Consider the following 124325-nt stretch of genomic DNA (forward strand, 5'->3'; position numbering starts at 1 on the left):
AATGCGTGCTATTTCACGTTTCTTAGGCGACACGGGCCTGGACTCACGAGTGTGATAACATTTATGCAATGTGTCCTTTCACCTCGTTCCTCCCATTGTCGTCCCCCATTGTGACCCTCTTTCTTCCCCTCTTCCCCTTCCCTTACGTAGAGTAGCAGGCCAGATGCTCCATTTTCCGGCCGACCTCTCTACATTTTCAAATCATTAAACTACTTCTTCTTCGTGGTTGAATTAAGGCGCAGAATTTAGTGACTGTTCTGGAAGAACTGTACATCAAGTTCAAATTTGGTTGAAATGGGGGAGACACTTTGTGTGTGCATAAATTACAGCTTTTCTAAAAAAAAGGAAAACGTCGCAAGGGCGACTCATATGTGCGCAACGTTTCAAAGTGGGTGGTCTCACGATATACAACTGAAAGTATCAACGTGACTGCTCGAAAGAAGCAGGTTCGTTGGAAATTGGCCCGTAATTTTGCATGCTCACACAAATCTACTCGATTTCCTTTGGGCAAGTTTAGAGCTAGCTGGCAATGTCCATGTTTTAGCAGGTGTGCTCGTGAGTGACGCGGTGACGGCTATACAGGGTGTTTCATTTTAGCTGCACCAAAATTTTAAAAATTGCTTGTGGCAGATAGCACAATTATAATCATTGATCTAAACTACTCGATGAGGCGACCATTACTTCCACTAGAAATCAAAACGCCTAATTGAATAATTAACATAATTACGCTAGTTTACTTTTTAATTAATGATTTTACGGCACATCTTTCAATCTACGAATTATAGCCACTGAGTTCGGAAGGCGTATCCACTTGTAACGAATTCTCAGGACTGAACCAGTTTCGAGATATTAATTTTTAACTTGTCCGACGAAATGTATGGGCGTTCCAGTTAACTTTTTGAGGAAAACGCTGTTTTATGCATCGAAGCACAAAGTTAACTGGAACGCCCATGCATTTCGTTGGACACTTTGAAAATTAATATCTGGAAACTGGTTCAGTCCTGAGAATTCGTTCCAAGTGGATACGCCTTGCAAACTCAGCGGCTATAATTCGTAGATTGAAAGATGTCCCGTAAAATAATTAATCAAAAAGTTAATTAGCGCAATTATGTTAATTATTCAAATAGGCGTTTTGATTTCTCGTGGAAGTAATGGCCGCCTTATCGAGTAATTTAGAATAAGGATTATAATTGTGCTATCTGCCACAGGTAATTTTTAAAAATTTGGTGCAGCTAACACCCTGTATACCTTTCGTGCTATCACATAAGACCGTAAGGCGTGCGGCATTCCACAGGCCGAGAGAAAGCAAATATATCTGGTAAGTTGAAAATGCCGTCTGTGCAAGCGGGCACTGGTAGCGAAATTCTTCGTTAATCAAAAGCGCATTACAAGCAATGCGAGTCTGCACTGTGTTATCAGTGCGTAACATTGTCGCGTGCATTCCGCAGCATTACGATGCTATCTTTATATCCCGTATTTCCCAGATACTGCAGCGCTGTTGCACAGCGTACGTCGTTCTTTGCGTTAAAGGGCAACTGGTGTATTGCCAGGCGTAGAGCTGTGGAGTCTCTCATACATATTAGGTAGCTGCAGCTCTTCCATATCCTTCCAATCTGTGAACTACAGCGTTCCTACCCTCGTACAAACATTTTTTCGCATCTCCTATAAAATCCACGCTGAGATTCAAGTCTTAGCATGCGGTGAGTACAACACCCTAGCTGCTCAGTTATCATGACCAATCCAAAGTTTTTGAGTGACATTTTTGGGCACTCATTGTGGTAGAGTACCAGCGGTGGTTTTTTAGTGGCTTTTGCGTTGCGCTGCTAACCATTAGGTAGCGAGATGAAATCCCGGCCGCGGCGGCCGCGTTTTGATGGGGGCGAAACGCAAAAATGTCCGTGTACCTAGAATGGTTTTATTGCTTCAGTTCTTCTTTACTTTGCTCAAATACATACCAATTGAAATATTAAACGGTTTCTCTAATAACTAAGCGAGATACAGTTGGTCAAAATTATTCTTGACCAGGTGGTGAAAGCTAAAAATGTACGGTTCAAAACTGGTCTCTGGCACTTGCTTTAGCAAGGTCAATGTGTGTTCCTGAGATGTACCTATATGGAGTTAAGAAATAAGAGCTTGCTTAAGAACGGGAAGAAATATTCGCATTGGCGAGAATATGACTCCCACGTGCGCTAAGAAGATAACGCCGAAGACTTCAGGTTTTGTGACCAATACATCTGCTGCTGCTCACGCTCGACATTTTATTGAATACCACTGTTGAGCAGGTACATGAATAAAGGTAAATTGAAAGGCAGAGACTAATATTTGGATTTGTCTAGTTTTTGCAGATGCTTTTAATTGTTAGGTCAACAATATTGGTGAGCTACCAGTTAAAGGCTTAAAGAACCTCAGGTGCTCGAAATTATTCCAGAGCCCGTCACTACGGCCTGCCTCATAACCAGATTGCGGCTGTGGCACGTAAAATCACAGAATTTAAATAATTCAATTATGGTAGAAAAAATCTGTTAGAGCGATGACTCCTATGAGCATCCCTCAGCTGTGTTTGCGGCGCATCTTTGTCTTGAACGTACGTTACATGATCTCTTGAGGAACCTCAGCAATAATCATGGTTGTGTAGAAAGAAGAAGCTGAAACAGGAAAGCACAGAAATTAAGTGGAAAGTAACATGCAACTTGTTACTCTGTACCAGTGCACGGGTAAACGGAAATGCCAATTTGTTCTCCTCTGTTTTACGTTAGAAAATAAAGGAGGAAATTATTGGCTCATAACAGCTCACAAAAATCTGGCTGCTTTAAGATAGCTCTATGACTTTCGATTAGCACCTATTTCGAATACGTGGGCACCTCTATTCGTTCACGGGATAAGTCACTCTAACTCCTTCCTGTAGGGCGGCGAATCGCTAATTTTAGCCGGTGCAGATTTTTGTACAGCACTACAATTATTTACTGCACATGAATTTGCACAAAATTATGCGTGTCATACCTGTGCGTGCTGTTACATTTAAATATAGTTGTCAGTGTTTCGCAACTTTTCGGTTAAGCCGCGATTTATTTTTTATGAACGGTAAAAATGCTTGCACAAATGCCTTCGCGCGTGGCAAATGTTGACAACCACGACCGGCTCATGTCGACGCGGAGACTTGGAAAAACAGTGGTATAAAAGGACCAAAGCTCACCGTGGCTGAAATGGTGTCACGTCACGCTATGTTCAACCTCGAAACCGGATGCAGGGCCGTTATTTTGTAGCGATGCCTTTCCGGTGCTAATGCCTTTTCGAGCTTATCGCACTTTGTCAGTTGTCAGAGCGACGGCCCGCTCGCGTTATCAACGGGATCAGCCGGCCGTGAGCGGTAGATGATAAGACTAGTACAGAATAAGTCATGAGGCATCGCTACAAAATACCGGCCCAGAACTCACTACCTCCCGCACCCGAGGTGGACGATCCAACTCTAGCGCACGCGTGTGGCATCATCAGTGTCGATTGTGCTAATCTCGGCAATCTATCTAAAGAGGATGTTACACCAACAATGTAGACGATTCCGTGCAATGTTGCTTTCCTGCTACCCAGCAGGGGCACAACCTCCATGACAAACAGTGAGAGACTTCCATAGTGAGCTGCACTTAGCAACCTTCCCGTTACCCACTTTCTCAAAAAGGCCTAGAGTCATCATTTTACTATATCATTCTGTCATACAAATACTAATTCTCTCTCTCACTCTCATAACCTACTTCACTCAAGCCTGGTTTTGGTCACCATTCTTATACTTCTATGAAATAGCTCTCGGAGCGAGGTGATATCTGTTGAACGTTGAGCAGGCACTGTTTTCTGTCGCAGTGCGCCCCGCTGTACGTAAGTATTCTTTGAGCGCAGCACCGAACTACTGATTGATACTTCTCGACACATTTTACGAGACAACTGCGCTTTACCTTTGCTTTGTATATTTGCCTTCTGTCTCGTGTGTGCTTAAGCCATCTCGGTGTCCAGATAAAGCTAACGATGATGAAAAGAACCATGGTATGAGAAAAAAAAAAAACAGAGCGTTATTGCGGGCGTAAGCGTCCATTCTCCCGCCTTCATCGCAATTACTCTTGCAGAGCAGAGAAACGTGTCCCGAGAGTGTGCGTTGCCAGGTAGCGAGGGTAAAACGAGGTGGAGAGGAGGGTGCAGTCGGAGGTGTAGCGCCGCGTAAGGGTTTTAGCAAGCGGGAGCCAAGTGAAAACGGAATGCGCTGGCGAATTTTGATATGCACGTGCGTGCGGCGCGGTGTGCTTGCGTGCGGGCGATTTTACGTTTCTTCTGCGGCGTTAGCTGAGTGTGAACTAGAAAAGGCGAAGCGAGGAAAACTGAGCTTCACTGTGACGTGTGCGGGGCACACAACGCGAAAGTTTCTTTCTCGTATTATTATTGGCGTGCACTCTCTGCGCTTTTATGAAATATATATTGAGAATGAAAAAAGGAACATGAAACATTGTTATTGCTGCTTGGAAACAGGTTCTTCTAAATTTCCTTGCTGGGCATCGCCCTTTGAAATGGCTTTTTCCTCATGAGCTCCCACCATAGTGCATACGCAAGTGCATCACCTGATGATAACAGACCGCCCAGTGAAACTTTGTTTTCTGTGTGGCCGTGGGAGTAAGTTCATGCGTGTGCCTTCGCGCGTACTTATCTGTCTTTTCTTTTGACTACCTTTTCTCTCTCTCTCACTTCTTTTTCTTTGTTCTGCTCGTTTTTAATTATCTCACTTGCGTGTGCCTATGTCAGGATAACAGTGGTGACATTCACGTTGAACAGGAAGATTGATTAATTTAAGATATATTGCAAATATTGATCCATTTATTTATTACAAATACCTACAGCGCCCGAGTTGGGCATTATCGTAGGGGGGTTAATTACAAACATAAAGGTCATATATTGAACTTCAAGAAAAACAGCATCATATCATTTATGCTATTACAAATACAATAGTAATTACAGAGAATAACAACACATCGAAAAAAAATACATTCGATTATAAAATTTGCTACACAATGCATGAAACGGTACACTAGAAAATATTGTCTACAACAGATTCATGTAAAGTTCTCTATGGCAGATGAAAAATTGGGTGCAGACACTATCTCATCCGGGAGCAAATTCCATTCCGCAATTGTTTGCGGAAAGAATGAAAATTTAAATACATTAATACGACTTTGGTAGGCCCTTATTTTCTTGGAATTGTCGCGTCTCTTAGACTGATATTGAGGTGGTTTTAAATATATGTTCTTATCGATTCCTGTGTTACCGCTGTTAATGTTGTGTAAAAGCTTTAACCTGATCATTTTTCTGCGCGTGGACAGTAACTTTCACCCCAGATTTTCCCTGATTTGCGAAACTCTAATTTTGTAGTCGTAGATGCCCGTGACGAATCTTGCAACCCTTTTCTGAACACGCTCTAACTTATCTTCGAGAACTTTTGTGAAGGGGTCCCATGCTGCGCAAGCGTATTCTAACATCGGCCTAATATTTGTAAGATATAAAGTTTCCTTCAAAGGTTTGGGCGCATACTTGAAGTTCCTCTGGAAAAGGTGCAAAAGGCGGCACGCTTTAGCGCTTGTTATGTCAATGTGGGATGTCCAGTCCAATACCTCCGTTAAAGTGACGCCTAGGTATTTGACTTCATCAACGCATTGCACTAAAACATTTAGAGAGTATGAACTAGGCACTTTTTTCCTTTTGTTCGTAAATTGAACATGATAACACTTTGCTACGTTCAAATCCATCTTCCATTTAGCACACCAGGAACATATTTTTTCGAGATCAAACTGCAACACACTCGTATGTTCGGCACATGACACAGGATAGTATACAACGCAATCATCCGCATACAGTCTGATATTCGAAACAACGCCTTCACTTAAATCATTGATAAAAATAAGGAACAGCAACGGCCCAAGGACCGACCCTTGAGGCACACCTGATAAAACATCAACCGTTCTCGACGTTGCACCGTTCAGAACCACTTTTTGCTGCCGTTTATGCAAATAATCTTTAAGCCAACCGTAAAGTGAATCGGGGAGGCCAAGAAATGACAGTTTGTACAAAAGTAAGTCATGCGGGACTACGTCAAACGCCTTTCGGAAATCAATGAAAACAGCATCTATCTGCGTACTATTGTTAAACCCGAGTGCAACGTCATGTATGAATTCAGTAAGTTGAGTGGTACAGGATAATCCCATGCGAAATCCATGCTGGGTCGGGATGAAGAAATCATGGTTATGAAGATGCTTAATAAGACCAGAGTAAATAACATGTTCTAGTGTTTTACAACAAACAGATGTCAAAGAGACTGGTCTGTAATTGCTTGCCAAAGCCCGACAACCACTTTTAAATATAGGAGTTACATTGGCCATTTTCCAGTCACTAGGTAATTTTTGACAATTTATTGACTTGGTAAATAATTCAACCAAGATAGGAGCAATACTGTGTGAACAGCGCTTCAAGACGTGATTTGATATTCCATCTGGACCGTGAGCAGAATGAGGATTAATGTTGCACAACAGAGCCCTTATTCCAGGCTCATTTAAAACTATGTCATTCGTTTGAGGTAATTGTTCGTGTAATTCAGGTACCGGAATATGACGACATGCTGTGAAGACGGAGTGGAAATATTCGTTAAAGCAATCAGCTTTTTTTGTGTCATCAGTTAACATATCACTTTCATGCCGGAGAGCCGGAACGCCAACACTGTATTTTCGATTACTTTTGACATATCGCCATAACTCCTTAGGATTAGATATTATTTTATCAGCTAGCGACGATAAGTATGTTCTTTTTGCTGTCTTTAATTCTCGTTTCAAGTTTTTAGTTAGAGTTCTAAGCTTGTCATATAAGTTCTGACTTGGTGCTGTCTTGAATGCCTTGTACACTCCGGCCTTCTTTCTTATTGACAGACGCAGTTCTTTGTTAATCCAAGGTTTATCCATTCTACGTCTAGATGATACCACTCTTGAGGGAATGTATTTAGCGACCAAAAACAGGAGTTTGTCTCTGAACAGAGCCCATAAACTTTCTATGCTGCACTGACTGCAGTATTCCAGCAATACTGGCAGGAATAAGTTTAACTCTTCATCTATGGCATTATAATTCCCCTGTTCATACACAAAAACCTTTCTCGGGCAATTCTTGCTAACCTGTAACTTTTTGCACACTATTGTTGCATTTACTACCTCATGATCACTTATTCCTGGTGCTGCCATAACTGCTTCAACTAAATCATCGTTGTTGCTAAACAACAAGTCCAACGTACTGTCCCTAGCTGAACCGTAACGCGTTGGGAAATTCACAAACTGAGCAAGTTCATTGTTCCGTGCTAGTTCAATGAAGGCCGCGTGAAGTGCCGAGCCGCTCGTCGCTATAGGATAGCGGTCACGCCATACAACTTCAGGCATGTTAAAATCGCCCCCAAGTAGAATAATTTCCGATGACAACATCGACAGTGATCGTGCAAGGCCGCGAAATGGTTCTATGCTTGTTGAAGATGGTGACCTGTAGAAAGATCCCACCACAAGGCTGTTACCACCAGAGACCAATATTCTGCACCAAATACATTCTGAAGAAACATCACAGTATAACGGTGCACTTCTGATTCTGTCATGTACAAGAATGAACACACCTCCTCCCAGGTGATTACGGTCTTTTCGATAAGCTATGTATTCGGATGGAAACACTTCACAATCCGATATGCCAGGGTCGAGCCACGATTCTGTCCCGATGACAATATCAGGTTGTGAAATGCGCAATAGGCTAGAGAATTCGTCTGTTTTATTCTTCAGGCTCCTACAATTGATAACGATGACGGATAGGCGATCCGCCGTGTCTCTTCTGAGCCGCGGCGGCTCACGCTTTGTTTGCTACTGAATGTACTCTCGTACGGAATCTGTTGTACCATCGTAAATATAAGTCTTGCCTTCATAAGTCATCTTGTTGTACTTTAGCTTATATCTAGCTCCAGAGTTCTGTTCCCGCGCATAAGCAATCAGTTTGCTTCTACATCGCCGAACCTGCTGGGAGTAGTCTTCACTTAGCGATATTCTGCTGCCCTTCAGTTTCGAAGCCGCAGAAAGAAGACGCTGTTTGTCCTTGAATAGTCCAAACTTCACAATAATGGGCCTTGGTTTATCGTTATTATGCTTCCCCATCCTGTGAGCTCTCTCAATCGTTGATGGTTGAACAGTAATACCCAGTTTGTCCGAGCAGACAGATATAACCTTCCGTTCTGATTCATCCCATGTTTCCTTCTCGTTCTCATCGTCTATGCCGAAAAACAGTAAATTATTCCTACGTGAACGATTTTCGAGCTCGTCCTGATTAATCAATACGTTTCGCATAGCTTTTGAGAGCTGGTTATTTTGCGCCTGCACTTCTGTTCTGTCCTCAAGCGCAGACAAAACGGATAAATCCTCAGCTAATTTGGCAACTTTTGACGTTAGGTTCCCAATTTTGTCTTCGATTTGTTTGTGCTCAGTTCGCAGTGTTTCTAACTGTTTAATTATCTTGTCTTGACCTGCCAATATCTTTGGTAACGAACGTATTGCTTCCATTAGTTCACGCTCTTGCTTTTCCGACAGAGGACCAGGGTTCTCTTCGACGTCACCAGCTAATAGTAATCTTATTCTAAAGAAAATACCTATTGCACCAGCACAGAGACAGACACCGGCACGAACAAGCACAAACCGCTGTAACGACCAGGTGGGCTCCGGTACCGAGTATTCATGCGTGCGAGTTGGCTTATAACGGTAAAAGAGACCAACCTGAAGAAAGAGCGGATGTGAGCGTTTCGACCGCATCTCGGCACCGGAACCCAAAGGCCTTGTCTGGAGCAGTCGTTGAAATAGTCTTTCCTCTGACAGCGAGCGCCCTCGGTGACCGGTAGTGACAACTGCTATCACGCTGGGTACTGAAGATGCATCCAGATATGGCCATAACCACCAGTCAGTGATTACAGCCGGGCACTGTCCTCCGGGCAAGTCGCTGTTTTCGGTAGTTGTGCACGTGTGTGCAACCACCTGTTGCTGCTGTTGACGCTCCGTCAATTCATTAAGACGAGGCCACGCAGTCACTATGTTTCCATTTGGGCATGCGTTGTAGACCTCGCCACATCCTCCCAGCTGTCTTGAAACAAAACCAGTGCCGGACGCTGCTACAACGATCTGAAACAACTGAAGAAAGAGCAGATGTGAGCGTTTCGACCGCATCTCGGCACCGGAACCCAAAGGCCGGAACCCAAAGGATCCATGGTGCATTATTACGAAAGGAAATGTTTGGATATTGGTGCGTTGTATTTGTATAATGGAAGCCTGGGATTTGCTTCATAGCAGTCGGGTTCAATTAACGACACACTAAATGTCCTTCTAATGACGCTTTTACATTGCACCCTGACCAAAATGTGGCCGGACCGTCACTGAAGCATCGCGTTGTCAACAAGTTTTGGCTGCCGTTTTCTCAGTTTTCATTTATTAAGCGACAGCACAGAGTTCATGTCAAGTAGTACGTAATATTTAACGTACTTCAAGGAGAAGATTATTATGGCACCAAAGTGCCACACATTGGCATGTGCGCATGCGCAAACCTGAATGTTATAGCGAGGAAAATCATTAACTTTTCATTATTCGTATTAGGTGGGAAACAGGAAGCTGGAAATCCTGTTAAAGATTCTTCGGTAGTTCAGAGCATGAAATACTTGCTTAGATATTAAGAATTGGTCACATTTCAGTTCATTACTCTTCTCTGGTTGCGTCATTTGTGCGAATTAACGTATTTAATCTAAGGGTGCACACGATTCTTGCCAGAGTGCCCAGAATTAAATTAGATTCTATAGATATGAGCATCAAATTTTTAGTCTAAAAAATTAATTGTGGTGTTCTACGCACCAGAACCGTGATGTGATTACAAGGCATGCCGTAGTGGGCGACTCCGGATTAATTTTGACCACCCGGGGTTCTTTAACGTGTACACAATGCAAAATACACGGGTGTTTTTCGTTTGCATTTTGTCGCCGGCAAAATGCCGCCGCCGCAACCAAGATTTGATGGTAGTTAGCAGCCCAAGGTCAACGCCACTAAGCAACCACGGCGGGTTAGGTCTAAAAGCCCTCTTAGATGAAATAGAAGTGATGAAAGAGAAAAAATAAGAGAAAGAAAGAGAGAAAAAAAGTTTAATGCTCTATGTAGAGGTTAGCGCAGCTTGACCTGCTGCTCCAAATATAATATACAATGTGGAGTAAAGGAAGATACAAGATGAAAAACACATGCAACCACACACGCGAAATGAAGGCACCATTTGCAGCGATACGCGGCATAAACATGAATGACGGAGCCACGTGGGTGACAAAGTTGAATGTGAAAGTGTTAACGTGGGCTATGTGAGATGAAAATTTTATCAGAAGTTGTTTATAAGCTAGATAGTAAGCGCACCGATGGGGAACGCACGAATAAATACTCAATCTCCTCCACTCGTCGCGATATGTGGCATCCAGATATATAGTATATGTGTCTATTTGCCATGGCTCTATATGCACCGTTATCGACACTATCTGTCCTCTCTGGTTGCAATACGGAACGCACCTGATATCTATCTACCTGTGAGCCTTCTATCAAGAAGTGCTCCCTTTGCAACACGAGAGGTCATAATAACCTTGTGCCAAGCGTCTCTTGAGACGTCACGACAACATCGGTCATCTTTATATCGCCGCGGACGCTGAAAATACCGGCTGTCTGCAAAAGCCTCAACAGTTTTCCACCGAAGGTGAGCTTGTGGGAAAAGCTACCTTATTTTCATGCATGAAATTTTTGGACATTTCATTTTGTTTGCGGCATTCGCAGCCACGCACGGTGTGCTCGAAAATGGCGAAAATTATAGTTACCGTGGTGACCTAAACAGAGCTGTTCATAAGTGCATGCGAACAATTGGTCAAGCGAGCAGTCACTTGGCGAAACATCGCAATAATAATGCAAATCCTGGAAGACTGGTCACAGTAGCCACTGTGACATCGCTGGTAGAGGAGGATTTTGTTGCGAGTCACTCCATTGCAAGTCTTCCACTTGGATCATCAGTACATTCTTCCGTTTAATGTTGCGACATGGTAGAAAAGTGCTACTTTAAGACGCACTTTTCTTGTTGTCTCAGTAACAGGTTGTCCTTACGATTTGAAAGGCACGAGAGCTTCCTAAGTTATGCACAACCACAGGCGAACTCTTCTTAAGAAATCTCGTCCTTTTGGGCATATAGACTGCCCGAGAAACTTGAGATTTCCCTACTTTCGCACAGTTCCGACTTCCTGTGTGGCGGAAGGAAGTTCGACGAATGATTAGCATCGCTTATTGCACGATACGTAGCGCGGCTGTCTAAAACAAAATTAGCGTACCTGGCACTGGAGGCTCAATGCTAAAGAGACAGCGGAGCTGATGGGCACCTAGCTAGTCCTGGCTTTTGGGCTAGGGTAAGCACTACCAAGTCATCCCCAGCATTTTCCGGAATTTATGGATAATTGATCGATTATTGATTAGCTGTTCATTGGCTATCGATTGGCTATCGCAAGGCATTGGCTACGTATTTGGGCTAGACTAAGCACTACCAAGTCATCCCCAGCATTTTCCGTAATTTATTGATTATTGATCGATTATTGATTACCTATTGATTGACTATCAATTGGATATCGATGGCTGACTAAGCTTAAGTAGCCCCAACCATGCTTAGCTAGACTTATCCAGGCTCAGCTTCGCTAGTTCACAGGGGTATGTGCCATTGCGCTTGGACCCTTTCTGCACTACCGCCAGGTTCGGCCCACATTTTTTTGCGGACGACTAACGGACTAACGGCCGGCTTAAACAGCTCCGTTGTTTAAAATATTTCTTTAGAGAACTCCCGATCTGTTGCCGGCGTGAGTTTTAATTAACGAAAATAAATTAGCCGAAGGCAAGAATGTGAAGAATGGTGCGCAGATGTGTATGTATAAAGAAGCGCTACACCCATGTAAATACAATTAAGTCTTCTATACCACTTGTGTTACAGTAGCACACACTCATGCCAATTCGGGGCGATTGGCTAAAAATGGGCACATAGTATACAGTGACCCCAGAGGGGGCTACGCCAAATATAAGGAATAAAATCACCAGCCCTTCCCTTGTCGAGAAAATGGGGGTAAGCGAAGCTTGTCAGTGTGTGTATCTGACCTTCGTGGTGAATTTTCTTTTTTTCTCTCTTTATTTCTCTGTTTCTTTTGCTCTCTCTCTTCTTTCTTTCTGTCTTTCTTCCTTTCTTACTCTCTTTGTCTTTCTTTCTCTGACATTTGTGGTGATTTTCTTTCTTTCTCTCCTCTCTCTCTCCATTTCTCTCTCTCTCTCTTTCCTTCTCTCCCTCTCTCTTTCTCTATTTCTTCTTTTTTATCTTTTTCCTATCTCTCTCTCTAACTTTCTCTCTTTCTTACTCTCTTTCTTTCTCGCTCTTTTCCTCTCTTTTTTGTCCCTGGTATGTGCCAATGAGCTTGGACCCTTTCTGCACTATCGCCAGGATCGGCCCAATTTTCAGCGTGACACCACCAGCACCACCACCACTGCCGAAACTTGTGAGCCTATAAAGCTTCACTTAATAAGAAAACGAAATAAGCTGTTGAAAATATGCTGTATTCCACTAAAAGGTCTGGAAGCTTTAGAGATGCCTGTTAGCCGATATTACGCTTACAAGCTTATGCCGTCATTTATTGGTTGATAACACATAGGTTGTGATAACATAGGTTGTGTAGGCTCGTTCACTGGCAAAATACTTCGTCGCTCAAAATTCCACCCTAGTGAAACCGGAGCACCCGATGGCGCACGCACAGTTCTTAAAAATGGGCTCGCCCAAATTAAGCCATTCAGTATCATGCGCCATTCCATTAAGGGCTCTCTCTGCTTTAGAGATACCTGTGAGGCAACATTAGATGTACATAAATATGTATGCGCTGGCTGCATGATTACGCGGAACAGAGGTGCGCTCGCTAGCGGTACTTTGCTTGACATTTACATATATCATAGGTGTTCGGCTTTCTTCACCCTAAATCTGAGGTCTATGCCGGGGCCCCGGAAGTATAGCTGATGTGTGGGGGCGACGTCTGGGAGCTCATGTCGCATCCTGTAGTTCACATCTCTCTGTCTCTCTCTCTCTATACATACACACACACACACACACACACATACACACACACACACACACACATATATATATATATATATATATATATATATATATATCGGATGATCCCGGCCGTGAAGTCAGTAAAGTCCCGTTATATGTTGTTCTCCTGCGTGCCTCTATTTTTTCACTATATATATATATATATATATATATATACGACATAAGCGACCACCTTCCAATATTTCTCATGATACCTAAACATATTTCTCGAGACAAGAGGGATGCGAGATGTTTCACTTATCAGCCAATGACAGCAGCCAACCTTGAGGCTTTTAGACCTGGAGGTTATCTGTCAAATCACGAATGCTGAAGGGGCATATACAAAGTTCATAGATACAATTTCTAAGGTTAAAAGTACCACTTTGCCTAAAAGAAAATTACCTTAGGCAGAAAAATTTGTAAACCCTGGATAACGCCTGAATTGCATTCAAAAATACATCGCAAAAACGAGTTGTATCATAAATTTATTCCCAGACACATTGAAACAATTCAAAATATATCGTAATAAACTGAATAAGGAAATAAAACTAAGCAGAATGCGACACATTCAGTCGGAATTTGAGTGCCCTGTACCAAAACCTGATTTCTTATGAAAAAGGTTAAATACTGTCCTACATCGTAATAAATCATATTCTCGTATAGAAAAGCTGAACATAGATGGCAATGAGATATCTGGCATCCCTCTCGCCACTATGTTCAACGATCACTTCGTTAGAACGATCAAAACAGTTCACCTGGGACATTGTTTCAGTTGATGATGCCTGTTGCCAGCCCCTTTTTATTATTTCTTGAACCTGTCTCTGAAAATGAAGTTTTCTCGGCTTTCATGTCACTGCGAAATAGTTCCTCGTGTGATTTTGAAGGCATGCAAATTAGACCAGTAAAGCACGTGTTAGATATTATGACACCGCAACTTACGTATATCTTTAATTTATGTTCGTCCAGTGCAACGTTTCCGAAAAGAATGCAAATCGCTAAAGTGAGTGAGTGACAAAAATGATATCCAAAACTATAGGCCTATATCCATATTGCCTATTTTCTCTAAGGGCTTGGAAAAAATCTTACATCGGCAACTTAATAATTTTTTCGAGAAGATAATATAATATCGTCTGCCCAATTCGGCTTCAGAAAGCTTAAATCTACCGAACATGCACTGTTGGAACAAAAGGAATTCATTTTATCCCAGCTCGAAGAAAGAAGATTTGTGCTTGGCGTCTATGTGGATTTTAGGAAAGCATTCGATAATATTAACGATTTAACTTTGTTTGAAAAACTTGAAGGCTATGCTATTCGAGGTCATTGTTTGGTACTAATTAAATCTTACCTGGCAAGCAGACAGCAATTTGTTCAGATAGATAAGCATTGCTCAAGTATGAAGCCTATTTCAAAAGGAATTCCGCAGGGAAGTGTTTTGAGGCCCCTTCTTTTTAACGCTTATATCAATGATTTAACGAATATTTACCTAAGCACGAAATATGTCCTGTATGCTGATGACGCCAGTATATTTGTTTCAGGAACGAACTGTACAGATATAGAGTATGAAACGAACCTCATGCTCTCTAAGCTGAGGGACTGGTCAATAATGAACCAATTAGAAATAAATACACAAAAAACCAAAGCTGTGCTCTTTAGGCCTAAAAATAAGCCATTCAATTCAAATATTAACATTATGTATGGGGATTGAACAATAGAAATGGTTACTAGTATGAAAACTCTCGGCGTAACACTTTCGAGTAATATGCTTTGGGACGAGCATATTGACGCCCTTACAATCCAGTTATCTAGAGTTATTGGCATGATGTGGAAATGCAAATCACTGCTGCCGTTTAAAGTTAAACTTCTAATTTATAACTCTCTTCTTTATTCATACCTCCATTATTGCTTGTTGGTATGGCGTACAACTACTTTTGTTAGTTTGCATAAATTACATGTCTTGCAAAAGAAGTTTGTTCGGCTGCTATTTAATGTCCCCTACAACTCCCATACTATAAACTTACTTCAGGAAGCCAGCATAATTTCTGTGTTAAAATTATACCAGTACAAGTTAACTGCCTTTAGGAGAGAAGTAAAACTGAACCGCTCCTTTCTACGAGAACATTGTAGCCTTGAACTCAATGACAAAGTTTATGTTACCCGTCATGAAGAAATATGGCGGGTGGTCACACCCAGAACAAATTATTTAAGAGAAAAGCTATCGTACACAATGCCAATGCTTCTAAATAAATATAATAATCTAGGCGTTGATGTCACGCAAATAACGGCCCAACAACTGCGGAACTTGTATGTACAGGATTTTTATGTTATTGGTTAAGTGTACTTCCTCTCGGTTAGTATGTATTTAAAGTATGTATATATGTTTGTGTATATGTGTATATATATGGGTATGCATATGAGTGTATGTGTATATACGTGTACATGAATGCACGTGTATATGTGTATATATCTATATACATATATGTGCTCAGCGGCGTCGCCGTGAGGTTCCGTATAGATAAAATATTCACCGCGCGCCGTATGCCCGAGCGGAAGCGTGCGGGGACGCGCGCTATCACGGAGAGCGAACGCACTCAATCTCCCACGCGCAAGCAACGAAGCGGGAAGCCAGCGCTGGAGGGAGCGGGGGGGGGGGGGGGCACTTCTACTCTGCCAACAACCGCGCTCGTCGCTCGACCGCACCGTCTCTTATCTCCACACGGCGCTGACCTTTATGCACTGTGCATTCGCCGCTCAGTTTCTGTTGAAGCGATAGCCCGCACGTACCTTCGCATATATATATAGAATGGCACAACGCCTGCCTACGTTAGATTACGTACGGTACTCATGCCGAATACCCGACTTACTATATCTTAACACCTTGTCGCAGTAATACCAGAGCTTCCTTTTATAAGCCACATTTGCTTGTAGGTCACGCAAGCTAAACGCACCGGTTACTGACGCTGTTGTGACTGGGGGTCCGACGATTTGTGGTATCCATTCCGCAGAAGGAGTGAGAGGACGTGGGGCTGGGCCGGACACTCAAGACGGTTACACACATGCGCTTATATTACATATTTACTAGAGTATTTCAAGAAATGCTGAAGATAATGAGGTTTTCGTTCAAGTTCCAGCTGTCAAAGGATTTCTCAGAGCAGCCGTCGCCTCTTTTAACACCTTTGTTCCCCTTTGTCCCGCCGCTTTTCCCCAATTCGGCGTCAGGAGACGGATTTCACATTTCACCATGTCCCGCCAATACGGAGGTGAGTAGCGCTTTTTCTCCGAAGAGAGCTTTATGCCCAACTCAGGCACCTCACTGGGCATGAACGGGGGAGGAGGCAGGCACACTGACCCTGTCTCCGGCGCAGCAGTGCGGGCGGATGACGAGGGACCTGAAGGAAGGTCCCCTCCCGGCAGAGCCCAACTGCCGGCCATGATTCGTCATGGTCAGGATGGCTAGGACGGGGTCGCCGGCTCGTTCACGGCTCATTCATTATCTCCATGAGCGACCGTTTTGAAGGCCAAACGGCCGATCCCAACAACGCCCTATAGGATGGTGTCTAAGTCCCCATTCGCTACCTTAGTTTTTGTAGCAGCTCAACAGTGTGGGGTGTAAAATTCTGTTCCCTCTCACATTGGAAGCGGTATCTTTTATGCGTACAGGTGCATGCGCCCACAGAACAGTGAGCCATGAGGTATTGCGCCATGACATATCATTATGGTTCATGGTAATTTAAGTATTAACCATGTGCTTATTGGCCGCATCAAAAGGTACTGATTCCCAGGTGGTAGTATACATAAGAGAGGCGCATGATTGGCCGACATTTTGGCTATTGTATTCACCGATGATCGTGCGCCAGTCAAGAAATATGCTTCGTAAGCAGAACTCTTGCGAATGTGACATCTTGTTTTTGTGACATTGGCATTGTTTATGACTGTGTGGCGCTTACAGACAGTTGTATATTTTTCATTCTTTCCTTCATTTGCTTTCCTTTCTTTCTTTTTTTTTTCTTTCCCACCTTCTCCATCCTTCCCTGGTAGAGGGTAGGCAACCGGAGATATCCTCCACTTAACCTACATGTCTTTCCTTTGCTTTTATCTCTCTCTTGTTGGTGATGTTGTTCATTAAGCAATCTGCAGCTGGAAAAATAGGGCACCGAAGTGCGTGTCACCCCATAAACATCAAAAATAAACCCAAGGGCGACTAAGTAATTTAAAAAATAAGCAGATGCACGAAAGAAATAGAAGAAAAAGAACCAAAAGGAAAACAACCAAAGGAATAAAACAACTCGTCAATCAAGCATACCTTGTGATTTCAGGTTAAAAGCGCGCACAATACGTACGCTACACGTATGCAGTAAGAGGGCACGAATAACCTGCCGCACATGAACATAGAACAGAACACGTAGTGCATATTATAAGCTCATGCCGCTCGTATGGATCTTTTCCACCTATCTTTTGATCGAAAATAAGCTGTATTGCAGAAGCGCACAGCCATGTCGAAGCGATCAATGTGGCAAACAATGCGTGCCAAAGTGAGCATGACACCATTTTAGTAAGGATGAAATTAGTAATCCATTTCTCCCTTCTTTTGTGGAGTGCGTTATCAGACTGGCTGGTGTTTACTGTAAACGATTATAAGACCGATTGGTGCGCACTTGAATAGTGTAATAGCTTTTTTAACACACGAAATTCAATTTTTGGAACATAAAATCCGTACAAACAATCATTTACTTTGAAAATTCTGCAGGAAGACCTCATTGCTTTCCCTGCTCTTTGATGTTTGCTACGGCGTCAAAATTAAAGTGTTCCTGAAAATAAGAAATTAGGGCATTTCCGACAAGAAAAAAAAGGTCTGTTCTACTTGCCTGATCCGATTATCCGCTGATCTGCTTCAATAAATGACTTCCTCTGTTGCCTTGCGATTGCTGAGGATACTCGGCAGCACTTAGGGTTGAGCGGAATGTCGATGTGGCTTGTAGGTGGCATGTCACGACGGGAATGTTACCAGCTATGAAGAGCGTCTCCTTAAGATATGGTTTTGTACCAGCTAGATCAAGATTACGCCTAGCATGAACTGCCGATAAATCTCCGTCTAGCGCTCAGCTATTATCGAGGAAAGGCGTTTGCAGTGAAATTACTTTACGTAGAAGCAACTGTAAAACCGATAGCCGTAATTTCAATGTCGCAATTGTGCCTGGCTTAAAGGCGAACTGAAACTAAATTTCACTTTGAGCTAAATTGGTCATACATGAGTAGTCATCATCATCATCAGCCCATATTTATGTCCACAGCAGGACGAAGGCCTCTCCTTGCGATCTACAATTACCCCTGTCTTGCGCTAGCTGATTCCAACTTGCGCCTGCAAATTTCCTAACTCCACCACCAAACCTAGTTTTCTGTAACTCCTTTCTACTTTCTGTAATCCATTCTGTAACTCTAATGGTCCACCGGTTATCTATCCTAGAGCACTGCACGGGCCAATTTTTTCAGCCCGGGCCCGGGCCCGTTTTTACGTTGGGTTGCCCGCCCGAGCCCGACAAGAAGTTTTATGGCGAGACCCGGGCCCGGCCCGGGCCCAGAAATAATCTACGTTACCCGCCCTACCCTCCACCCCTTTACCTTAGGCCCGAGCCAGGCCCGAACCCGACTCGAAACCGGCCCGAATCCGGCCCGAGACCGAAAAAGACATGTTTTTCAGAGTCGATAAGCGCGAGGATAACTCGCTGCACGTTACACGCATACCACCAGAAAGTCCGCGCCCGGCCCGGGTCCGCGTCAAAAAACCCGAGCCCGGCCCGGGCCCGGGTAAAAAAATAAGTTGCAGTGGCTTAGCTCGGCTATGCCAGGATATACGTAGCGTTAGCAAAGGTTCAGCTGATTATTCTTAGCTTATTCTTAAGCTTATTCTTAAGATAAGATTATTCTTATGAGTCAAGCTTCTCCGTTCTTCTGCGCTGTTGAGCAGCATTTGCGCTCTCCTTCTCCATGCCACACTGGCAAACGCCAGTCAGAAGCGCAGCGGCTCCAGCGCAGTGTCAGACGGCGACTGCACAGCGAGAGCGCGCCGGCGCCAGTGCGTCTACCACGGCTACGACGTCACTCCTCTGGAATGCGCAGACCGGCGGCGGTGAGTCGCGCGCGGCGGCGGCGGAGTGCGCGAGAGGTGCCGGCTCCGGTGGCTCCGGTGCGCAAGCCGTGTGACATCACTGGTCCTTGCGCATGCGCAGCCCGGCTCTTGATGTGCCGCGCGAAACGGGCTTGGCTAGGCCAGTGTAGCTAACGCTACAAAATATCACCGCATATCCACGAAGTGAATGATGAGTGGGCGAAGCACCGGGGGATCATTCGGGTAAACCAGAGCTACGGACGAGAGAGAAAAAGAGCGCGCGTCGGGAACGAACGCCCTTGTGCACCGCAGCACCCCTAGCTAAAGACGAGAGAGAAAGAGAGGGTGCTTCGCCCCTAAAATCACATGCCGGCCCGAGCCCGGCCCGAGCGCTTTCGCTTAACTTGCTACCGGCGTACATGGACCGCGTATAAGTTAATTAAGTGCTACCATATCAACAGACTTCGCTTGTTTGACGGGCTCCATTGTTACACAATGCCTACAAACGACTCTCTCCTGAAGTGTCGCATGAGTGGAAAGAATGTTGAGGAGCCACGCTTTACGAAAACTTTCTTCGAAGAGCTAGCTGCGTAGATTAGAAACACCGCTTCAACGCTTCTTAATCTCTTATGTGTTTACCTCTGTTGGTTCCTTGCACGTGTGTTAACCGTAGCTTCATATTTGCGTGCAATGTTCCACTACTTGTCATTCCATTGATGTTATTCCCTTCTTACTGCCTCATCGACACCAGGTTTTTTGGCAATAAGAAGTACGAGATGAAGTTTATTCAGCACCTCCCACTAACATGGGTGCGAGACCTCCGTTGACCTTGTTGACTTCGCCAGCCTGTATTTTTGGCAGACCAGATGCCACACTTATCAGACCCGCCGTGATGGCGTAGTGGCTTTGGTGCAGTGTTGTACGGAACTGCGTTTCAAGGAACGGCGTTCCTTGGAAGTAGTTCCTTTTGGGAGGAATGGAGGAACGCGACCGTTCCGTTAAGGGGAGGTGGCACTGTAACGGTAACTCGTTACGTTTACGAAGGAACGGCAGAGGGAACGGCGTTCTTTCTGTAAACGTTCCACGGCATTGAACATACGCACGCACATACGCAGCACATCATGCAACGCGGATGGGCGACCGTGTGAGGCGCACAGAACTACCGCTTGCCTGTCACGTGCTATGGTGAATTTTTTTTTTTTTAGTTCTCCGCTATATTTTTTATGACTAGGCTTCAAGATTGTCACGTGACGTTCCCTCCTGTAGACCATAAACATAAAGTAAGAGTTGGCTGCGGTGACCAAACCAGCCAGCGCAGATGTTTTCACCTCGTCCCCGCCCAAAGATTTCTTCTCGTTTGGGCACCAAACCCTGCCAGCCAAGGAATAGGATGAGCTGTCGCGGTACCTGCTGGTACCAGTTGGCTATCCACTGTCAGAGATGAAGAACATCGAGGGACTGAACCAACTTTTCCTCAAGTACAGCATGGCCGTCCCTCATGCGCTTCGGTGGAACAGCTCTTCAACGTTGCCACCGATGTGCTGACGAAGAAAAGGGTTCGTCTGTTGGTGACCAACATCGAGATGCAACTCTTGCTGAGTTCAAACAAGGAAGTTTACTAGGTTGCGAATATGTATAGTGGACATTTTTCTTCCGCTCATACTGCAATATTGGATCAGCATTCAATAAATGCCTATGTATTGTTCGTTTCGATGTGGTTTCTTGTGCAAGAAATTTAATTATGTTGATGCAAGTGAGTACCTTTCTATTTGCACATCTGAAGCACAGTATCCTGCACAGCGCACTTGAAGACCGAAGTGGAAGGTGCCATACGTGTTGCACTCGTAATAGACGAGTACCAAAGTTACAGTTAGACATGCCTGGAGTATGTGTGGTGCTCCCTGGACAAATTCGTCTAGGAGCGTTTCTTTGGATTCTTTTTATCTCCAGATAATCTGCCGTCGGCGATGTTGAAATTCATTTAATATACGTAGTTCGATGTGAGTTTTAAATTGCTCACTTTATTTCGCCTCAGGATTATCCGACACTATATTTTAATTTAAAAAAATCAAATGTAACGATAATGTAACGACACGTTCCAATGCTCGAAGTGTAACTGGAACGCGTTCCTTTCGCATTAAAGGAAGTTGTAACGGGAACTCGTTTCAATATTGGGAAGGAACGAGGAACGAGCTTTCGTTCCTGTTTTTGAGGAGCGTGTACAACACTGCTTTGGTGTTGCGCAGCTAAACCCGAGGGCCCGGGATCAAACTTCGGCCGCGGCGGCCGCATTTGATGGGGACGAAATACAAAGACACCCGCGTACCGGCCATTGGGAACAAGTTAAAAAACCCCAGGTGGTCAAAATTAATCCCAAGTCCCGCACTACGGCATGCCTCATAATCATACCGTGGTTGTGGCACGTAAAACCCCAGAATTACATTTTTAACACTTATCTGATTACACATGCCCGTCGGTGTTGAAATCTGTTGTATTCCACCGGCGTCATATATTTCTTCAAGTCATTAATCATAATCGCTTTTCTTCTGTCCCCTAACATCATGTAGTAATGTTCAAACTGAATTTAATTGAATCCTGAGAGCACACACATCATGTCTTCCTACGCCTTCCATGTATTATACGCCCCAAACAAAACTATTGAGGATGCCCCACTGTTCTCACTGCCAGGGCAAGCCGAACACAAATCATCAGCTGTGAGTTTGCTATTACATTAATATTACACTAAAACGCACGTTCTCTGCTCTCAGTATCCGACCACGCTACTTAGATGAATGGATTATTCCTCCAGAATACTTACAACAAGCATGGTGAAGCCGCTTGGTGAGGCATGTTAGGAATACCTTGACTCCAGAAGAGGAACAAAATGTGCCTTAATGACATTCGTGCTGACCTTGAATGTTTTCCAGCGCACATCGGTGGTTCAACTGTTACTGCCGCGGAAACATCACACCTTGCCTTTTTTTTTTCTTCGGCTCCAACAAAGACGACAATAACTGAGTCTGGTGAAAACTGACGAGCGTTTGCCGAAACTATGAGATCAACTTATTTGTGGTGTCGATATAGAAAATGAGAGGTTGACGTAGAAACAAGGATATTGTTGCAGCATAGGTAGAAGAAAGACCAAGGGGCCTTGTATATGGGCGAGTGGAAGTCGCACATCAAAGGGAGAGGACAATGCCCAAGACGAGAGGTGACGGTTTCGTCAGGGATCATCTCTTCTATGGTACGCTCCATCCTCCGTTGTGTCGCGAAGGATAGTCCGCCTCCGCTTAGAGTTTCTGATGCACGAGGCGAAGTTCATAATAACCTAGAGAAAAAGAGACGTTCGTGTATATTTTAACAGACAATAATTAGAAAATACAGCGCACTTGTGATGTGGGGTTACCTACACATTACTATATATAGGGGGTAACTATACATCTACATTCTTATAATTATGTTAAAACCAAAAGCTGTTCTACATTTGGCCAGGACTCCTGGGTGTTTGAGGGAAGGATAAATGAAGTTAAACATTCAATACGCCGTTGTGTTACGTAAACTATATTTGCTGCCTCAGCAATGCTACTGATATGTGGCGGTACTTTTTAAGTTTTTATTTGCAGTCGTGATGACATAAAAGAAAAAGAGAGCAACATGCATCACACGTACAAGCTATATTAAATAAATTACCACCTATAAGTCAATACCATACAAAGACGAAAACAGAGATATATCAACTAAAATATGAACTCGCTTAAGCTGTGCCTGTGAGTTAATGATCTGGTTCTTGTGCATAAGTAACCTGCAATAAATTGTTTGGGGAGCAATACATTTTAGGACCACGCAACATGACAGGAAGATGCTACAGCAATACGAGAAAATCCTTATATTTAGCTTCGTCAGCCTCTTCCTAGCGTCTTGTATTTCTTTTCACTCGCCATGGGTGGGTTAAAGGTCGCGATCGAGCCCCGTCTTGGAGACATTGTGTGATAAAGATACAGTGACCACCTATTTCATGTCGCAGAATTGAAAACAAACTTGATGCGCTAACACAATAGCTTAACGTTATGCCCATCAAACTATAAAATAGGTTAAATAATTTGCCCTGAATGGTTGTCCGGACCCCGTTCTTTAACTGCGACTCTTAAAAGCTCGTTCTACTAATGATACCTATATTATTCAGGCTCAGTTGCTTCCCTTTGTAGATGCCTTAATTTAATTTGATTTTCCGCACTATATCCAGATTAAGACCAACTGGAGTCTTCCCATGCAATGTTAAGCCGGTGACATTGTCCAATGCCCGAAAATTGGGATAATATACTCACACAGATGACCAATACAGCAAGCATGACCAGAGATGCATTATCGTAGCCTATGTTTTCTGCGGCATATCTGCTCAGCAGTGGCGCTACTGATGACCTGTTGACGAACAGTCAAGACAGCAGTTGTGCCACTACTTTGCAGTCCACAATTAAATTCGAAAATGAACACAGCTTACCCAAGAGTAATCGCACCGAAGAGGAACCCACAAACAGTAGCGTAAGTCCACATACTGTCTGGAAATCCTCGTTCACTTTCATGTGCAGAGTTGCGAAGAGAATAAAATATGCGTATTAATATTGTCTACGCCAGTGCATTAAGAATTTTCCCTGCATACTTCCACATGTGCACTATCCTTGTATGTAGCTTATGTACATTCGTCTCTTTCTTCTTTATTTTTCCACACTAAATGCTCAGTTGTAGCGTGAACATGTGACTTGTCTCCCTTATTCGCCTCGTCTTTAGCGCCTTATTAAAGCTGAACCAATACCAACTCGCCCACTTACCATTCTACCTACTTGGCGAACTTCGTAACACCACAACAAATTCAGCCCCAAATTTTAGGTTAGACTTGAAATACGTGAGACAATCGAAGGAGTGGGGTCGGTTGCTGAAGTTAAATGTAACAGCCAGCGGCTAAAATATTTTAGATATATACATAGTAGGTGGTGTCCGAGCCCCAACGAGAGGCTTCCGACTCCCTCGCGCAATGTACGCCTATGGTATGTAGAATTAAAACTAAGTTGCCGGTGCGTTTCTGCGCGGCGAGTTGGTGCGTTCGTTGTAGTAAAGCGTATGAGAAAGTGATGCATAGATGTCGCCGAAATTGCCACATCCCGCTAAAAAAAAATTATGTGATACTTGTGTGGCCTATGAGACTTGCCCTGCTTGTATTGATTATAACACAATCTTTAACATAGTCTTAAAATGGCGCGAATTCACAGGTGCGCAGCGTTTTTCAAGTGACCCTACATAAGTTCAGAAAAAAATAAACGAAATAATGAATAAAATGGAAAATTAATTAAAAATGAATACAGGATAAAATGAAAATAGAAATGAATAAAATAGAACAAACGATTAAATGAATGGCTTTGATAGTTAAATAAGCCAGACGAAACATTCACGGAAATACACGACATCTTTGCGACTAATATAACCCTTTTTGATTACTTTCACAAGCATACAAGTATGTAATGTACGAGCATACAAGTCGTATTTTTATGGAATCCCCAGCTATCAGCGTACTTTAACATACTTTGTTATACTTTCTTTTCCTACTACGATAAAGAGCAATGACCTGACGTAATGACCACCCTATATAATTTCCCTGCGGCGTTTCAGAGGTATGTCAGGTCTCAGCAGGTCTGCAAATAACACCGGCACAGTGTAACTTCGTTTAATTTAGCTCGTAAATAGCACAATGTAAACTACGCTTGCGAAGAATTTCTTTTTTTTTTGTGCACTGGATATATACGTTATACCACTCGAGGAGCGTTGAGGTTTGGTTTTGTCGGTGCGACATAATTATGAATGTTTAAAAACAGTGACAGACGGAGTCAAGCAAGTGGACAATCCCGCAAGTGCTTGCGTGTGTTCACTTACTTGTCGCCGTCTGTCACTGCGCTAAGACACTCCTGAGTCATCCCACTCGTTTCTGTAGAATGTTGTTGCCTGGAAGCTGTTTTGATTGATTGAAATAATTAACGAATGTAAGAGAACTGAACCTGCAACGTGAGAACTAAGAATAATAGCCGCCAGCTAGGGAACTCGCTAATGAATTAATTGCTTCATTATACCGTTGTGGGAAAAAAATCAATAACACAAAATGTTCACTTGTATAAACGAATGTATGCCTACGTAAACGCAACGTTGAAATGTCTTACATGGCTTTCTTGAGTGCGAGGCTGTAGCTGGCCACGACCACAGCAGCACTACCAAAACCTATCGTGGCTTGGGTGAGGTAGACGATCCACAGATATCTGCAAAAATGCGTCGCAAATGGTATTTATGGGGCAAATGACAGTAAAAATGAAAAGAAATGATGCAGATCGAGACAGTCGATACACAATAAGAACTGTGAAGAGAAATCTATAACTTTGACCACTTTATTTTTCTTTCTTTCTTCACAATCGTTAATGTAAGCGTTCACGAAAGCTGCTAGTTAATATCTCGCACTTGACGAATCAATTCAAGCGTTTTTCTTACCTCCTTCCGCCAAGCAATCAAGCGAGGATTACCTGTTGTCTGCCCGTCGACGTTTGAGATCCGCGCCGCAGAGTGGTGCCGCGGATACGCGAACATCGAGTGCGCCCTATCGGCAATCGCGGAGGTCACGGTGGACCACTACTCGACTCTCTATACGTCTCAGAGATGGCGCCTATGACACCAAAAGAAATGACCCGAAGGGGCTCGCTTTATCTGTTGTGAAAGCTGAAAATTGTTATTGATAATAGCCTCTCAATGGCCATTTCAAGTAATACTCGTGTCTTTTTTCCCTTTTTCTGTAAAAATAATCGGTCATAGTTGAAAACGATACGTCGGCTTAAAAGGAAACGCCGAGAATACATGATAGAGCCCGATCAACTGACAGACAAATGTTGTGTCAAAGTGTCAGAATACATTACTATTTCATCAGAACAATAATAATGCCACACAGGAAATACACGCAGCTGAGTAAAAATCAAGTTAAATCATGCTGACGTATATTGTTGATGAATGCTATAGTGTAGTGTTGATTGCGTAATAAATGCGCACGATCAGCCGAGACATTGCGTATAGCACGCACTATGCGTCTGGGAATGGTAGAGGGGGATGGAGATTTCTCGAAGTGTAAATGTTTGCGAGAGTTACAGCTTTTAAATGGATGTTCATCCGTTAGCAAAAGTACACGAACCATGGGTTTCAGAATAAAGTCGAGTTACAGTATACGTTCGATTATAGACCGGTCATGAATGTATACGTCCACACGCGCGTTCGAGCCACATGCCGATGAATAAACATTTTACGCAATATATGTCGAGCCCTATATTCCAGCGAACGAAAGCTAGAATGAACAAATGGCTAAAGCAGAGGAGAGGAAGGCATTCAGGTGACGCAGTGCTTCACGGCCGAACACTGCGCAAATGAAGCATATATATGGGCTCATGCGCAACGCGTATCCCTATGCCGCAATTACACGTGGGCAGTTCAACGAACGGTGGAGCGTGGGCTTGAGTTCAGTAAAGAGACACTTCATCCATCCAATAATTCCATCCAATCAGAACAAATGATGCAATATCAAGAGGCTGAAAAGTTGGACCAGTCAGAAGTGGTTTGTTTTCAAAACATGGGGGCCCATAGGAAGTTTAAAAGCCTATGTAAGTGTCCCGACTCCCAGACGTAGGTATCTACAGACTAGTGCAATTTGCGAACTACAGCTGTTCAATATACTGCGAAACCTAGAGTTATTTCATATTAAGTAAACTAACCCATCTAACTGCATCAGGGTAATTTGGATACTTAAAATCAGAAATGGCATCTTTGATGTGATATTCAACAGACACGTCCATGTTATTCTCTCCTAAACAGTTGCTGGCTACTGACAAATACGGTGTACGTATTACCGTGATACCAGATATGTCTAATGCAACGGCATCGCCGGTTCCAGAATCTTGTAACGGTATACGTCCCACACAAATATAATATATCTATGTGTGTTCGTAGGTGTATTTTTGGCAGTTTATTTTTATTTTTGCTATACGTTGAGGAAGAAGACAGTGGCAAATGATGAAAGGACAAATGCTACCGTTCCCGCCTACGTTTCTAGTGACACGGCAGTTGCAATATGTATACGCTCGGCAAAACATCACTTTGCACAAGTTTTAAAATATTTACTGGGCTTTGTATTTAAAATGGCAGTCATGCGCTACTCTCCTAGTCGCAAACGCTGTTGCTCACGTTCCAGGATCCTATAATTTTAAATTGTTTCTCGAATATACAGGGTGTTTCAGCGAACACTTTCAAAAATTATTAAAGGTTGCGTGTGGCAGATAGCACAACTCTAGTTCATGAGCTGGTCTACTCGAAGAGGCGGACATTACTTGCAGAAGGAATTGAAATGCATAGTCCAATAATTACCAAAATTCACTAATTAAGTTTTTAACTAATTACCTGATGGCCCATATTGCAATTTAAAAATTGTAGCCGTGGAGTTCGCAAGGCGGATCCACTCGGAACGAATTCTCGGGATGACACCAGTTTCGAGATATTAATTCCAGAACTTTGCGGAGAAATGCATTGGCGTTCCAGTTAGGTTCTTTAAACGTCGCTTTAGGCATTGAAGCACAAAATTAACTGGAATGCCAATGCATTTCTCCGCAAAGTTCGGGAATTAATATCTCGAAACTGGTGCCATCCGGAGAATTAATTCCAAATTGATCCGCCTTGCGAACTCCACGGCTACAATTTGTAAATTGCAATATGGGCCATCAGGTAATTAGTTAAGAACTTAATTAGTAAATTTTTGTTAATTAGTCGAGTATGCATGTCAATTTTTGTGCAAGTAATGTCCGCCTCTTCAAGTAGACCAGCTCATTAACTAGAATTGGGCTATCTGCCACAGGCAACGTTAAATAAATTTTGAAAGTGTTCGCTGAAACACCCTGTATTCTGTGGTCTATCTCAGAAAAAAGTGAATGCATGGTTCTCAGAAGTCGAAGCGGAAACTCACGGCGGAATCGGCAGGAACGGAGCGGGACCCACGAAGAGGAACGCCACGGCCATTATCATAAATCCGAGCAGCACCGAAACGTCCTCTTGTTCCTGCAGGAAGCCACGATACACTTTTTTTTTTCTATGAAAGGAAGCCACGAAATAATTTTTTTCATGGCCACCTCTAAAATGGAAGCGATTAGAGAGCAAAGTGAACTAAAAAAAGCAATGACGGTCGTCCAACCGACAAATGTTAACCCCACAACTTGAAACTAAAGAGCTTTCGCTATTTCTCAGCAAACTGTCTGGAATTATGCATCACTGTTCGACTGCTCATGATGATCTAGCAGTCCTAAACGCTTCAGCTTTCGAGTTGTGCTTGGTAAGTCTTTATTATGCATCCCCATTCGACAGACACCGCTCAAAAATAAAATGGTTCGAGGTGGTGGCATATAGGCGCACGTATACAGTATAGCAGAAAAATTGTAGCATCGAAATCGCATACTATTTCCTAAGGCAGCCATGGTGATGGTGGTTTACACGTTGTAGAGTCGTGGTACGAGGATATCAATAGGATGTTCGCAAACGTTAGTTTAGATTCCTGGTTTGATGTAGCTGAAGCTAATCTGTCATAGCACGCATACCATACGTGACAGTCAACCATTCATTTTGAGCTCTAACTGATTTGTTGCATTGAGTATTCGTATCAAGCAAAAAAAAAAAAACATATATGGAAAGCAAGATTCCCGTGGTGACAGCAGAAGCTAGAGTAACAACGCAACTAAGCCAATATATACATATATATAGAAAGCATAAAAGGGAGTGCATGATGGGGAATACTATCCTCCAACCAAAATATTTGCACACTTTTCCTATTTTGCGCAAACCAAGTGGCCAAAAGCAGGCTTTTGTATTCAGTTACACGACTTATAGCCTTCTAGTGGAAAAACAAGGGTAAGACAGTAACTGATGATGTTAGATGGAGTATTTGGTTCCTAGATTACTAAAAACATGTTATCAGTGCAAAGTCGATCAGGACAGAAAGACTAGAAGCAGGCATCACAGACAATTTGCTACAATATTTGTAGTCGGGAATTTGTGGGTTTGTGTATAATGTATGTCCCGTTCGATGTTTCGTTGGGCAAATAGTTCGCAAGTCCAGGACAGGCTAAAAAATTTAGACACATATTGGCGGAAAGAGCGTTTAAAGACTTCAATACCCCTTATATTCACGAAATTATTCTTCGCTTTGCTTTGAGCAATTTAATTAAAATACAAGTCGACATGTGATACCAGTTCTTGCTTACCATTGCTGAAATTGCTGTAGCTCCAACACATGTGAGCCATTCGCTTTCAAGCATCTGTTCGCGCAGTAGTCTTAAATTGGCACCGCGCTATTCAACGCATTTTGCGGGCATGGTAGCAGATACAGGGGTCGGGAATAACTGAGTTATTGTGTTTAATGTCGCAAAACTGTTGCTATGTCAGACGCCGCCTAGTGAGGAAGGAGGCTTCGGTTTAATTAAACATACCCCCAGAGCTAAGTGTGCGAGCTTTTTTTACATCGTGCGCCTGCTGGGACGTGCGGTCACGATGGCCTCGAATACAAACTTGGAAATCCTGTTCAGCAGCAGAAAGTCATAGCCACTGAGACACCGCGACAGGTAAATTGTCATGAATGCAGGCCGCGATATTCACATGAGTGGCAAGTGTACGTGGCGCTGTGTGAAATTAATAATTTGGAAGAAACCATATTTTCCCCCCATATGTGCCACCAGGTGTCACAGCAGGTGTCATAAATCTTACCAACTTGTATGTGAATAGGTATCCCCAGAAGAGAGCTCCCAGTGAGTAAGAGATGTAGAGAACAGAGAACACAGCAGCCACTTCTATGTCGGGAAGGCGGAACTGTCAAAACACAAGATGCAGGAAATTATCCAGCGTACAAGAAAAAGACAAGTGCGCAATGCAAAAAGGTAGAAGGGTAGCAAATAATTTCGTTAGTAAGAGTACCCCCCCCCCCCCCCTCCCCGTAGACATGAGACACGAATATCGCTCAGAACAAAGTCGGGTACTGATGGTGTCATACAAAGTGAGTGTAAATTATAACGCGATGACTCAACCACTGCAAAATATGGACTTTCAATCAACTTTCTGCCTTTGTTGCTATGTTTTTTTTTTTTCGTTTGCATTAGGGTCGAGACCGCTGAAGAAACGGCGAACCACCTGTGCACTGCGCGTTTCTCTTTTCCGGCCGTACTTGGCAAAGGCCAGCTCGTCAGCTTCGTTAGTTAAAGCGTATGTTTAATCACGTGCTTTTCTCGCTACAGTTGTAAGCAACAACTGAAGAACCCAAATTATTTCATATGAAAAGCACGCAATATTCCCGAATTTTACTCAATCAACAAAATTAAGAGAGAGTTATTATTAGTAAGTGACGCTTATTAGTATCATAAGAGCGAAAGATGCTCATGAAAGTGAATTGTAAAGCGTCTGTTGTATGCGCTAGTAAAGCACTCAATAAACCTCAAGCGTCAGCTGCTCATCCGAGCAGGGTATTCACAATATGTTCTGACCCTTAAAATGTACTACAGTCAACATTTTGAACGAAGGACTTATCAGACGTAGGTAGTCTGACTTCAAAAATTGCGGTTAGCTTTATAATAAGGGCATACCTCCCCTTCCTTGAGATGGAATTCCAAAGTTCCGTCGTGAAAGCCGAGGGCCGATATGGCGATTCCGACATTTGCAACGCTGAGAACCATTGGAGCGTTGGACAAGAGGCGGATAGCATTTTGTTCAGGTTGGTCTCTTGGAATTTTAATTGCTTGAAAGAAAGAAGAACAATTTCATTACAGGACTTAGGCCTACGTACAATAGAAAGGATTTTGCAGATGCACCTCGAGAAATTTGAAGAACGCAACGTTAAAGAAGCCACAAGTAAGACTCTTAGTGAAGTATATCATTACTCTCTCGAGGAATAAAGGAACTAGGCTTACATTTGGCTGGAGATCGTAGTAGTATAAACGGTGCACCGAGAAACATACAACCACCGGAAATAAAGAACGGTATAGCATCTGGCCACCACTGAAACAGGACAGCTTTCGTCAAGTTGTAAATTTGAAGTAGTAAATAAGAGCACAAATACATACCTCAAGGAGAGCAGTTCCGACAAGGAAGCCCACTGTGTTAGATATACCGTACACACACTCCATAGAAGACTAAAACAAAGAAAAAATAATGAGACTAACGTCAACTACGTACTTCCTTCATTTATTCGAAAGGCTTTTGCAAAACGAAAATTCCTACAAATAATCTAGCATTTTAGCAGGTATAATCACTGGGCGTTGCCCGGGCATGCTACTGTACAAATGAGATTGAGCAAACACTTGCATAATAGAACAATGTTCTTCACTTAATATCATTTCGTTCACATTGGTGCATTCCCCAACTGCCCGAGCATGCTTATAATGCAGATCCACCGTGATGGTGCAGTGACTCAGGCTTTGCACTACTAAGCCCGACTGCGCGGGATCAAATCTGGGCCACGGCAGCCGCGTTTAGATGGGGGCGAAATAAAATTCAGTAGAGATACCAGCAGTCATAGAGGCATTGCTAATCAAGGAGTACAGGAGACATACGTGAATATCTTGGCTAACATCTACAAGGATTCCACAGCTACCTTGGTTCTCCTCAAGAAAAGTAGAACGTTACCTATCAAAAAAGGGGTCAGGCAAGGAGACACAATCTCTTCAATGCTATTCGCTGCATGCTTAGAAGAAGTATTCAAGCTCTTAGACTGGGAAGGCTTAGGAGTGAGGATCAGCGGTGAATATCCCAGCAACCTTCGCTTTGCAGATGACATTGACATTGTCCTATTTAGCAACAATGGAGACGAATTACAGCAAATGATTGAGGACCTTAATCGAGAAAGTGTAAGAGTGCGGTTGAAGATTATTATGCAGAAGACAAATATAATGTTCAATAGCCTGGCAAGAGAACAAGAATTCAGGATCGCCAGTCAGCCTCTAGAGTCTACAAAGGAGTACGTTTATCTAAGTCAATTACTCACAGGGGACCCTGATCATGAGAAGGAAATTTACAGAAGAATAACATTTGGTTGGAGTGCATACGGCAGGCATTACCAAATCCTTATTGGGAGCTTACCACTGTCGTTGAAAAGAAAAGTATACAATCACTGCATTCTACCGGTGCTAACATATGGGGCAGAAACTGGGAGGTTGACAAAGAATCTCGAGAACAAATTAAGAGCCGCACAAAGAGCGATGGAACGAAAAAATGCTAGGCCTAACGTTAAGAGACAGGAAGAGAGCGGTGTGGATCATAGAGCAAACGGGGATAGCCGATATTCTAGTTGACATTAAGAGGAAAAAATGGAGCTGGGCAGGTCATGTAATGCGTAGGATGGATAACCGGTGGACCATTAGAGTTACAGTATGGATACCAAGAGAAGGGAAGCGCAGTCGAGGACAGCAGAAAACTAGGTGGGGTGATGAAGTTAGGAAATTTGCAGGCGCAAGTTGGAATCAGCTAGCGCAAGACAAGGGTAATTGGAGATGACAAGGAGAGGCCTTCGTTCTGCAGTGGACATAAATATAGGATGATGATGATAATGATCATGATGATGATGAAATTCAAAAAGCCCGTGTACCGTGCAGTCGGTGCACGTTAAGGAACCCCAGGTGGTTAGGATGAACCCGGAGTCTCCCATTACGGCGTGTCTCATAACTATATCGTGGTTCTGACACGTAAAACCCCGAAATGTCTTTTAAAATAAATGCAGCAAGGCACCTATCCAGTGAATATACCGACGGGCGAAAGGAATAGACTCGTAACGGAGATGGAATAAAATTGTTCTAACGTTTAAACCAAGAAAACCTTCATGTAATATAAGGGTCTTAGTGAATAATATGTCACTAGTACAACACCAAATAATTATTTTAAGAAAATGTTCGCACGTGATCTGCCAAAAACACTTAGGTCATGCAGCATTAACGTCGGAAAGCAACTGTGCCCATGACTCCCCGTAAATGTGCCCAAATGGCATCTGGGTACTGACTTGCGCACGACGTTGTCAGATCTAACACCATTATCCGACAAAGCAAGATTCGAATGGCTTTGGTAGCTCAACACTCGGGGCGGCGAAAATTAGAATGAATCCCTGTACCTGAAGGAGTCCATAGAAGCGTATACGCGTACCAACGCAGGCGACTTGATATGTTTTATGTGTTACGTACAAGCCCTTGTCTGGATAGCAACATGTGTCAAGGGTCGTTTTGTGTTTTCTAAAGTCGAAGAACGAAATTTATGGTGACTTCTATGCAAGCCTTATTCAATTTACGTATACATTACTAACAAAACCAATAAACGAGTAGTGCTCTTTACACCAGAAGATATGAAAATATTGATTTCTTCTGTCTCCAGTAGCACTGAGGTCACATTGGGCAATATATTACTGATAGAGGTATAGAATATTACGCTTTCCTTTATTACGCCTAGAACCATAATCTTGAGTTGTCATTGCGAACCACATAAATGCTGACGTGTTAACATAATATGTAACAGTGATATTGAGTAAAGCGTTGTAAGGGCGTCAACGGCTTTTTCTCGCCTTCCCGGTATTTATGAAATCAGGGGCCGAATTGACAAATCTTTTTGTTCGTAAGTGCTATTTCTCATTGGCCGGCTGCCGTAGCTAATAATACGTCAAGTATCGCTGCTGGCTGGCATCGGTTCTTACGAACTGTTCTAGCCTAAGAACGTTTTGTGAATTCGGGTCCAGTTTATCTGCCACTATGTACAACATAAACTAATTGGAGGACTGCAGATAAAATCTGCAAGCTTGATGAGCCCACAGCCCCTAATTAAATACATTTTGGCGCACACAATTATCACAAAAGCAGCTTACTCAAGCAGAAAAATACAGCATAAACAATGAAACCAAGGCCAATGCGCCAACTATAACATTTCGTAAGAGAACAATATTGCTAATATGTAACAGTCAAGATAAGGTATACATTTCACGTAGCTCGTCATACTTGCAAGCCTAATATGAAAGTTCTTGGTATGATAGTTGTTAGGAAGCGACGGCAATTTAAAGCCCAGACACTGTTTGCTCGAATTCAGACGAGGTCTGGGTAAAAACCAAGGCTCACCATGGCTGAGGCATGAGTTCAATAAGCCAGCCATTTATTTAGTATATATTATGCGAGAATCTCTCAGCATTAGTGAAAATAAACTCTTAGTACGCAGCTCCGCCAAATATAATAGACGTATTGAGGGATTCCTGAAATTAAAATGTGATGGTAACACTGCCTCTAAAGAACAAGTGTTCGCTGCTAGACTCACTAACAATTATTATACCACAGCTCCGCTGGCTCCTAAAGGTGGCGGCTGCATAAAGTGTCACCACAAAAAATGCATAGAAGAAACCGAACACCACTCCGATCGTCACAGCAGCGCCCACAAATGAGCTGACGTCTTCAATCCAATACGTAGAGCTATAAAAAAAAGAAGAGAGAAGAACATTGTTGATATTAGAACCACCGAGTAAATTACAATTGCTGAGCAATTCACTGTTAGACTTCAGTGTTTATATGTAGCTAAAAATTGCTGCAGAAATGAGAGCGAGACATAAAAAAAGACGAACAAGCAGGAGGAGGGTACTCTGGCTTAATTAACCTGGTTTTCCAGATTTTACTGTGGGAGGAAGAGGCGGGAATAAAAAGAGGGAAAGGATGAGGTGAAGGGAGGGAAAGAAAGAATAAATTGCAAGTCGCTGCACGCTTGGGCATGATATTGAGATGCAAGGACAACAGCGGTTAGATTTCGAGTGATAGTGCAATACGAATGTTTTCGGAGTATCCCACGTTTTCAAGTCCCTCCCCTCCCCCCGCTTGTTCTTGTACTCGTGAATAACGTGAGAACTGTATTGCCATCAGTAAAACTTATGAAAACTCCTGGACAACGCTAACACACTCCCTGGCAATCTGAAGCGTTTAGCACGCATGCAGTGACGGACGCGTGGTGTCTGCAGCTGTATTCATTTGTAAGCAGGACATACGAGACACGACTGGTTTCCAAGCATTCCGCAAGGTCACCTTTACTCGGTACCATCCGACACTTGGCCAACCGCCCATAGTAGGTGCGCGCCACACACAAAGGGAAATCAAATCCAGCGAAACCTAATCACTGCGCTTTGATCAAGGAGGTTTGTCTTGACAAACGCACAGCGCCTGACTGTGTACAGCCAGGCTCCGTAGTTCGGTGCACGAAACAAGCACGATAGAAAACCGTTGCCGTTTGTCCAAGCCCTATGGCAATATTACCTTTTCACTTGCGCACAGCGGTCGCGGCGCAGTAGTAACAAAACTCGACTGGGAAACCCAAGACCCAGGTCGAATGTCTTTATGGTAGTTGACTAAGTTTCTCTAGTATTGGGCTCAAAATCACAAACACACTCTGAATCATCTGCCAAGTGGTCCTCGGACTTTCAAAGTTTTGCTCACAGCATAAAGCCATGAAAGGAACGAATTTAAAAACGAATGTTGTTTCTTTTTCACACACAATGTCGTATTTCATGCGTTTTCGCAGATATTCTGTTGGCTACCTACTGTGTGCTCTCAGAGCATGTCCACAGTGTCGCAGCTCGTGCATCGTGTCATTGTAATTGTAGGTCATAATCGCATTTCCACGGTCTGAAAATGAAGTAATGTTGATGACCCGAGTACGTGATTGTCTGTGAACAGCCAGGGTAGTGTGCGACAGAAATCAGACAGCAAGGGCACAAAGGTATTGTGGTTAGGCACCGTTCCAGAAAAATAATTTGGTTTGAATCTTCGCAAGGACTTAAGGCTGAGCCTATATGATGAATGTGTTTGACTCATTACCCATTCTCCTGACGCTATAGCAATGCTTAACTTTCTGTCAAAGTAAATTATGCTCGACGATATAGTGTAATAAAAGTGTACAATGTACCTGTATACTTGCAACATCTGCGCATAACGCTAGAGCGCATGGAAAAATGCTAAGCAGTAGCACGCCAACCTGCACCCCTGATAATGGTTTTTATTGCACCGCGATACCCTTGCTTATATTTTGTACTATCACTTCACTGCCGAAAGTCAGTTTTTATATAAAAAACTGTTTACACTACATATAAAAATTATTTTAAATATTCTGTTTTGGTAGCGTTGGAAAAAATCAAAATTGGTTAAACATCCCGAAATTAGGCTGCATTCAAAGCGCCAGTACAGTGCTCTTACACAAAATTAGACTCAAGTTTTTATACTTTAGATAGGCAATAAAGCTTGCAGAAGCGTATCTTACCCGTAAAATGATACGCATACAATCATGCCAACGAATGCAACAATCAGAGTGACTTGAGGTGTGAGGCGCTGAATCTGTAAAGTTTTCATGAAAGCATTTATGAGGCACAGGTAACATAAAGTTACATTTGAATCCAATTAGACGTATAACTTACGACTGCTATATTAAGAAGGCTTCCAAGAAGCATGGACGCTCTAGTGCTGGCATACATGACGTTGAACTGCCAATGCTCTGCTCGTTTTTCCGCCGCCTGAAAGTGACCCCAAGATGCAGCTATGGTACACCCACCACGTGAGAGCCACAAAACTTTAGTACTGATTGGCGACAACCGAAGTCAGCACGGCAAAATTTATTTCACTAAAAGCTTCCCCTTGCAGCCACGAGTTGCAGCGTCAATTTAACACTGAGACCAGTAAACGGGAGGGATACAGAGAAGAGTGTTTTACTCAACACTGTTTTTTTATAGGCGAATGACCATGAATTATCCATAGCGATATAGGAGGAGACAATATCGATTTGATGAAGGACACCGTGACCAATCAAGGGCCAGTCCCGTTGTAGGTATGAATTTGGCACCATTATCACAACACCCATACAGCTTTTGATTTCTAACATGAATCAAAACCGTGCAGTTCTTATACAACAGCTAGCAGGGATGCCTATAGGATTGCGGTTGTGCTTCATTTGATGTCGACATTAGTACGCAACTGCTAAGCTCAAAGTATATATTATACATCTACATAAGAGTTAATATGGCATCTTTATACGAAAGGTCATAGAGCAAAATTTTCATCAACATACCGTGTTGGTGAAGTAGCCCACTGTAAATTGTAAATTGTAGCACTGCGTTTCAAAAACGTTTGTTATGTACCATCGCCTGATTCTGTTTAGGCAATCTTGAATAAGCATCAAAAGACTAGTCTTTAACCAAACGCAAAGAAAAAAATACCGCTACAGTGTTCTGCCCATCAGAGCATGTCTGTAGTTTCAAATTACGTTATTTGATCGCAAAAAATATGGTCTTCCATGACGGACATGGCAAAATGGTTACCCGCCGCGATCCCCTAGTTGCCATGGCGTTGCACTGGTCGTGGTGCAACGAGGTCGCGCGTTCGACCCCGGCCGCGGCGACCGCAATCTGATAGGGGCGGAACGCAAGCCGTTCGTGTACCGTGCACTAGGTGCACGTTAAAGAACCCCAGAAACTCAAACTTGTTCCGGAGCCACCGCTATGGCATGCCTCATAATCGCATCGTGATTTTCGCACGTAAAACCCCTGAAATGTTTCAAATAGCAAGAGGATTAAGAAATCATTATTTATCTGTCAGTGAGCCATACTAGAATCCCGATTCCGCTGTCACGTATTAGTATCTGCATAACAAGGATTCGTCTCAGCGCTCAAATGTTTTGGTTGATTCAGCTCACGTGCTCTTTCGAGCTAGATAAGGTTCTTCGATCTAGACATTTCTCTGTCTTAGCGAAGTTGTTAGGCGAGTTGATACAAGTTCGCAAAAATAAAAGACGAGCTCGAAATAGTACAAATACAAGTAGCGCCCATTTTGTCGTTTTCCCCTGGCGTACTATTTCGGGCTCGTCTTTTCGTCTTGTCGACGCGTCTCTCTCCACCACGAACAACACGCGTGCCATACGCATTTCGCATACAGTGACGCAGCAACTTCCCGCGGGATAGACATTATAAAGGTACAGGTTGTACACCTACCAGATGCGGTATGTAGGGAGAAATGAAGGCGAGAGAAAAGCAAGCGGTGCCATACAATGCCAGAATAGGGAACCTTCTCAGGGCTCGACTCCGCGCCGGTGGTTTTGTGTCTTCCCGTTCCAGTGTTCTAAGCTCCGTCATTTTCTCCGGAAGCACCACCTCTTTGGGCACAGTGCCTGCGTCATTCTCGCTGAGGGGAGCCACAGCAGTCATCTCAACCCTTCTCGCTCGAGAGCGTTGAAGGCTGCGCATTTCGAGACACTGGTGGCAAAAGCAGGAACGTAACTTAGCGTAGAATACACTTTCATCGATGTGGAAGAACTGTCATAGAGAATATACATAAGGTGAATGCTAATTTGAGCAGGTTGTTGTATTGGCTAATTCAACAGCAACAACAACAACAACAACAAGAAAGCTTCGTTATAACAGCCCATAAACGAGACGACACAAGGATCGCTATCAATTAATGTTTATGTTTCTGGTGAAAACATATATATATATATATATATATATATATATATATATATATATATATATATATGGGGGATTTCATTTATCCGCTCACTGATTTGGCGAAATTATCATCTCCTTGTCATACATCGTCTGAATTCACCAACTTGTCTTTAGATTTCAATCTCTTTCAAGCTGTTACAAAACCTACACGTGGTTTCAATGTTCTCGACCTTCTTCTTAGTACTGCACGTGAAACTATGGGTCACATAGAATACTTGGATGGCTTCAGCGATCAGCATTTACTCCAAACAACAATAAACATAACGCCACAGGTTACCGGTGTAACGAGTAAGCAAATTCGTGATTACAATAAAGGCAATTATAGAACAATAATCTCAGAACTTGAAACTTTTTTCGTAAACTCGATGTGACAGTGACAAGAACTTTTATTGGTCCTGAGAAACTGGCCAGGGGGAGCCGAAGGCTCCCTCAGGTCCAGTCTATGTGGCCATCATTTTTACAGTAGATCCATTGAGGAAAACTGGATACTGTTTAAAAATACGCTGTGCGCGTTAGTGGACAAGTATGTTCCACTAGTAAATATAATGATTGATAAGTTAAACCCTTGGTTTACTAAAAAGCTTCACGCATGAGGAATAAGAAAAAACGCTTGTATAGTATTGCTGAGAGAGCTCCACATCAGCTGCGTGGTAAAACTACAAAGCTAATCTCAAATCGTACTGCTCAGCTTTAGGTGAAGCTAAGAATAAATATATTTCTAATGATCTTCCAGAGCTATATACTCAAGTACAACCCAGCTAAGTTTTGGAAAATAATCAAGCAGAACAACGAATCCGATCAGGTGTCCTTACAAAACAGCAGCAATATGCCTGTTCCAGGCAGCAAATGTTCGTCGGCTTTCAATTCATTTTTCAGCTCCGTGTTTACACAGGAGGACACTGCAAAAATACCATGTGTTTCAGAGTTCAGCTACCAATACATGGAACCTATTGAAGTCACTTTGGAGGGCCTTTCTTCTCCGAAATAACCTTAAGATGTCTTCTTCATGTGGCGTAGATGGTATAAACTCAAAGATTTTAAAGAATACCGTGTCAGTATCAAGCAAACTTCTCCTTCACATACAGACAGTCACTTGCGACTGGTCACCTTCCCACAGACTGGAAGATGGCAACAGTTATACCTGTATTTAAAAATGGCAACAGAAACTCCGGTGAAAATTATCGACCCATCTCCTTGACATGCATTTCCTGCAAATTGCTCGAACATATTATCGCTTCACAGATTTACAGACACCTTCATTTATTTACCAGAGTACCCACAGTGCCTTCAATAGGCATTACAGTGGGGGGATTACATAACAGAAAAAAGGAAAGAAACATAATACAGGCAACATCGGATAAAACACCACAACATGTTCATTACTATGCTATTGCGTCATGAAGCGTCTGTACAAACACGTCATTTGAAGTTATGTTGACAATATCACGTGGTGACCGATTTCAGTCATGGATTGTATTGGGGGAAAAGGACTTTCTAAACACGTTAGTTTTATATGAAGTTTCTTTCCCTTTGAGTTCATGATCAACTCTCATAGACACGTCGTCGGGCAAATTTAAATAGTTCAAGCGATTAATACCTGTTCTTGAATGAAAAATATTATGGACCAGTTTTAATCTATGAATTAAACGTCATTTTTGCAGCATGTCCCACCCAATTTTCTTTTTGGCATTTGTTACACCAAAATTCCTTGTGTAATTTTTAAATACAAAGCACACAACCCTACTCTGAACCCTTTCCAGTTTGTCTATGTTTGTTCGTGTCCAAGGATCCCAAACCGTGCTGGCATATTCAAGTATTGATCGGACACTAGAAAGATATAGTAGAGCCTTTGCTTTGATTGGAAATTGTTTTGTGTTTCTTTTCATAAATCCTAGCACATGAGATGCTTTGGCAGTAATATGATCAATGTGCCGTGTCCAAGATAAATCAGTGGTGAAACACACTCCCAAATAATTAAATTATGACACAGTCAACAGTTGCGTCCAATTAATATTATAATTAGATTCAAATTGTTTCTTTTTCTTTTTAGAGAAACACATGTGCACTGTTTTTTTTTTTACATTAAGGTTCATATGTCATGTTGAACACCACCGTGTAATCCTGTCGACGTCACCTTGAAAAATTGCTCAATCATTTAAATTATTAATAACCCTGTACAATACACAGTCATCTGCGAACATGCGCACAGTACAGTTAACATTCTCAGCAATGTCATTAGCATACATCAAAAAGAGCAGTGGGCCAAGCACCGACCCTTGTGGTACTCCCGACGTCACGTCAGCCTCACCCGATTTCTCTCCGTTAATAACAACCCTCATATGTCTAAGCTGCAGATAATTTTTATCCAATTAATTACAGTGATGTCAATGCCATACCATGACAACTTTTCTAATAACAAATCATGTTGCGCAACGTCATAAGCTTTCTTGAAATCAAGAAATATACAATCAATTGTTCCGCCTTTATCCAATACACTTGCTAGGTCATGAGTTAATTCTGTGAGCTGCGTGACACAGGAGAATCCACTGCGGAAACCATGCTGGCAATTGTTTAGCAGGGTGTTCTCATTTAAATGCCTAATTATGTTAGAGAAAAGAACATGTTCCAGAACCTTGCACACTGTACTAGCTAACGACAGGGGACGGTAGTTCAACACCAAATTTCGTGGTTCAGATTTGTGCCCCGGTACTACATTTGCCCTTTTCCAATCAGACGGCAGGCTGCCCTCTTTGATCGATTTTGTAAACAGAAGATATAAATATTTTGAAACTGAGAATGCACATGATGATAACAAAGCATTCGGTATTTCGTCTGGGCCACTGGTTTTACTAGGATTTAATTTCTTAAAAATAGTTTCTATTCCGCGCAGACTAAACTCAACCTTTTCTATAGTAACATCACAAAATCTTTTAGTAAAATTCGTGAGCGTGTGTACATGAGTAGAAAATACCGATGTAAAAAACGATATAAAGCATTCAGCCTTCTGGCGATTGTTATACAGAGACGTGCCGTAGTTATCAATAGTCGGTATTGTTACATCATCCTTTCCGTTTTTTTTTTTTTTTTTTTTTGAAGAACGTGAACAACGAGACTAACAAATTCTTTTTTTTCATAATCAGTTTTAGGAAGGGCCTCTCATGTGAGACCCAATTATTTGAATTTACAACAGATCTACACACTAACTTGAATTATAACTTACAAATTGATTGCTTTTTTCTTGATTTTTCGAAAGCTTTTGACCGTGTCGCACATTGTCGCCTAATATCAAAACTCTCTGCACTCAAATTCGACTGTCTTACCTTGTCATGGGTCCGTAACTTTCTGTCAAATCATCAGCAGTTTGTAATTGCAAATAACTACTCTTCCTCATAACAGATGCTTCTTCTGGTGTTCCACAGGGTAGCGTTCTCGGTCCCTTGCTTTTCCTCATCTTTATTAATGACCTACCCCACAATGTGTCGTCCACTATGAGAATATTCGCCGACGACTGCATAATTTACCGCCCAATTAAAAGTTCAGACGATCATCTCGTTCTTCAGCAAGACCTTGAACAAATTATTAGCTGGTGCAACAAATGAATAATGACTTTAAAAACCTCAAAGTGCAAAGTAATGCCATTTACCCGGAAACCGACAACTTCATCGTGTCCATACTATAATAATAATTACCCTGTTGCAAAGGCTAATCAATATAGGTATCTAGGAACGCTATTCCCATCGAATCATTCTTGGGCAGAACACATCACGTCCATTTCAGCTAACGCCTCCCGATAGTTGGGATACCTGCAACGCAACTTAAGAAATGTCCCTTCAGATGTTCGCAAGCTAGCTTATGTAAGTCTCGTTCGGTCCCAGCTGGAGTACGCGTCTCCCATTTGGTCTCGAGGGCTCACCAAAAATACTTAATTGAACTGCTAGATCGGATTCAAAATAGGGCAAGCTGTTCCATCTTAAACGATTACAGCTACCAGTCCAGTGTAACTCAAATAAAACTTAAAACTTTCATTACAATCCCTGAACACTCGCCGAGACATTGCCCTGTTAACACTGTTTCACAAATTCATTCATTCAACTCGAGCACCGGCATACTTGAAACGATCCTACTCCACGTCACACAGGCTTCATAATCATTTCAGCTATGCCCGCATTTACGGTTCTACACAAGCATTCCAATACTCTGCCCTTCCTCGTGCCGTGAGGTTTTGTAATTCTCTGCCGGGTAACCATCGCATGCCTGTCCAACCATGATTCATTCCGTGACGCCTTGACAGACTATATGTCTAATAAAATGTGAAATTTTATGATTGTCGCACCACGCATTCTTGTATTTACACTACGTTCTTGCACCTTATTGTAGCAATGGTACCGTTATGTCGCCGTGTTTACCGCTATCTTACTATGTCACGCTAGTACTACGGTTGAGGATCCGGTTGAGTTATGTCAATTGCTATTGTTTTACGTATGTCAAATATTCTATGTATTTTCTGTGTGTTTTCAATGTACTGCCCCCTTACTCAATGCCCCTCAATTGAGGCCTGTAAGGTATATATATATAGCTAACTATGGAGCATGTCGCCTTCTTTATATTCGGTTATAAACCACTTTTTCATTCATGGCCATGGAGAATATACTCTTTACAAAAAGTTGAAGCTGTTATTTTTCTTCGTACACTCCTGTTTCTACCAGAAATATCTGGGGTGATTGTAAGATTCGTATGAGTTACGGGAGCCAGCGCTGCAAAGATTGCGCAATTTTTGCAGTCGGAACAACACATTAATGTTCATTAAATATATTGCATGGAACTGACGCGTTTTGTCAAATACGTTTACAATTCTTTTGTTCGAAATACATACACAGGGTAGTTGGAATACATATGCATACAATACCTATGCAAGGCCATTAGGCATTCTTGCTATAGAGGTAAAACAAGATACCCTTCTACCTGAAATCCTGCGTCAGTGTAGTAGCCTATTTTTGTTTGTGATGCTCATCCCATTGCCTGAAATTTTCCAACGTCGTCGTCGGACGGGTTGACATATTGTAAAGCTTTCGTGATTCCATCGTATTCTTGAACCTTTCAAAACGTCATCACGTGTCAAGCTTGAACTTTTCCAAACTATAACTTTTATTCCTTTTCCCGTGTTTTACGACCTTACCGATATTTTTGCAGCGCTCTGCAAGTTATATAGCATTGACGACCTTCCTTTCTTCACATAAAACACAAGCCAGATGGAAGTTTGACAGGATAAAGCTGAAAACAAATATTCAGCAGAATTGTAAGGTTCTTATCCCCCGAAAACTTCTTTTTTTTTCCGCCTAAATGCACGTCGAACGCAAAGTCAGTACTACAGTGGAAACTATTATTGCGAGCTAGCCGCGTATGCAAGAGACGGCCTGTTTGGAGGTGCATGCTTGGAAGTCGTGTCATTTGAACTATTATTGTTTCTATATTTATTCGTTTCCACAGAAACCACCAAAACAGATCATAGTTCGTGTTTTATCTTGTAGCTGGTCCTGCTCTTTCCTGCTTGTTCCTGTAAAACGTCTCTTTCTCCAAAGGTCAGTAGGTTATCAGGATATTATTGCTGCATCTTATAGAAACGGTTTCGGGAGCTTTGGGGGCTTTTTGAGTTGTATTGTACCTTCCATGTTTGAAATGATAAAGAATAAAATAAATTGAGAATCGCAGTGTCTCTGTCACCTGTGCCGGAGCAATACCAATAAATACGTTATCATCATGTGATCTGAATGAAATAAATCGTAAAATGAAACGAAATCTTTTATTCATATGATTTAAACAATGACAACAGATCACCAATTTTCAGGATTACATATCGTTTCTGAAACATACGCACAGAATGATTTTACATAAATAGATATCCTTTTCATTTTTTCTTCATTGACGTGTCTAACAGTAGTTCAACCAATGCAAGTGCTGCTTATTCATGTCATAGAGACTTTGGTTGCGCAATAACACTTGTTGTTTGTGTGCCTACCAGCAAGAATTTTTATAGAGCAGTAAGCAGGGTATTGTATGCATAGAACACATCGTCAATGAAATTATTTTATACGGCACGCACACTGACATCTCCACGACGCATCGATACTACATTGTGCCAGACATGTAGGCCTAGGTGCATAACCACAGCCGTCAGTTATTTCCGCTTTGATTATTTACTCGAGAAAATAGTACTTCCTATACGATGTATCAGAAACCTTTTTAATGATGCCCTGCAAAACATGTCATAATAGAATATTGCACTTTCTAAGTTTGTGCATGGCAGAGCCGTTATCAGTGCAAGGTACGCGCGGAGTCTAATGTCTGTATGAGCCGTTCTTTGAACAGGGGGTCTGCTAGTGTGACATTTTAGGAAAATGATTCAGTAGAATTTATCATTGGCTTATCTTAAGTCATATGAAAATGTCAGCTCTTAGGTAACCACAGTGAACTTTCCAAATGGTACAGCCTTGCGGTCAATAATTTAGACTATAGTAGCAGCCACCCTAGGCTAAAGTAGGCAATTACCAATCGCAAGCACACAAATCTCGGTATCTGGACACAGGGCAGTAATCAAAAGGTAAGCAGTAAAATTCTAAATGGTACTTGCCGAGCCAAACACGGCGGAGCTTGGTACAGAGGCAACCGAACGAGCGAGGCACTTCTGCGCTGAGTGCAGATTGTCTGACGCATAGCTGTTTCTCGAATGAGTGTCCTTGACGTGTGGCATAATTTGGAACGTCCATTATTTAGGAACCGGACGTGACGTGACAGACTGCCAACACAATGCGCTTGCAGGCACGGAATGCGTGCACCGGGAGACTTGGGAGGGGTTTCGAACGAAAATGACTTCCGGCAATTTTTAGTTGAAAACAAATGCAGGCATGCTCAGAAAAAACGATACCATGGCGTTCATGGTCATTTTTTGGTCTGGAACACTTTCTTCCCATTGGCCTTTGCAAGAAAGAAACGCACGGCTTTGCGCTGGGACGGATAATGGTATACTAAAGTCATGCAATGTAAAACCACATTTTAAAACAAAGACGCAACTGAATAATTTAGACGCCTAACATTAGTTTCCTATATGGGTCTGAGTGCCATCATCACCATCATCAGCTTATATTATGTGCAATGTATGTATGTATGTATGTATGTATGTATGTATGTATGTATGTATGCATGTATGCATGTATGTATGTATGTATGTATGCTATGTATGTATGTATGTATGTATGTATGTATGTATGTATGTATGTATGTATGTATGTATGTATGTGTATTAGTGTGTGTGTGTGACGGGCCACTAGGTTTTGTTCTACTGGAAGCATTCCCCCGCCACTTGGATGGCGCCGGTGTCCCTAAAACACCATGTTTCTACCGCATGGAGTCCTATGGCACTTTCGCTGCTATACGCACAGTCCTTAGTGAAGAAAACTTGATATTTGGAGTGCATGAGTGCCGGCACTTTAAGCGCCACCGGTAGGCACTGGGGACATTGAGCAGATAATTTTTGTGTACAAATAACGCAATAGCCTTTGGGGTGCATTGGGAGTGCATTTGGCCCCTCAGCGATCACCCAGCGCTCACCGGTGGCACGAAAAGCGCAGGCCGCCATGCTGTCAGATTATCACTTTTTGGTCGCTGAGTGCTGCACATATACCATAAAATATATAAGTTTTAAATCATGCACAAATCATCGTCAGGACGCAGTTCAAAACAGCTTTGCAATCACGGTATTCTTCCCCTTAAATTCCTAATTTCTAGCGTGTTTCTTACCAATTATATATTTTGTGCTCGAACAATGGCGAGCCTCTTTGCAACACAGTTGATAGAAGTCCTGGAGGAGGTAACTTACACGCATAGTGAAATTTTCTTGTGCTTTAACTGGTGCGTATCGGCGGAATGGCTCTTTCTCTCTCTTCCCTGATGCGTACACACATACACACTTTATTATTAAGCTGGAGTGAAAGCGAAGAAGCTAGAGGCAACCGAACTGAATAGAGCTATCAGTGCAGCTGCGATAGTCGTGGTATTGCCCTATCATTTGAAGCTGCAATTGGCTACTACAAAATTCATGTTGCCGTGAACACAATACTGCTTCAGAAATCTTAGTGTACAGGTTCCTCTGTTTTCGCAGTTTTCCAGCGCAGCGTAATAAACAAATTTAAAGCACTACGCTTGAAAGCTATAAAGCCGGTCACATTTCTTGTGTTCTGTTCTCACTGTGATACGTTTATTCTGTGAAATTACGCGTTTTCCACTTTCGGCGAAATCTTTTTATTTATATTTCTGCGTGCGCACACTCGGACGAAGCTTAAAAATCAGGCTACCGGGGTTATAAGGAAGGGAGAAATAAAATAATGAAAACAGGTGGCACAAGAATCACATTAGCGTCAAATATACATGACTCGATTCGCCTGTTGTTCTACCATCCTTGAATTATTTAAGAAGAAATATTCGTGCTTGAAGGAACACGGTTTTTCCACCCGCACAAGAGACACAATGAAATGACAAATACGACTTTAGCATCACCTCTAAAAGTGTGATAGTATGAAATGGCATATTTGCAAACTGTATAGGGGATTACAGCGGCATTTTATTTAAACCGATTATTGTAATTTTGCAGCATGCTACAAGTGGTTGAAGCTTGCGCGGATACTTATTAACCGAACAGACATTTGGACTGTCCACATCATTCTCAGTGCTTCCTCACGAAAGAGGCTTGCCAGTAGCAGTCACCGCAGCACGCCCGTGGCAGCAGAAAAAAGATATCTGTAATATTATTTAGTTGATCAAGACAGACGCAAACTATAACTAATAACAGAAAATACAGCACATAAAAGTGTTAATTTCGACAGCAATGCATTTGAAGATGCATTTCTTTAAATGAATTTACAGGACAATTTGGCGCCTTTAGTGCCATCGGTTACTCCTCGTCACAGGGCTGACAAAAAAAAAAAAAATGTGCAGATCCCACGTACTGGGATAATCAATGTTATGCGAATCATTTTGCAGGTACCTCGCTATCTAACATTGTTTGGAATTCCACAATACGATATACCAGGCGGGCCGGCGGGTTTATGTAAATTGAGTATAGTTGCGTGCGTGGGACGCGAGCAAGCAGCACGTTGAAGACGACTGAATGGCGGCAATTGCACGATTTCTACGCCGGCTGTCCGACGCCAGCCTTCGACATGACAATTGTTGGTTTCCACAAAGGCAATGAGCGAGCATAAGCGAGAGAAACACGGATTGTGACGTCATCGATGACTATGTGTTATGCAATCGTACCGATACTTATGGCTATGTTATGTGGTGTATGTTGAAACGACGATGGCATTTGTACTGCGGCGAAGAAATGTTAAGACGTGGTTAACTTGGGCAATCATGAAGTCGGTACAACCTCGTACAATTCCTACGTAGCGTGCTACGGGGAAAGTACTGAGGAAAGTGGGCTGGTCCCGAAGATGGTGCAGACTAATTCGGTGCCTCAGAGCGCAAGCTGTCACCAATAAAGAAGAGGAGGAAATGGAATAGAGTGCACACGCCTGTTGGCTGGCTCGCTCCGGGCTGGCTCGCTTCGGCTCGCTTCGGAATGACACAAATATGCGTGGGATCGTGGCCCAGTAGTTAGAGCCGTGAGCTGCTGTGCTCGAAGGCCGAAGTTCCGATCAATTCCGCTGTCGGGCGCAGACTGTTTTCTGTCTTTTTCTTCTTCTTTTTTAAAGCGAGCCAATACAAGAACCTACCTACCTACCTGCCGCCATAGGATTTCATAAATTACTAGAGGGAACTGTGGCGCTAGTATCTATACGGGAGCAGCGAGCAGTTTCAGCGAGCAGCAAGCAGATTCAGCCAGAATTGGAATGATAGTACATGAATTTGCCTAAACTTCGTTCTTCTGGCTTTAAAAGGATTCATGACTTTACAAACTGATGATCTTAAAGTAAGTACTGCGTTAGAAACAATTAGATAAACATTATTAAAGTATCCCAAGGCAGGATTCGAACACAGGACCTCTAGCACAGAAGCTCGATAGAAACCATTACGCCACGGACGCTTGGAAAAACGCAATTGCTGCAATTAGCAGTAGTTATGCGTGTTTGCAGTGCCTTGTTTCATTCTGCACAAAAAAAAAAAACGTTTAGATTGCTTCGAAGTTTAGGCCAATGAAGGCAGTTAACGCAATAAACGAAGCTACAAGAACGTCTGAAGACGCAAGCAGTCCGACAAATCCACGTACTGCCCATCATTCCCATGGTGACTGAACGATCGCAAAGCCAGAGTTAAATCTCGTAATTATTGTAGGAAACACTATGCCTGCCGAAAAGTGCCAAGAATCAGGCAAACAATGCTTCGCATTAAAGGTATGAGAAGCACTGAAACACACTGAAGACAAAGAGCGTGAAAATCTGCGACGCTCCGCGTACACTAGGAAACGGGAGGTACAGAAGAGAGTACAAGGACATTGAGCAATACACACAGCTCCGCAAACAATCGAAAATGCACAAAAGGGTCTGAGAACACGCGCAGAAGTTATGGGACTGGATTTATTGGAAAAAAAAGTATGCGTTTTGACGTCGCAACTGCAGCGAGATAAGGTTTACACCAAACTTTCACAATGTATAGATAAATTTTCACAATGAACAACCTTTCACAATGTATAGATAAATTTTATTTCAGGCTATATCTTTGAGTAGCCGTTTAATTTCTTAAAATAAAATATAGATTACTCAACAGCCCACAAATACCCTATTACTACCGCTTCTGTCTTCTTTATTACGATTCAGCAGATAGCTAGGCATTGCTCGAATGGCAGCGCCCCAGCTGCCTCTGTTCCTGTCAGAACAGGGAAGTTGAAACGTCTAGGCGCTTACGTCATGGCTACGCATTTGACCCTCAGTAGTTCTTCCAGCATGACAGCAGACGTCAACAACGCATGTCACCAAGCACAGCCAAGCTGTAAACTTTTCAACGTAAGAAATGCGGAGAAAAAACAATGAAAGCATATAACTAAAACGTGAATTTAAAAAGAGATGGTTAACTTGAAGGAAATAAAAATACTTTCAACACTCCGCTGACACTCCGTTCAGCCGACTTGAACGCTCGACAGAATACAGGAAGCTGCTAATTGCGAAATAAATGCAGCCATAAAAACTAAAGGAAGCCAACTTAAGCAGATGTAACGAAAAAAGAAAACTGAAAGATAAAGATTACTGAAGTTAGGAAGAAATAATAACATTTGAAATGCTTAGCTTACAGTAATCAGATTCTGAAAGTCACTAAAAACGATGTCAAAATCTTCTTTTTGGTGTCGAAACCACTTAAAGCCATCTCTCCGCTGTTCGCTGAAAGTGTCCACTGCCGTGGAAGTTGGAAGCGACGTTGTCAAAACTTAGTCAAAAATTCAGGAAAAATTTTTCAAGGTTTGTCGACCTGTTTGTGCAATTGATGAAAACTACCATTAATCAAAGAGTGATGACACTGTGACGGTAACGTAACCATGACGGTAACGTAACCATGTTTGACAACTATTGAAAAGGTATAATTAACAAGTTTATACGCGCGAAGCATTGGCGAGAAAGTGCACGGACAAGGGAATGTCGACGTAACGGCTCGTTTTCGCGTCAGTCGAAATGAAAAAGAATACGTCTAAATACGCTGAACAGACTGTCGGGAGTTTTGAGACTTGAAGGCGACCTGCGCAGCTTGTTTTCGAACGAAGTTTGTCGGAGTAGAACTACACACAATATGCCGGGCGATACAAGAAACTCGTTGCTCACAACTTGCCAAGTGTAGCCCTCCTAGATGATAGTTGCACCTCACAACTATAAACAACGAACACGAAGCAGATGACAGGTCAGACACCTCACTCAGTCAGACTTGCTGGCGCCATCTTAGCCCTAGTGGCGTAGATGGCAATGTGTTGCAAGAAATAAAAGCAGGTTTAGAGCTCTGATCGCATAGTGTACGAGTTTAGTGCATTCTGATCGTCTAGTGTAAAAACAACTGGCCGCAGATGAGATAAGAGCACGCGTCTTGGCATTACACGTGCGATGCTCTTACAAAATGAGCTACCGCAGCGCTGTTTTCCCATTCGCTATCTAGAATATTATACGAGTATGTGTGCAAGATCTGGCCTGGAAGTAGTAGCGAGCGCCACAACTCACGGCCAACATGCCGGATGTAGGACATAATTTGTGCCGCAGGCGTCACGTGATACGTGAACTTGGGAAAAGGCAAACTGGCCAGTAAACACTCGTATGCTACCTAAAGGCATACAAGCTGCCGGAGTCGAGTACGTACCTGGCTAATCAACGAGAACAAGGGGTCACAATCATATGAAGCCAACAGCCAATGACACCATGGAAGCATAGGGTAAACGGCGCCGCAGTAGATCAGTTGGTAAGAGCACCGCATGCGTAATGTGAAGACGTGGGTTCGTATCCCACTTGCGGCCAGTTGTTTTATTGCTGTAGCAATTATATAGACAGTCCAGGCACATTTCTGCCGCCCCGTCGTCGTCGCCGTGAGGTTCCGTATAAATTCCACGGGCGAGAAAATCGTCGCCGCGCGCGATAGGCTGTATGTGCAAGTGAAGGCGTTCGACGGTGAGCCGGCAATCGCGGCTCGCGCATGCAAGGGCGGGAAGTGGGAAGGAAGCGCGCAATATTCCAGTCGCGCACAACGCTCCTGAGGGAGCGTAGGGAGGTGGAGGGGCCACGCTTTTCTACGGCCGCGTGGTGCCGCCGGGCTGGAAGGCTCCGGGGGAGGGCCGTGTACTACGCCGCGCGCTGCCGCCCGCGTGGCTGTATCTTGAAAGCCATCTGCGGCTGGGGTAGAGTCCGCCGTCCCTGTGTTTTCGCGGCTAAGATCGCGTTGATGCGAGCACGCCGGCATGAAGCTCAATTCGCTTGCTGCTGGTGCTGCGCTGACTCCAGCGTTCTGACAGTTTCTGCGGTCATCGAGTGAGATTGGCTCATGTTTGCTTGTGCGTGCGTGACTCCATGTTGTTAATTTAGTTAGTGTACCTATGTTTACAAGTTTATACGGCTGATAGAACCACTATCCTTACTTTGTATAGCTATCCTCTAATTTGCTATCGCAATAGATGCTTTGTCTTTCGGGCGAAACTTCGACTTTTTCTTATTTTTTTCATGCACATTCATGTTTCCTTTATTTCTCATTTCTACATTTTCATTTAAACAAGTAATTTACCCTCTGCTTTACTGGAGTCATTGGCTGTTGGCTTCATATGATTGCAGTTATCAGGAAGTCATGAAGAGCTGCGACAGCATGTCTTTGCTTTGTCTATACACTCTTACTTACGTACTTAAATTTACCTAACTTTACTTACTGACTTTACTTTACTTACTTACATGACTTAATTTACTCACTCACTCTGCTTGCTTGCTTGCTTGCTTGCTTGCGTGTTTTGCTTTGCTTTGCTTTGTTTGCGTTGCTTTGCGTAGCTTTGCTTTTCTTTGCTTTTCTTTTCATTGCATTGCTTCGGTTTGATTTGTTTGCTTTGCTATGTTTGCTTTGTTTGATTTGCTTTACTTTGCTTGCTTGCTTTGCTTTGCTTGCTTGTTTTGCTTTGCTTTGTTTGTGTTGCTTTGCTTTGCTTGCTTGCTTGCTTTGCTTTGCTTTGCTTTGCTTGCTTGCTTTGCTTTGCTTGCTTGCTTTGCTTTGCTTTGCTTTGCGTTGCTTGCTTGCTTGCTTGCTCGCTTTGCTTTGCTTTGCTTTGTTTGCGTTGCTTTGCTTTGCCTTGCTTGCTTGCTTGCTTGCTTTGTGTTGCTTTGCTTTGCTTTGCTTGGTTGCTTGCTTGAGCAACTATAACTATACTTAAGGTATACTACGGTCTTAAATAAGACCAAGCAGGTGGAATTCTTTACAGACAATATAAGTCTTTCACTGTCCGAATATATTAAAAAAATGACACCAGTATAAAAGAATAATGCATGAACACATTATAATGACAAGGTCGAACGTTATAATAACAAGGTAGAACAGACGCGACACCGGACGCATCCTGAATATCCTGGCCATTGTTCGTGATTCACCTGGCCAAAAGCGAAACGCTTCCACTGACAATGCGAAAGACAAAACGAGATATATAGAGGGGACCTTAGGCAATATGGGTTACTGGGTCGTGTCTGTTTCCCACTCATGATGCCGCCTTCGGTCCTTCTTGGTGCATTTCGCGATCCCGTTTCATGCCCTCGTTTTCTTCGCTCGTCCTACGTCTCCTGCTGCAGTTTCGCAACATAAACGACCGCCTGGGCGAGCAACGCCCACATCTGGTGCCAGGATGTCCGCCGCAAAATTATCTGGCGCTTCCGACACACTCCTTTTTCATCGGCATCAAGGTCGTCATGTACTCTCGCGGGTCTTCCGCCGTAGATGATAAACTGAAACGCGATATCACCGAGCGTTTGAGCCAAGCTCATGAAGAGCGCAGCCCTTCACTGTCGGCGTTGCTGCTCTCAGGTTTCGCAGGGGGCTTGTTTTCCATCGCCAAAAGAGGACGTCGCCAAGGCAACGATTAATCTTTCTCAAGTTGTAAACAAAAATTCTAAGACTACGTAAGCGCTTGTACTCACTGACCTTCCTAGTTTAATAGATGAGATCTGATTACCACCAATTCTTGCTAACATCTCTTTTTTCCGTTGAAAATGTTTACCATAGGCCAGTTTCACAGACGTCTCTTTGTAATTTTCATTACCGACGGAATTGTTGGAGAAGCTTGGATTGTTCACAACGTTCTGTATATAGACGTTCAAGTGTAGTGTAAGTGAATAGCTGAAGCCAATTGTGCAATGGTTCTCTAATGAAAGAACGAAATATAGAGATACTTGACAAACAACAACGCAGACGGATAACCTAACAAAGGCGGACTGAGTTCAAATAAGAGAACGCAAATCATGAACCGTATTCTGTAACGATTCGGTTTCCGAAGAATTTCCTTTGGTGGTGGCGTCACATATGGGCGGTCCGCTAACGTAATGAGAACGAGAGAAAGGACAGAGGCCAATCGGCGCGCACGTTTTTTACTGGATGTGAATGTCGGCAAACCAAGGGAGAATATAGCAAATTAGGAACGCTTCTTGCTCTGCACGCCGATCTCGCCCATGCACACGGGACGCATAGGCTCTGCACAGGGAACACGGCAAACAGGGCACATGGCGTCACCCAAGGTGACCAACCGCTGCTCACAGAACGAATTCTTCAAAAATTGAAGCGTTACAGAATACGGCTCCAGCAGTGATTGGTATGTCCGAATATCGACTTCCTTAATCTGTCCTCAGCAAATTCTTATTACTTTTTATTGTTGCTGAACATGTTTATACATTAACTACCATACGACACTGATTTGCTTCATTTGAACAATTTATTTCCGCAAGATATTTCACTAATAAAAAACTTAAGCCATTTCCACGCTTGTGAAATCTGATGAAACAGCGGAGCTCTGCAGGCGTGGGTGTATAGCGTACGTAGCGGGTATGACGCTCGCCTTCGGACCGTGAATACCCGGGTTGAAATCCCGCAACGCCAAGAAAGCTTATCTTGTTTTTTTTTTTTTTTCTCTGTCTCTTTATTTGTATAGCTTTTTTGTTTCGTCAATTAAATGCCGCCTTTGTGATATGCCTGAATCCATTGAGCACTGTTTTATAGTTTGTAAATATGCCATTTTATTTTGGGTTGTCATCCATAGACATTTGCAAAAATAGTTTGATCTAAATTCTCACAGTACCCGATATCTGGTTGCTCCGTGTGATGATGTACCATTCGATATGTTTTTACTGATAGGCCTGCATGGCCTATGGAAAACTCGTATGCAAGACCGAAATGCAGAAAGACCAATTTCCTCAAGATCGCATTACGCTCAGATGATTACACACATTAAGGACATTTACGACCAGGAAGAATGTCAGCCGGATTGGTATCCACTTTTGATTAGGTGTTTAACTTCACCTTTCAAGTTTTTGTTGTGATGGACGGTGTTTCGGTGTGTGACGTTTTCTTTACATAGACTGCTCGTTGACGTGTGATTACTTATGTCCACCTGGTGTTCATATTATTGTAAATAGTTCATGTACTATACGTTTCATTCGTTGTAATAAATACCATGTTGAAAAAAAAGTCTAGCGCAGTGGTTATGACGCTCGCCTTCGGTCCATGGGTGCCCGGGTTCGAATCCCGTCTCGCCCAACAAAAGTTCATTTTGTTTTATTTCTCTCGCTCTCTGTCTGTCTCTTTCTCTCTCGACACCTCCTCTCCGCCCATGATCTGCTTTCACTCTCTCCCAGCTCGATGATGCTGCGCACGACAACGAGACCAACCTAGCGAGGCCTTAACAGCTCCGCTGTAAAAAAAAGGACCATGAATATACGGTACCCAAGTGGCTTTTTTTTGCTTGTTTTTTTTTCTTTATCGTGTTTGTTCCCGCCATCGAAATGTGGCTGCAGCAGCTGGGAATCGATCCCGCGACTTCCTTCTCAGCAGCCGATCGCCATAGCCACCACAGTTGGTACTTATTTGCATTTGAGACTTTTGTGATAAATTCAAAAGTTTCCGCACTACCCTTGTCTCTATCTATGGCACATAACAAATACTTTCTAACAATTCGATTCCTTTAAAAGAATCTCATATGACACATATGACACTTATCCAATCTTGTATATTCATATGAGGCCACATATGACACATATCGAATAATCTCGTATGATCATATGAGAACAATTATGATTCATACGTGTTGACATATAATCATACAAGATTTTTCATCATACGATCATACGAGATATACGTGTCCCGTGCATTGGGGCACGTTCAAGATCTCCTGGTGGTCAAAATTAATCCGGAGCCCCCCACTACTCCATGCCTCATAATCAAATCGTGGTTTTGGCACGTTTGATATTCAATTCAACGAAATTATTGGATACGTGTCATATGTGCCATGATATGTTTTGGTACGGGGTTGATAGGGCACTTAATCATACTTTTGAAAATTTAAGCAAAGTTATAACTGTGCTTAAATTTTCAAAACCATGCTCTAAGTTAGCCCGCATTCGTCCACAGTAGTATGTAATCAATGATCACCATGCTTTAATAGGTCCGGTCTGCTTGCCTATGTTGAGTAAAAAGAAAAACAAAAGTTATCATTATCCCCAATCAGTCAAGAACGAGGGGTTAAAGTGACGGAATGAGACTAAACACGTCGTCCGTTGTTTACATAGCAGGCCGGAAAACCTTGGAAGCTTTCGAGCGAGGCACCGCACCGTGAAACGCGGAACTCCTTGTTGGCTCCGATTCCAGCCGCGGGCTCAGAACAAAGCTCGAGTAAACATTGGATAGAAGCGTCAGCGCGCGGCCGCTCGGAGCCCTAACCTCGCATTCCTCTCCGCTGTCTGGTTTGTTAGCTTAGCGGTGCCCCATTTCAGGGCGCTAGAGGGCGCTGGCGAAGTTTTAAGCCTTCTACAACGCGATCATCACTAAGCGCACAATTTCCGGTCCAAACTTACGTTGAAAAATTTTTGGGCACGGCGTGACAAGCAAATCGTTAAACGCGCCTTTGCTAACCTCACATTTTACAATTTAAGAAGTTACCACTTAAAGTAATCTTCCAAACTGTAATATTACAGCGGACCTGCATATAGCTACGCCGGCAAATTTTCTGCTTCCGTGCCTGTACACCATCGCATCGACAAAGAGAAATTTTCGTTTCCAGAGCTAGTGTTATTTTGAGTTTCCGCATAACAGAATCATGTTTTCTCGTATGTTCAAATTACAATCCGATGCTGTCATGTCTGCAGGTTGTAAGTCGTACTTTACAAATTTTGAGATGCACTTTGAGAAATTGAATTAGTTCAATAACGTACTTGCGCCAGGCGGAGGGTCTACTAGAATGAGGTTATATGTTGCACTCCGGCCCACTTGCGTGCGCGCGTGACGAACGTGTTCACGTGATGTAACTGTCCTTGATGAGTGGGTGCTCTGTCAGTTGCATCGGTCGCGCAGAGTATGCTGTGACCGTAATTGACATCAGGGCTAGACTGTTAAAAATGAGTGACCTTCACTTCGTGATCGCGGGTTACGCGCAAGCGTATATATGGACGCCGCGAATGTGCACCGCGGCGTCGAAGCACCAATGGAAAGGGCGCGAGCGAGGTCGTGGATGCCACATTGATCTCGACGGTGCGACGCCTTGTGGTGGTGGCGCTTGTGTAAAGTCGACAACAGCTTCGCTGGACATCCACATTTTTCTTTAAAACTTGGGCGCTATAACCTAAGACTATTCAAATCAGGTTTTATTTCAATCTGCTCATGTCAAATTTACGTATCCCCTTCCGCAAGCATGGAGTGGTAACCCGCAGCCGTTGTTTGAAAAACCCAGTCAAACGCGCTCCTCCTTTATTCGAGGTCAATATTTCCAGGTGGTCCAAATTAATCCGGAGCCCTCCTCTACAACGTGCCTCATAATAAGAACTGTTTTTTTTTTTTTTTTTTTTTACGGAAAAACCCCAGAATGAAGAAAGAAGAATGTTTTTGCTTTCAAAGCGAGTACCATTGCCTACATTAAGCACTTTTTCTTATCTAATTCGCTGACAAGAGGCGAGGAGCACGTTCAAGTCGTGAAGGTATCGATGGGTCCAATCCAGCACAGCGAAAGTAGATTACCCGATGAGGAGGGTTGTGCCGGCGTCTGCGATTGGTCCGCTTTCACTTGGCTAACGGTGTCCCGAATTTTTTTTTTACCAATCTTGGATGGCTGATTGCAGAATTGGAATAGAAAAATTTGGAATGGCTTTAAGTTATAGCGCCCACTTACGTCTTACATTTGCATGTAGAAATCGAATGCTGCTTCTTATGAGAATTAAAAACACCAAGGACGAACTCCCGGCGAGTACGCTGCGCCTTACTCTAAATGCCACATAACGCGGTAAAGCAGGCGGCACTGGACGCCACTTTAATATGACCTGTCTATACCTGTTATGGCGTAATCACGGGCAAAATAGGGCTTCCCTCCGGACAACGACTTCAGCCGACATACGAAAATCCCACCAATGAAGACCGAAACTGCTTTAAGTGCATCAACTTATTTGTACACACGAAACGACCGTAAATTGGCCGACTTTTGCATTCATAATGTAGAGAAACCGTGACAATATTTTAAATATCATAACGTGTTATTCTGCATTTATATAAATTCTCTCATTTAGCCCACACCATTAAAAATATTTTTTAATGGAAAGTGAGCTAGAGAAGGCGAAGCGGCTTTAAGCTACACAACAGTCAAAGTGGCTTAATGAGGCATTCACTATCTGTTGATGACGGGATCCTACCTGTTGTTCAGGGAAACTAATTCAGGTCTACTGAGCCAATTTTAGTAAACAATTAAGGATCGATTCTGACCGAGTGAAACCTGACTACGGCGTCAGGCATTCTTTCATCACCCGAGACTCCTTCGTTGGAAATTGAATCTCATACCTAGAAAGGTCAGCATCTGCAGCAGGGGAACATAACTAAATAACCGCAAATGATTTTCGCGATGACGACGGCAAAAAAAAGTAATAAAGGATCAGGGGAGAGATCTGGTCTGCATCAGACGTTTACGTCCGCCAACGCGCCATACCGCCCCTCCCTCGAAAAGCGCACGCGTGCCCTCTCCTGTTGCGCGGAAAACTCTCTCTCTCGCATGCCGGCGACTGGCTGGAAAGCGGAGACGCTACTCTTCTCTAACCAACTCTCGCGCGCTCGCCAGCGCAGCGATTCTTCCACTTCGAGAAGCCGCGGGCGGGCGCGACGTTAAGCGCAGCCGTCGACGCCGTCGACGGTGCAGCGGCCCGCCTTGGCTGTTTCGGCGGTTACTGGCTCCTCCGCGAAGGAATGCGATATTTCGGGAAGTCGGGCCGAAGCCCGACGGGGAAGCTGCCCTGAGTCAAAACAGGCACACCGCGCTGTCGACATGCCCGGCCTTCGGCGGGCCGACAGCGTAGCCCCGTTGCTGTTCCGCGGAGAAGCGCACTTGCGGCAACACCGCGGAGTCGACGCGCGCGTAGCGCCCCATGAGAAGCGTCCCGGCGTCGCGAGTCGCCGCTGCGAGTTGAGTGACTGAGTGCGACGACGCCTTTGGTCGAGCGCCGGAGAAAACGACGCTCCCGCTGCGGCCTGCGCCGAGTAGGCGACCAACCGCTGCTGCTGAAACGACGACGGCGAGCGAGGAACGGCTGCCAAGAAAGAAGCGACGTCACCACGACGCGCGCTGAAGAGCGCACGCGTGCGCGACGCGCGCGGGGGCTGAGACGACGTTTAGCGGCAGCGACCTTGTCGGGCTTAACCAACCTGTCCCGTCGGAGAAGAAGAAGACCTCATTCCTCCTCGGACTCTCTTGGCTGACTTTTTTTCTTAGTTTCTTCTTTGCCTACTTTTCCTTCACTTGGCCGTAGGAAGATTAGTGGTGGGACGAGTTGCGCAGAAGGGAGCGGCGACGGAAACGTGTGAGTCCTGAAACTTTTTTGCTTGGCTTTGTGCTTATTTTCTCACCCGTTTCGCCTCTTTCATTCAGCCCTTTCCCCGGGGAACACTGACCCCTTAGCTAGCAGATCGGAAAGACGCGCGCGGCAGCAACACAACGTTGTGTGCATCACAGTATACCGAAAAGTATTTGTACAGGCTGACGTTTACGTGTGTGGAGCGGAAATTGTGTTGCTTGCAACAATGTTTAGTTTATGGCATCAAGAAAGCGCCGCTGTGACTGCCGTGTAATAGAGCGTTCTTCACCACTTAAATTTTACACACTACCAGCAGTAATCAGCGCAATATTTTACCGCATGTGAATTCTGGCGTGCTTCGGCCAGTTCTACCAAAAAGAAGTAGAAAAAAAAAGTGATGGTTGTTAAGTGCAAACGGAAGTGAACTCTAAATGCTCTTTATTGCGTGTATGTTTTCTAAATTATTTTACAATAGAAGTTACAAAATATGCGCATTCGTTTCAGACTGTGTTTGTTAAAGTTCCAATTAAAGCATCCACATTTCATATAAAATAGAACGTACACCAGTAGTAATCACATTTGCGACCTTTGCAAGCACAATTAAGTGCTCTAACTGCACATATAGTGGATTTCCTCTGCATTGTCAAGCAGTAAGTGCTTTTACCTCTTCAGAAATTAGGCCTTGTACTGCAGAGAGAGAGAGAATGTAAAGTAAAGGCAGGGTAGTTAACCAGGTTGCTGAGTGTGCTAAGGATGACAGTACAGTTTCGTGCACGTATTCTTGGCGGTTTTCTCGAAAGAACAACCAAGTGTAACACTTGCGCTGGTCAAAGAGGCTGAGAGGGACAGCTGTGAGGACTTATAATCATTGAACACACAATTAGCAACGCCTCTAGCGACGACATTAGCATTATTCATTATATAGCTAAGTGATAAATCTAAAGAGATACATTGCTTGCAACATAGAATGGACTGGTTACCGCCTTGTACATTAGCATTTAGAGTTTCTACCTTGTTCGCTCAATGTGAACCTACAGAATTGTCTTCAAGCCTGCAGTATTCATATCAAAAGGAAGGAAGTGGTGCAACGGGGGAGCACATCGCGTTGGTCATGTGCAATCACTGCTTTACATGTAGGCTTAACTAACACATGCGCCACGAGTAGCCATGGACCGTGGCAGCGTGTTCATTCGCTTTCGAGGTATTCAGGGGATTATGTTTCCTTCATTTCTTTTCACTTTTGCCATTCGTATCTTCCATACTTCAATTCTATATTGTGTGCTAAATTTGGTTCTCTCTTTCGTAATATTAGGTTGGAATTACATTTCCGCACACGAAATTAACAACATAAACGGAAGCAAGCTGTCCCTGCCCATGACCACTCACCCGAACCTAACAGATCCTTCACATATGAGTTCAGCAATGTTACAATTGCGTTATACTCGGATTTCTGAGCAATACGCCTCACGTGTTCAAAATAGACCAACATAAGTGAACTGATTCATCCGAACATAAAAAGGCACATTTACTACACGCCACAAAGATTCGGTAGCAGTTTAACTCTGAGCGCACTGCAACATTCTTAGACGGTGATAATTTGAAGTTTTATGGAATCTTTAAAAATGGCCTGTGGCAGATAGCATAATTCTTGTCGTTGAGCTACATTATTTGAAGAGGCAGACATTACCAGCACGTGAAATCGAAACACATATTGAACTAATTAGCAAACATTGACTAATTAATTCCTTAATTACTTTACGGCACATATTGCAATTTGCGAATTGTAGCCTGTCAGCTTGTAAGACGCATTCACTTCAAATGAAGTGCCAAGATTGCACCAGTTTCGAGATTTTATTTCCGAAGTGTGAGACGAAGTGCATGGGCATTCCCGTTACTTTTGTTCTTCAATGCATAAAAGAGCCGTTTTGTTAAAAAAGTAAGTGAACCAACAGTGCATTTTACATTTTTACGGCGAGTTTGGATCGCATACCTCCAAGCTGGTGTCATTGTGGAAATTCGTTCGAAATGAATACGTCTGACAATCTTCCCGGCTACAATTCGTAAATTGCAATATGTGACATGAAGAAATTAATTAAGAAGTTATCAGTGCATTTTGTTGATAATTGAATACATGTTTCGGTCTTTCGTGCAAATAATGTCCGCCTGTCTGAATAATCCAGCTCAAGGACTAGAATTATGGTATCTGCAACAGGCAATTTTAAAAATTGCGTAAACTTAAAAATGATCACCCCGTATATAAGCATGGAACACTCTATAAAGCCGGCTAGAAAATAGAGCGCAGGTAGTCCTAATGGCACACCAGCTAGCTCGCTGAAGTATCCAGTGCCAACCGGAGCACGCGCCAGCTGTCGTTTCCCTACCTGATATTTTATGTGTAATATGATTAAGTCATATAAAATTCAATATAACGCTACATTTTTCAAGAAACATAACTCCTCAGTCGGTTAAAAAAATACAATATTTCATATCTCACAGTGTGCAAGAGAGAGAGAGAGAGAAATAGAAGAGAGGAAAGGCAGGGAGGTCAACCAGACACACGTCCGGTTTGCTACCCTGCACTGGGGAAAGGGGGTATAGGGATGAAAAGAGAGAGAAAGTAAATAGCGAGAGCACAGGGCTCCGCAAAAACATTCCGCCTCCATGCCACCCTGTGAAAGTGGATGTCCAGCGAAGCTGTTGCCAACGCTACACAAGCACCACCACCACAAGGCGTCGCACCGTCGACGTCAATGTAGCGTCCACAACCTCGTTCGCGCCCTTTCCGTTGGTGCTTCGAGGCCGCAGTGCACGTTCGCGGCGTCCGGACGCTTGCGCGTAACACCGCGATCACGAAGTGAACGGTCACGTCATTTCTAACAGTCTTGCCCTGATGTCGATTACGGTCGCAGCACACTCTGAGCGACCGATGCAGCGGACAGAGCGCCCACTCGTCAAGGACAGATACATCGTGTGCACACGTTTGTCACGCACGCGCGCAGGTATGCCGGAGTGCAGCATTTATTCTCATTCTAGTAGACCATCCGCCTGGCGCAAGTGCGTTATTGAACTAATTCAATTTGTCAAAGTAAAGTGCGTCACAAAATTTGTAAAGTACGACTTACAGACAACCTGCAGATATGATAGCATCGGATTGTAATTTCAACATATGAGAAAACATGATTCTGTTACGTGGAAACTGAAAATTACACTAGCTCTGGAGAGAAAAATGTTTCTTTATCGACGTGACGGTGTACAAGCACGGACGCAAAGAATTTGCCGGGGTAGCCATATACAGTTTTGCTACGGTGGTTTCGCTGTTCTGAACTAAAGCTTCCATTAAAATAGAGTCATCATTATTTCGTGCCAACACATCCTTATGAGCTACTATTTATTTAGTTCAGTCGAATTTTACTCTCTTCACTTAAACCAATTCTAAAACTCTGCCAGCTCTGCGAGGCAACAAAATTTAGAAATCTGGGACCGTATTTGCAAGAACAATGTTATGCTAAAACTGTACGTAAGCCCAGGCGCCAGCGAATCGTCATAATCGACATATTATTAGCGAAGGTGACTGACCGATGGCAAGTAGTACTAAGAACGAAAAGTTTATGAATTCGGCCCCTGATGCGTGTGTGTGCCTGCACGCACACACACGAACACACACACAAAAGCACGCGTGCAGTCACGCACACCTTTCCTCCATACACATATACACATTTTGTAATGACGCAGTACAGTGCTACGCAAAACTGGTAGTATTTGGTCTACGGCGCCATTTAGATTTACAAAGAAGGCCTTGAGAATTCAGGTCACGCCAGTGATGCTATGGACTTGCACGCGCTTTTCCCTATGCTGCTCTCAGCCTTGTGAAGGTTGCTCTAGAATTTTTATTTCGTTTTTTTTTTTTTTTTTTTTTTGCTAACAACGCTGTCAGACCGGATCTGCTTCGACGACAAAACAGAAAGCAATAAAAAAGAAGAAAAAAAACATAACGTGTCAAATGAACGACTGAATCTCACGATTAAAGTGAGTTTTTGTCAGAGCACTTTCTCTAGGGGAAGGCGAAATCTCGACACCACAGTTCTAAATGCACAAAATTATGTTCATTAAAGTGCTACCTCTGTTTTGTTTCCGTAGACGCATGTGTAGAGAAGACATTTCGCATGAGTATGGTTGTTTTAGTGGCGGGGCTTGCTAGAGAGTTATTTTTGGTTGTTCTTACTTTAATTTATTCGTCTTAAAGTATATTTACGTTTTCCCTACAAGTCATTAGCCGGATGCGCACTGCTCAAACCTCTCGTTGAAACCAATCTTACCCTACCTACCCACCTACCTAAGGACAGAAGATTCTCATGGTTGTCGCCCCCAAGGGACGCAGTCCTCCTACCACATAATTCGTTGTAGAATTCAATGCTTAAAAATAGGCGTGCAGGATGTGCAGAAGCACAAAATACAATTCTAATTTGCTGATCCCCCATGTGGGCTAGTAGGCTGGCGGTGATACCGACGTTTAGCTTCAGCCCTTGATTTTGTCTTTGTTCGCACTCTCGGCGTCACGTCGTGACCCCCTCTCTGCCAGCTCAACTTTAAACATCTCGCGTACCACTGGGTATTTGCCATCCAGCCAGAAACACACTAACATTGAAAAAATAAAGCGCAGCATGTTAAACTTGGGCTCTGCATTCATGTAGTTAAGATGAGTATACAGTCTTGGAGACTATAGAAGCAAGAGGAGTCACAGCAACAACCCTTTATTTGAGCAAAGAAAGTGCCTCGACCATAACACAAACAGGACTGCTACACAGATTTCGCTTGAAGAAGAGCGAAAGAGCGAACTAAACTGACAAGAAGAGCAAAAGGTAAAGAGAACTTTGAGCATTGATCGGTTAACTCGCAAGTGCAGTGCTCAAAGATTTAAATGCCAGCAACGGAATATTTGGGTTTCTTGTTTGGCAGCGTAGGGAAAAGCAAAGGGCATGGAGATATACGTCCAACTGTGATTTGTCACGGGTGAAGTTCGTGATCGTGGCATCCGAGTTGGTCAAACACCTTCGCGCCTTTTGCTTTTCGCTAAGTAGCGCAATAGGTACGCACTCTGTGGTTTGCCCTTTAAAAATATTAAATTATGGGGTTTTACGTGCCAAAACCACGATCTGATTATGAGGCACGCCGTAGTGGGGGACTCCGGAAATTTGGACTACCTGGGGTTCTTTAACGTGCACCTAAATCTAAGTACACGGGTGTTTTCGCATTTCGTCCCCATTGAAATGCGGCCGCCATGGCCGGGATTTGATCCCGCGACCTCGTGCTCAGCAGCCCAACACCATAGCCACTGAGCAACCACGGCAGGTGGTTCGCCCTTTAGTCGTTGAATACAGTACACCAGGTGGCGTGTTTATAATAGCATTATCTGCTGACCAAAAGGGCAAGACAATGGACGTCTGAAGGACAACTCAGGCGAAGGTTGCGCCAACTTCACCTGCATTCGAAAGGAACAAAGTATTTTGTGTAGTACCCTCTAAAGAAGCGTATACAACCAACTGGCATTTTGGTGGACGCGACAATTATTGATTATCTTTATTGCAAAGCCCGTTGACTTCTGGGCGGGTTTGCCACACAAAACCGATTTACACATCGGCATGCATGGAGTGCGTCCGTGTGACGTGCATTTGCTAGAAAACAACAAAATGAGCTGCGGCTTATCTGGTGCCGGTGGTAACAATGTGCCCTTTGTGGAAACTGCTCGATGACCCCATTTGGCGAACGGCCTCTCAGATTACTCCCTCATGTCGCGCAGTCATACGTGTCTACAGGGAAACCCAGTGCTTACAAAAAAAGAAAGAAAACAAACACACACTTGAGGTAAGAATTACCTTTGTGCAGTAACTTCTCTGCAAATACGCTACTTAATTATCTGCGCGCATTCCATTGTGAAGGAAGTCTTGCTGGTAAACCGCACGGATCGATGTGTATTGGATAAGACTCAGCCGGCTAATTGCGCTCCGTGTCAAGTTCATTGTGTTACCGGGTGCTGTTATGTTACCAGATGATAAGTGACGGGCTTCATACCCTACCGTGTTTGATAGATGGCGCTCGGGAGGAGCAATTGCCGGAAACTTTTGCAAGGCTAGGTCCGCCAGCAGCAAGCAACACTCCTCTTCCTCCTTTTTCTGTTCGTAAAGAGAACGCAGCCTCGCCAATCTATCAAGCAGACCGGAACAACGCCTTGGTGAACTACCTCGAAAAGCGTGGTTCGCGACACGCAGAGAGCCCGCGCTTGGGCCCGGTGTGTTTGTACCGGTTCGTTCACCGCGGAGCAGGACCTCCGGGGGCAAGCCTGCGTGTCGAGCGCCCCTCACTCTTTCCCCGGTTGGCGTTCGTCCAGAGCGATTGAGTCGGGCCTCGCTGCTCGTTGACAAGCGCGGGTACTCCTGTCGGGGTCAAAGCAGATGGATGGCTTCCCGCCGCTGACGGAGAAGACGCACGCGCGCTCCGCCAAAGTGGAGAGCCACGCATCCGTCCCCTTCTTCCACTGTGTGGAGAAGACACGGACGTCTTGACGTTCGTAAAGGGCCCCCGCAAGGCGTCATCCGGCGGCACGTATATACGCGAAGTGACGTAGCGTGCCCGTGTCGTCATGCGGGTCTGTTCGTATACACTGCGGAGGCGGGGTCGCTGGTTAGGCATGCGGGAAGCGAAGAGTGCGGCCAACGCGGTTTCCCCAGTACCTTTGCGCAATGAACGCACGTGAAGACGCGGGCGCGCTGTTGATTACCAAGGTAAATTGCAAACAATGGAGACTGCGCGCAAGACTGCACCTGCGTGATGAGCCAAAGTACTGCAGGCGTCCTTGAATGCCACGTCCCGCGTGACACTTCACGTGGTTTCTAGGTGACGATATCCTTGAAGCATATGTGCATGCAGAAGTGCTCACTCAAACCGGCGGAAAAGCTACGTGTAGCGTCTCTTGAGAATGTTTTCAAGCCGGTCCGTAGTCTGCGCGCTTTAGTTCGCCGGGACAGTGCAACATCCGCGGGAATGAGCATACCGATGAAACCGACCGATTCCGCTTTCGCGAACAAACGCTGCGGCTGGGCTGCGATTGATGTCCCGTGAATGTACATTGCCCCTGTGGGACTCGAACGTTTTCACTATGTGCCGTTTACGTTCGTTGCCTTCGGATGCACAGATACATTTACCGCCTGGGTTACCACGACCTGAACAACGCTGTACCGCTTGGGGCTCGGCGTCACATTTGCAAACTCTTATGCCTTCCTTATAGGAATGGCAAACATCCCCACGTGCGACACGAGCAGATTTGATGAGACACTCACTCATTATATGTACCTGCCCACGCTATAGTGCCGAGAGGCAAGTGATGTGCAGAGCGCTGGACCAATTGGAACATCATCCAAAATCAGTACTAAAAGCTCTAGGCTAGTGTTACCAAGAAAACTCCGCGCAGAAAGCTTTATTCGTGCTACTAAGACTCCTGCGGTCTACGAGCCTTCGTGATAGACTTTAAGAACGCCGCCCGCTACCACTCTATACTGTTACGCGGTTTGCTCGTGCTCGTCTCTCTTTCTCTCTGTCCCTTTGCATTCTCTTTCTCTTTTTAGCCCCCTACTCCTTCCCCCCGTGTAGGGTAGCCAACCGGAACTACCTCTGGTTAACCTCCCTGCCTTTCTACGCATCCTTTTTATCTCTCTCTCTGGTCATTCGGAGTGTAAAATAGAAACTCAGCCACAAGTTTATCGCTACTGTGAAAGTTTTAGCTAGCTGGATCCGAGAGAGATCCAGATGAAGAAAACAAGCTTTTTCCCGAGCTTCCCTGTTAAACACATTATTTCTGTGCAAACCCGCAGTGTGGCCGCAAGTACACCTGGCGACAAAATAATGAGAAAAAGCTGAATATCCCCGCAGCCTCACAACACAGCCTTTTTTTTTGCATTTCGGGCCTCGTCTAGAATATGCTAACAACATTGTCGTATACAATTGTACTGGCTACTGCTACAGGCGGCTCGGGAATTGAACGTTTTCTGAGATCCCGTTGTCCGTAAACTTTTGTTGCCGGGTGTACATAACGGAAAGAAATCATATCCATCTGAACGAACAACAAATGGTGGCTGCACATGTCATGTCAATTTCCCTTCCGTTATATCTCTTCCACTGTCCACTGGCATCCTGCTTGCTGTCTAACTCCTTTTCTTTTCTCTTGAATTGACCACCAACTTACGTATTTTCCGCAGAGCCCATTTGTCTAAACAGGGCCCCCCTTGAATGCTTCAGGTTGTCAATTAATTCACGTACGTGCGGTTGCATTGTCGTCCCCTCATTGTGCGCCTAACCCCCAGAAGGAATCTTAGTTTAACTGCGCGTCGCTTTATTTCCGGAAAAGTTGTACTTGTTTTCCGGACCGTATGATGAACTTAACTTTCTCGTTAACCGTCACTTACTGGCGTCCCAACTTGGAGATAGAAATTTCCCTCGCCAACGCCACGCCACACTCACCAAAGCCCAATAGAAGGGCGTTGATGAGAGAAGAGGGCGATGATAACCCTATGTTTCCTGTTAACATGCGCAGTACATTGTTCATATAACACCAGTTGCCCTGCAGTGAACTTTTTTTAGACAATGACTGCAGATCAAACTGAAGCAGTGAGCGAACAGATAGAGGAAACGTTAAATTGCCACGGATGACATGAAAATCAGTCCGCAAGAGCGCCGAGAATACCACAGCGCTGGCGTATGAACACGCGTCTGCCATTGTCTCCAGGCGCTGTCCACGCGTGTGGCCTACCAGCGGAATGAAAACTACGGTGCAACCCCCCATGAGTAAGCAGCCGTTTGAAAAGGTTGAAGAAGGTTTAAGCGGGCAAAGCATCCGCTGAACACAATCAATCATTAGCAGCATTACCTGCTTTTCTTTTTCTTTTTTTTTCTTTTAGCAAATGAAACACTTCAAAGTGATCCAGGGACAACTCTTTCCTGCATGGATAGCCAGCAAGAAAGAATTGAAAATTTCAACCCCAAACGGCAGCAAAGAGAGGAACCTAGCCGTTTTGCGAACGCCACCCTCTAAGCAATGCGCATTACAGGAAAGCAAAAATCATTTTATGTAAATTGTGTCAAGTTGACTAATTCTGTATTGAAAAAATGAAAATCAATAAGGGCAAACGAAACAATGAAACCAACAAAGTATTCAATTAAATGCTGGCAGCAAATCGGGTGAAACGTTCTAGCCGACGCAAATGAACGAAGCAGCCTATGCGTTAAAAGCTTCAATTGCCCAGATTTTGAACACAACTTCCTTTAAGTAGAAACGGAGACTACGATGAACCAAGTCCAACGTGCACAAGTGCATTTATTATCGCTTACGCAATTTCTTCAGGCGGGAAATGTATGCAATGTGCCGGAAAATAAAGGCAGCCAGTTCGTATGTGGAAAAACTTGATTACTTCGAGGTTAATTGGATTTTTGTTAGATCTTGCTTTTGTTTTATCTCTGTCCTTCGTGAATGCACCATCTGCGCCTTCCACGTCTTGTCGACACAAAGGAAGGAAGACAAAAGGAAGGACACTCGCGTTCAAAACAACACAATTCTCTCAGAGTCTACAAAACGCGTGTGGCACGTACAACGAGCAGCGCGGCTAAAGATAGGCCAAGGAATAGCGAGCTACGCGGCATCATTGGACTGTATAAACATTAAAAACAAAGAAAAAGAAATGTGAGAAGAAAAAATCAGTTAATCAAGGTAAGATAGGTCCTTCTAGCCCTTTCCGTTGAACGTGTCTATGCTATAAGTAGTTGAAATGTTTGTGTCCATGGGAGCTATGTATGTGTACATGACAATATCTATACGTTTTTCTTCAATTTTCTTTTTCTGGATTGTACCGAACTTTTAGAAATCGCCTACGGTAGATAGCACAGCTCAGGAGCTGGATTATTCGAAGATGCGGACGTTACTTGCACGTGAAGTCGAACTGCATGTTCGACTAAGAGCAACATTTCAACAATTAAGTTTTTAGCTGATCACCTTACGGTACAGATAGCACTTTGAGCATTGTAGCTGGTAAGTTAACAAGGTGAAATCACTCGGAAGTAATTATCAGGATTGACGTACCCATTTCAACATATTTATTCAAAAGAGTGGCCGCACCTCAAGGCTCTAGACCTGCGCATTGTGACGTGGGTAATGTGTGTGCACAGAGCACGCAAGAATATCGCACGTGTGCATAGTTCACTGTACGCTTTCATCATCATCGTCACTCTCTATTTCCTCTACGCAGAATAGCAGGCCAGAGGCAACGCTCCTCCTGCCGACCTCTTTGTTTTTCTCACAATAAAATGTTTCTGTATTTCGATTCAGAAAGTATTAGGGAAATAACATTGGCCTGCCAGTTATTTTTGTGCTTCAATGCATGAAAAGGTTTTTTGAGGTAACTGGAACAACATTGCATTTTTACTGCAATTATGACGGCGCATATCTCAAAAATCGTGCTGTGTTCATAATACGTTGCAAGTACATATGTGCGTACGTTGCAAACTCACCGGTGACAATTCGTAAATTGCAATGCGAAATGTGTGCCATAAAGTAACTTGGTAAAAGCATAATTAGTGAAAAGTTAGTAATTAGTTCATCCTACATTTCGATTTATTGCGCAAATAATGTCCGCCTCTATCAGCACTTTAGTTCAAAAATTAGGACTGTGATATCTGCTCCAGTCAATATTTGAAAATTTTGTGTAACCTAAAAAAAACACTGGGTATATTTGCGTACTAATGCATTTTTAACACATGTAATGAAGAACACGCGCAAAGCTAAGGCAGAACAGCATGAAGATTTAAATATTTTTATCAGATCCATCATGGACGCTTCGTCATTGAACACCTCCAAATTATTGAATGAAAATTATTTAAACAAGTGTTTCGTGCGTTTTGCAGGAACTAAAGAGAAAAATGAGCGACACCCATTTTGCCATATTAATGCACGTTAGTAATTTTGGATATCATGAGTTACTTAGTAAAGCTAACTACTGTACGTCTACATCGTAGACGCGGCTTCGTCAACATTACTTCCAAACATACCATGAATGTAAACGCACTTCGATGAGGTGGTTCTGCGGCATTTTCATACTCTTTCGATATTAATGCACTGTCCTGCTGTATTTGTATTGATAAAGCATTTCCTGTAAACACATAATCCGCTTTAAGGGTGTTGTTTTCTCTGTTCTTTTATTTTTGTATGTACGCGGTATTACGGATCGTTACTGACGTTGCGTTCATCTTTCTCTACGACTGTGTCCTCTGTTTCATGGATATCATGGATGTCAGATGGCTAGCAGTGTATGGAATTTAATAAATAAGAAGTACAATTCAGTGAAGCAAGTTGAAGGGCGAGACAGTGACTGGATTACATAAGGAATATATATATATATATATATATATATATATATATATATATATTTAATATTGTCCCGAAACTATTCCTTGCACGGAGCACCCGCAATACTCTTGCAAGTACAATAGCACTAGATAATAAACTAAGGAATGTGTGCTTGAAAGACAATTAAAAATGCTCTACGGATAAAAGAGAAGCAGTCAGCCTTTTTGGCAACTCAGAAGGAATATCAGCGAGTGCCGAGAAATCAGCGAACGTCGCTGCATTCGAAGTGTCTAGATTGATGCTATTGTATTTAACGATGTCTACAGAAGGTTGTCCATCTGAAATTACCTATCATGATGTTTGCAATTCATTTATTGAGCATTGGCCTTAATTCATTAATCTTGATAATCACAGCCGCCCAAGTGCACGGCATAAAATGCCGCATACACATGCATTAAAAGAGGCTGATCGGCTAGTTAGTATTGCTAATTTACTTCCTTCCTCTCTCTCCCTGTCATCTGTGTGTTTCCCTTTCCCATTCCCCCGGTGTAGGGTAGCCAACCGGAAAATATTCTGGTTAACCTCCCTGCCTTCTGCTTTTCTCTTTCCTCCATTACGTGAGGAATAGCGCAAACGCAGCACAAAAGACTGCAGAGAACAGGAAGACACGGCGCTACTAATTACTAATAGTTTATTGCATGTAGTCGATGCACATATACCATAGTACAACAAAAAGCAAAAGAAAAAATGAACCACAACCCAACAGATCCAGCAAAATCATCTGTCACCACTCTGCTTTTCATTGTAAAGTTACTTACTGCCAACATGACCGAGGAACTGGAAGATGTCTTTAACAAGATAACGCTACCTTTCGGTGGTACATTGATGATAATTATGGATGTGCAGCTGCGAAATAATGATCCCAATAGTCCAAGCGGACATTTTCTAGAGGTGAAACTTTCTCTCACCGCATTAAAGCATTAGTCATTAAGCAAATTCAAAATGAAGTAGAACATTCACAGAATGAGTGGGGTGGCAAAAAGAAAAAAGCGTGGTTACGTTTCAGTACAAGGGTAAACGGTAGAGGGACAATACGGTAACGGTATGTTGTGCGTGCCAAGCTGAATTGGGGAAGATCAGAACACGTCCAACTGACGAAAACTTTTTTGTCGAACTGCCTGCACAGACAAATAAAATATATCCTTCTCGCATGTATTTTCCTTGTTCCTTGACAACCACTTCTCAATTCCAGACAAATGACACGGCGCCGGATGGAGCGCTGAACTCGGCTGGTGCCTGTTCACCATGGGAACGTCGGCGCCGGCGCGAACGAGTGCCGACATCTCCCCGAGTGAAGGTCACCGCGACCGCAAACGTGGAGCACTGTCGTCACGCGGCGAAGAATCCCAGCCCGACGAAGAGGACGCCGCCACCGGTCTCGAAAAGGACTTGCGAGGCGGCGAGAACCGTCTCCGGGACACAAGCCTGCTGTCCAGGCTGAGGCAGTACATATGGCTCGTGCCACTCATACACACCCACTTCTGGGTGTCGGCGGCATTCTCGCTCATGCAGCCGTACTATCCTCGCCTCGTGAGTGCTGAGAGATTCAGTTTTGAACGTCTCACGCATGACATTCTCCGCAGACGGCATAAAGGGCGGGGATACTGTGCGCGCCAACGTGTTGACCGGTTATTATAGCCGCTTTCTCTCGGTGTGAGCCTCAGAACTTGCACCTCTTGTTGTTTCGCTATTCAATTTCACAAAGTAGGAGCAAATGTTTGCACTCGACATTCAGTCAATCATGGAAATGAAGAAAGAAGGTCGGAAATAAAGATTTATTGAATAAATAAGCGGAAGCATGTAAATTTTCGCTTCTAGTAGGAAACTAAAATGGACACATGAAGAACCAGGGCTACTGGCTCAATATACAAGATTTATTTGATATCATGGTCCTTACTAAAATGTGCTAATACACTAGTCATTTAGAGTACAAGACAAGAAGGATGACGGACTTCTGTCAAAACAGGTGGTCTCCACTTTTTCTCAGTCATGAGAAAAGTGATGTTTTTGCCAAAATGTCTCCAAAGACAATTTCGTACCTCGCCCCTGCCCCCCCCTCTCCACCTACAAAAAGGGAAAATAGAAAAAGTCACATGCCTGCGCGGCGCACGCAGCACAGTAACAGCGTAAGCTGGTGGAGCGGTTCAAGAGTAGCTCCAATTTGGGCACCACGCACAACAGGGTCTTCGCGGCAGTCTGTTCGCCTCGTTTTGACGAGAACGATCTGAACTGCCCGCCCGGCGTACACGGCGAGCTGCGGCTTGTAATGCTCCCTGCACAGCAGTCTGCTGAGCCCGATCAAGCCTTACAACTACAACTTACATGTCGGGCGCACCGCGTTTGCAGGCACCTTAACTAGATGGCGCCACCATACTGGCGGAGGCTCGGCAGCTCGGGAGCGCGTTGATTGCGCGCCTTGTCTGAATCGCGTATCGTCGTCTGCGCCTGCGGACGCTGCGTTTGCAGGTATCTTACCTAGATGGCGCCACCATACTGGCGGAGGCTCGAGTCGTCTCCTCCTGCGTGCTTGACTTATAGGGTATTTTCCGCGGCCCGATAGCAAGCGCTTGCGAGGCTCAGTGGTAGAGTGTCCGGCTCCCACGCAGCAGGCGTGGGTTCGATCCCGGCGGGAATCGGGTACTGTTTTCGCGTTTCCGGCGATAGCGGTTACGTGGCGGACGCCGGCGGCGGCATCATCGTGACACGAAACGGCTATTGGAATGAGCCCATAACAGCTTACGCTGTAAAAGAAATGGTGTGGCTTGTTGGCCGCTTGTAATGCAGCGAACAAGCGAAGTCATTAGCGCGAGGCTGGTTGACGTCTTTGCAGGTATAGCAAAGTGCTACGTCTCTCTTGCTGACCAATTAGCATGCGACAGCTAGTCACATGTTGAAGTTTCACAGGTGGCAGACGTAAAACCGTGTTCATTGTGTTTACACGTCTGGCCGCTGAGAGTGAATTTACTGACGTTGTGCGCGATGGCTGCTGATGTAGTATTGAACTAGTGTGAATAAAATGAGCTCCTCATACTCAGATAGTGGTTCCGGCATGTAAAATTGCTGAATTTATAAAATTTCAATACGCGCAAACACACATAAGGCACTGAATTGTTTTGACACATTACGGTCGTTTAATGTTTTGTTTGATTTCTCGCCACGTTGTTGTTGCAGGCGGCGAAAGCTGGTCTCGAAGCATGGAAGTACGGCTTCGTGTTTTCGACGTTCAAGCTAACAATGCTTCTTGGATCCATATCCACCGAAAGACTTGTAAGTGCGCAGTTCTGTATTCGATCGCTATGTTCACATATTCATTTTCTGATTATTGTGTTGCCTAAGTGGGCTGACATACTGATATACGTATATACTGTATATTGGTCGGGCCGCATTTTACTTAACTTATTGCTTTCCTGAAAGTCTGACCAGATGCATATTGTTTTATGATCAATTTTCTCTGACACAGACGTTCCCTCAACTTAAAAAAGAATACCTTAATCTTAACCCCCATGACGAATAACAAATAACATAAGAAGACCCACTGTTGACAAAGGTTTTTATTTCTGTTAGCTACCTTAATATTACAGTCAAGAGGACGCCAACGCTGGTATTACGCAAATGTAGACAAGCACGAAGAAAGGCAAAACGTATATAAACGCGTTTTTGTTTTTGCTTGGCTTTGCAGTGAAATATTTTTTACAAACTAGACTGATAGGCTACGCATCTTCCACTTGCACATGTTGATAGAGTTGATCAACTACGGCACCCAATCAAGAAACAGGGCAGTCAAACTTAGAATAAACCGCGCTCTGTCGGATTTTTGTTTCTTCTGCCGCCAGATGTAGCGTCTTCAGGTAACTGAGCTTTGAAAGCGCAAGCTTGATCCCTGTTATTCCCAGGTGCACCAGTGCTTCCATTCTATTGCCGCAGCACTTAAATATAACCGCACAGCGGCTAAGCAGGTAAATATTTTTAAACAGAACCACCAAGGAGGTTCCATATATGCACTCTTTCAGTATTTTACATTGATTAATTTTTCTTTTTTTCCTACCCGATGGTTGAGAGACATCCGTTTGTAAATGTCTGTCTGCCATAGGCTTATTCATTCTCAAATTTATTGTCGTGACGATACGCCATTGGCTAAATTTTTTTTGCGTGCGTACACACAACAGCAGAGACATGTGTGCATGACTGAAAATGTGTTTGATTATATTTTTTGCGTAGATCTTCATTACTGACTACATTGTGCGCCAGCTATTCATTCATTTATTCAGTTACCTCACAGGATCCCCAAGGAGTATTGCGTGAGGGAGGATACAGGGAATTAGCAAAAAGAAAGGAGTACAAAGAAATGATACATTGTTAGCGGGTAAACATGAAATAACAAATATCTAACAATATAAATGACGCGATGAATGAAACAGAGCGACTGTGTGAAGTAGCAAAAAAAATGGAGTACCAAGAAATTATTAAAATGGTAGCTGGTGAAGAAAAATGAACAAGTCTCTAACAATGTTAACGCAATACAAAACAAACAAATAAAGTGACAATAACTGTGCATCTGCTTTAATTACTACTTCCGGATTTCCCTAAAGATGTGATTTATTCAGTTGTGGGGCTACCACTTGGTGGCGGGATGTGACCTCCCGCTTTCAGTATAACGACGGCAAGTAAACAGTGCGTTCGTCCTGAATTAAACGCGCGAAATTTTCAGTAATCTTTTCAATTTTTTTAGAACAAATAGTATGTTTTAGTGTCCTCAGTTATGCACTAAATTCGCGATTTATCCCATTGCAGTGCTGTGACGAATCAAAAGAGACTTAATGCATAGGGACTTAACGAGGTACACTCTATGTCAACCGCGTATACCGGCTACGTTGCTTGCCAGCGTCAGGCTGACTGCAGGCTTCTTAGAGGGGCTTATATGCTATGCCATAATCTCCAGCACCCTGAGGAATGTAAACAACTCTCGTACGCACCAAGCAGAAGTTTGGAGTATCTAGAGTGCTGCAGAAACCGCACTACGCAGCCGGCCGACATATATGATGAAGGTACGGGGTAGCCTGTATACTCTTGACAAAGGCTATAGGTAACGTTTTATATGCTCCAGATTTTATTAATGCTAAATACGAAGAAAATGTGACAGCTGGAAACATATGCACCGATATATCGCTGTATTTATATTAAGAACATTTGCTCTAGTTTTTCATGTAGTTTTTAATAAAGACGACTCATCACTCACTCACTCTTGTTTTCTGCAAAGCCGCATACTTGTTGAATGTCGAACCTGTTGCCATTGATTTCAGATGATTCTTTCGACTCCACTTAAATGCTACCTCTGCGGCCAAGTTGGCTTCTTCCTGTACAATGTCATGTTTGGGTAAGCTGCGAATACGAAGTCTCGATCATCTTCACGTAGCACTGCAGAAAACAGTGCTCGTCCACCTCCCTCCATACTGTAGGTCCCTCTACTGGTCACCCGGAGGGACCGTCTTCCTCGCCCTCTCCCTGGTGGCAGTGATCTTCGGTGGCTTCGTGCAGACAGTGTACCTAGTCTCAGCGTACTCAGTGGTCACCTCGGAGCTGCACCAGAGCAGCGGTGTCATCATCGTAAGTGATGTGCTCAGTGAGCTACCGAACATATTATTAATCTTAACTCGGCTATTCCATAACAAGTCAGTGGTTTCAATCAATGTTCAGTCAAAAACTGTCTTTTTTCAGAGACGTTAGTTCAGATCATTGCTTGCATCGTTGCGGTCATTTGTTTAGGCATTGTCTTTTGTCTCAAGTGCAGCAGATAATATAAACAATACGTCAGAAAGGCACATTATAATAATATATGCGGTCGTATCTGATTTTGCACAAAAACGACAATGACTGACAATAAAATGCAAGAGAAGTCGGATGGCATAACATATTTAACAAAAAAAGAAAGCAAAGAAGGCTTAGAATAAAAATAATAATAATGTTATGGAGATCCAACGCACATGTCGAAATTTATGCGACGTGAAGCCTTCTTGAAGCAGTTAATTAAATGCTATAAAACTAAATGTGATGCGTACAATTGCTTTTATTGCTGCACTATGTAATATTTAATCTAAAGTAATGTTTTGTTTATGTAATACACCATTAAACAGCTATGCGCAAATGCAAAACGAAGTTCATGCGAATGCACACTGTGAGATATCGACACACTGACATCACGAGAACGAAGGCGATGCTTGATTTTTTTGACGAAGGAAGAGCGGTGAAGAGAGCAGTGCAGATAAAAACACGACGCAAATTACAGTGGTAAAGTTTACAATTTAAGCGAATAGCTTTCTTTGGTTCTGTCGCCCGTTTTCGTGGTCGGTGGTTGGCGGTCAGTGTTCGGTAGTTGGTGTTTGGTGCTCGGTGTTCGTTGGCCTTTCACCGCGGGTACAAAGGCTCCAATGCAAAGGACGCCAACTATTAGCTCTTTGAGACGCACGTGCTGTCGCGGGAGAGCTTTGGGGCGTCTGCAGGTTTAGATGGTGCGGTAGAGCGTATGCCGTGTAAACGCGTATAAGGGCCGCACTTCTTTTTCTAGATACGAGAGCTAATTTTCAGGATGCAGCCCACACATGCAATTAGAGTCCCTATATATAGGAAAATTACCGTCATCCTTTGATTAACGCCGCTTCTCTCTCTCTCTCTCCTGTATCACCGATTGGACGATGATAGCGCGCGCTTTCACTTCTTTATATTTTTTTTCCGCCTCATAGCCATGTTGAAAGTCACTGCGCAGTCGCTGGCAGCGGCCGCGGTGCGCGACCGGCCTGAAAGCTTCAACGAGGACTGTCTAGGGGCGCCACCGTCGACTTGCTTTCGCTAGCAAAAAGTAAAGAAAAACAAAAAAACAAGCGCTTTAGGAGAGGAGACGGCGGAGGAAACAGTAGATGGCGGTAATTTTACTATATAGGATCTTTACATGCGATGTGTAATTTTTTTTCTCACGTAAACGCAACGTACCAATTAGAGAATGAAGAGCGTTTATTGCAGATATACGCTCAATCGTCGTCACTCGCCGAGTCCTCAGACTTCGAGCTGGTGCTATGTTGCGGTGCAGACTCATAAGATAAAAAGCCATCTTTTACGCCGTCTAAGCTGTTCGACATTCCGGTGACTTTAAAACTTCGGGATACGATGTCCGTCGACACCGAGCTCCACGCGGACAAGATCCTGCCAAGCACAGTCGCAAGCGATGCCCTCTTGAGCCGTCCGGTCGGCGTCTGCTCGTATGGCTGCGGCTTGCTATCCATTCCGTGTACTGGCTTCGGAATTGAACCTTGAAAGGCCGATTGACGCTGACATCCAGTGGTTGCAGCATTCCTGTGAGGCCGCCTAGAATAACAGCCATGGCTGTGCTGTGCAGCCCATCTTTCATTCTCCCTCATCCCGCTCCCATGTGTAGAGTGGCAAACCGGTTGTGCTTAACTGGTTAACCTCCCTGCCTTTCCTTCTCCCCACTTTCCTTCCTTCCTGTGCTGACAGGGAGCAGCTGTTCTCAGTCGCCTATTCGTGAGTGATCATGATGACAATGATGATCTGTCGTAGGGAGCCTACATGCAACCAAGGAGGTTTAAAAAAAATTCTGGAGTGGAGCTGCCGTCTCAAACGTGAAGCCGGACCACCGCCATCTTACCATGGGCAAGCAATAACGTTAGGAAATAGCGGGGAATATACGGAGCACTTTCTTCCCTCTCCATGCTGTTTTTAGGCGGATAATCTAGCCGTGCAGATATCGTTGGACGTCTTCCTTTCTGTCACTGGTTTCAGAAGAAAGCCTTAAGTTATTGTCAAATTTTATGCCGCATCATGATATTAACACACAGTCAAAGGTAATATTTTAGGCGAAAGGTTCAAGCTTTTAATTTCAAATTAGCCTAGCATTTGCAATAACGGACCAAAAGGATGTGAGCTGCTAGCAGATTTCCGCTGTCACGACCCTCTTTGAGAGTAGAAGTATAGGCAAACTGTGGCTTCACCTGTGCTGGTAAGAAGCTGCGGGGGCTGTCACTCCAGCCATTTTTTAAAACCTCCTTGCATGCAACGCCGTTTTAGGGTGGTGACAGCCTTTGTAAGGGCTCTTGCCGCCGCCAGCTAAATTGGCGGGTTAAACCTGGGGCACAACATGGCGAAAGACCAGCCGACAGACCACATTTCCCGCAACCCTTGGTGACGTGAAATTAATTAAGTTCTTTCAATAAACTTTGGCCTCAGCAGCCAGAGACAAATGGTACGTCTGAGCGCCGTGCACGCCACTTCTACGTTTTAGTTAAACAGACTAGTAAGAACAGCCTTTATTACCGCATAATTCGAAAAGCACCCTATATATATCATATACAACTGGAAGGCAACGACAATGCTTAATGCAGTTCACATTCTTGTCGCACGACATGCAACAGAAAAATGAGTTTGATGTGTTAAAATAAAAGGAAAATGCAACTAGTATATTAAAGATGTGTGCAGCTTTCTTGCGCGCATTTGCGCAAAGGTTAATTAAATAAATTTAATAGATCGCGTGCCAACATGAGTACATCAGAGCGTGACAAAAAAAAAGGCAGAAATACTGGGGACCAAAATGGCTACCCACCAAATTTGGCGGTAAATAGCGGTCAAAATGTTGGTGTTGTCACCACCCTAAAACGGCGTTGCTTGTAGGCTCCCTAATCTGTCGCATTCTCTCGTGCCATCTGTCTACGGCGCTTGGAAGCTCGCACACGCGCGAGCATTTTGAACACGTATGGGTCGAGGAAAGGGTGGGTGTAGCCCTTAGGCGGATTTTTTTTTCGAATTCGTACTTCGGGAAAATGGGGCGCGGCCCATATACTCGTTTATACGGTATTACCTCACCGCAACAAGTACGCGTCTTGAAGCGCATCATTCCTTTATTAGAATAATTAGTTTTCTGGAAGTGTTCGACTATTAGCTTACATTGACAATCATATTGGGTGGTTTCTGCCTAACCTTTATTTTCTCGTTTGCTTTCTGTGTCCTTCGCATAATAAAACTGGCACGTGCCTGTTTACGTCACGTAGCACTTGCTACGCGACGTGACGAGCGCGCCAATCGTCTCAAAGAGCTCGTTGGCATCGGCAAGAGGAGTATGCGTTCCATTGCAGCCCAATGATTAGAGCGGGCTGACAGACCGAGGTTCGATCCCACCGCCAGACATGTGACTCTCTCAAGCGGAACTTTGAAATCAACAAAAAAGAGTTTATGCATATAAGATGCTCCTTTGTATTTGTCTTGAGATACCATGCTGCCATTATCTAGTTCTCTCGTAGGAAATCAAAAATTCTGTTAGAGATTGTGACACGCTATTTCGTTTTCGGTAGAGCACAGAAATGTATATCCCATTCTTTTTCAGCGTTAGGACCTCTACAGGAAACGCTTAAAACAATTTAACCAGAACGAGGAATACCGCGCTATGTTTCACACCCACATGTCTCGTTTTCTTTCAAAATTTAGGCCATCATGGAATTCATGTTCGGATGCGGGAACATGGCTGGTTCCGTGCTCGGAGGAACCCTGATCGACGTGCGTACAGCTGTTTTCTTTTTTCTTCTCATTATTTACTAGTGCTAAGCATGTACATATTTGACTTTTAGAAATGTAAGAATACGAGAAAAAAAACAGGCATGTTTCTGCTCGCTGCAGAAACATTCCAGGACATAGTTTTTTTTAGTATAAATAAAATACAAACAGAATAAATATCAGGAATGTTTGGAAGGAATTACCTATTGGTAGAGAGAGTAGGAGATGGCGTATTAAAACCACAGACCTAGAAGCCCGGAAATTATAGTTAACGTGATCGAAGAACGTTCACTACCACACAAGGAGTTTACACAAATTAAATTTCCAGCCCAGTCTTTCAGGTTTCTGGAATGCAAGATGGAGCACTTATTTAAATCAGCCTTTAAAGTTAATGGAAATGGATTGTGCTACAAAATGTGACTGAAATTCATCACACCAGTCTGACATCCTGTTACATCAGTGCTCCCCGATATCGCACTTTATTAGGCCGAATTCTGACGGCAAGACGTGAAATTGCGACAGACGTTGAAATTTCTAAAGAAATCTCGGTTTTCTCATCAGGACAGGACGTCAGGCTAGATTACAGAAATTTCCCTCGCTACTGCAAAAATACGTTTTTTTGGAGGGTTTACATGCCAAAACCAGTTATGATTATGAGGCACGCCGTAGTGGAGGGCTCCGGATAAATTTTGACCACCTGGGGTTCTTTCACATGCACTACAACGCAAGCACACGCGCGTTTTTGCATTTCGCCTCCATCGAAAGGCGGCCGCCGTGGCAGGGATTCGATCCCGCGACCTCGTTCTCAGCAGCGTAATGCCTTAGCTAACTGAGCCACCGTGGCGGGTCAGCAACATTACCTGTTGTGGCAACGAAAACACGTCCCAAAATAGGACAAGAATATCTCTCGATACGACAGATAATTTCTCATCGTTTTCGACAGGGCTCATATGAAAGGCAAAACTTTAGAACACGGAAAGCGGTCTTGCAAGCAATTATACCCTATGATAAATACGAAAGCAAGCAACCAAATGTTCTTCAAGATGGATGGCTAAATATACATGGTCCATATAAATGTGTTCAGTGAGGCTAAATGCTCATCGGGAAAGCAATTCTTACATAATAAGATTCCCGCATTGTGTTCACACACTACGAGTAATCGTGGCGTGAAAAGGAATTCAGTGTTTCCTTTCATATTGTCCACGATCGTACATGAGCCTTCAGAGTTCATGACAGGATTCTGAAAAAAAAATTTTCTTCGCCGCAGTTGTGGGAATACCCTCTACCATTCTTTGTCCTTGGCACCATAATCATCCTGTCAATTCCTTGGATTATCAAGCACAAGAAGGTCCCGAACAAGCATCCCGAAGGCAGGTAGCCTTCTGCTTTGCGTGTTGCATTTTGTGCGTACATTAAGAAATCAGATATATTGTCAAGCAGGTTTCCTGTCAGCGTGTGTAGCGGCTTTTCTCAGAACGAAGCGTTACATGCGTTCACAATTTTCGCATTAGCACATGTAGCGTCTCTGTGGCTAAACACCTAAGTGTAATTAAAAAGAAATGAAATTATTAATTGCTCTATGATCAATACTTTAGTACTTAGCAGTACCTTTACGATATCTTGCGATAGAAGTTTTATCAAGGCGCAAGGTGGTGCGACGTTCCACGATATATTGTCATTGCGCGGAAATGATGATCATCAGAACACGGCTTCTACCAAGCTCCTTGAGCCACGTGAGCACTTCACCACTACGATCGCTTGCATGTGGTGGAGTTTGCAGACGACGAGAGGCAAGATGTGCCTCGCAAAAAAGAGAGCCCCAATTCAAACTCACCAAAAAAGGTAAAAAAAAGGAACTCATTATTACTCGATAGGTTCAGCGCAAAACCAGGCAGACACATGAGACAATAGAAGCAGGATAAGCTCATCTTCGCCTTCGTGTCCTCGTGGCGAAAGTGGCACTTCGTTCCCCTGTTTACAAGGAGTCTCGACACTGTGTCAGGCAGTTATTTGCGGTAATGTCAAGCCCCCTTTGCCAATTTTCTTTCTTTTTATACTATTTACACTTCAAACTTAAATCTGATTAGAAAAAGTCAACTCAGTTAAAGTGCTGACATTAGCATCACCGGCATCATATGATCGCAATTATAAGGCTCATTGCAGTACCAAGGCATGATAAGCTGTCTGAAAGGTATTGCGAAAGGGCGACCGAAAAGGGGCGATACCAAGTGCAAGCGTTCTCATTCAAGCCATCAAAATTTTCGGATTCACTAATTTATTGAAACAGATAAGTCGAAAGTCTTTATAGGCGATTTTATTGCGACTTGAAAGTGAAATGTCCTGTAAGAATACCACATACTGTAATGAAGCTTTATAAGAGGCAGAAAAGCGATGAAGCGGCATAAAAACGATGTCGACACTTTCAAATACTTTCAATTCTTTTCAAATAGCTCTCAAAGTTCATCATACTCTCATTAGGGCTACTATTCTCCTTTATGCATTCGCATGCATTGCTCTCTGCATGCGGAGGTTATCGATTCAGCTTTCACCTGCGATAAAGTTGTCTTTTCTTCCACTTATGTTTAGGTTTTCTTTATGAAGATAAACTTTATCGTAACTTGAATTCTCGTTTATATTTAATCGCACAGTTAAATTATAAGGAACAGTTGATTTGCAAATGCTTCAATGGTTTTATTCTATATTGGTTTCATATGGTTGTTACTAAATATTGAGCCCATAGGTGTTCACATCACATGTCCAGGCATCTACGTGTACTACCCACATGCGCTCTGTGGTTCTTTTTTTTGTGTGTGTGTGTGTGTGATTCTTCCTGTTTATGATAAGGCACCAGTTTTCTTTTTCTAGTTCGCGCTCTTCACATTTGCACCCTTAATTATCGATATTTTCGTGAACTTGCCCTTTTCCTTTCGTTCAACTTGATGGGCACATTGAGTCACGTTTTACGGTGTTTCCCTGCTAATTCTTATTTGATGACAGCAATACATCGTACATTGTCGATTTCAATTTGAAAACTCTTGCTCTAGCTTCAGCTCCACCTGAGGAGGCCCTGATGCAGGACCAAGGCTCGCAGAAAAAGCTGTACAGACTTCTTTGGGACCCACTGTTCATGGTCAACATGGTAACCCTGATGCTTTCTTGGGTCATCATGGGTTTCAACGAACCCACTCTGGAACCATACTTGAGACAGGTGCGTCGTTTCCCTTACGTAAAGGTGCCAGTTATAACGCAATGACACTCCGGCCGATACACAAGATGTTTACAACAAAGAAACAAATAAGATGCTGGACTTCACTGTGGGAGAATGGTGCTTTCGCAGTAATTGAGTTCACAGCCATAGGAATCACCGAAGCCTGCCGTTTTTCTTTAATGCCCCGACAAGACGTGATATTGCGTAAGCATGGATCCCACCATGACGCACACGGGACGTATTACAACCGTGAAGCGGGTGTTTAGATAACTCAACCAGCTGAGAAAATATACTAGCGAACCATAAATTATTGAGAGTTCATATCGCAAATTAAACCAACTAGATGAACAAAAGATACCTGAGAAGCACTTGCACTTTTCGAGTGCCCAAACAGGCTCTGGAATATCGAGGAGACGGGCTTGCAAGGCGCTGGTGGAAGGTCCGGTGGCGATGTAGTGGGGAAGAATACTTGTGTTCCGTTTACTTGTCAACACAAATTTATGCTTTTCTGAAATGCTTCAATGGCAAAGGTTACGCGAAGATTTTCGGTTACATTAAAGAGTCCGCACGAAAATTGTACTTATATTATGTCCTTATGACTCACAGTTTGGCCCGGTTAAAGGGTTCGCCCATATTATGCAGTTGACCTTAAACGTTAACTGTATTTCTATGAAAGTTTTATCCTTCTATTACATTTTCTTTTCAGTTCAACCTCAGCAGCACGCGACTTGGAGTACTGTACATGGTACAGTTTGCAAGTTATACCGTGGGCGCGGCATTCGCGGGACTGTTTTGTTACGTTAAGGTAAGTAATACTATAATCACAATGTGTTGGGCATACAATATTTGTTTAGGAGAGACAGACGTGCCTCACGTTAGGACAATATCTTCATTATTCCCCTTAAAAGCAAGCTGCGTGCGGTACTTCAGCGTTTTCCAAATGAATCCAAATGTATCAGACATGTCTGGCAACCTGCCCCACTTTCCCACAGTTATTCGCTTCAACTGTCATGTCTAAGACCTATGCCTAACCACTACACACGCGGTAAACCTGGCTGGGTTACTTGGTTCTAAGATCATATTAAGACTAACACATTTTGGTGATTAATCAAGTAATCCCTGAAACCATATAGGCGCTGAATTAGCATATTACGTTAAGGCCAAAGCTAAAAACAATCACAAGGCCTAAATATCAACAGATCAATTCCTCGAAGGTAACAGCCGGTAACCATTAGCCAAGGACAAATGTGCTCATTATAGCGAACATTCATCATCATCATCATCATCATCATCATCATCATCATCATCAGCCTATATTTATGTCCACTGCAGGACGAAGGCCTCTCCCTGCGATCTCCAATTACCCCTGCCATGCACTAGCTGATTCCAACTTGCGCCTGCGAATTTCCTAACTTCATCACTCCACCTAGTTTTCTGCCGTCCTCGACTGCATTTACCTTCTCTTGGTATCTCTTCTGTAACCCTAATGGTCCACCGGTTATCCATCCTACGCATCACATGGCCTGCCCAGCTCCACTTTTTCTGCTTAATGTCAACTAGAATATCGGCTATCTCCGTTTGTTCTCTGATCCACACCGCTCTCTTCCTGTCTCTTAACGTTAGGCCTAACATTTTTCGTTCCTTTGCTCTTTTTGCGGCCCTTAACTTGTTCTTGAGCTCCTTTGTTAACCTCCAAGTTTCTACCCTATATGTTAGCACCGGTAGAATGCAATGATTGTATACTTTTCTTTTCAACGACAGTGGTAAGCTCCCAATAAGGATTCGGTAATGCCTGCCGTATGCATTCCAACCAAATTTTATTCTTCTGTAAATTTCCTTCTCATGATCAGGGTCCCCTGTGAGTAATTGACCTAGATAAACGTACTCCTTTGTAGACTCTAGAGGCTGACTGGTGATCCTGAATTCTTGTACCCTTGCCAGGCTATTGAACATTATATTTGTCTTCCGCATATTTCAACCCCACTCTTACACTTTCTCGGTTAAGGTCCGCAATCATTTGCTGTAATTTGTCGCCATTGTTGCTGAATAGGACAATGTCAACTGCAAACCGAAGGTTGCTGAGATATTCGCCGTTTATTCTCACTCCTAAGCCTTCCCAGTATAAGAGCTTGAATACTTCTTCTGAGCATGCAGTGAATAAATAGCATTGGAGAGATTGTGCCTCCGTGTCTGACCCCTTTCTTGATAGGTAACTTTCTACTTTTCTTGTGGAGAACCAAGCTTGCTGTGCAGTCTTTATAGATATTTGCCAATACATTCAAGTATGCATAGCAAACAATATATCTGATGAAATAATTCAAAAACTGTTTGCTGTTGATGCGATTAGCATTCTTTGCCTACGTGAGTCGCTTTGAGTCTGCCTGTATGTCTATCTATCTATCTATCTATCTATCTATCTATCTATCTATCTATCTATCTATCTATCTATCTATCTATCTATCTATCTATCTATCTATCTATCACAGAGCGGCGTGCGCCCGTTGCTTTCTACCAATCATAGCGCGGCACCACCGCATCCACGGCAGCAGTGGTGCCGGCCGGCTGGGCGGTGAAAAGAAAAAAGAAAAAGAACCAGAACGCAGCCTTCGTGCATAGCGTTCGGCACCAGCGTTGCCCGATAAACGCCACGGCTACATAAGCTGCAGTTACCGTGAGGTGTGAGAAACAGTCAGCTGGGATCTGAATGCTATCGCGTTCTACTCTTAAACGCAATCCTTAAGCATCTCCCAATTCTTGTCACCCGATCCTCGTCATGCCGTCGTCGTGGCGCCATCGTCGCTGTACAGCCGTCGTCGTGTATTCGTTGTCACACTGTCGTCGCAATGCCGTCGCGGTCGTTGCATCACCGCTATTCTAACTTCGTCATCCGACTCTCGCCATGCCGTCGTTGTCAACAGTCGTCGTCCTACCATTATTGTACTGGCGTGGTCATCGTGAGACGAGTTCTGCCATAATTTTCTTGTTTTTTGTTTTTTACCTTCGCGCAGATGGCCGCATTTTTTGCTTTTGCCGGGCAACTGATGACGGCTTTTGCCTACCTGATACTTGGCCCAGCGCCATTTGTTCAGCAAGACCCGTAAGTATATTCCGATCTTTCATTTGTACAGCTATACCAGCTAATTTTATTCTGCCATGCAAAAATGTGTGACCCCACAATAAAAATGGCATAATATTCTGTTCCGAGGATTATCGCACAGACCGCTTAGAGGTCATTAGTATTACGCACATCTAACCGAGGTACATGTTCGTTCGGTTACCAGGGGGGTGTCCTGTAAGAGTCCACCTAGTGGACTGTTCATTTCGGCTGTCGGCGATTGGCTCCAGCTGCACGAGCGAGAAGGAGCCAGCCAGTCTCCTGCTCGCTCGTGCAGCTGGAGTCAGTCGGTCGAAATGGACAGTCCACTAGATGGACTCTTACAGAATACTCCCCCAGTACTCTGATGAAAAGTTGGCATGGTTACAGGACACGCAGAGAGCGTTACGCTCTTTCCATTAGTTGTAGTCGTAATTTCGCTTTACATTCGTTGACGAGCAGTCTGCGCATCGGCGGCGAGTCGATTCGGAATACCGTGCCTAACAGCACTTCGCATTTCACAGCAAAAATTAGCTAAGCCTAGTAAAACGTGCAAGAGGCTAGGTCGATCACCACCTCCGCTGTTTACTCCGGCCTTGCACCACTAATGCAAGCTGTCCACATTTTTTTTTTCTACACGCGGATACGAGCCCTTAACAGTTTCGCTGTAAAAATGCGAGGACACCTTAGCACTTCGTGTGAGTCGGGAATGCGAAAGCATTATTGTCCAATTGAACGCCACGGAGCGGTCCTTCGCGTTATGAACTCCTCGCGGGCAAGCAAGTGCGTTGAGACGCTTGCCGCGTTTTGATTTGGCCTTACCGAGGCGCAGTTAGAACGCAGGCGAGAGCTACCTCGGACAAGGAACGCGCAGATGACACACGCTTCTGAAAGCGAGAGCGAGGGTGAAGTGTCGTCGCGGTGTTCCCTTCTTCCCTCACGCAACACCTGGCGCTACTGCTGCAGCAGGTGCCCCCTTTCACCCGTTCCGCCGTTCTGCTCCGTTGATATGCCACGACCTACTCGAATACCTGCCACCAGCCTGCCCAGCTGGTGGCTCTCTATACTCTCTTTGAAGATTAGTGGTGGCTCTGTTTGTACCAATTGATGACTTGTCATTCCGTGACAGGTTTTGCGACACGGGTAATGTTTGTGACCGAGGATCGTATATTTACTGAATAAAAATTTGATTGTATAACGTACGTGCTTGCACCTCGTTCCACTTTACTGATTACATGCGGCTCGCTTCTTGTACGGCAGGCACCGCACGTGTATCTACAGGTACAATGGATAGAATTAAGTTTAAAAGGAGTGTATCAGTCTTCACGTTAGATTCTGGCCTAAAACCTTCTCAAGTAAATGCTATATGCTTCCAAGCTGAGCTTGATTGTCGGAATGTCGGGTCGTTGAAAGAGACGAATAATTAACTAATGAAAACGCACGCGAGAAGCCACCAATGGTAATACAGTTCTTTTTCTGCGGCACAACTTATTTGCGCGAATGTTTGTTGAAAACATATTTCGTGCAACCCTTGCCTCGCATGCTCGCAATGCAAGTTTGACACAGGTGGTGAAATAATTCAGGAAATGCCACGAAGTGAAAATAAATGTACAGACGAGAAACCGATCGCCTGAAGGCGCTGCTGCGCCTCCTGAGGCAGTGCATGGAGACATGGGTTGGGCCTCTTTTGAAGTCAGAGAAGCACAAAGCAAAATTAGTTTTGAAGAAAGGCTCAGGAACATGGATGAAAATAAATGGGCGGCTAAAGTGCACAAGTATCTCTACATGAAAAGCGTGGACACAGAATGGAGGAAGAGGTCAAGGAAGTTGGCAACCAAGTACAGGATAATCGAAACTGTAAATAGACAACCAGGGGTCATCAGAAAGAAAGTGAGAGAAATAGAGACCGTGAATTGGATGCAAAGAATGGAAACGAAAAGGACAATGGAGATTTACAAGAATAAGAAGAAAGAAATTAGAAGGGAAAATCTGTACGATAACACAAAGGGCAGTGCCTTGCTATTTGAGGCTCGAGCCGGTTGCCTAAGGACGAAAACATATCGGAACAAATATTCGGAACTAGATGAGACATGTGTATGCTGCAGTAAAGATCCAGAGACCACTCAGCACATCCTAATGGAATGCGACGGAATCCACCCAGCGAGAACCGTAGGTAACGTGCAACTCCCAGAAGCGCTTGGGTTTAAAGTGGAAGGAAACATAAACAGATCAGCCGTAGAGATCAGCAAGAGACGATTAGAGTACTGGTGGAAAAAAAGCAGGGAAAAGATGGATACGACCTGATCTCTGAAAATCATAGGCAGCGGTACAAGCTAAATTTTTGAAAAAGGTATACAAAAATGCGAGATAAAAACATGTGTAGTATACCTGATTAAATCAAGCAGGCTAGGTGACTATTTGTCGCCACCCCGTTTCAAAGGGGATGCCAATAAATCATCATCATCATCATCATCATCATCATCATCATCAACAGCGCCCCCAGCGTAGAAATTTCAAGCAGCGCGGTCGCTGCGCGGTGCAGTCTCCGCTTTGTTTACATTGTTTCGCCCGCGCTTTCCTTCGCTGCTCATGCTCACGGCGCTCCGTTTTCGACGGCGGCAGTTCGCCTGCTTGCTGAACAGCGATGCAAAGACTGCAGTGCGATTTCAAGACGGTTGGCGACGCCAACAGTTTTTTTCGTGGCGGCAACCTCAAGAAAGGGGAGTGTCTGCTTCCGCACGTGTGTGGTGTTGAAAAATAGTGGGCGTTGATGTGACAGTGAAAGCCAAGTGCGTGTCGGATGTGTGTATACGACATCGCGTTAGAGGTACACACTGAGTTCAGTCATTTAGTCACTTTTATTTCTTTATGGTGCAGTCACAAAGCGGTCGTGCATGCTTGCAGGAATGTGCAGAGACGGTGACGATTGCGGTTGGTTTCGTTGGTCGTTGGGCGCGCACACACGGCTGCTCTCAATTTGCCTCCCAGGGAGTGGCATCAGCACTGTCGGAACAGAAAGAAAACATGCATTAGGTACCAATAAGCCAATAAAATTAATTAACGATGTAAGTACTACATATGTGCATAATGCCTTATATCATGCTGTATAAATATTTAATGTATATCATGCCTTATTCAATGCGAGAGTCATGGCAACTCATTGCATTATTGAGCAAGGTATCTTTTCACTGGTCATTGGAAATCACTCGTACAAACTGCTCCACGAAATGAACCCAGGTCACGGTAACCAGCGATTACCTTGGGACCAGCAGCACGAGCGCAAGAATTAGCAATACATGCCTCACCAAAGCAAACTAGTTTCTCGTCGGGCGAATGCCCCGCCGCAGCAAAAGTAAGCTCACACCGATGGCCGGCTACTACACGAAACGAAGATTCTTGGCGGGAAGAGTGAAGCAGGAAGAATGTGCAAGGTGGCAATTACTTTAAAACATGCTTGGATATTGTGAACGCAGAAAGCATGGCCAAGCAATCAAACATAACGCGCGCGTCTCGGGCAGCTGCTTTGCGATCTGCCGCTTACCGACGCATGCGATGACCGCAGCTTGCATTAAATACGGATTGCCACCACACAAAAGGCAATTAACGTGCGGCCCTATTAGTTGCCTGTACAACTAGGAATTTAAGTTGTAGCGTTTGGAAAAAGTATCTAATTATCTTGAGCCAGTCTTTGCCGATCGCGAGTGAACGAACAGTACAATCAATTAAATTCGTAGGTTTTACGTGCCAAAAGCACAATATCATTATGAGGCACGCTGTAATAGAATAAATTTGACCACCGGGGTTCTTTAACGTGCACAAAGTACATGGTAAGAACTGTATTCTTGCATTTCGCCCCCATCGAAATGCGGCCGCCGTGGCCGGGAATCGAAGCTCGCGTCGTCGAGCTTGGCGGCGCTACACGTATGCATTTACCGCTAAGCTAACACGGCGGATTTCACTGTAGGATTCAACTACGCGACACGTCTAAACAAACGGCCATGCGCTAAATACAGGCACAACATTACTATTGCGTTTTTATCGAGCTGCCGTGATATTGCACTCGAATGCGAAAAGTACGTAACTTACTTGACTCGGCGCACCGCAGTTATCCACGCTTGTCGTCTGCCCTTCTCGTACCACCTCTCCGGAATTCTGTAGAACTTCACGGGCGTCTTTCGACTTTTTGAGGCTTTAGTGGCAATCAACAACACAGCAGCATTGCGTGCCACCTTTCCTGGTTGATGAGGTCGCGCTCGCCGTCACAAAAACAACGCACGTGGTCGCTCGCGCCGTAGAGAACACGGGCGTGCGCTGGCCCGGCGGCGACCTTCGACACTTCCATCTTTCCGCCAGGGGAGTGGGCGGAGCTGGTGCCGCGCGGGCAAACTTTAGGTTGCCTCGTCTATGGGTACATCTTGTTAATCATATAGGACACGTGCGTTTAAAATTTAATGCACGTAGCTGCATTTTCGGCACGCGAAGTAACACAAGGGCAGCCTAACATTTTCTAAAAACTCCCCCCCATGCCTTGATTCATTTTTTCACGCACGTGCGTAAACCGGGAACTCAATATAAAGCTTATTCCAGGCGTGTTACGTTGTCGTGATTTACCTAAAAGCACGCAGCAGTGCGACATTGCTGATTTTTGTTACTCATACAAGGTGCATACCGACGCAAACATCACAGCTTGGTGGGAGCAGATGACGGCAAAAGTGCGGTGTAGGTGGGGTAACTGATGATGCCATAAGGCTCGTAGTGACAGAAATATGAGCTAGCGCAGGCGCGCAAGCGTTCCGCTCGCTAAGTAGGTGAGTAGTACATTAGGTCGTGGTCATGGTGTAAGAGTATTTGTTTTACATCGTGGTCGTGGTCGAGGCCCGAGACAGCAAGCGTGAGCCAGCGTCCACGAAACTGACCTCCAGGTGCCCTCGATTCCCTTGTCAAATCAAACGACAGTGGAAGACACTGCCACGTACAAAGAGCAAATCGCTGAACACCACAAGAGCATCAGGAAAAACCTCACTATTTTACCCCAACATCACCCCTCACTCAACACGGAACAAGCACATGTCCTTCGCAAAGTTCCAACACTCTCCTCACCCCACTAATGCGCTACAACTTAGAATGACGTAGCACAGCTCACTGCCCCAACTCCCCTGAGATAAGTGTAGATACAGAACAGATTCTGTACTCAAGCAACAGTGCCGTCACTTCTCTTTAATCCCCTTGCACTCCTCCTTCCTGGAGGGCTTGGCTTCATTCGGGCTCGGCGGATCAACAACGGGCCTTAGCGGAGGAACCGCTCTTTTTAACTGGGCCTTAGTGTGGACACCAGTTTTTTTCCTCCTCCTCCTCCAGCGTCACGAACGCGCGCCAGTAACGTGGAGTCTCAGCCAATGGGAAGTTTGGTGCCGTTTCGCTGCTGCTACAGACGCCGCCGGCTTTCTCGCTCAATGGGCCATTTGACGCTTTCGCACCAAAACTCTTAGCCGTGCCTAACTGCGTTTCTCTAAAGTATGAGAGCAATTTCTCATGAGGGTTTCGTGATATGCGAATCACTTCAATAAAAAAAAGGAAACCATGCAATCTTCGTGGAAAACTAGCAAACACGGCACCTCAGTGCACACGTGTTATAAAAACTATTCGGGCAGAAATTCGGATTGTTATGCTGATACCTATGATTATTTAAGCATTTTAAGTAAAAATGGTCATCAAAGATGAAGGTCTCCGAAAAAGGGTTGCCCTATAATCTTCGAGAAGTTCTCCCCGAAAAATTTCCTCATGCAGTTCAGGGTGACCGTCATTTAGTGACTAACGTCTCTCGCTAAGCATGTGATTACTTCTTGCCGGATTTTCAATAAAGTTGTTTCCATCCATTCATCCATTACTTCTTTTGGACAATCAATATAGATTAGTTGATTAATCAAGACTGCGAAATAGAAGACTAAAACATGCGCACACCTTCGGTCTTCGCCAAGTTCGCGATGGCTGTGTGTCGCTTTTTGGCTCACGTGCACATGACAGTCTCCCATTTCCAAACCGCCATGTCGCCACCCACAACACCAATCAAGTGCACTGTGCTATTAGAACAAATAATAAATCCGAAAACAAACTCTAAACTGCAAGAAAGTTTAAAGGGCCCCTCATCAGGCCTGGCCAATTTGAACTGACAAGCGCAGTGCATGCAATGCACGCTAACGATCGTGCCTGCAAAGTTCTACACCGCTATGCACTGCAGAAAGTGCTGAAATTTCAAACCAAACGGCCTGCGCCCTTGTCCTCACGGTCGCCGAGCTCCCAGCTGGAGAGTCAACCTCAATCGCACAAGAGCGCTTACGCAGTGCGCACTGCTGTGACGTCACTCACAATGACAATTGACTGAGAATTATTCAAGGCATTAGTAGTTATTTGTTTGATCTGTTGCCTCAATAGACGTACTTAAGGTTAGATAAATAATAAAACATACAAACCAAATGTTTGCGTGTCTTTGGCTTACTTCGTACAGTAGCAAGAGAGATGTACTTCCGTTTCGCTTGCTTGTTCCCATGTCGTGCGGTCGGGCGCGTAGAGAACGAAATTATGTAGTTTTCTATCGTGTTCCAGCTCGCGATCATTCTCTGTGATCCACTTGCATTCTGCCCAGTGTTCGTGTAGCACTGATTTATACCGCTAATCAGGTGTTCTCGTGCACATCACGCAAAGTCATGCGCTGCGCGAAACGACACGCAACAGCTCTCGCACGAGACAGTCACTGGAAGTGCGCGACGCAGCGAAAAAGCGATAAAAAAAAAAACGCGGTCCCTGACGTATGCGTCACGCGATCCTGCAGCTCCGGTACGGGAGAAAGCAGGGAAGGAATTTCGCTTGCAGGAGGCTAGACGGGGGCAAATGGAGAGAGTATGTTGGCGGTGACACTCGCCTCCTAAAATCATGGGTTCACGGTACTGATATATTTCTATCTCGGCTATTAATGAACAAATTTGAAAAATTCTTGCGGTAGAACGCTCCCTACAAGGTACGTATCAACTTCTAGCGTATAACCAAATTTGCTATGTGGCCTGGGCTCTTTAAGAAGCTACCGCAGCATGCAGTAAAAGGTGCAACAGAAAATTTCATTCATAATTCTTTCTTATAGATGGTGCTACAGATAGCAATAAAAAGCACTGAACTCATTGTCATGTAAGCGGCAAATAACACCTTTGACGTAGATAACGGGAGTTAATTTTTTAAGCGAGTTCATGCAGTATCAAATAAATTTCAGAATCAGGTGGCTCGTTACCTGTCGCTCTCCTCGTAACATCATGTATACTTCAGTGTGTCCACAGAAACTGCAGGTGTCCGAGTGCCGTGCTCACAATGTGCGGTACTTGTGCATATAAATTCATGCGGGTTACGTGTTTGACAGCACTTCGCGCCGCCTTGTGTGTTCGCATTGACCGAGTACAGTAGTTACTGCTTTTGGAGATGAGCGATAACGTATTTGGCCGCATTGCTTTCCTTCAACAAAAATAAGCAGGCTAAGCTTAAGTGGCCACATGAATGACATGTGACCTAAATAGTGCAAAATTCAATCTGTATTATTATGTTTGCTTAAATTATTCGATTAAACCAAGTGAAAACAATCACTGTCACTCAGCATCGCGCCACTTTTGAAACTTATGAATAGATGTGGTGTGTTTGCTGAGTGTTTTCTGGACTTATTATTAGACAATTACTCCAGCCCCCGCACAACAATATTAGGGGATTAAAATTTACACTACTGAGTATAGACCCTTTTCACGGCGATACCGTGGACGCCGCCATGTTTGATCACGTGGTGACACGTCCATTGCTAGCCTCAGCTGCCTCTGATGCCTCCGTGTTTGCAATGGATGGGCATGACTCTGGTGCGGCTAAGTAGACCTCTGATTCGGCGGATATCGTAGACCGTGACTGGGTGGACTTCACAAAGCCTTGGCCACAGCTTCAGAGGACATGTAATGGCCTTCGAAGCTCATTACGTCTTGTCCAAACGGCGCAAGCAGCGTATACGGTGCTTGCACTAAAAGCGGCGTAGAAATGTATTCCAACCTGTCCTAACGTGCTGCTTCTGAATTAAAGCAGGATCACTACCTTTTGCTCTTCAATCTTTGTTTGCCAGTCCACTCTGAAGCAGCGGATTGTCATGTTTTTGACTCAGTAAAACTCGTTGGTGTGGTCACTATCCGATTGTTTATTTTCTGCCTAATCGTTCACGGTGTGTTCAGTTTCAGTAGATTTGTTCTTGCTGCGCACAATACTTGGAACGTAAGTGTCTTGTACTTTGTAATAGCTTGTGGCAAGAACGTATTATAGCAACGTCACTCGCTTACTCTGTGAATCGTCACGAGATATTCAGCTTCGAACATCGGTAAGCTGTCGGTGTAGTCCGTCACCCATGCTTCGGAGCATTGATTCAAGAGTGCGCCCATTCACTTACGTGGTCGATAGAGTGGGGGCAAGTTTGAACGTGAGTTAGGGGGGGATGTGTATAAATACCGTGCGAGAATCTTACTATGCCAGAAAGCGGCACTACACAGTCTGTCACTCTGTAACGAGCGGTGCTCACTGTTGCCGACGTGCTGTGGCTGAAGTCCTTTCTTTGGAAGTTAGTGATACAATGCCGGCTTTACAATGAATATTTTTATTCTCGAGGAAAGCCGTGCATCGCGAAGGGCTGCCAACACAAGTAGTGCTTGTGAAGCAGTGGTCAATGAACGTGGCCACACAAATTCGTTCCCTTCCTTAATATGTCAGTCACTATTTTTGCAGCCAACTAGTACAACCGACTTCTCTCTACCGTTCTACACTTTGGAGCATGCGTGAGCGATCACGCAGTCACATTTCTGACAGATGATCACACAATAGCAGGGCAGAAGCGGTAATGGTATCACATTCGAGTGCTTTCGCCTGAGGCAACGTCCGGCGTGCCACCGAAAACGCCATCTCATTCCTTTATAGCAAAGTACTGCGCGTTGCAGGTTTTGCAGCACCGGCTAAACTTCAGAATGACCTTGCCAGTAAGGTCTCCTTGAAATACTGGAATGCAGATGTAAATGAAAATTCTAGACTAACAATATTTTTTTCTTGTCTTTCTTCAAAGGCAGCTGTGGATGGTTTACGTCTCTCAGACGTTCACGGGCGTTGGAATGGCTGCTCAATTCATTTGCAGCTTCTCATTAGCGCTCAGCCATACAGCGTAAGTGTCACTTTTATAGAACTACGCCAAGCTCCAGTATATGACTACCTATGCAAAGAAAGCGTAACAATTTGTCATTGTTCCTTTCTTTCTTTCCCTGTCACTTTCCAGGAAGCGGGGCTACCCGGACGACATACGGACTACCGGATTCGTGTCAACTGTTGTAGTGACATTCTTAGTTATTGGGTGAGCGTACCAGTATTATCGTTCTTGCTGAAGCCAATCACGCATTTTGTTATAACAATGCGTAGCATTATATGGTCGGTCGCTCGAAAAATGCCATGTGAAGCCCGAAAACCTTCCTCAAAATTTTGGGTTCTAACGCGCAGTTGAGTGTGCGGTTGATAGCTGTCATGCCGAGTACAGTGACAAGCTGCCCATTGTCCGCAAAACCATAGGCGCACCGGCGCAAAACATTCTGCAAGTGGATCCACTTTCGCCCTTCGGCATTTGTCATACGTAGAAAGGAGGCGTTTAAACGTAAGCCAGAAATGCATAAGCCCATACTAAAGGGGGGATAGCAAGCAGTATGGGACGCCCTGGTAAAGACCCGAGGAGTGAGGATGGAAGGTGACTAAAGGGGACCCGAAACGCGAGGATGCGCCACTCATGCAATAATTACGTATGCACGCGCAGCCGTCCCCTCTCCGCTGCCTATGACAGCATTAACGCGTTGGTTATGCCACGCCGGGCATCGCACAAACAAAGTGGAACCTCCCTGACCTGGCACTGTCGAAGATATGCGTTGCACTATATGGCGGAGGGCAAGGTGCGTTATGTATGTGTTCGGCAATGTAAATATGGTGCATCTCTCTGCTTGTACCCCTCACGCATATAAAAATAAATAACGTATGCTACATCAGTATAACTCCCCCTACAAACAAGCAAACACGCGCACACACACACGCACGCACACATTTTTATCATGTATAACACACTCCCCATCACGCCGATCGTCATATAACGCCACGCATATACCTTGGATAGGTCCCGTTCAGGGAGGTTCCGCTTAAATTTCTTTTGGGCGCGATATTGACGCCAACATAGCTCACAGCAGGTGCGTTTCTTTGCGTGTCTAAATAAGTCGCAGTAGATGCCGACTATTCTGCATCAAATGGCAGCAGTATGGTTAAATTTGCGGCAGCATTCGCTACGCTTACTTAAATAATATTTCAACCTGTGAGATTTTGCGAGAAATTACGTGAAGCCATCGGGCAGTTGAGTAATGTATCTTCAAGAGTGTGGCGCCTAAATTGTTCCCTATAACTTGTGGCGGTCGCGTTGCGCTGGTAAATATGGCGGCAAAAAGCAAGAAAGCAAACATTTGAGCTGTATATAGGGTGTATAATTGGTAACAATTACAGCAATCCAACTTCTATTGGAATACACCAGAACCGACACCTCTCCCAGTAAATCAGCAAATATTTTTTAGCTTGAGATTTTTTAGTGAGTTGGCCACGGAATCTCCCGCTGCAAGATGTGGATGAAGAAAAAGGGACTGTTACAAATGAAGAAGACTAAGGTGCGCCGAGCTCAAGCAGCGGCCATGGGTACTGCTTACGCGGTTGCTGCCCAACGACGAACGAGTTCGGCGTCCGGGTCGGGGTCGCTAATCCGCGTCGTTGGTTTGCTACAAGGATCTTGGTTTACCATTGGTTTCCCTCAGATAAGTGCAGTTATGTTCAGGCAACACTCGAAGCACATTCTTGCCTTCATGCTAGATAGACCGACCATCATACCATGCAAGTAAAAGACTGTCTAGGCAAAAGCTCCTCTCCCCCCCCCCCCCCCCCCCCCCGCACACATTGAATACCCATCAAGCTCGAAAAACACGTAACCTTCATCAGATACCAAACGACGACGAGAGGCCCTCTAAAAGAGGACCCATCGGCGACAGCTGACCTCTGCTCGAACGGCAAGCTGCTTTTGTGCCTATCACAGCTTATCATTTATTATAACAAAAATAGACGGCTAAATTAACTTTTACAGATGTTGTCGGTCACGTAAGGGCAAATTACGGGTGGCTTCGAAGGCAGCTATAGCGGGCAATCGCGAAGTCCACATCATAGTGTCACAAACAATATTGAAGATAAAATCGAAGTATGGGGCTTCGCAAGCGAATTGAGCGGCAAAGCATCAAAATATTATCGCATTATAAGACCCACTTGATCGGACGGCAGAAAGGACTTGGCCGATGTTCTTTCGAACCTGACAAATAAATCTGCAAACAGAGACTTTCATCCGCTGTGAAAAAAACCTAAGAATTTCTCTCGGCCAAAAAGACGAAATATGCTCTAAGTTATCGCAGAGATTTTGGTATTGCTTAATATATGTTTTAGTAAAGAAAGAAGTGCTCTAGCATTTTTTAATATGCGTGCCACGTTTAATCGTTTGTGCGTGGCGTGAGGCATAAACCACCCATGTAACATTATCTGTGAAGTGCCTTATCCGCAGCTATCGTTGCAACATGCTGTATCCAGCTTTATCCATTGTGACAATCGACAAGTTACTAGGAGTTTCAGCAATTATTGTCTGCTTTCCATTATTCCAGGGCCATTACGACGCCACCAATAGCAGGGTACCTCGTAGAAAAGTTCAGCTACAGACCGGGATCTATGTTCCTCTTCGGCATCCTCTTATTCTGGGTAAGCGACGCCACTCCACGCCTGCCACTTGGGAGGCTGACACGTTAGCACAACAGTGTCTTAACCTGAGCCGTTACTACGTAGACATCGTATATTGTCAGCTGAATTGCGAAACAGGAGACTGTACACGTAAAGCTGAGGTGTGGCCCGTGTTATCGTGTTCTATGTTGTCGAAACAGTAATTTGTTACACATTATGCTCCCCACTTTACTAATGTCCATCAGGGGTTGACGAGTCTGGAGTAGTCCTTGCACTTAGGAGTTGGCCTTCTCACCAAGGTGAGCAAGGAGTGTATCTAGTATCCGCTTGCACTGATTGTTGTTTACAACGCGTTCTACGATGTTTCTCAATTCAGCTGACATATTACCTTATGCTCGGCATATTATTGCTATGCACTTTTATCCAGCTTACAGTGTGAGAATAAACACACAAATAATAGCACACATCTGTTGTCAGTCTACAAAGCTGTTTTTTCGTCATTTTAGCAGCGGATTCATAGTTTTATTTATAATACATTTGTTCAGTCTGGTACAGTTACACACTCAACCCTCATTTTATAATGGTTCTTTATTGGTAGCCCACTTTTTCAATGCTTTGAATGTACACATGATCCAGCCGCTTAGTCAAGAGACGCTGCGCCAAATATGCTTAGTTATTTGGAGCGGCTTCAATGTGTTATTGTATTGTACAGCCAGCACAATAAAGAAGGCGAAATATAAGTGTAAATCACTGAATTGCACATAATAGTGAAATAAAGATTTAAAGAAGTTCAAGACGTGGTCTCCTAACATGCTGAGCGAAACTTACGCAACCGTGTTTGCCGAGAGGCACGCCAAGAGTCGCGCTGTGTAGTGCCTTGCTATTTGAGGCTCGAGCTGGTTGCCTAAGGACAACAACATACCGGAGCAAATTGTTTCAACAAGATTAGACATGTGTATGCTGCATCAAAAATGTGGAGACCACTCAGCACATCCTAACGCAATGCGAAGAGATTCACCCAGTTAGACCCGGAGGCAACGTACACCTTCTAGAAGCGCTTGGATTTAAAGTGGACGGAAGCATCAACCGGTCAGTAGTCGAGATAAGCAAGATACGTTTAAAAGTACATTGATGTGACCGGATCCGTTACAGGCATAGTTAGCGAAACAAGGCAGATATATAAGTTTTGAGGGAAAAAATGGTTATGGAGATATATACAAAAATGCTACAATGAAAAACATATACAGTATACCTAAATAAATCAAGCAGGCTAGGTGACTATTTGTCAGCGCGCCTTTTCAAAGGGGATGTCCATAAATCATCGTCACCATCCAACATGGATGATGGCTTTGAGAGCCCATGGTAAAACCACAAATGATGCAGTGCAGGGTGACATGGTCTGGGCATGTTTTGAAGTCAGAGAAGCGCAGAACAAAATTAGTTTTGAAGAAATGCTTAGCAACGTGGATGAAAATAAATGGGTGGCTAAAGTGCACAAGTATCTGTACCTGAAAATTGGGCACACCGCATGGAGGAAGAGGTCAAGAAAGCTGGAAACCAAGTATTGGTGGAAAAAAAAAAAAAAAAACACGGGAGAGATTTATACGACCGGATCTGTTACAGGTATAAGTAGCAGTACAAGGTATATAGATATGTTTTGAGGAAGAAAAATAAATATTAAGGAAATGTATACAAAAATGCTAGAATTAAAAATATGTATAGCATACCTGATTAAATCAAGTAGGCTAGGTGAATATTTGTCACTGCCCCGTTTCAAAGGGGATGCCCATAAATTATCAACATCAGGAAGAACCAGAAACACTGCCAAAAGTGTCAGTTAAGAATCTATTTCTGTATTTGCTGAACTTTCGGCCTTACATGCATTCCCGGCAGGGCTGATCTCATCCGTTGAATTTGATTTTACCGGTCGAGTTCTGTCCGCTATTTACACGTCTCATCAAACACGGTGCGTCAATTTGAAAGGGAACAACGAATTTTCGCTCAAAGCCGGAAATTTTCTTGTGTAGCTCGTGAGGAAAGTTTCATGAGCGGGAACAGACAGGTGAACAACGTGACAAATAGCAGTGACTGAGGTTCTCACTTGCACAGTTTCAAGAATCACTGTTTAAAGACATGTGAAGTGTTCCCTTTCATATTGTTAAATTGATATTGTTAAATTCATATGATGTTAAACTCATATTGTTCATATTGTTATAAGCGCCGAGACGGCGCTTCTACCGCCGGGGGTAATGCTACGAGAGACACATTCTGCCAGGGGCAGACGACAAAGAAGACGGTTCTGTCGGGTGCTGGTGGCTGTCCACCATTTTGGCTACTGTGTCTGTGTAGTGTAAATACAGTGTAAATAGTCCCGCCTTGTGTCGTTTCGAACCACACCCGTGGTGGGCCATCGAGGTAAAAAAGCACGTTGGCGAGCATAAGGGTCGGGTCCCACCTGTAGCTGGCGCTGATCCGTTCGTAAAGGTTGCGCCATTTGTCGACGTCAACCCCATCCTGGCCCGAAAAGACGCCAGGATCACGAGCAGGAGGCAGAACGATGTAGGTGGGAGCCACGGGAGGGGCAGCGGGTGAAGACGTTGTGCGTGCACCGACTGACATGGTCGGAAGCGTGATGAAGCGGCCGTTGCGGAGCTCCGTGATTGGAACAGGGAACTACCCCGCACCTCCACCACAAAGATGTTACGTAAAACGACACAAGGCGGGACTATTTACACTGTATTTACACTACACAGACACAGTAGCCAAGATGGTGGACAGCCACCAGCACCCGACAGAACCGTCTTCTTTGTCGTCTGCCCCTGGCAGAATGTGTCTCTCGTAGCAATATTGTCGGACCGTGTACATTCCAGATTGATCGATGGGGCTCACGTTACATTGGAGAATGTACTGTCGAGAGTAAAATTTACACACCACGTGAGCGATGGCCAGACAGTATTGCTGTGCTCTCTGGGGATGACGCACCTGCGTTGGACACCTGCGTACAGCAAACGCGCGTCCTTTCTTAGCTGCCACCGTGCCCTTTTGCGAGGTTCAACCACGTGCGCCCACAAACGACGGTGTGACCGAAAGGTGCCGCGTCAGAAGTTTTTATGCGCACGTCATTGGAAGCCATCGAATAATGACGCCGTTGTCTTTATGCACGTTGATAGACCCCCGCAGTCGTGCAAAATAATTTCTTTACGTCTCTTGCGATTCCGTAAAAATGATATCGATTATGTGCCCAACCAATGTGGATGGCTCATTGCACGCAAGTACAGGTATATGAGAAAAATCCAGTAACTCGCGACGATCATTTCTAATATCATATCACAAGTCCGGAAACATACACCAAGAACCCAAAAAGTACGACAGAAAAAACGAAAAAGCCGACAGTTAAAAGTAACATGAAAAAGACGACTAATAATTTATTATATTCAGAGAAATCATGATGCAGAAGCACGCCTCTGCTATTCCTTGATAGCATCCAGTGATGTGTGCACAGCCGCTGCTGAAGCGGCACCTTGCATCCTCACCGTCGTTATTGAGCGCACGAGGTCGAATTGCGCAAATGCGCACGCTAGGAGGCAGAAAAGAGTGCGTGTGAACAGTACAGAGGTCTTGAGCCCGCGCGCGCGACCATCGCAGAGCGCAGCGATGCAGTTTGGCCTAGTGCTTAGTTCGGCCACCGCTCCCGTGGTTCATACAATTTCGCGTTCTACAGTACAACATTATTTGCGACAGGCATGAATTCTGAGCAGACACGCCTCCATCGCTATAGTATTGCCGAGAACAGTTAAGAAGTTGACTAAGTGACAACTTGATAACTAGCATAATCGGGTGAAATTAGACAACCGACACAGTTAAAAAAAGCGACGAGGCGTGGCAGGATGTTTTAAGGAATCCTCATACGAACAGGGCAGTAGACTTAAAGGGCATATTTTCCAACGACCCACAAATTGTGACGAATAGGCATCCTAAAATATGCGACAATTAATAGAAAACTATTAATTTGCTCTAATTTACTAATTACCTCAGTACTGATTATTTAGAAAATATTTTACAACTGCGGTACTGAAGAAGATCAGCGCTCATGGCATGTTCCCTTAAACATTCCTTCAGCGGTCACAGACGGCTATTGCGTTATACAAATATATCTGAGTAAATGCATAGTTAACATTATAGTGACACAGCTAAATAAATAACCAATCAGAGATAACTGCGCACTTTCTCGCCTCACTTGTGCAAATAACTTGTTACCGAAAAAATACCTTCTTTATCTCTGCGACACTGACTGAAATACAGCTTACCTGCCGCTGTGGCTCATAGGATATGGCACTTTGCTGCTGAGCACGAGGTCACGTGCTCGATTCCAGGCCATGGTAGCTTCATTCTCATAGAGCTATAATGCAAAGAAAAAAAAAGGACAACGTTCGTTTACTGTGCACTTGATTACATTTTAATGAAGGCCAGCTTATGAAAATGAGTGCGCAGCCTTCCATGATGGAGTTTCATTTATTGCCCCTGAGTTTATTTGGAAGGCTCAATCTTGTATTAACCTTTAAAGTATATCTTAGACATGTCCACTCAAACACCCGATATAGCTCAGAGTGCAAAAGCGATCCGATGCTGGGAAGCTGCTGCACGAAACGCTAGTTTGTCAGAGCGCTGTGACGGCACACGTTCACAACTTCAAGGATGACCATGCCTGACAGCAAGGACAACAATATTTGTCGTGGTGAGCGTCAGATTGAATTAATGCATAGACCTGAAACACACAGTTTTTCAATCACTGGCTTCAGAGTGAAAGCCAGGTACCATTACTCCTAAGTTCTGCGCCATTGTTCGCAACAAAATGTAGCACGCAAAGTACCAATGAGAATTCTTATTTTGTTTTCTTTTCCAGACACCCATAACGCTTCTCCACTGGATTTACTTGATGTACGTTCAACGGACGAGGAGTGCCGACGTAGCATTGCAGGATCGGTCCATTTCTTCTCGCAAGTCATAAGTGTGCCAGCAGTTGTCATTTTGTGTCAGTAATAAATATATATCCATTTTTGTAAACGCGATACTGCCTTGCACTAGCGCAATTTTCACGTACTTTATTTATGAAATAGTTCCCCAAAATTGAACTCTACATGATACTGCAAGTATGAGCAAGTGCAGACAGAATGCTAAAGTTGCAGAACGTAAACACAAAGAATATAAGTCACGGGTCACGCGTGCGTGACAATAGTATAACAAGAAGCACAATAATTGCAACGAAATACAGCCCAACCACTGCACAAAAATTATTCACATTGATCAGAGCCTCGCTGAAAAAATTCTAATTATCAGGGAATACCATGTAACTGACGATTATAGGAGTTGTACTAGTTTTCAGACCACTCCGCAGTGTGAAATATCTTATTCAACAACCCCTTAGACTCAGACGCTGCATTGTAGATTTTTGTTGCTCTTACCACCATTGTGGCGAACATGTGTAGTGACTTTTCATGTTTTATTACACTGTGGGGAAAAGCGGTTGCGACAGGCCTGTGCGAATGACATTTGGGTACGAGTGAGCTAGCCACATGATAGCGCATCGGTCGGCGACATCGGAAATTACCCAAGCAAGGTTGCCGTGCGTCTGTCGCGAAGCGGCCGAAACAGTTGCAGAGAGGCCCGAGTGGGGCATTGCTTTTTGCCCTAAGCGTTTTAATCCTACTAATAGTAGAACTGTTCAGCAATTCCTGAATTAAAAAAAACAGCAAAGCGATACACACATTGGTTCCATGTTTACAAAAAAAAACTAATGTTGGTGCAACTTTCCTGTAGGCATATGAACGATTTTAATTAATTTTCGACAAAGAGAGAGCTCCAGCAGAGCTCCACCTAGGCAGGGGACGAAAAGTCTATGCGTTCTCGAAAACAGGCCACCGGTTTTTTCTTTTCTTTTTTCTTCCCTTTTTCCTTCTTTCCTTCTTTATTTCTTTTTGTTAGCAGGCTTTTTGTTCGAACTGTTCCTCCCCGCACAGTTAGAGTCTGGTCGAAGTACGATTAATTCGTTCATGCAAACTGCTCTTTGCATCTAAAGCGTGGCGAGATAATCGAGTTAGTCAGAAATCAAATTGTGGATAACGCAGTGTAAAGCAACGCAGAAAGCAGCGAAAATGACGTGCATGTGCGACTGCATCCAGGAAAATTTGTTTCCTTCGCGATACTCTTTCCCAGGACGAGACAATCCGGCATACTTTCAGTCACTGGCAGCCCACTCGGCACACCTACCTGAACACAGCATGCCATGAGCTCTAAAGGGGCTTTCACTTGCTACGAAAATGAAGGTCGAATAGAATCGCGAATAGAGAAGTTATAAGAAGTGTGCTCTCTTGACGAAGTACGGGGCACGAAGATTTATATTTTAAATGAATCGTAGTATTGGGAAGCTCAAGGAATTATTGATCGTTATATACGCTTACGCGATGTCGCAACAATCTTTAATTAGCAACGAATTTATGAACGAAGGGATCGTGTAAAAGCGAGTTGTGCGGTGAATCACTGTTATGTGTGATGCATTAGCTTGTTGAAGAGACTGAAGTTTATCAAGCCTTTCCATACAGCCCTGTTTTTTGCGAAGGGTTGGTTCGAAATAGACGTGTTTAAGTGATTGTCTTTATATGCGCTTTTAGCTTCCGAAGAGTACTTGGTGCTGATAATTTACAATGGCAGATAGCTTGGTATCTCCATGAGGGTTATTTGAAGAAGCGTCCCTTACATGCGCGAAGGATCGCAGTATTTAGTTGCCCAATTGATGAAGCCTCAAATAATAAAATGTAAATTATAAACTTTATCGCACACGGTTGAAATTGCAGAAATTAAAGTGTCTAATAGCGCAGTTATAACTACTTAGCCTGCAATTGACCCATGATCCCTCAGTCCCCAGCGGCGGCGGAGCACCTGACCAAGGCGGCGGTCAGATCTGCGACGTGGCAGAGAGTGCTAAGAATATCTGGATCCGGACAGGTCGCCACTGGAAACTGAACCTGACAACGTTTAACACGCGAAGCCCTCTAGAGTGACGCTAGCTTAGCAGGGCTCATTGAAGAATTATCAAGCATTGCCTGCGATATTATTGGCCATAGTGAGGTTATAACTGGTGAGGCTTATACAGCGCTGACTAACGGCAACATCCTCTGCTACAGATATATCCCAGATAAAAACAATACGGTAGATTTCTAATCCATAAGGACATAGCGGGCAACATTGATGAATTCTACAGCATTAATGAGAGGGTAGCAGTCGTCGTAATAAAGCTGAATAGGAGGTATAGAATACAGTACAGGCTTACACTCCAACCTCCAGTCACGATGATGAAGAGATAGAACAGTTCTATGAAGATGTTGAATTAGCAATGAGAAAGGTACAAACTCAGTATACTGTAGTAATGGGTGACATTAATGCAAAAGTGGGCGAAAAGCAGGCTGGCGAGCAAGCAATTGGCAACTACGGCATCGATTCTAGGAACACTAGAGGAGAGATGTTGGCAGAATTCGCGGAAAGGAATAGGCTCCGAATAATGAATACCTTCTTCAGGAAGCGCAGCAACAGGAAGTGGACCTGGAAAAGCCCTAATGGAAAAACAAGGAACGAAATAGATTTCATACTCTCTGCCGATCCCAGCATAGTGCAGGATGTAGAAGTGTTAGGTAGGGTAAAGTGCAGTGACCATAGGTTAGTAAGGTCTAGGACTTCTCTCAATTTGAAGAGAGAAAGAATAAAGTTAGTCATGAAGAAACAGGCCAACCAAGACGCAGTAAGGGTAAAAGCAGACCAATTCAGGCTGGTACTCGCAAACAAATATGCAGCTTTAGAACAGGAAGATAAAGACAACATAGAGGTAATGAATGAAACCGTAACTAGGTTGATCTCAGAAGCAGCAATTGAAGCGGGAGGTAAGGCACCAAGGCAACGAGTAGGTAAACTCTCCCAAGTAACAAAGGACCTAATAAAGAAGTGACAAAACATGAAACTGTCGAACTCGAGAGGTCAGATAGAATTCGCTGAACTGTCGAAACTGATCAACAAGAAGAAATAAGGAATATCCGAAATTATAACGTGGAAAAGATTGAGGAAGTAGTAAAATATGGACACAGCATGAAATCAGCGAGAAGAGAACTAGGCATAGGACACGGCAAAATGTTTGCACTGAAAGATAAGCAGGGTAACATCATCAGCAATTTCGATGACATTGTAAAAGCAGCGGAAGAATTCTACACTGACCTGTACAGTTCTCAGAGCAGCCAAACTAGCGATGAAGATAGAAGGGCCTTGAAAGACATGACCAGAGGAAAAGCTGCTGAAGAAGATGGAATAACAGTCGATTTAATCAAGGATGGAGGAGATATCATACTTGAAAAACTTGCGGCGCTTTATACACAATGCCTCACGACTTCAAGTGTACCAAAAAGCTGGAAGAATGCCAACATTATGCTGATCCATACTCAGATACTCATCAGATTGCTCCGCACACATTGGCGAACGTTTATCCTTAACGATACTACATGTCACACCGCATGACTTACTGCACATAATATTGCACAGGCCCCGATGCTACGCCAGAAACAAGATGCGCTAGAAAGACCACGGTTGGCTGAGGCGCTATGATTTGCTGACGATTGACAGCTGATCTATAAAGGAAAACCGAGCTGAAACAACCTAAATGACGACAGGGGTTGAAACCGACAGGCAGGGTAGGAAATGAAAGAAAAAGGTAGGTGTTTCTACTTCACCACCGGAGACCCCATGTACATGAAGTAACAGGTTGACATTCATAACCTACTGTGACCATACCACGTGCTCGAATAATGACTTGGCGCAGGCTGCTGGAAAATGCACACTTATGGTTTTTTACTAGGTTGAAATGTTGAAATACCAGAGCGCCTTAAATTCTGCAAGGTGTATGTGTCTCACGAAACACCCCTTTAGTACCCCTAAATTAATGAAAAGGTGCAGTAGGGTGTTCTGCAAACGAATGCACCAATTGTAGAAATTTTCAGAGAAAGTAATGTAGTAAAAAGGGTGTTTCGACATCCAATCCCCCCTCGAGAGTGTAATTTTTCGGAGAGTGTACCCAGCTTCAAATTTTCGACTACGCATGCGCGCTAATGTTGATAATTAATAGCAAACCAGTAATTAATCTTAGCCACACATGTTTACTGGCCATTTAAATGTTAGTTCTCCAACTGAAAATTTAGTTTTTTTTTGTGCATGTAATGTCTACCTATTCCAATAGACCTCCTGTAGAGACTGAATAGCTCAATTTGCCAAATGGCTATTAAAAAACTGTTTAATTAAATAGGGAGAGAGATACAGAGAGAACATACGGTATTTTGTATAGAGAAGTACGGTGTCTAGTAGGAGCCATGTGCAACAAGCACATGTTAATCAGCGTGTTAGCGCTGTCAGCAGCGAAAGAAACCAAACATGAGACGGCAGGAAATTAACGGACGACGAGAATGCTATGATATAATAAGATAGGACGTGGTAGTAATATGAAACTATGATAGTATTATTATTACTATATTATTGTAACAAATTCTTGTTGTGCTACTCTGCGCGAAGACCCCACAGAACCGTCTTACTGCACAATTCTTGTCCTATTCGCCTCAGTAGGCAGCGAAATTCTACTTCGTTCTAACCAACCAACAAATGTGGCAGAAACATAACGTGAACTCGCTCGTATTCAACCTTTCGGGAAATGCGAAGGAATCCATTCTCGGGGACTAAAATCGTCATATGAATGGTTTTAGGGCATGCAGGAAAAGTCTGCCATCAATAAAGTGCGGTGCATTCTATGACGTTCTTGCACTGCAATAGAAGGCATGGTTTTCGAATGAAACTACAATGCACGTTCTAAAACAGCTTAAATATCCACTCTGATATGATCGAGGCTATACAGGTATGCGTAGATCTTTAGATTCACGAAGGGATGATGGTCGTTCACTTGCTCTCAACACGAGGCAAGATGGTTTCCATCTTGCCTCGTGTGGTGGCCCCATCTTGCCTCAACATGAGGCAAGATGGGGCCCAGCATGCGTCAGCACCGAGATACTGCAACCTATTCTCTTATTGGGAAAAACATGATTTCCACAAAGTAATTGCTATGGGGAAAGGCACATGCTTTGCTGCTGTACAATATTCTGAGTAGCACGGCGCCAGTTCCAGCTGAATAGCAAGCGTGATAAGCAGAACAGCGCATATACAGTTGATAGCGTATTGAGATAGAACCGTGGCGGAGGTACCTGGAATGTCGCCAAGCTCTTTCTTGGATTGCTGCTTTAGAAACGTGGACATACTTTTTTATCTTATATCGCACATTTGCCGCGGCAAGCGCCACTGCGATCATATAATCTCCTTTAATTTTGGCATGGAAGAATAAAGGTAAGATAAGAAGCTCAACATTACAATTCAAATTCGAGGCACCTTGTAGGTCTTCTCACTGCTCAGAAAATTCAGTATTTATTTTCTCTTAAAGCGAAGCTTTCTTTGTTAGCTGGTAGGCCAGTTGGTCGGTTGATGGGTTGGTCAGCCGGTCTGTTGGCTGGTTGGTCTGCGTAATTAAGCAATAAATGACGACATAAAACCATGCATATAATGCCGGCTCATAGGTATTTAAAACGACCTTGAAATAAAATAGCGTACTATTTTGAATGACCTCTTAGAAATTAATGAATTTCTTACATTTGGCCCAGTCCATTCTTGGACCACGTTTAATGTGCCACTGGGTATGTGCAAAATTCTCGGCCATTCCTGTAGAATGGATATGAACCACTGTGACAAAAGGAATATAGAATTCAAAATGTATTTGCTTAGACTGTAAAAATAATTGTGATAAAGAAGGTAAACTTCTATTTTACTTAGCAAAATTTCTTTCAACGTAGAAAACAGATTCGTTGATTGCAATAATGTTTTTTTTTTATGCTGAAAGACCACGTTTTTCTTTATATTAAATGAATTCATTCCCCATACGGTAAAATGAAAAATATACTTTGCGCGTTCACCTGTCGTCACTATTCTTCCCTCAGCAAGCACCATACATCGCCTATGTCCTGGCGACATTGCTGCGTCGACATCTCGATGTGTGTATCCAGCAAATTTGGTGTTTGTATTTCGCCATAGCTGGTTCACGGCGTCGTGCATAAATATAAACATTGCATGACATCAAATACACATAAACGTTGCATGAAGTGACACAAGGCACAGAAAGGAAATAAACGCATTTGTATGCATCGTATTTTGTTGTACAGTATTAATTACCCACGTCAATAAAGCGTCACCTTACATAGGTTTCAGAATGTGCTCTGGATCTGCATATGTCTTGGCAGTTGGTTCGCACTATTGTTTATCCCAAAAATTTCCGTCGCACTTCTTTCTTGTTTTTACTTTTCATATCTCCTGTAGTCCTTGTTTTAGGTATGCTAACAACCCTCACAGATTATTATGAAGTAGGCTTGCATAATACAACCCGCCACTACTTTGTTCAAAACCTCTTGATGTAAGTCTTCATAAATTCAACTCATCCACACAGTAATTACAACATTCGTTACACTGCTCGTATTTAGCTGCAGTCGGATTTCATTTTACGAAATACGAACAAAAGGCACATAAAAACCGAAGGACAGCTGGCGCAGTCTCGACAGGGTTAAACTTTTTCTGCGTCAACACATGGCGCGCCTATGTGGTGTCTACAATGCCGCGTAAGAACTTTCCACATGACATACGCTTTTCTTTGCCCTTTTCTCTTTTTTAAGCAGCAGATGGCGTCTGTATTTTGTTTCGAAACACCATGCCCCACCACAACAGGCTACAGCATATAGAGTGAATTGTGCAGGTTCATCCAAATCTAGTTCTTTTATGCCACGAGGAGCCACACACTCGAGTTAAAGTCATAACTTAATAGATACTACCATCATACCATGGCATAACTAAAACCTTAGTGTAACCTGCACAACGGCGTTTGTCGAAGAAAGTAACGGATAAATAACAACGTTGCGTAATCCATAAGCCCACATAAGATACATTGATTAGTGGATATGAATGCAGCAGAACCGAATATTTCCAGTTGTTCTTTGATATCCGCGTGTGTGCTCTGAATGACTCGCGTTCTCCAGGAGGTAAATAATATAACTCCTGTTAGTTACTTGAAGCAAGTGCATCCAAAGAACAGGGCACATTATGTCCACTTTTTCATTCAAATAACCTTCCAGTGCTCAACATAATGGTCATGCTACTCGGAAGTCCATAAAACACGATACTCTGTGTCCACGACGCCCTCCAAATTTGTGTTGAAGTTTACGGTCCAGCAAGATTTTTAATAATAAGAAAAGCCCAAAGAACAGAAAAGCCCGAACAAGCGGTAAGGTCTGCAATCTCTCGTTGGCTCTAATATGCGCTAAGCAAACGTACACGGTAAATGCCGACATGCCATCATAAAAAGTGACAGTTTCTTCCAAAGTGCGAATCAGTGATATCAGCAGTTATAGCGCTATATTACGATCACTAAAGGTTGCGGTGTTTCTTATGGTATTGCAAGAAGCGGGTATTTAGAGTGCCGCGTAAAAATATATCAGCATCATTCAGGCGCTTAAGTCTGGCTTTATGAGCAGTTGCCCTGCCCAGTACGATGGCCCTTCGCTCCGGACTCGCCCCCCCCCCCCCCCCAAAAAAAAAAAAAAAAAAAAAAACGAGAGATACGCAACCGCAGATCTGCCCACAGGAAGGGCCGGATACGGTCTTTCGCATCAGTGTGGGACTGTGCGACGGTGTACGAGTGCTGGGTGCTTGGATAATGGTATAGGAGCTTGCATGCATACGACCGACTTTCACGTGCTATTAATACGTGCTATTTCGCAACACACCGCTGCTAGTTTTCTTTCTGCGATATTTATCGAAAAATTCCCTCAAGACATGCCAAAATGTAAATAATATGCAGCAGAGCCAATGCGCTTATTTTTGGTGCAAGCATTTATTTTACTTTTCCATATGAAGAAAAACACACACAAAAAACGGAGAAATATGAACAAAATACGAAGCCGTTCCTGAGTTCTGAACAGCACGGTCTCAACGCCATGAATGTAGCTTCGTAGTTTCAATAACCTCTATCACTTATGAAACACACCATACATACAAAATCATAAAACCATCACAAAAGTATTTGTATTTCACATTTTTTAGATACCAGGGTGCGTAGTTCACACTAGAGCACTGCACGGGCCGGTTATTGCGGCCCGGGCCCGGCCCGGGCCCGTTTTTACATTGGGCGGGCCGCCCGAGCCCGATCAAAACATTTTATGGCGAGACCCGGGCCCGGCCCGGAAATAATCTACGTTACCCGCCCGGCCCGGTCCCCCACCCCTTTACCTTAAGCCTGAGCCCGGCCCAAGCCCGACTCGAAACAGGCCCGAACCCGGCCCGAACCCGGCCCGAGACCGAAAAATACATGTTTTTCAGAGTTGAGAAGCCCGAGAATAACTCGCAGACAGCCCGAGCCCGGCCCGGGCCCGGGTCAAAAAGCACACACCGTGCCCGAGCCCGGCCCGAGCCCGTGAAAAAACTCCTCTAACCGGCCCGGCCCGGCCCGCGGGCCGGGCCGGGCCCGGGCTTTTGGGTAAGCCCGAGCCCGTGCAGTGCTCTAGTTCACACTAATTTCACACGTATTTTAAAACAGGTTCCGCTTATGCTGTGTCGATTGCTCGTCTAATGTGAGGCGGAGATTTCCCCCGGATATTTCCTCCTCCATCATGGCCAAAATGGCCCTAATCTTTGTAGAGAGGTAAACGATGTGCTCATTCCAAGTGAGGTGTTGGTCGAAGTAGTTACCCTGATATTGAACTGTTCGCTGTATTTGCATGGCTTCGCAATCGCATGGGCAACAACGTGATGAGTGTAGATACAGTGGTTGGGTTAAAGCAACTATTTTATGGGGGTTTCTAAAACATGTAAGTTTTCTTTTGTGAAGGTTTAAAGAGAATAAAATTTCTAGAGAGCCAGTCACTTACTTAAGTTATATCTGCCTGAAACGTTTCAGCGCCTGTACAATTATCAGTGACTTTAAGTGCGAGTGCTGTATCGTCAGCGTATTTAAAGATTTTTTACTTAATATGCAATAAACCCAAATCAGGCACATAAACGTTAAAAAGCAGTGGGCCGAGTGTACTTCCTTGAGATACAACGAAAGTAACATCCTTCAAATATCCCTGCGTATTATCAAGCATAACACACTGCAACCTGTTTGTAAAATAACTGACAAAAAGCTTTTTGAAATGATCGCGGCAAACCAAGTGAGCTTAATTTTTCGAGTAGTAACGCATGGTCTATTGTGTCAAATGTTTTTGTTAAATCCAGGAATAGAGCTAACACAACGGGGTTATTTTCTATTGCATTGTAAACATAATCAGAAAATTCTTCAAGTATTGTCGTATTTCTATTCTCCGTAAAGACAAATTGCGCAGCATTGTTTAAAGAGTACTTTTCACAGATTGATTGCATAACGCATGCAACATGATTTTCCGTAATATGTGCTATGGATGACAGTATTGAAATGGACCTATAATTTATTAAGTCGCCTTCCTTGCCGTGTTTGTACACAGGTCTGACAATAGATATTTTAAGTTCGTCAGGTATATCATCAGTTTCAAATATACCGTTCAGTATGTTCAGAAGAACATCGTTTAAAACACCAAAGTTCCAGTGCAAATCTCTGAGACGAATGCCATCATATACTGGTGGCTTGAACTGTTTCATTCTGCCAATAATGCTCCATAGATCATGCGCTGATATGAGGGGCAGATACGCTATATGCGCACATGCTCGTTTCGGTTGATGTGGTACAGGACTACTGACTTATGTTTAGCAACTTTTCTGTTGTATTTTAGAACACATCAATCAATTTATCACAAAGCACCTTCACCTTTTCATCTGGGAAATTCTTCTTCGCTGTTTCATCATTGGAAGCCTTTTTCTGCCTGCCCATTAGTTCATTCGTGGTCTCCCGCGTTTTATTTCCGCCACATTTGTTCAGTGAAAACTGACGCATGAAAAATGATCTATTTGCCTGTCACCTCTCATCGCCTCTCCTCCTCGCGCTCAGCGCGGCCTCTCATTGGTCGCCTCTTCTCTCAAGCGCGTCCTTTCATTGGTCGCCTCCTCCCCCAGCGGGCCTCTCCTCTTCTGCTGGTCACGTGACCTGCCCTCCCCCGGCGCGGCTCTCTTACTCTCCTGATCACGTGACCTGCGTGACGCCGGAAAGACGATGAAGGCTCGACTAATAACAGCTCCGCTATTAAAACGGTCACTGGGGAAAGCAAACAAAAAATTCCAGTGCCATTCCACTCTGTGAAGGTGTATAACCAGCGAAGCTGTGTAGGTAGTGATTGAGCGTTAGGTGAAACGTTCCAAGTTTGCGGGATCGGGGCCACATGGACATTTCGCATTTCTATCCACCTCGCGTTTATAGCGATCAGCACGCTTACGCTTGGCATCCGCGGCCCGCTCATCGACGGTGGTCTTCTTCAGTCGCCGCCGCGCCCATTCCAAGGTAAATATACCTGGTAGCGAAGCTTCCGTAGAAGCTCATACGTTCAAAACATGGTGGCTCATCGGCGGTTCATGGGGCTTAATGCCATGCGTGTGACGACGGAACACTTCCGGCGGAAGAAAAAAGAATGTGATGTGATATCTGTTAAAAATAGAAGTGACGTCATTTTGTTTTCAAAGGCGCGAAATTTGTTTCGGTGGCCTGCCATTAGAGCTGTATATTCAAGTGGCCCGTCATTCGACTTGAGCGTTTCGAGCTTTCAGCGCGGAAAGAGATGCCTCAAAATGTCAGCTGTACAGGTGTCGAAATTGAACCCCTGCACAGAACATCCTTCCTTTGGAGGCCGAGGAAAGATTTGGCTGTAAAGTGCTCGTCCCATCGTCGGACGCCAAGCCCGTAGGCCAGTGCAGTCGGACGAAAACAGCTAAACAATTGTCTGGCGGTCCCAGCACAATACTACCCACATCACCAAATTCAGACAGACGTCGATAAGCAAAACAACACAACGTGAGAGGGGGGCGCATTGTAACAGGTGAACTTTCCGAGCGCACCTTTCTGCACATTTCAACAGCTGCATTGCAATGCAAGTGATAGCGGCAATAGCGGCGTAAACGTGAGGCAACGTGAGGGGGGTGCTGAAAAAAAAGGTATTTATTGAAAATGATAAAGTGAAATAGAGTTGGCGTTTATTTTGTCATCACGCGTATATAAGATCTATTGGGAAATTTATTTTTGTTGAATGAATCTAACTATGTCTCGTTTTAGTTTTTAAAAGATGTGGGCAGCTTGCACTAGTGGTGCAAGGCTGGAGTAAACAGAGGAGCATGCTGATTGAGCTAGCTTATTCCAGGTTTTACTAGGCTTGGCTAAGTTCTCCTAGGAAATGTTAAGTGCTGCTAGGCAGGGTATTCCAAATCGGCTCGCCACCGCCGCGCAGATTCTCGCTTGGACGCGCGTTAAGATGAGCGGCTCTTTCTTCGGGTGTCCGGATCTTCCTTGGTCGTCCCATGCAAGGCTACATGTACTCGCCACAGAGTCAAAGAGAGTTCTGCCGCCGTCGCGGCGGCTTTGAGATTTTATATCCCGGTGACGTCATTGCCAAGCTGCGTCTCCACACTTGCCGGGGCGCGGCTGGTCGAAACATGCCGAGCGGCCGCCAGAGGCGCCTGCTGCAGTCACGGAAACCACACGCGTTCGACGCGAACGCGGGGAAACAGGGAAACGCGAACGGCGTCGGCAGCAGCTCTGCACCTTGCCTCGTTGGTGCTGCTACAATTTGTTTCTTTCTCTCTCACTCTCATTTTCTTTTTCTCTCTCCCTAGCATTGAGCGAGCCACGCGCATGCTCTCCTTGCCTCTCTTTGACGTCCCATGTGAAGGCAAAATGTGCATTGCACGGAGAGGAGGCGAAGCACACACCGCTCCGCGAGGTGGTTGCTAGGCAACGCGTGGTGACGTCATCGCCAGGAGATGTTTTAGGGGCGAAGCTCCTTAGGGCGTGGGTCTATCCTTCCTTCGATGTAGTATTTAGCCACCTGTAGTTTTATGAAGTGTTCACTAGATGGCGTAAGTCTGTAGCTCTGGTTGGCATGGAGACCGCTATGTATGTATGTATACACATCATCATCATCATCATCATCAGCCTATATTTATGTCCACTGCAGGACGAAGGCCTCTCCCTGCGATCTCCAATTACCCCTGTCTTGCGCTAGCGTATTCCAACTTGCGCCTGCGAATTTCCTAACCTCATCATCCCACCTGACTTTCTGCCGTCCTCGACTGCGCTTCCCTTCTCTTGGTATGCATTCTGTAACCCTAATGGTCCACCGGTTATCCATCCTACGCATTACATATATACATATATATGTATATGTATAGTATAACCAGAAGCCGACTTCCGCTTCCGATTCCGCTTCCGTTTCCACTTACGATTCCGGAAGCCAGCTTCCGGCTTCCGGAGAACGCTTCCGGCGTTTTTCTCTCTCGTCCGTAGCTAGGTGCGCTGCGGCGCACAATGGCGTTCGTTCCCGACGCGCGTTCTCTTTCTCTCGTTCCCGACGCGCGCTCTCTTTCTTTCTCGTCCGTAGCTAGGGGCGCTGCGGTGCACAAAGGCGTTCGTTCCCGACGTGCGTTCCCTTTCTCTCGTTCCCGACGCGCGCTCTCTTTCTTTCTCGTCCGTAGCTAGGTGCGCTGCGGTGCACAAGGGCGTTCGTTCCCGTCGCGCGTTCTCTTTCTCTCGTTCCCGACGCGCGCTCTCTTTCTTTCTCGTCCGTAGCTAGGGGCGCTGCGGTGCACAAAGGGCGTTCGTTCCCGACGTGCGTTCTCTTTCTCTCGTTCCCGACGCGCGCTCTCTTTCTTTCTCGTCCGTAGCTAGGGGCGCTGCGGTGCACAAGGGCGTTCGTTCCCGTCGCGCGTTCTCTTTCTCTCGTTCCCGACGCGCGCTCTCTTTCTTTCTCGTCCGTAGCTAGGGGCGCTGCGGTGCACAAGGCGTTCGTTCCCGACGCGCGTTCTCTTTCTCTCGTTCCCGACGCGCGCTCTCTTTCTTTCTCGTCCGTAGCTAGGGGCGCTGCGGTGCACAAAGGCGTTCGTTCCCGACGTGCGTTCCCTTTCTCTCGTTCCCGACGCGCGCTCTCTTTCTTTCTCGTCCGTAGCTAGGTGCGCTGCGGTGCACAAGGCGTTCGTTCCCGACGGGCGTTCCTCTTTCTCTCGTTCCCGACGCGCGCTCTCTTTCTTTCTCGTCCGTAGCTAGGTGCGCTGCGGTGCACAAGGGCGTTCGTTCCCGACGCGCGTTCTCTTTCTCTCGTTCCCGACGCGCGCTCTCTTTCTTTCTCGTCCGTAGCTAGGGGCGCTGCGGTGCACAAGGGCGTTCGTTCCCGACGCGCGTTCTCTTTCTCTCGTTCCCGACGCGCGCTCTCTTTCTTTCTCGTCCGTAGCTAGGGGCGCTGCGGTGCACAAGGGCGTTCGTTCCCGACGCGCGTTCTCTTTCTCTCGTTCCCGACGCGCGCTCTCTTTCTTTCTCGTCCGTAGCTAGGTGCGCTGCGGTGCACAAGGGCGTTCGTTCCCGACGCGCGTTCTCTTTCTCTCGTTCCCGACGCGCGCTCTCTTTCTTTCTCGTCCGTAGCTAGGTGCGCTGCGGTGCACAAGGGCGTTCGTTCCCGACGCGCGTTCTCTTTCTCTCGTTCCCGACGCGCGCTCTCTTTCTTTCTCGTCCGTAGCTAGGTGCGCTGCGGTGCACAAGGGCGTTCGTTCCCGACGCGCGTTCTCTTTCTCTCGTTCCCGACGCGCGCTCTCTTTCTTTCTCGTCCGTAGCTAGGTGCGCTGCGGTGCACAAGGGCGTTCGTTCCCGACGCGCGTTCTCTTTCTCTCGTTCCCGACGCGCGCTCTCTTTCTTTCTCGTCCGTAGCTAGGTGCGCTGCGGTGCACAAGGGCGTTCGTTCCCGACGCGCGTTCTCTTTCTCTCGTTCCCGACGCGCGCTCTCTTTCTTTCTCGTCCGTAGCTAGGTGCGCTGCGGTGCACAAGGCGTTCGTTCCCGACGGGCGTCCTCTTCCTCTCGTTCCCGACGCGCGCTCTCTTTCTTTCTCGTCCGTAGCTAGGTGCGCTGCGGTGCACAAGGGCGTTCGTTCCCGACGCGCGTTCTCTTTCTCTCGTTCCCGACGCGCGCTCTCTTTCTTTCTCGTCCGTAGCTAGGTGCGCTGCGGTGCACAAGGGCGTTCGTTCCCGACGCGCGTTCTCTTTCTCTCGTTCCCGACGCGCGCTCTCTTTCTTTCTCGTCCGTAGCTAGGTGCGCTGCGGTGCACAAGGGCGTTCGTTCCCGACGCGCGTTCTCTTCTCTCGTTCCCGACGCGCGCTCTCTTTCTTTCTCGTCCGTAGCTAGGTGCGCTGCGGTGCACAAGGGCGTTCGTTCCCGACGCGCGTTCTCTTTCTCTCGTTCCCCGACGCGCGCTCTCTTTCTTTTCCGTAGCTAGGTGCGCTGCGGTGCACAAGGGCGTTCGTTCCCGACGCGCGTTCTCTTTCTCTCGTTCCCGACGCGCGCTCTCTTTCTTTCTCGTCCGTAGCTAGGTGCGCTGCGGTGCACAAGGGCGTTCGTTCCCGACGCGCGTTCTCCTTTCTCTCGTTCCCGACGCGCGCTCTCTTTCTTTCTCGTCCGTAGCTAGGTGCGCTGCGGTGCACAAAGGCGTTCGTTCCCGACGCGCGTTCTCTTTCTCTCGTTCCCCACGCGCGCTCTCTTTCTTTCTCGTCCGTAGCTAGGTGCGCTGCGGTGCACAAAGGCGTTCGTTCCCGACGCGCGTTCTCTTTCTCTCGTTCCCGACGCGCGCTCTCTTTCTTTCTCGTCCGTAGCTAGGTGCGCTGCGGTGCACAAGGGCGTTCGTTCCCGACGCGCGTTCTCTTTCTCTCGTTCCCGACGCGCGCTCTCTTTCTTTCTCGTCCGTAGCTAGGTGCGCTGCGGTGCACAAGGGCGTTCGTTCCCGACGCGCGTTCTCTTTCTCTCGTTCCCGACGCGCGCTCTCTTTCTTTCTCGTCCGTAGCTAGGTGCGCTGCGGTGCACAAAGGCGTTCGTTCCCGACGTGCGTTCCCTTTCTCTCGTTCCCGACGCGCGCTCTCTTTCTTTCTCGTCCGTAGCTAGGTGCGCTGCGGTGCACAAAGGCGTTCGTTCCCGACGCGCGTTCCTCTTTCTCTCGTTCCCGACGCGCGCTCTCTTTCTTTCTCGTCCGTAGCTAGGGGCGCTGCGGTGCACAAGGGCGTTCGTTCCCGACGTGCGTTCTCTTTCTCTCGTTCCCGACGCGCGCTCTCTTTCTTTCTCGTCCGTAGCTAGGGGCGCTGCGGTGCACAAGGCGTTCGTTCCCGACGCGCGCTCTCTTTCTCTCTCGTTCCCGACGTGCGCTCTCTTTTTCTCTCGTCCGTAGCTGTGGTTTACCCGAATGATCCCCCGGTGCTTCGCCCACTCATCATCATTCACTTCGTGGATATGCTGTGATTTTTTTTTGTTCGCACCACGCCGCACAACCAAGAGCTTAAACAGCTCCGCTGTCAAAACGCTTTTTTTTTCTTTCCCAGTGTTTGTTCGCTCCGCACATAATCACGCTTCAAACGCTGCTCCCGTAACCACCCTTGGTGATGTCGGTGACAATTTGTTCTGAACCGCTTTTCGCCCGAAGCTTCGCGACCTATTTGGATCAATCTTGCCCATTCCCTTTTCTCCACGAAACCTCGGAGATTTCAGTAGGCGCCACAAGGTGGCGCTACGCTTTGGAGCGATATACGTTTCGCTTTGAAGCGATGCGACTTTCAGCCGGCACCGCTAGGGGCCGCGACGCTGCAGAGCAATGTGCGCTATGCCTTTTTTTTAACTCGAAAGGTCCACCGGTTATCTATCCTACGCATTACATGGCCTGCCCAGCTCCATTTTTTTTCTCTTAATGTCATATAGAATATCGACTATCCCCATTTGCTCTCTGATCCACACCACTCTTTTCCTGTCTCTTAGCGTTAGGCCTAACATTTTTCGTTCCACCACTCTTTGTGCGGTCCTTAACTTGTTCTCGAGCTTCCTTGTTAACCTCCAAGTTTCTGTACCATAGCACCTATACAATCCGATGATTCTACACTTTTCTTTTTAACGACAGGGGTAAGCTCCAGGTCAGGATTTAGCAATGCCTGCCGTATGCACTCCAACCCAATTTCATTCTTCAAGTTTTCTTCTAATGATCAAGGTCCCCTGTGAGTAATTGACCTAGATAAATGTACTCCTTTACATAATCTAGAGTCTGGCTAGCAATCCTGAATTGTTGCCTTGCCAGGCTACTGAACATTGTCTTCTGCATATAATCTTCAAGCTGACTCTTACGCTTTCTCGGTTAAGGTCCTCAGTCATATATTGTAATTCGTCCCCATTTTGCTGAACCGGAGAATGTCATCTGCAAGCCGAAGGTTGCCGAGATATTCGCCGTTGATCCTCACTACTAAGCCTTGTCAGTCTACAGGATGGGTACCAAGAGAAGGGAAGCTCAGTCTAGGACGGCTAAAAACTAGGTGGGATGATGAAATTAGGCAATTCGTAGGCGCAAGTTGGAATCAGCTAGCGCAAGACAAGGGCAATTGGAGATCGCAGGGAGACGCCTTCATCCTTCAGTGGACATAGAAATGGGCTGATGATGGTGATGACGTTTTCTTTATAGACGGATACACCAATCGCAGCGCGCATGCTAGCGCTGACGTGCTCACGTGGCCTTCAGGGTGAGCTACGTAACGTAATAGAGGAGCAAACATAAGTGCACAAGTTTTCAATGCGACGCATTTCTTGGCGAACATTTGCAACTTTGACGGTATCTATCTATCTATCTATCTATCTATCTATCTATCTATCTAGCTGCCTACGTCTTCGTGTTCTCAAAAAATTTAATTATGGGGTTTTACATGCCAAAACCACGATTTGATTATGAGGCACGCCGTAGTGGGGGACTCCGGAAATTTTGACCATCTGGGGTTCTTTAACGTGCACCTAAATCTAAGTACACGGGTGTTTTCGCATTTCGCCCCCATCGAAATGCGGCCGCCGTTGCCGGGTTTCGATCCCCTGACCTCGTGCTCAGCAGCCCAACACCATAGCCACTCAGCAACCCGGGCGGGTTAAGTCGCCGCTCCCGTGGTCTCTAAAATTTTGCACTTGACTTGGCTTCGGCGTCGCTGGTCGGCTGGGTTGACCGATGCTGGGTGCCCTTTCGTCACGGGAATGCATTGACGAGGAACAGGGGGGGGGGGGGGGGGGGGGGGGCGAGTTGTTTTAGTGTTGCTGACCTAGAGCGGGGTGTCCTTTCTTCCCTTCGTCGCGTCTGCAAGGCCATGAACATACAAGGAAGGAAGAATGCCCTTCACGCGGTTTATATTACCCGCCCTGTTCTGAATGTGCCAAGACTCGAGTAGTAGCCTTTTTTGCCAGTTTGTCTCTGTTTGAAGGATTTGGGTTTCTTGGAAAGAGATCTTGTGGTCGGCGTCTTCGGAATGTTCGGCGACGGCGCTGCTTATTCGGTTGAATGTTCTGATGTCGTTTTCATGTTGACTGATTCTTTCTTTTAGATTTTTGGTTTCCCCGATGTACGACGCCGGACAGTCGGCACAGCTGATGTTATAGACGACGCCTTGAGCTTTTTCTTTTGGTGGATGGTCTTTTGGTTTAGGAATGAGGATATTCAAAGTGTTCATCGGTTTATGCGCTACTTCGAGGCCTTCTTTTTTCAATATTCGGCGGAGAGCTTCGCTGGTACCTTTGACGTATGGGATGGACACTCGTTTCTGTGGTCGAGGGGGAGTCAACGGTTGGAAGTCTCGTAGTTTTTTTTTTTTTTTTCTTTTTTGTTGTCGGGTTGTTTATCGAATGAATTCCGTTGTATAGCCGTTCCTTTTGAGTTCGTTGAGAACCGTTTTCCTTTCTGTCTTTTGATCTGATTCCAATGTGCAATGAGTTTCGACTCTTTTCAATAAAGAATTTACGACCGATGCCTTGTGGTTTGCCGGATGGTTGGATGAGAAGTGTAGGTAGCGGCCTGTGTGGATTGGTTTTCGGTAGACTGAGAATTTTAGGTTGCCGTTGGTTCGTGTAACTTGTACATCTAGGAATGGTAGCGATCCGTTTTGTTCGCGCTCCGACGTGAACTGTATATCCGGGTCTATGAAATTTAAATGGCTCTGCAGGTTTTCGACTTGCGACTCCTTCACGATACAGAAGCAATCATCCATGTACCTGAGGAAAACTTTTGGCTTCGGGGAAAAAGTACTCAGAGATCTGTCTTCGATATTTTTCATAGTTAGGTTAGCCATGGTGACGGAAATTGAGGCCCCCATGGGAGTTCCTTCCGCCTACTTGTAGTAGCTGCCTCGGAAGGTGAAGTAGGTATTTGATAGGCATAGCTCGAGAAGGCGGCAGATCTCGTCTACACTCAAGGGGGTTCTCTCGTCGAGTGTGTCGTCGCGTTCCAGGGCATCCTTTGTTGCGGATATAGCTAACTGAATGGGTACTCTGGTGAACAAAGAGATCACATCAAAAGCCGAATTGGTTCCGAAACGTCGGGCTAGTAAATTTCCTTATTTGGTTGGAGTCAATCTCTAAGTCTTAATCAATTTTCCCAACCAGACAGGCAATTCTGTCGAAATGTTTAGCTTCATGACATGTGTGGTATGTAGGTCATGACAATGACCCCGCGAAAAAATCTGAACACACAAAAACCGCTGAAATGGGTTCAGACATGAGCACCAAGTGAAGGAAGCACTAAAGGATAATAGTAGAAGTCATAGTCATGAGCTTGCCTCGGCAAAAATGACAATCACTCAGCGAAAAAAAAAAGATTAACACTGAAAAGCCACTTAAATGGGTTTTGACATGGGTACGAAGTGAAGGAAACACTAAAGGATGATGGTAGAAGTCATAGTCATGGGCATGACTCAGCAAAGATGACAATGACTCAGTAAAAAAGATTAACACTAAAAAACCAATGGAAGGGTTTTGGATGTGGTACTAAGTTAAGGGAAAGGCTTAAGTTTGATGGTCCAAGTCAGTCATGAGCACGACTAAGGCTTTCGCCTTAAGGTCTCATAAGCGTGGCTAAAGGGACTCCTGAAGACTGATGACATGAATGTCATCACATGCGTGTCATGTCATGAAACAGATTTTTATTTTCCGGATTTTAGCGCCCTCGATATCCTGATGAAAGCAACAGAAAAAGAAAAATGACCGTACACCTCTTATTCGGAACGCACATGTTATTCTTTATAACTCCACCACGGTAGCAGCAGGTCGACGGCAAGAGGTGAGCGCAGGCTCCGAGGCAAAAAAAAAAACATTAAGTTAAATTACGGGGTTTTACGTGTCATAACCACCACCTGATTATGAGGCACGCCGTAGTGGAGGCCTCCGAATTAATTTGGACCACCAGGGGTTCTTTAACTTGCGCCTAAATCTAAGTACACGGGTGTTTTCTACATTCAGCCCTATCGAACTCCGAGGCGAACTGCTTTCGCCTCAGTTGTGAATGCGCAAGCTGCGTCGTCTCAAATGACAACGTCGATGGTTCCGAGAATACGCCGATTCTGTGTCTTCAATATCTTCATTCTTCTAGGGAGCTCTACCCATTCGAATATATGTGAGACACAGAAGTGCACTTTTTAGTTAGCCAAAGAGCCGATCTTTAACTTTTAAAAAATTAAATAAAATCCCAGTGACCACTCGAGCCAAATTTAAGCTTTTTCAATTTCTTTCTTCTAATTTTTAATTTCTAATTTTCTTCAATTTTTTTTTAAAATCCCGAATTTGAAAAACCGCGCCATCCCGACGTTTTCATACGACGCCACAAAGTGGCGCGAAGCGTCTGAAATTGTTTTATGATCCCTGAGTTTAAAACTCCGCCATGCCGATGTTTTCATACGACGCCACAAGGTGGCATAAACGCCGCCATCCCGAAGTTTAAATACAACGTCAGAAGGTGGCGTGACGCGCCTGAAATTGTTGATCTACTTCCAATCTATATACTTCCGTTGCAGGACACCATCTCCTGGAACCTAGCCTATAACAGCTTCGCTGCAAAACAAATGCAAGGGCCACGTGCCAATGTACAGCGGAAATCATCGCTTGTCGTGGTGGCATCCTTTCGTGAACCATTTGTACTGCACCGCACACAAGAATACATGCGCCGGTGCTTACAGGTACAACTCACCTTGTTTTAATCCCCGTTTGAAAGCAACGAATGAGTTTCGTCACTTCTCATCGACGGGATCGCAAGGAAGCCATGCACAGAGAAGCACCTTAAAAGAATCACACTCAGGCAGCCGCAACATCTCTCCTCGTTATTACTCCACCGCCACCTTAAAGAAATATCCTCACTTATGCTAGCTGCGGTGAACAGTGCCAGCCCTCGTAATTTGGTAATTTCGTTCGTCAGTAACGTTGCACTATAGTGAGAACTAAAGAGAAAGAAGTCATTCTAAATTTGAATAGTAGAGTTTTAATGCCTTCAACTGAAGTGAAAGGGCACCTTCTAGTGGAAACTGTGCACTCATTTCATTTAAAGTTAACATTTCCCTTCACTATGATGGAATGACATTTCAAAAGCACAGGATGCACCTTTAGATGAGGAGGCAAACGGGGTGTGGTGAGTATGTGAATATACTGTGAGACAACCATGCTGCTAAGCTGCGTTGATTAGTTGT

At 44.5% G+C, this 124325-nt stretch overlaps 3 protein-coding genes across 5 annotated transcripts; 1 reads left to right on the forward strand and 2 right to left on the reverse strand.

Moving 5' to 3' along the window:
* The first annotated feature begins 10714 nt into the window (after positions 1–10714).
* LOC119460611 (MFS-type transporter SLC18B1-like) lies at positions 10715–103613 on the forward strand. 2 transcript variants are annotated; one of them, XM_049655190.1, is made up of 14 exons: positions 10715–10800; positions 72052–72389; positions 74031–74126; positions 76160–76233; positions 76316–76463; positions 80346–80414; positions 81679–81781; positions 83456–83619; positions 84326–84424; positions 86628–86716; positions 95835–95930; positions 96042–96116; positions 98482–98575; positions 103458–103613. In XM_049655190.1, the coding sequence occupies exons 2-14, from the start codon at positions 72105–72107 to the stop codon at positions 103560–103562; spliced, it is 1497 nt and encodes a 498-aa protein (XP_049511147.1). In that variant the 5' UTR covers positions 10715–10800; positions 72052–72104; the 3' UTR covers positions 103563–103613. The 2 variants fall into 2 exon arrangements, with proteins under 2 accessions (XP_049511147.1, XP_037577558.1); XM_037721630.2 differs by lacking the exon at positions 10715–10800 and adding an exon at positions 58661–59417.
* On the reverse strand, positions 22436–34925 carry LOC119460612 (uncharacterized). 2 transcript variants are annotated; one of them, XM_037721634.2, is made up of 10 exons: positions 34692–34925; positions 31471–31539; positions 31318–31405; positions 30994–31145; positions 30125–30226; positions 28338–28429; positions 25513–25608; positions 23808–23882; positions 23635–23728; positions 22436–22637 (listed from the first exon to the last, which is right to left on the reverse strand). In XM_037721634.2, the coding sequence occupies exons 2-10, from the start codon at positions 31531–31533 to the stop codon at positions 22533–22535; spliced, it is 867 nt and encodes a 288-aa protein (XP_037577562.2). In that variant the 5' UTR covers positions 31534–31539; positions 34692–34925; the 3' UTR covers positions 22436–22532. The 2 variants fall into 2 exon arrangements, with proteins under 2 accessions (XP_037577562.2, XP_049511148.1); XM_049655191.1 differs by lacking the exon at positions 34692–34925 and having other exon boundaries at positions 31471–31659.
* Positions 36657–38568, reverse strand: LOC125939768 (uncharacterized). The gene is made up of 3 exons (XM_049655193.1): positions 38388–38568; positions 36822–36917; positions 36657–36741 (listed from the first exon to the last, which is right to left on the reverse strand). The coding sequence occupies exons 1-3, from the start codon at positions 38526–38528 to the stop codon at positions 36664–36666; spliced, it is 315 nt and encodes a 104-aa protein (XP_049511150.1). The 5' UTR covers positions 38529–38568; the 3' UTR covers positions 36657–36663.
* Positions 103614–124325: the final 20712 nt, after the last annotated feature.

The sequence above is a fragment of the Dermacentor silvarum genome, chromosome 8 (assembly GCF_013339745.2).
Source record: "Dermacentor silvarum isolate Dsil-2018 chromosome 8, BIME_Dsil_1.4, whole genome shotgun sequence".
Taxonomy (NCBI): domain Eukaryota; kingdom Metazoa; phylum Arthropoda; class Arachnida; order Ixodida; family Ixodidae; genus Dermacentor; species Dermacentor silvarum.

Bases quoted from the DNA above. Each gene is read 5' to 3' on its own strand.
- LOC119460611 (XM_049655190.1), top strand. From the start codon at position 72,105: ATGGGAACGTCGGCGCCGGCGCGAACGAGTGCCGACATCTCCCCGAGT. The intron at 84,425-86,627 runs GTAAGTAATACT...ACCTTCGCGCAG, and splicing joins GACTGTTTTGTTACGTTAAG to ATGGCCGCATTTTTTGCTTT. The intron at 96,117-98,481 runs GTGAGCGTACCA...CCATTATTCCAG, and splicing joins GTGACATTCTTAGTTATTGG to GGCCATTACGACGCCACCAA.
- LOC119460612 (XM_037721634.2), bottom strand. From the start codon at position 31,533: ATGGAGTGTGTGTACGGTATATCTAACACAGTGGGCTTCCTTGTCGGA. The intron at 31,406-31,470 runs GTATGTATTTGT...GTCCTGTTTCAG, and splicing joins TCGGAACTGCTCTCCTTGAG to TGGTGGCCAGATGCTATACC. The intron at 30,227-30,993 runs GTATGCCCTTAT...GTGTTTTGACAG, and splicing joins TCCATCTCAAGGAAGGGGAG to TTCCGCCTTCCCGACATAGA.
- LOC125939768 (XM_049655193.1), bottom strand. From the start codon at position 38,528: ATGACGGAGCTTAGAACACTGGAACGGGAAGACACAAAACCACCGGCG. The intron at 36,918-38,387 runs GTAGGTGTACAA...GGTCACTTTCAG, and splicing joins CTCCCTACATACCGCATCTG to GCGGCGGAAAAACGAGCAGA. The intron at 36,742-36,821 runs GTAAGTTATACG...AAAACTTTACAG, and splicing joins GCCTTCTTAATATAGCAGTC to ATTCAGCGCCTCACACCTCA.